Source organism: Oratosquilla oratoria, chromosome 5 (genome assembly GCF_046742065.1).
Source record: "Oratosquilla oratoria isolate Oo_2021 chromosome 5, ASM4674206v1, whole genome shotgun sequence".
NCBI lineage: Eukaryota > Metazoa > Arthropoda > Malacostraca > Stomatopoda > Squillidae > Oratosquilla > Oratosquilla oratoria.
Genome location: NC_134781.1, coordinates 37,823,653 through 37,967,831, shown reverse-complemented (window position 1 = coordinate 37,967,831; position 144,179 = coordinate 37,823,653). Strand labels below are relative to the sequence as shown.

The 144,179-nt window shown below is 37.6% G+C and overlaps 1 protein-coding gene across 3 annotated transcripts; it reads left to right on the top strand.

Moving 5' to 3' along the window:
* Positions 1–28,081: 28,081 nt before the first annotated feature.
* Positions 28,082–106,622, top strand: LOC143025470 (uncharacterized). Of its 3 annotated transcripts, none has more exons than XM_076185186.1 (10): positions 28,082–28,227; positions 51,078–51,323; positions 60,773–61,030; positions 61,301–61,591; positions 61,722–61,865; positions 80,301–80,450; positions 80,536–80,683; positions 97,046–97,395; positions 106,142–106,261; positions 106,391–106,622. In XM_076185186.1, the coding sequence occupies exons 1-10, from the start codon at positions 28,165–28,167 to the stop codon at positions 106,535–106,537; spliced, it is 1,917 nt and encodes a 638-aa protein (XP_076041301.1). In that variant the 5' UTR covers positions 28,082–28,164; the 3' UTR covers positions 106,538–106,622. The 3 variants fall into 3 exon arrangements, with proteins under 3 accessions (XP_076041301.1, XP_076041300.1, XP_076041302.1); XM_076185185.1 differs by having other exon boundaries at positions 61,701–61,865; XM_076185187.1 differs by lacking the exon at positions 28,082–28,227 and adding an exon at positions 28,354–28,712 and having other exon boundaries at positions 61,701–61,865.
* The last annotated feature ends 37,557 nt before the right edge of the window (positions 106,623–144,179 follow it).

The window sequence follows — 144,179 nt, the reverse complement described above, 5'->3', positions numbered from 1 at the left end:
AAGCGCACGGGCGGGTTGTTTCGAATAGCAGACGACGCAATGAGATGAAGACAAACAACTGTTTTTGCCAAATTTGATAAGATGTAGATGGTGGAATTATATAGAATACTATCAGTATGCTTTTTTATGTACATTAAACTGTAAATACAAAAAGTTACGGAAGTCTTGATATCTGACCTTTAATAGACATTGACAGACTGGAAAAAGTACAACGGCGAGCCACAAAACTGATTCCAAATATAAAAAATAAATCATACGAAAATCGACTAAAACATATGAATATGTTTTCCCTAAAAAAGCGTAGACTCAGAGGTGACTTGATACAGGCATTTAAAACTCTAAAGGGAATTGACAACATCAAAAGTGACAAAATTTTCACATTGAATGAGAATCAGACAAGAAACAATGGTCTCAAGCTGTCCGGAAATAGATTTAATTTGGAACCGTGTAGTTAATGAATGGAATAAACTTTCTGCAGAGGCAGTACAATGTAGTTCAGTTCGAAGGTTTAAGAATCATTTATATAAACACCTAAGCAAGATGCTGTAATGATTATTATTCATTTTATATTATTTGTTTTTTGTTTTATCATTTGTTTGATTCTCATTTATTATTGGTTATATGTCAATTTATCATTATTTACTATTTACCTGTTTGTTTATTATTTAACTATACCTATGCATTTATTTATGTATTTTTATTCATTATTTACATTATTATAGTTTTTATTCATTCATTTATTATTACTATGATTTTTTCTCGCATCCTACTTAGATATGGACCAAAAGGTCTCCTGTCGGCATGGTCCGTCTTTGTAATCCTTTGTAATCCTTAGGTATTTAGAGTGAACTGCTTAAATGAGAAAGAAAATGAGAAGGAGTATAAGAAGAAGCTGAGAGAGGAGTGGGAGGTAGTGAAGGATAGAGTAGAGCTAGGAGTGGAGGAGGAATGGGGATGGTCCAAGGAGGGAGTCATAAGGTGTGCAAAGATGGTGTGTGGAACAAGGAGGGCAGGAGGAAATAGAAGAAAGGGTAGTGAGTGGTGGGATGAGGAAGTAAAGAAGGGTGTAGAAGAGAAGAAACAGGCTTTCATATATTGGTTACAAATTAGGATGAGGGAATCGTATGAGAGGTACATAGTAAAGAGAAGAGAAGTAAAGCATAATATAAAGGAGGCAATGAGGAGAGCAGATGTGAAAGGAGGTAAAACTATGACAGAATTTTTTTAAATTAATATTTTTTGAAAGAAATTAAAAGAGGAAGAGGAGGCGAATCAAGTAGAGAAGAAAAGGTAAAAGGTGCAGATGGAGAGATGATAATGGAAGAGAAGGCAGTGAGAGGAAGGTGGGCAGAATATTTTAGGGAGTTGCTAAATGTGAAGGAGGATAGGGAGGGAACGGTAGTTGCAGTGGGAAGCGCTAAGAAAATAACCGTGATGAATGAGGAAAATGGAAGAGAAATAAGGAAAGATAAAGTGAAAGCAGCTGTTAAGATGATGAGAGCAGGTAAGGCACCTGGTCTGGATGAATGCCATACAGAATTTTTGAAAAAGGAGGTATAGTTTTCGTGGACTGGCTGGTGAGGTTATTTCATGTTTGTTTAAGAGGAGTGCCTGTATAGTTCCACTTTACAAGGGAAAAGGGGACAAGTGTGAGTGTAGTAGTTTCAGAGGGATCAGGTTGTTAAATGTTGTTGGGAAGGCTGAGGAACAGTGTAGGTTTAGGACAGGTAGGGGTTTTGTAGATCAGATTTTTGTGGTAAGACGGATATGTGAGAAAGCTTTTGGAAAAGGTAAATATATTTTTTATGGATTTGGAAAAGGCTTATACCAGGGTAGACAGGAAGGCACTGTGGGAGGTTTTGTAGATATATGGGATAGGAGGAAAGCTGTTAAGAGCAGTCAAGAGTTTTTACGAGAGTAGTGGAGCTTGTGTTAGGATTAGAAATGGAGAGAGTGAGTGGTTTGAGGTAAAGGTGGGACGTCGTCAGAGAAGTGTTATGTCACCCTGGCTGTTCAATTTATACATGGATGGGGTGGTACGAGAGGTGAATGCAAGGGTGGTGGGTCGGAAGTTGAAAACGGTTAAAGAAAATGGAGAAAAGTGGGAGATAAGCCAGTTGTTGTTTGCTGACAACACTGCGCTTGTAGAAGGATCAGAGGAGGGATTGAGGAAGTTAGTGACAGAGTTTTGGAAGGTGTGTGAAAGAAGGAAGTTGAAGATAAATATGGGCAAATGTAAGGTGATGAGGTGTACATGGGGAGAACGTGGCAACAGGCTGGAAGTGAATATTAAGGGAGAGACTGGAGGAAGTGGATAGTTTTAGATGCTTGGGTGCCAATGTGGCAGGGAAGGGAGGAGTGGAGGTGGAGGTATAATGAAGATTGAGAGAAGTGAGTAAATGCCTTGGTGGATTAAAAAGTGTAATGATAAATAGACATTTGGGAATGAATGCTAAGAGGAGATTGTATGAAGGAGTGATTGTGTCGACAGCAATGTACAGGGCAGAAACATGAAACATAAGAGAGGAAGAGAGAAGGAGTTTAAATGTGTTTGAGATGAAATGCCTGAGAAGTATGGTAGGGGTTACTGGGTTAGATAGAGTGAGAAATGAGGAGGTGAGGAGAATAGGGGTGGAAAGGGATATGGGAGTTAGGGTTGATGAAAGAGTATTAGGATGGTTTTTTACACATGGAAAGAATGAGTGAAGAAATATTAGTAAAAGAAGTGTGGAAGGCAGAGGTGGAATGAGTGAACATGAGGGGGCGTCCTAGGATGAGATGGGTGGATGGGGTAAAAGTGGCATTGGGAAGAACGGGAGAGGACAGAAGTTAGGGGTGAATGGAGAAGGATTGTGTATGGATGATGCTATGATGCATGAGGGGGAGCGGTGGGGGATGGGGTGTGAGGGAGTAGGTATGAGAAATAAATTGACGCAGCCCGAAGATATTTCTCACCGTCTTATCCTTTTCTGCATGAGGGGACGGAGAGGGGGGTCGCCGAATTAATGAAGCGGCCTTGCTGTGGATATGCTGTGTCTTGCGACACTGCTTCTGACCGAAGGCAGTGGACAAGATGCAGGGATGACCCGTCATCCATGAGGTGCCAATATAAGAGAGGGAAAAGGTTAGAAGAGAGTGGAGTATAAAAAGGATGAAATGGGTGGGAGTAGATTCTATGCCTTTGTCTACCTCCCGTGTATATATATATATATACGTATACCAACGATTTTTTTCACTTACAAGGGAGGTAACCATAAACAAAGACATACAATCCATACACAACCATTCTCCACTTACCTCTACCCTTCCTTCCTCAATAGACATTCCCCTCTTTCCCAATGCCCCTTTTACCCCATCCATCCATCCATCCATCTCATCCTTGGTCGCCCCCTCATGTTCACTCCTTCCACCTCTGCCTTCCACACCTTTTTTTACTAATCTTTCTTCACTCACTCTTTCCATGTGTCCAAACCATCCCAATACTCTTTCATCAACCCTATCTCCCATCTCCCTTTCCAACCCCGCCCTCCTCTTCACCTCCTCGTTTCTCTCTCTCTCTCTCTCTCTCCCTCTATATATATATATATATATATATATATATATATATATATATATATATATATATATGTGTGTGTGTGTGTGTGTGTGTGTGTGTGTGTGTGTGTGTGTGTGTGTGTGTGTGTGTGTGTGTGTGTGTGTGTGTGTGTGTGTATTTACCTAATTGTATTTACCTAGTTGTATTTTACGGGAAGGGGAGCTATGCTCGTTGGGTCCCGTCTTCATTTCTCATTCTATCTAAACTATTTTTAAATTCATGTATTGTTTTTGCACACACCACTTTCTCATCTAACTTGTTCCAACTGTTTATTACTCTGTGAGGAAAGCTGTTCCTTTTCAGATCTCTTCTATAGCTGTCTTTCTTGATTTTCTTTCCGTGTCGTCTTGTATTTCTATCATCTCATTTTATCAGATTTTCTCTATCAATAATTTCTATGCCTTTCATGATTCTGTAAATAGCTATCAAATCTTCTCTCTCTCTTCTTTGCTCTAGTGTCTGTAGTTCAAGTTTTTCTAGTCTCTCTTCATATGATAGTTTTGAGAGTGTTGGTGCCAATTTAGTAATTGCTCTTTGTATTCTTTCAAGTTTTTTCATACATTTTTTTGTACTTGGTTACCATATCGTTGCTGCATATTCCAATCTTGGTCTTATCAGAGTGATTAGAATTTCCTTCACCATTTCTTCATCCAGGTATGTAAATGCCACTTTGATTGTTCTTATTAAATTATAAGTTTCTCCAAAAATCTTATTCATATGTTTCTCAGGTGACATATTATTCATAACAATGACTCCCAGGTCCTTCTCATTTTCTACTTTTTTTTATTCCTTCTCCCAATTTATATGATCCTGTTATTCTGTTTTTGCTTTTTCCAAATTCCATTATACTACACTTTTTAGTGTTGAACTCCATCTCCCACTTCCTACTCCATTCCTGTACTTTATTCAGATCACTCTGTAGTGACTCACAATCTTCTTCCGTGTTTACTTTTTTCATAGAGCGAATCACAAAAAGAACTTTAGACAAATGGTACTTGGACAAAAACCACCAGGACAAAATCCACCCAGACAAAATCCCACAGGACATTAACGCCAAAAACCTGATTAAAATATACTATAATTCCTTCTTCTCCACAGCCTACAAAGAAGATGAAAGGATTATGCAACAAATTATTAAAAGAAATATTAAACCTAAAGAAGAAAACTCTAAAGTACAACTGATTATATATTATCAAAATAAAAAGACATCCCAACTGCTACTAAAGAATAATATAAGACAAAGTAAAAGTGACCTTCAGAGAACTCACGTCATATATAGGTACACCTGTAAACTTGGGAACTGTGCATCCCAACCTTCAAACTATATTGGCATGACAACAATGAAGCTCTCACGCCGGTTATCATACCACCTCTCTTCAGGAGCTCCCAAAAACCACCATCATTCTGCTCACAAAAGAAATTAAAAAAAAGAAACTCTAGTAGAAAACACAGAAGTGCTGGCAACAAATCAAGACCATAGAAGACTACCTATCCTCGAGGCTCTCTTTATTAAAGAAACATCTCCCAATCTTAATATACAAACTAAGGATTTAGAGGCCCTCCCTAGCGTAAGGAGATCTAAGCTCCCTGAAAGAAGGTACGATACTGATGACGTCACACAACAGCCGACCAATGAGGAAGTAGAATAGTTCGAGAGTCCCAGTCCAGCCCACTAGCCAATCAGAAGCCTCAAAATGAAATATCAGACCACCATTAATAGTATATAAACACAAAAATTCAATCAGATATTCACACTCTAGCCACTGATGAAGCACTAAGTAGTGTGAAAACGCGTTCTGGCTAGTTATTCACTTTTGTAAAGCCATGCCCAAAGTAACATACAAAACAATGTCATATGGTGACATTATAAGACAACTTCCCGTGGAAGGGAAAAAGGTTCTCAGAGAAAGAGAAAAGGCAGATAAAAAAAATCTGCAATAATAATCTTGCCATTATATATATATATATATATTTATATTTACATATATATATATATATATATATATATATATATATATACATACATATATATATATACTTTCGTATATTACATCTTCAGACTATACAGAGTTCACATATACAGTATGGACCAGTCTATGGATAATAATGTGACCTTGCACACACACAAACTTGCTTGCCCAACAGAGTTGGAGTATCGACTCGTAGTGCAGCGACGATGATTGTTTTTTTCCATTCCTGAGCAGGACTCGAACTCGGGTCGCTGAATTAGTGGTCGAAAACGGTACTACTGCACCGTCGAGCAGGTGTGTGTGTTTTTTTGTATTTACCTAGTTGTATTTTACGGGAAGGGGAGCTATGCTCGTGAGGTCCCGTCTTCATATCTCATTCTATCTAAACTATTTTTAAATTCATGTATTGTTTTTGCACACACCACTTTCTCATCTAACTTGTTCCAACTGTCTATTACTCTGTGAGGAAAGCTGTTCTTTTTCAAATCTCTTCTATAGCTGTCTTTTTTTTTCCGTGTCCTCTTGTATTTCTATCATCCCATTTTATCAGATTTTCTCTATCAATAATTTCTATGCCTTTCATGATTCTGTAAATAGCTATCAAATCTCCTCTCTCTCTTCTTTGCTCTAGTGTCTGTAGTTCAAGTATTGCTAGTCTCTCTTCATATGATAGTTTTGAGAGTGTTGGTGCCAATTTTGTAATTGCTCTTTGTATTCTTTCAAGTTTTTTATACTTTTTTTTTTTTTTTTTTGTACTTGGTGACCACATCATTGCTGCATATTCCAATCTTGGTCTTATCAGAGTGATTATAATTTTCTTCACCATTTCTTCAACCAGTTATGTAAATGCCACTTTGATTGTTCTTATTAAATTATAAGTTTCTCCAAAAATCTTATTCATATGTTTCTCAGGTGACATATTATTCATAACAATGACTCCCAGGTCCTTCTCATTTTCAACTTTCTTTTATTCCTTCTTCTCCCAATTTATATGATCCTGTTATTCTGTTTTTGCTTTTTCCAAATTCCATTATACTACACTTTTTAGTGTTGAACTCCATCTCCCACTTCCTACTCCATTCCCATACTTTATTTAGATCACTCTGTAGTGACTAACAATCTTCTTCCGTGTTCACTTTTTTTAATAGTTTTGCATCATCTGCAAAGAAGCTCATATAGCTTTCAATTTCTTCATCCATATCATTGATATACATGTCAAACATTATTGGGGCCAGAACTGTTCCTTGTGGAACACCGCTTATTACGTCATCCAATTTTGAGTGTTTATCTCTTATCACTACTCTCATTTTTCTTCCTTGCAAAAAGTCTTCCATCCATTTAAGCAGTTTGCCCTGTATTCCTCCTTCAGTTTCTAATTTCTTAAGCAACTTCTTATGTGGTACTTTGCCAAAAGCTTTTTTTAGGTCTAGAAATGCACAATCAGCCCATCCATCTCTTTCTTGTATTATATCTATTAGCCTTGAATAGAAACATATTAAATTGCTGATGCATCGTCCTTGTCTGAATCCAAATTGCCTTGGATTTAGCACGTTGTTTTTTTTTCTACATATTTTACCCATCTACTTTTGATAATTCTTTCACAAATTTTTGCTATTGTACTTGTTAGAGAGACTGGCCTATAGTTGGTAGGGTCTTATTTATTTCCCCCTTTATATATAGATACTATATTTGCTTTTTTCCAATCTTCTGGAACTTTTCCTTCTTTCAAGGAACTGTTTATTATGTTGTGTATTTTGTCTGCCAGTTGATTCCTGCATTCTTTCAAAATCCAGTTTGCTATTTCATCTGGTCCATGCAATTTTCTGACATCAAGATTACTCAATTGTTTCAATATTTCATTCTTTGTTACTTCTATTTCTTTCATAGGGGGGACTTTCTCTTTCCATTCGATCTCTTCAAGTTGTATGTTCTCCCTTGTAAACACTGATTTAAAATGCTTGTTCATAATTACCACCATTTCTATTTCCTCTGTATATTCAACTCCTCCTTGTCTTAATTTCTCCAAATCTTGTTTGTTTTTCAGTTTGTTGTTTACAAATCTGTAGAATAGTTTTGGTTGATCTTTACATTTTTCTATGACATCTTTTTCATATTTTCTCTTTTCCTCTCTGCACGCTTGTACATATTCATTTCTATAACAAGTATATATTTTCCATTTTTCAGGTCCTTTGTTTTTCTTCCATTTGGTCCAAGCTTTGTCTCTTTTGTCTTTTAACTCCCTATAATTTTTGTTGTACCAGCACTTTACATATTCTTTTTTTTTGTTTTTGTCTTGGGACATACTTTTCCACTCCTTTTTTTTTTTTTTTTTTATAAATTTTTGTCAAAATATTCCATTTCTCTTCCACTGTTGTTTCTTCTTTGTATATTCCTTCCCAGTTTTCTTGTTGAAAGAATTCTCTTATTTGATCAAAGTTTGTTTTTTCATACATCATTCTTCCTTTTCTATATTGTTCATTTCTTTTCATGTATTTTTCCTCATTTAGTTCTAGTTCAATCAATATGTGGTCACTTTTACTTATTGGTGTTTTATATTCAATCTTTTCCACTATTCTAAGTTCAGATGTGATTATTAGGTCTAGTCTCGATGGTTCTCCTTCATTTCTATACCTAGTGTTCTCCTGTATCCACTGTGTCATTGTGTGGTCAATAATCATCTCGAGTAGAACATTTCCCCATGAGCCGTCTCCACCCTTTACTGTCATCTCTTCCCAGCAGACTTCTTTGCAATTAAAGTCGCCCATTATAACTATTCTTCCTCAATCTTCCATTATCTTATCTAATGATATCCTTTTGTCCTCTAACATACTTTTATGTTCACTCTCTTCCCACGAGGCTGTTTTTAGAGGCACATAATTTATCACAAACTTTCTGCTCTTCTTATCTCTGTCTTCCATTTCGATCATAATCATCTCTACTGTATTCTTTCCATATGTGACACACCTCACGTTTATATCCCTCTTAGTCAGGAACATAATTCCAGCCCCTTGTTTTGTCTCTCTGTTTCTAATCCAATGATTATATACATCACGTACTACACTGTTGGGTGGTAGTGGACCTTTTAATTTCGTTTCTACAATTCTTCCATCCATTTAAGCAGTTTGCCCTGTATTCCTCCTTCAGTTTCTAATTTCTTAAGCAACTTCTTATGTGGTACTTTGCCAAAAGCTTTTTTTAGGTCTAGAAATGCACAATCAGCCCATCCATCTCTTTCTTGTATTACATCTATTAGCCTTGAATAGAAACATATTAAATTGGTGACGCATGATCGTCCTTGTCTGAATCCAAATTGCCTTGGATTTAGCACGTTGTTTTTTTCTACATATTTTACCTATCTACTTTTGATAATTCTTTCACAAATTTTTGCTATTGTACTTGTTAGAGAGACTGGCTTATAGTTGGTAGGGTCTTCTTTATTTCCTCCTTTATATATAGGTACTATATTTGCTTTTTTCCAATCTTCTGGAACTTTACCTTCTTTCAAGGAACTGATTATTATGTTATGTATTATGCCTGCCAGTTCATTTCTGCATTCTTTCAGTATCCAGTTTGCTATTTCATCTGGTCCATGCGATTTTCTGACATCAAGATTACTCAAGTGTGTTAATATTTCATTCTTTGTTACTTCTATTTCTTTCATGGGGGGGACTTTCTCTTTCCATTCGATCTCTTCAAGTTGTATGTTCTCCCTTGTAAACACTGATTTAAAATGTTTGTTCATAATTTCCGCCATTTCAATTTCCTCTGTGTATTCAACTCCTCCTTGTCTTAATTTCTCCAAATCTTGTTTGTTTTTCAGTTTCTTGTTTACAAATCTGTAGAATAGTTTTGGTTGATCTTTACATTTTTCTATGACATCTTCTTCATATTTTCTCTTTTCCTCTATGCACGCTTGTACATATTCATTTCTATAACAAGTATATATTTTCCATTTTTCAGGTCTTTTGTTTTTCTTCCATTTGGTCCAAGCTTTGTCTCTTTTGTCTTTTATCTCCCTACAACTTTTATTGTACCAGCACTTACATATTCTTTTTCTTGTTTTTGTCTTGGGACATACTTTTCCACTCCTTTTTTTTTTTTATAGATTTATGTCAAAATATTCAATTTCTCTTCTACTGTTGTATCTTCTTTGTGTATTCTTTCCCAGTTTTCATTTTGGAAGAATTCTCTTATTTGATCAAAATTTGTTTTTTCGTACATCAATCTTCCTTTTCTATATTGTTCATTTCTTTTCATGTATTTTTTCTCATTTAGTTCTAGTTCTATCAGTATGTGGTCACTTTTGTTTATTGGTGCCTGGTATTCTATCTTTTCCACTATTTTAGGTTCTGATGTGATTATTAAGTCTAGTCTCGATGGTTCTTCTTCATTTCTATACCTAGTGTTCTCTTGGATCCATTGTGTCATTGTGTGGTCAATAATCATCTCAAGTAGAACACTTCCCCCATGAGTCTTCTCCACCCTTTACGGTCATCTCTTCCCAGCATATTTCTTTGCAATTATAGTCGCCCATCATAACTATTCTTCCTCCATCTTCCATTATCTCGTTTAGTATTATTCTTGTGTTTTCTAACATACTTTTATGTTCATTCTCTTCCCACGAGGCTGCTTTTGGGGGCACGTAGTTTATTACAAACTTTCTGCTCTTCTTATCTCTATCTTCTACTTCTATCATAATCATCTCTACTCTATTCTTCCCATATGTGACACTCTTCACGTTTATATCCTTCTTAGTCAGGAACATAACTCCACCCCCATGTTTTATCTCTCTGTTTCTAATCCAACAATTATACGCATTGTGTCCTATGCTGTTGGGTGGTAGTGAACCTTTTAATTTTGTCTCAACAATTCCCATTATGTCCGGATCTTTTTATTTCAGATATTTGTTCAGTTCATTCAGTCCTGTTATTAATCCATCTATATTTTTGTGTAGGATACTCTTAACTTTCTGTTATTTCCATCGTATTCTCTGTTTCTTTTGTGTTTCTCTCTGTTATGTTCCATTTCTTCAATTTCATATTCACTACTCTCCAGTAGAATTCTTGTTTTTCTGTCTCCATTCTGGTCTCGTTTTTTTTTTTTTTTTTTTTCTTAGCTTCATGTCTTTTCCTTATTTCCTCCTCTCTTTCCTCTTTATTCATTTCCCTTTTTATCCATACCTTTTTATATTGTTCACTTGTTGCTAGTTTCCCTGTTTTGGATAAGATATTCTCTGCCGTCGTTTGTGACCTGAATTTAATCTTAATTGGTCTGGTCTTGTCTGTACTATATTTCCTGAGCCTGAATTTCTCTTCGATTTGTTTAATTATTTCTGGCTCATCTTCCTGAACTAATTCTAGTAAATTTCTTACCTTTTCATTTTCCTCTTTGATTCTTGTGGTTCTATCTGGGTTATGCTTCTCTTCCATTCCTAATATAATTATACATTTCTTTCTATCTGCTAAGTCTCTTACTATATTCTCCTTCTGTCTCATCACTTTAATAACTGAGTCTTCAGTTTGTTCTTTCATTTGTTGTTTGATTATGTCAGTAAATGCAACTTTGCTGTTTTCTTTGATTTTTTTCCAACCCTCTTTGTTGTCCTTACTATTCTCCTTTAGACTTTATTCTCCTATTTTACTTCTTTTAACTGTTTTTTTAATTCTTCAATTTCCTTAGTTAAGTTTTTGTTCGTCTTCTCTAGTTCTTCCAATTTTTCAACCCTCTGCACATTGTTGTTAACGTGACCGAACCTAAGCTCCCAGTGCTCGATCATCTTATCGAGCTTCTCTTCTAGTCTTGTCAATCGGGGGGGGGGGGGTTGTGTCCCCCCCACCCTCTTTAAATCCCTGGAAAATATTCTCATCACCTTCTACTGTATTGTTCTTATCTATACTTCTAATCTTTACATTTTTGTTGATTCCGTCCTCTCCAAAGTCATCGTCTTCAGTTCGTCTCTTGTTTGCATTTCTCCTAGCTTCCTGGACCATATCATTCTCTTCCTCATTTCCTTCCATTTCCCTCAATATCCCTTCCCTTCTCCTTCCCTATCACTTCCCCACTATTCCACGAGCACTCCCCTTCCCTACAAATACAAAAAGGCACTTCCTGGATGTTGAGATCCACGTAGTTTTTCCTTTTTCTTTGGAACACCAATTCTCGCCGCCCATTCGGTGAAAGGGTGTATTTACCTAGTTGTATTTTACGGGAAGGGGAGCTATGCTCGTGGGGTCCCGTCTTCATATCTCATTTTATCTAAACTATTTTTAAATTCATGTATTGTTTTTGCACACACCACTTTCTCATCTAACTTGTTCCAACTGTCTATTACTCTGTGAGGAAAGCTGTTCTTTTTCAAATCTCTTCTATAGCTGTCTTTTTTTATTTTCTTTCCGTGTCCTCTAGTATTTCTGTCATCCCATTTTATCAGATTCTCTCTATCAGTAATTTCTATGCCTTTCATGATTCTGTAAATAGCTATCAAATCTCCTCTCTCTTCTTTGCTCTAGTGTCTGTAGTTCAAGTTTTTCTAGTCTCTCTTCATATGATAGTTTTGAGAGTGTTGGTGCCAGTTTTGTAATTGCTCTTTGTATTCTTTCAAGTTTTTTTTTATACATTTTTTTGCACTTGGTGACCATATCGTTGCTGCATATTCCAATCTTGGTCTTATCAGGGTGATTAGGATTTTCTTCACCATTTCTTCATCCAGGTATGTAAATGCAACTTTGATTGTTCTTATTAAATTATAAGTTTCTCCAAAAATCTTATTTATATGTTTCTCAGGTGACATATTATTCATAACAATGACTCCCAGGTCCTTCTCATTTTCTACTTTTTTTATTCCTTCTTCTCCCAATTTATATGCTCCTGTTATTCTGTTTTGGCTTTTTCCAAATTCCATTATACTACACGTTTTTGTATTGAACTCCATCTCCCACTTCCTACTCCATTCCTGTACTTTATTTAGATCTCTCTGTAGTGATTCACAATCTTCTTCAGTTTTCACTCTTTTCAGTAGTTTTGCATCATCTGCAAAGAAGCTCATATAGCTTTCAATTCCTTCATCCATATCATTAATATATATAGCAAACATTATTGGGGCCAGAACTGTTCCCTGCGGAACACCGCTTATTACTTCATCCCATTTTGAGTGCTGGTTTCTTATCACTACTCTCATTTTTCTTTCTTGCAAAAAGTCTTCCATCCAATTTAGTAGTTTGCCCTGTATTCCTCCTTCAGTTTCTAATTTCTTAAGCAACTTCTTATGTGGTACTTTGTCAAAAGCTTTCTTTAGGTCTAAAAATGCACAGTCCGCCCATCCATCTCTTTCTTGTATTATATCTATTAGCCTTGAATAGAAACATATTAAATTGGTGACGCATGATCGTCCTTGTCTGAATCCAAATTGCCTTGGATTTAACACTTTTTTTTTTTTCTAAATATTTTACCCATCTACTTTTGATAATTCTTTCACAAATTTTTGCTATTGTACTTGTTAGAGAGACTGGTTCTTCTTTATTTCCTCCTTTATATATAGGTACTATATTTGCTTTTTCCCAATCTTCTGGAAATTTTCCTTCTTTCACGGAACTATTTAGTATGCTATGTATTTTGTCTGCCAGTTCATTCCTGCATTCTTTCAGTATCCAGTTTGCTATTTCATCTGGTCCATGCGATTTTCTGACATCAAGATTACTCAAGTGTGTTAATATTTCATTCTTTGTTACTTCTATTTCTTCCATAGGGGGGACTTTCTCTTTCCATTCGTTCTCTTCAGGTTGTATGTTCTCCCTTGTAAACACTGATTTAAAATGTTTGTTCATAATTTCCGCCATTTCCATTTCCTCAGTGTATTCAACTCCCTCTTGTCTTAATTTCTCCAAGTCTTGTTTGTTTTTCAGTTTGTTGTTTACAAATCTGTAGAATAGTTTTGGTTGATCTTTACACTTTTCTATGATATCTTTTTCATATTTTCTCTTTTCCTCTCTGCACGTTTGTACATATTCATTTCTATAACAGGTATATATTTTCCATTTTTCAGGTCTTCTGTCTTTTTTCCATCTGGTCCAGGCTTTGTCTCTTTTGTCTTTTAACTCCCTACAACTTTTGTTGTACCAGCATTTTACATATTCTTTTTCTTGTTTTTGTCTTGGCTTGGGACATACTTTTCCACTCCTTTTTTGTAAATTTTTGTCAAAATATTCCATTTCTCTTCTACTGTTGTTTCTTCTTTGTATATTTCTTCCCAGTTTTCCTTTTGAAAGAATTCTCTTATTTGATCAAAGTTTGTTTTTTCATACATCATTCTTCCTTTTCTATATTGTTCATTTATTTTCATATATTTTTCTTCATTAAGTTCCAGTTCAATCAATATGTGGTCACTTTTACTTATTGGTGTTTTATATTCAATTTTGTCCACTATTCTAGGTTCAGATGTAACTATTAGGTCTAGTCTCGATGGCTCTTCTTCATTTCTATACCTAGTGTTCTCGTGTATCCATTGTGTCATTGTATGGTCAGTAACCATCTCAAGTAGAGCGTTTCCCCATGAGCCGTCTCCACCCTTTACTGTCATTTCTTCCCAGCAGATTTCTTTGCAATTAAAGTCGCCCATCATAACTATTTTTCCTCCCTCTTCCATTATCTTGTTTAATGTTATCTTTGTGTCCTCTAACATACTTTTATGTTCACTCTCTTCCCATGAGGCTGTTTTCGGGGGCACATAATTTATCACAAACTTTCTGCTCTTCTTATCTCTGTCTTCTACTTCCATCATTATCATCTCTACTGTATTCTTTCCATATGTGACACACTTCACGTTTATATACTTCTTAGTCAGGAACATAACTCCACCCCCTTCCTTTTTCACTCTGTTTCTAATCCAATAATTATATATGCATCATGTCCTACACTGTTGGGTGGTAGTGGGCCTTTTAATTTTGTTTCTACAATTCCCATTATGTCTGGTTCTTTTTCTTTCAAATAATCATTCAGCTCATTCAATCCTGTTATTAATCCATCTATATTTGTGTAAGACACTCTTAGTTTTCTGCCACTTCCATTGTGTTCTCTGTTTCCCTTTTGTTTTTCTCTTGTATGTCGACTTTCTTTAGTTTCATATTCACTACTCTCCAATAGAATCTCTCTTTTTCTGACTCCGTTCTTATCTCGTTTTTTTCCTTAGCTTCAAGTCTTTTCTGTTTTTCTTCCACTCTTTCCTCTTTATTTATTTCCCTTTTTATCCATACCTTTTTATATTGTTCACTTGTTGCTAGTTTCCCTGTTTTGGATAAGATATTCTCAGCCGTAGTTTGTGACCTGAATTTAATCTTAATTGGTCTGGTCTTGTCTGTACTATATTTCCCGAGCCTGAATTTCTCTTCGATTTGTTTCATTATTTCTGGTTCCTCTTCCTGAACTAATTCTAGTAAATTTCTTACATTTTCATTTTCCTCTTTGATTCTTGTGGTTCTATCTGGGTTATGTTTCTCTTCCATTCCTAATATAATTATACATTTCTTTCTATCTGCTAAGTCTCTTACTATATTCTCCTTCTGTCTCATCACTTTAATAACTGAGTTTTCAGTTTGTTCATTCATTTGCTGTCTGATTATGTCAGTGAATGCAACTTTGCTATTTTCTTAATTTTTTTTCCAACCCTCCTTGTTCTCCTTATTATTCTCCTTTAGACTTTATTCTCCTCTTTTACTTCTTTTAACTGTTTTTTTAATTCTTCAATTTCCTTAGTTAAGTTTTTGTTCGCCTTCTCTAGTTCTTCCAATTTTTCAACCCTCTGTACAATGTTGTTAACATGACCGAACCTACGCTCCAAGTCCTCGATCATCTTATCGACCTTCTCTTCTAGTCTTGTCAGTCGGGAGGGGGGGGGGGGTTGTGTCCCCCCCCACCCTCTTTAAATCCCTGGAAAATATTCTCATCACTTTCTACTGTATTGCTCTTATCTATACTTCTAATCTTTACATTTTTATTAGACATTTCATCGTCACTCAGCTGGTCGGGGGGCCGTTTGTTTACCTTTCGCCTGTCTGCCTGGGCCAAGTCCTCTCCTTCCTCATTCCCTTCCATTTCCCTCAGCAATCCCTCCCCTTCTCCTCTTTCCCTACTTTCCCACTACCCCACGAGCAATTTCCCCCCACCCTGTAAATACAATAGGCACTTCTCTTTGCGTTGGGATCCACGAAACTTCAATTTTCTTCAGAACGTCTTCTAAGCCGTCCGTTCGTTGAAGTGTGTGTGTGTGTGTGTGTGTGTGTGTGTGTGTGTGTGTGTGTGTGTGTGTGTGTGTGTGTGTGTGTGTGTGTGTGTGTGTGTGTGTTTATTTAATTGTAATGTACGGGAAAGGAAGTAGAGTCTTGATATTCTGTGTGAGTACATTTACATTATTAATTGTGATATACAGGGAGGGAGCCACGCTCGTGAGATCTTGCCTCATACTTTCCAATTATCATAATTTATTTCAAATTCAATCATGGTTCCAGGTCGTGTTATTCAATCTCCTTGACTATCCCAAGAGTTTTCGCATCCGCATAGAAAAAACAAAATCCTCACGGATTTCAGTCACTTATACTCAAATAATCAAACCTTATCTTAGTTCATTTATGAGATTCATTTGCGCTATATCAGTTCCTAGACTACTACAGTTTTCACGTCTGCGCAGAAAACTAAATTTGTTCACATCCTTCAGATACGTAGATTTCTTATTTAAACTTATGTTCGTGACCACACGGTGCCCTCCTATCCAAAAACAATATATCTTCTTCTTCAAATGTGCCTTTACTTTTTTAGGAATGTCACCTTTGGGACTACAGGTAGTAGAACTCCTAATCCCATCCCCCGTCCCGGTTTTTTTTTTTCACCTTTTACGACTCAAGTGGAAAGACTTGGTGGTAGCATTCTCTTCCCCCACCACAGGGTAGGCGAAAAAAGGAAATGAATATTCAGAGAAATGGTACAAGACAGTAACAAGGGGGTTGGAGGACAGCATAACGGAGGGACAGTCGTAGTATAAAAGTGTCATCTTTTCTCTATGAACAGAGATTTCCCCTATCACAGACAAAATTATGTGTATCAACTGCACGCTACTTTGCCACAATAACATGCAGCCAATACCCCAGACGGGGAATGTCTGTGGAGGAAGGACAGGAGAGGACAGAAGATAGGGGTGAAGGGAGAAAGGTTGTGTATGGATGATGCTGTGATGCATGAGGGGGAGTGGGTGGGAGATGGAGGGTGAGGAAGTATGTATGAGAAAAAAAATTGACACAGACCAAAGGGATTTCTCCCCGTCTTCTCCTTTTCTGCATGAGGGGACGGAGAGGGGTGGGGGTCGCCGGATTTATGAAGCGGCCTTGCTGTGGATGTGCTGTGCCTTGCGACACTGCTTCTGACCCAGGGCAGTGGACACGATGTAGGGATGACCCGTCATCCAGGAGGTGCCAAGATAAGAGGGAGGGAGGAGGGTGGAGGGGAGTGGAATATATAGGAAATGGAATGAGTGGGAGTGGTTTTTATGCTTTTTTCTTTTTGGCTACCCCCCGTCGTAGTATAAAAGTGTCATCTTTTCTCTATGAACAGAGATTTCCCCTATCACAGACAAAATTATGTGTATCAACTGCACGCTACTTTGCCACAATAACATGCAGCCAATACCCCAGACGGGGAATGTCTGTGGAGGAAGGACAGGAGAGGACAGAAGATAGGGGTGAAGGGAGAAAGGTTGTGTATGGATGATGCTGTGATGCATGAGGGGGAGTGGGTGGGAGATGGAGGGTGAGGAAGTATGTATGAGAAAAAAAAATTGACACAGACCAAAGGGATTTCTCCCCGTCTTCTCCTTTTCTGCATGAGGGGACGGAGAGGGGTGGGGGTCGCCGGATTTATGAAGCGGCCTTGCTGTGGATGTGCTGTGCCTTGCGACACTGCTTCTGACCCAGGGCAGTGGACACGATGTAGGGATGACCCGTCATCCAGGAGGTGCCAAGATAAGAGGGAGGGAGGAGGGTGGAGGGGAGTGGAATATATAGGAAATGGAATGAGTGGGAGTGGTTTTTATGCTTTTTTCTTTTTGGCTACCCCCCGTGTAAGGGGGAAAAAGCCTTTGGTATATGTATGTCAAATGTGCACACCTTTAGTGACCTGAAACAATATAGATTTAATATATCTAGATTTTGCAAAAGCTTTTGATACCGTCCCACACGAAAGACTACTTACTAAATTAGCTTTGCATGGAATAAGTGGTAGCCTATTAGGTTGGACTAGTAATTGGTTGAATGGTCGAAAACAGAGAGTTGTTTTAAATGGAAAAACTTCTGGATGGAAAAGTGTTGTAAGTGGAGTTCCTCAGGGTTCCGTTCTTGGGCCACTTCTATTCATAGTATATATAAGTGATATAGACCATGGACTAAAATCTACTGTTTCCAAATTTGCTGATGATACAAAACTGTGCGGAGTGGCAAATGATCACTCAAACCAATTAGATATTCAAGAAGATTTAGATCAATTACAGCAATGGTCTGAAAAGTGGCTAATGAAATTTAACACAAGTAAATGCAAGGTAATGCACATAGATAAAAATAACAGTAAGTACGATTACAAGTTATTTGGAAATTCGTTAACAAAAGTGGATAGTGAAAAAGATCTCGGCGTAATTATCAGTAACGACCTCAAATCATCCAAGCAGTGTATTTCAGCCTCTGAGAAAGCAAATAAGATTCTAGAACTGATTGCGCGATCTTTTGATTTCAAAAGTCCATCACTCATTAACAAGCTATATAAATCGTTAGTTCGTCCACATTTGGAATATGCTGTTTCCGTATGGTCACCGAATCTCATTAAAGACATTGACAGACTGGAAAAAGTACAGCGGCGAGCCACAAAACTGATTCCAAATATCAAAAATAAATCATACGAAAATCGACTAAAACACATGAATCTGTTTTCCCTAAAAAAGCGCAGACTCAGAGGTGACTTGATACAGGTCTTTAATTAAGATTTTAAAGGGAATTGACAACATCAAAAGTGACAAAAATTTCACATTGAATGAGAATCAGACAAGAAACAATGGTCTCAAACTGTCCGGAAATAGATTCAATTTGGAAGTAGGTAGAAACAACTTTGCCAACCGTGTAGTTAATGAATGGAATAAACTTCCTGCACAGGTAGTGCAATGTAGTTCAGTTCGAAGCTTTAAGAATCATTTAGATAAATACCTAAGATGCTGTAATGATTATAATTTATCTTATATTATTTGTTTTTGTTTTGTTATCATTTGTCTGTCTGATTTTCATTTATCATTAGTTATGTCAATTTATTATTATTTACTATTTACCTGTTGTTTATTATTTAACTATACCTATGCATTTATTTATGTATTTTATTTGTTATTTACATTATTATAGTTTTTATTTATTGTTTTATCATTAATATGATTTTTTTTTCGCATCCGACCTAGATATGGATCAAAAGGTCTCCTGTCGGCATGCTCCGCCTTTGTAATCCTTTGAACATTCTCTTCCCCATCCTTCAACGATGGTAGGCCCAATGTGTTTCCAGATTCTTCTTTACTTATTTGCAAGGCTGGGAAGGATTTTGGCTGCTGGTAATTGTAATTTTTCGATATTATATATTTTACTTGGTGTGGGGATCAATTTCCAATGGACTTGGGTCACTATGATGTTTTCATTATCTCATCTATGTAGCAAAAGTCCACCTTTAAGTTCTTTAGCAATCTGTACAGTCCTACACAATCTTTACTTATATGTTTAAGTGACAAAGTGTTCCTTATCAGCACTCCTAATTTTTCTCTTCTTACATCTGTAATTGACTAACTTCCCACGGAATAAGTTAACGGTCTTTTTGAGCTAATATCCATTTCTAACATTTAAAAAATTCTAGCGTTAGAATTAATTTTCCACTTTTGGACCCAAGCATATAAGGTATGTAAATCTTTCTACAACAACCTAACGTCCTCTTCATCTCTTACTCCTATCACGATGCTTGCATAATCTGCAAACATGTTTGTCTAATTTTTACATCATATCATTAGCATGGATAAGGAACATTATAGGAGCTAGCACGGACCCTTGTGGAATTTTGCTTGTTGTCCTCCATCCTGGGATTAAATCTTTTATTATTGTCCTCATATACCTGCCCTTTAGGAAACCTCTCCTTTATTCAATATTTTTATCTATCAGACTTCTAATAGAAGGCGATTACGAAGGTCTTTGTCGAAAACCTTCTCTAGATCTAGGTACATGTACCTAACTCTCCCTCTTGCAGCACATCTATCATTCTCGACACATTTTTAAACACAATTTCACTATCGTGCTGATCACGGACATAACCTATAATTCAATGGTAAACTTTTGCTTTTTACTTATTGGATTGGTAACATGTTTAACCTCTTCCAATTCTGCGGCACAGCTCCCCTTAGTGAACACACAAATTAGACCGTAAATCGTATCTGCCCATTGAACCCTGCATCCAGTTTGCGATCCCATCGTGCCATGATATTTTTCTCACATCTAGCAATTGCAGAATTGGTTCCTTTACTTCCGCGTTTAAATCCTCTATTTCGCTATTCCTACACACATTTTCATCCTCGACCAAACCAGTCTCATTAGAGAAAACAGACTGGAAACTTGCATTATTTCTTTTTATTGCTAGAGAATTTAGTAATAGTCTGACCTTTCATAATTGTAATTTACAGGAAAGGAGCAACGCTCGCTGGGTCCTGTTTCCTATTCTCTAATTTTCTAACATACCTAGACTCAAAGTCATGTACGGATCCAACTTAATCTATATCTTTGATTTTCAATTATTTTCAATTAGATTTGAAGTCAGATATTGTTTGACTTGGGCTATATCACCTTCTAACCTATTCCACATACTTATACATCTATATGGAAAACTGTATTTCTTCACACCCTTTCAACATGTGGTCTTTCTTGATTTATTTCCTTGGCCTCTTAAAACCCTCCCATCTTTAACCAGATCTCTTCTATCAACGCAATCTATCCCCTTTAGTGACCTGAACATTGCAATCATGTCACCTCTTTCTCTTCGATCTTTCAAAGTTGGCAGACCTAGTACCTTTATTTATATTTTTTTCCTCACGTGGTTTATCTGCCAGTCTGGTGACAGATTCGGTCGCTGACCTTTGTATTCTCTCAATCTCGCTTATATCCTTCATTCTGTGTGGGGACCATACTACTGACACATATTCCAATATCATATTCCAATATCAGGGTTTCGATGAGGTTTTTTTCATCATTTCCTCATCCATATAATGGAACTCCACTTTCATATTCTGCAGTAGTCCATATGGCTCTCCCACAGTCGTGCTGATATGTCTGTCAGGTGACAGGTTGTCTTTGATCAAGACTCCCAAGTCTTTCTCCTCTTTTGCTTTTGTAATGTGTTCGCTTTCCAATGAATAGTTCAAGGATGGCCTTTTGCAGCTAGTGCCCATTGCCAGTACTTTGCATTCTTTGTATTGAGCTTCATTTCCCATTCTTGGTTCCATGCAAAAATAGCATGTAGATCTTTTTTGCAATATTTTACCGTCCTCATTTTTCATTCTTCCCGTGATTTCTGCATCATCTGCAAACATGTTGGCATAGCTTATTGTTCCTTCCATCATGCCATCAACATAGACAGAAAACATTATTGGTGCAAACAATGAACCTTGTGGTACTCCCCTCGTTACTGCTCTCCAGTCTTTATTCTAATAGTTTGCCTCTCAGTCCTCCAACATGCTCTAATTACCACATTAGTTGAGTGTGACGTGTGTGTATTTACCTAGTTGTATTCTACGGGAAGGGGAGCAATGCTCGTGGGGTCCCGTCTTCATATCTCATTTTATCTAAACTATTTTTAAATTCATGTATTGTTTTTGCACACACCACTTTCTCATCTAACTTGTTCCAACTGTCTATTACTCTGTGAGGAAAGCTGTTCTTTTTCAAATCTCTTCTATAGCTGTCTTTTTTTTATTTTATTTCCGTGTCCTCTTGTATTTCTGTCATCCCATTTTATCAGATTCTCTCTATCAGTAATTTCTATGCCTTTCATGATTCTGTAAATAGCTATCAAATCTCCTCTCTCTCTTCTTTGCTCTAGTGTCTGTAGTTCAAGTTTTTCTAGTCTCTCTTCATATGATAGTTTTGAGAGTGTTGGTGCCAGTTTTGTAATTGCTCTTTGTATTCTTTCAAGTTTTTTTATACATTTTTTTGTACTTGGTGACCATATCGTTGCTGCATATTCCAATCTTGGTCTTATCAGGGTGATTAGGATTTTCCTCACCATTTCTTCATCCAGGTATGTAAATGCCACTTTGATTGTTCTTATTAAATTATAAGTTTCTCCAAAAATCTTATTTATATGTTTCTCAGGTGACATATTATTCATAACAATGACTCCCAGGTCCTTCTCATTTTCTACTTTTTTTATTCCTTCTTCTCCCAAATTATATGATCCTGTTATTCTGTTTTTGCTTTTTCCAAATTCCATTATACTACACGTTTTTGTATTGAACTCCATCTCCCACTTCCTACTCCATTCCTGTACTTTATTTAGATCTCTCTGTAGTGATTCACAATCTTCTTCAGTTTTCACTCTTTTCAGTAGTTTTGCATCGTCTGCAAAGAAGCTCATATAGCTTTCAATTCCTTCATCCATATCATTAATATATATAGCAAACATTATTGGGGCCAGAACTGTTCCCTGCGGGACACCGCTTATTACTTCATTCCATTTTGAGTGCTGGTTTCTTATCACTACTCTCATTTTTCTTTCTTGCTTCTTGCAAAAAGTCTTCCATCCAATTTAGTAATTTACCTTGTATTCCTCCTTCAGATTCTAGTTTCTTAAGCAACTTCTTATGTGGTACTTTGTCAAAAGTTTTTTTTAGGTCTAGAAATGCACAATCTGCCCATCCATCTCTTTCTTGTATTATATCTATTAGCCTTGAATAGAAACATATTAAATTGGTGACGCATGATCGTCCTTGTCTGAATCCAAATTGCCTTGGATTTAGTACATTGTTTTTTTCCAAGTATTTTACCCATCTATTTTTGATAATTCTTTCACAAATTTTTGCTATTGTACTTGTTAGAGAGACTGGTCTATAGATGGTAGGTTCTTCTTTATTTCCTCCTTTATATATAGGTACTATATTTGCTTTTTTCCAATCTTCTGGAACTTTTCCTTCCTTCAAGGAACTGTTTATTGTGCTATGTATTTTGTCTGCCAGTTCATTCCTGCATTCTTTCAGAATCCAGTTTGCTATTTCATCTGGTCCATGCGATTTTCTGACATCAAGATTACTCAAGTGTATCAATATTTCATTCTTTGATACTTCTATTTCTTCTATAGGGGGGACCTTCTCTTTCCATTCAATCTCCTCAGGTTGTATGTTCTCCCTTGTAAACACTGATTTAAAATGTTTGTTCATAATTTCCGCCATTTCCATTTCCTCAGTGTATTCAACTCCCCCTTGTCTTAATTTCTCCAAGTCCTGTTTGTTTCTCAGTTTATTTTCTACAAATCTGTAGAATAGTTTTGGTTGATCTTTACATTTTTCTATGACGTCTTTTTCATATTTTCTCTTTTCCTCTCTGCACGCTTGTACATATTCATTTCTATAACAGGTATATATTTTCCATTTTTCAGGTCTTCTGTCTTTTTTCCATCTGGTCCAGGCTTTGTCTCTTTTGTCTTTTAACTCCCTACAACTTTTGTTGTACCAGCATTTTACATATTCTTTTTCTTGTTTTTGTCTTGGGACATACTTTTCCACTCCTTTTTTGTAAATTTTTGTCAAAATATTCCATTTCTTTTCCACTGATGTTTCTTCTTTGTATATTTCTTCCCAGTTTTCTTGTTGAAAGAATTCTCTTATTTTATCAAAGTTTGTTTTTTCATACATCATTCTTCCTTTTCTATATTGTTCATTTCTTTTCATATATTTTTCTTCATTAAGTTCCAGTTCAATCAATATGTGGTCACTTTTACCTATTGGTGTTTTATATTCAATCTTGTCCACTATTCTAGGTTCAGATGTAATTAATAAGTCTAGTCTCGATGGCTCTTCTTCATTTCTATACCTAGTGTTCTCCTGTATCCATTGTGTCATTGTGTGGTCAATAATCATCTCAAGTAGAGCGTTTCCCCATGAGTCGTCTCCACCCTTTACTGTCATTTCTTCCCAGCAGATTTCTTTGCAATTAAAGTCGCCCATCATAACTATTCTTCCTCCATCTTCCATTATTTTATTTATTGTTATCTTTGTGTCCTCTAACATACTTTTATGTTCACTCTCCTCCCATGAGGCTGTTTTTGGAGGCACATAATTTATCACAAAATTTCTGCTCTTCTTATCTCTGTCTTCCACTTCTATCATAATCATCTCTACTGTATTCTTTCCATATATGACACCTTTCACGTTTATATCCTTCTTAGTCAGGAACATAACTCCACCCCCTTGCTTTTTCTCTCTGTTTCTAATCCAATAATTGTATGCATCATGTCCTACACTGTTGGGTGGTAGTGGGCCTTTTAATTTTGTTTCTACAATTCCCATTATGTCCGGTTCTTTTTCCTTCAAATAATCATTCAGCTCATTCAATCCTGTTATTAATCCATCTATATTTGTGTAAGACACTCTTAGTTTTCTGCCACTTCCATTGTGTTCTCTGTTTCCCTTATGTTTTTCTTTTGTATGTCGAACTTCCTTAGTTTCATGTTCACTACTCTCCAATAGAATCTCTCTTTCTCTGACTCCGTTCTGTTCTCGTTTTTTGCCTTAACTTCCAGTCTTTTCTGCTTTTCTTCCTCTCTTTCCTCTTTATTCATTTCCCTTTTTATCCATATATTTTTATATTGTTCACTTGTTGCTAGTTTCCCTGTTTTGGATAAGATATTCTCTGCCGTTGTTTGTGACTTGAATTTAATCTTAATTGGTCTGGTCTTGTCTGTGCTATACTTTCCGAGTCTAAATTTCTCTTCGATTTGTTTCATAATTTCTGGTTCATCTTCCTGAACTGATTCTAGTAATTGGCTTACTTTTTCATTTTCCTCTTTGATTCTTGTGGTTCTATCTGTGTTGTGTTTCTCTTCCATTCCTAATATAATTATACATTTCTTCTTGTCTGCTAAATCTCTTACTATATTCTCCTTTTGTCTCATCACTTTAATAACTGAGTCTTCAGTATGTTCTTTCAATTGCTGTTTGACTATGTCAGTGAATGAAACCTTATTTCCTTCTTGGGTTGTTTTCCAATTCTTAGTTTCTTTAGCTATTGTCTCTCTATTTTCTTTACTATTCTTCTTCAATTCCTCATTCTCCACCTTTACTTCTCTTAACTGTCTTTTTAGGTCTTCTATTTCATCAGTTAAGTTTTTATTCGCCTTCTCTAGTTCTTCCAATCTTTCAACCCTTTGTAAAATGGTGTTCATATGACCTAACCTACTCTCCAAGTCCTCGATCACCTTATCAACCTTCTCCTCTAGTCTTGTCAGTCGGGGGGGGGGGGGGTTTGTGTCCCCCCCACCCTCTTTAAATCCCTTGAAAATATTCTCATCACTTTCTACTGTATTGCTCTTATCTATACTTCTAATCTTTACATTTTTATTAGACATTTCGTCGTCGTCGGGAGGCCTTTTGTTTACCTTTCGCCTGTCTGCCTGGGCCAAGTCTACTCCTTCCTCATTTCCTTCCATTTCCCTCAGTAATCCCTCCCCCTTTCCTCTTTCCCTACTTTCCTACTACTCCACGAGCAATTTCCCCCCCACCCTGTAAAAACAATAGGCACTTCTCTTTGCGTTGGGATCCACAAACTTCAATTTTCTTCAGAACGTCTTCTAAGCCGTCCATTCGATGAAGTGTGTGTGTGTGTGTGTGCGTGCGTATTGTTTGTTTGCGTGTGTGGGATTCGCCATGGTTTTGGACTCGTGTTCGACAGCTATTTCCCTCCCGGAAGAGATATCAAAGCTCATATATATATATATATATATACATACATATATATATATATATATATATATATATATATATATATATATATATATATATATATATATGTGTGTGTGTGTGTGTGTGTGTGTGTGTGTGTGTGTGTGTGTGTGTGTGTGTATTTACCTAGTTGTATTTTGCGGGAAGGGTAGCTATGCTCGTGTTGTCCCGCCTTTGTATCTTGCAGTGTCTAGTTTGTTTTTAAACTCATGAATGGTTTTTGCGCATACTATTTCATTGTCCAGTTTGTTCCAAGTGTCCAAAACTCTATGAGGAAAACTGTGTGTGTGTGTGTGTGTGTGTGTGTGTGTGTGTGTATTCACTTGGTCTTTGGATCACGTGTTGGACTCGTGATCGACAGCTATTTCCCTCCTGGAAGAGAGCTCAGAGCTCGTAGGTCCGATCTATGGGTAATGCTATGACCTTGCACACACACACACACCCAACTCCCCGCCCACGAGAGTGAGTAACGACCCGAAGCGCAGCGGTACCGAAATAATTTCGGCCCTGGGCAGGATTCGAACCAAGAACTGCGGGCCACCATGGTGGCAGTTCAGAGCTCTACCAACTACGCCACCGCGCACTGTGTGTGTGTGTGTGTGTGTGTGTGTGTGTGTGTGTGTGTGTGTGTGTGTGTGTGTGTGTGTGTGTGTGTGTGTGTGTGTGTGTGTGTGTGTGTGTGTGTGTGTGTGTGTGTGTGTGTGTGTGTGTGTGTGTGTGTGTGTGTGTGTGAATTTGGGTGTTACTGAATCGAGTCATATGCTGAACCTAGCACTATTTGTCATTTCTTTGTTGAAATTCATTAGTTGGCACTTTCTTTAATTCTGGGTGAATCCCTCCTAACAACTACCCCGGCGTATACTAAAGTGAGCTTAGAGGATATATCTAATGTTGCAGATGCATTACTCAATTTCTAAACGGTTGTGTTCCCAGTTACCGCACCTGTCTACGCACTGAAGACATTTTCAATGTTTCCTATGCCAGGTGCATAGAAATTGGATATCGCTTAATGTGTACCTATTACCATCAGTTTCCTGCAAACCAAAATTCTAACACACAGGTTCTTGTTAATTAATGTTTACTTAGTGTTCGGGATGCAGACAGGCCGAAAACGTTTTCTACTATATTTCTGTAACGTTTCTATGGGATACTTATCACAGGGGATAGCGTCAAGATGTGGGAAGTTACACAGCACGTGGCATGGGTCCCCATGTATTGGATGGGTGTGGCATAAGCAAGTCCTTAACACTATACCACAAGCCAATATTTACCTTAAAAATAAACTGATTTCACTATGGTGTCTCTTGATTACAGTATTAGTTTTGTATAAACATATATACATTTCACAAGATCTTGAAATACAGTTTTTTGTGTCATTGACAATTACAACATTAAATTATATTTGAGATTTAGAAAATGAATTGAAGCAACTCACACTCTCGGCAATGGTCCACGAACTCGGCCCACTGAGCCTTGGGCGACACCCATTGTTCATACCGCTTAATCGCATAGAGTGGTATTCGTTTATTGAATAATTTGTAATTTCCAGTACTTCTCATGTCAAATTGATGCAAAATGTATATATCTAAAAGAATCCCATATAAGTGAAGTCCGGTTTAATAATTTCTTATGTAGATATTTTTAAGGAGGTTAAACGATATCGATGTTTATAGGCGCGCCGTGCCTTTAGAGAAAGTAGGCTGGCACCCATTCCCCCGTTAGCTTTACTGGTATAAAAACTTGTTAGGGTATGAAATAGATTACGATGAATTTCTTTTCACTCTAATCTCAAGTGCAACTTGAACAAATGTGAGGCTGAAAACAACAACCTTTAAGACCGAATATCACAGCAAGGACATAATGAAGCCTTCAGGGCTGTCTAAGGGAAGTGGGAGGGCCTGTAGGGGAGGGTAAGGGCGGAGGAGTCGAAAGGACTTGCAAAAAGTTCCGAGGTATCTAAACTGAAGGTGCAAGTTCACAATGGACTACAAAGCTTCATTCAGTTATAAAACTAAGTGTTATATTATTTGTTTTATAAAAACTATCTTTAATAGAAGATTTGTCTTTATTAGATGAGTATTGCACGCCCTATTAACTTCTGGCACATAAGTAGAATGTAATCGCGAATCATGAATTTGGACGAACCAATTTAAAAACTTAACTTATTATAACAAAATAACAAAAAACTCTGGCTAGTGCTGGGGTTGGGGACTCGGACTTCCGCAGCCAATGAGAAACCGTCCTTTGCACCCAAACCGCCCCTCGCAGAACCATTGTCAAACATATCACTACGCGCAGGAATATAGATAATTTGAATATACTAAAACTCTACTCAAGAAATCACATATAACCGCAATTATACATATAAAACTTATTATTGAAAATATCTAAATTAGGAGAGATTATGAACGCTGTTTCTAAACAAGAAAAAATAAAATATACATATGTAAACCCAATGCGTAGGAATACTCGATGAAACTCTCGTCCGCCTCAGAGGTGTAGCTTCGTGAGAGCTATGCTTGAGGAGCATTGAGCTCCGCTAATCATTTTCATAGTCCAACTGTAAAATGTCGAACCCTAGTACTCATAGTCTGAAGGTTGAACCATCTGTGCAACAGCCCTCGTCCCAGGTAGGTTTCGTGTTATTGTGGATGAGTAGGGAAGCATGGTATGGATGGAAAGTATGATTGTCGGAGAGTGGTTGTGGGAGTAACGAGGCTCCGCCTTGCAGGAGGTGTCTCAGTCTCCGCTCGCCCTCTTGGCAGCCACGTGCAGTAGGATAACAACAGCTGCCCCCACCACCCACGCCCGCGGCACCAGGCCCAGCCTGCCTGGCACCGCCCACCATCATAGGGCTCTCCAAGTGGTGCCCGCCCATCAGGTGGAAGAGGCAGCTGTATTTCTGAGACAGCCCTCATATGGCCACCATGGGATAGCTGATTCTGTTGCTTAGCCACAGGCTGGATTTATAAACGGCCCCGTTATTGTTGCATACAATTCTTGTCTGTCACAGCAGCAACAGACACAACAGGATGTGATTGCCCCTGATCTTTGTGGCATCCGGGGTGGAAAAAGGGGCGGTGAAGTAGCGATGATGTCCTAGGCAATGCAGCAGGTACGCGCCTGAGTATATCCTGGCATAATCAACCCGCCACCAAACTCCACGATCCAGGCACATGTTGCGGGGGTCGAGGTTATTCTTGGTTGTCATGCCCCAGTATTCCAGTGAACGACCGTAGGTTTACATTTCTGTAGAGTGTAGTGTTGGATCTATCTATGGATACTGCAGCTCCAGATGTCATCTCATGTGACCTATACCTAGTTTGGGTCGGGTTCTCCTATTTCCACAATCCTGGGAGACTGTCAGCATTCCAGGCATGATTGCATGCACATGCACTGACCGCATTCTGGAGTGAGGACATGTAAGGAGTTGATTTGTTGGGCCCTGTTGTTTAGGAATAGCATGATATACTTCCAAGACATTAGGATTAGGCACAGAGATAGGCAATTCCCACTCAGTTGTTCCTCTTCAGTCTTGTGTTTATTTTCTCCTTCCTACATTCTACAAGGAAATAGGATCCTCTGTAGGGCCATGTTAATTGTTTATTTTCTTGCTGCATTTTTTTTTTCAATGACGTCGTAGTCATAATTTGACCTTTACATAGAGTTGCCAACTCTGTCAAGCTACAATGAAGGACATAAATTTTTTATTGATATTTAAGTGCACAAATTTTGATTCATTTCCTTTTTTTTCTACCCTAAACTTCATATGCTTCAGCTCCTATAGATCATAATAGATGCCAATATAATAATGCAGTTCAGAATTACACTTCTCTTACCTAAATGAAAATACAAAAACAAGAATGAGAAGGCATTTATTTTACCTTAATCAAAGGATTCTAATCTTGAAAATTATATTTGCCCTGGCTTTTTGCTGCCCTCAGGAAATTTGTATTATCTTTGTGATGTTTTTAGTGAATCCCAAGCAACTATCTTTTATGATAAAATATATGAGAAGTTCATTCTTAATTCAACAGAGCATCGGTTCGTTTTATCTCGCCATTTAGATGTCATTAAACTAAAAACTCACAATAATATAATGTTCCAAGAATTGATAGTACATAAACTATTTTGAAAATGTTGATACATTTGAAGCCCATAGATTTCAAAATAAAATACCACTTTCTGCTTGTTGTTTTTGAGCTTATGAAGAGTTCAGAGCTTTTGAGTGTCAAAGTTTCTTTCAATTAATACTATTTCACCAAAAAAGGTCGTTTATTTTTTATTTAAACTTTCCTTGTAGCTTCAAATGTTCTACTACATATACAAAATTCTGAAACTTTGGGAATGAATGCCCTAAGAAACTTAGATTTGATCATTTGCCTGATATTGAATTGTCATCGATGGTGGCAGTAGTAAGAAAAGATTTAGTCTTCAACTATCTTTCGAGCCTCATCAGTACCTAAATTTTTCAATTGTTGTCAAACTTGATAGCTGAAAAATTCTTCTGCATATCAAGATCTTAACTTGTTTCTTAAATCTGCCATGATATTGAAAATAGCTATTGCTGTAGTTTCAGTCTTTTGAAGCTCTTTAATTGATAATTTGAATACCTCCATTACATGTTGCGAGAACATCAGGTAGATTTAAATAATTTGGGGTATTTCTGTGGAATCGTCAATGGAAAGAAATTTATATAATTGTTTAGAGCAATCAGTTGGCCTTCTTAAGAAATAGGAACTCGAGGCTTTCCAAGAAAGCAAAATTCTTTCAGTACAAAACAGAAGTGATAACCATCTGGTAGGTACATGCCGAAGAATCTGACTCTACAAATAAATTAAAGTCTTAAGAGTTTCAGTTCTTTTTGCTGTTAGTGAAAAATGCCCATATATCTTTAGGATAATATTTTCTACATTGACATTCAAGTTTTGCAAAGCCCTTTTTACTGATTTATGTAAAATGTGTGCATTGCAATTAGCTTTAATAACTGTCATTTAGTATGAGAATGTAAGTATATAAAGAATGCTTTATTCCATAATTGCAATTTGCATTATGTGCACTAAAACATGAAACTTTCCCAGTCAAATTGCAAATTGTCCATAGTATTTTTCAAACATCTAAACATTCCATCTGCACTTTCATCAGCATTCTCAAAAAAGTACATACATACATATACCAAGGCTTTTTCCCCCTTCCAAGGGAGGTAGCCACAAAGGGAAAGGCATAAAAACACTCCCACCCATTTCATCCCTAAATACACTCCACACCCCTCCCACCCTTCCTCTCATCTGAGCACCTCCTGGATGACGGGTCATCCCTGAACCCTGCCCACCGCCCTGGGTCAGAAGCAGTGTCGCAAGACACAGTACATCCACAGCAAGGCCGCTTCATTTAATCGGCGACCCCCCCTCTCCGTCCCCCTTTGCATATAAGGAGAGGACGGGGAGAAATCCCTTCGGGCTGCGTCAAAATTTACTCACACATACTACCCCACCCCCCACTCCTCATGCAGTCACAACATCATCCATATACAACCATTCTCCACTCACCTCTGTCTTCCGTCCTCTCCCTTCCTTCCTCAACAGACATTCCCCTCTTCCCCAAAGCCCCCTTTACCCCATCCATCCACCTCATCCTAGGACGTCCCCTCATGTTCACTCCCTCCACATCTGCCTTCCATACCTCTTTTACTAGTCTTTCTTCACTCATTCTTTCCATGTGTCCAAACCATCCTAATATTCTTTCATCAACCCTCTCTCAAATCCTTTTCCCCTGTTCTCCTCCTCAATTTCTCACTCTATCTAGCCTAGTAACCCCCACCATACTTCTCAGACACCTCATCTCAAACACATTCAAACTCCTTCTCTCTTCTTCTCTTATGTTCCACGTTTCTGCCCCATACAGTGCTGTTGGCACAATCACTCCTTCATACAGTCTCCTCTTCGCATCCATTCCCAAATGTCTATTTCTCATTACACTCTTTAAACCACCAAGGCATTTACTCGCTTCTCTCAATCTACATTCCACCTCCACCCTCACTCCACCCCCTCCTGCCACACTTGCACCCAAGTATCCAAAACTATCCACTTCCTCCAGTCGCTCTCCCTTAATGTTCACTTCCAGTCTACTGCCACTTTCACCCCTTGTACATCTCATCACCTTACTTTTATCCACATTTATCTTTAGCTTTCTTCTATCACACACTCTCCCAAACCCTACCACCAGCCTCCCCAATCCCCCCTCCGACCTTGCCACAAGCGCAGCGTCGTCCGCAAACAGCAGCTGGCTCACCTCCTACCCTTCTCCTCTCTCAAAAAAGTAAATAATGTAATTCACTGCACCATATTCCATATTTAAATATTGAACACATGGGAAACATTTTCCTGTTTTTGTGGTCAGGAGCATCAGTTTGAAGGCAAAAATATAGAGGAGGATTGTTTTTTTCAAAATTTTCAATGCTACTTCTAATGCTTTTTTACTTAACACATTTGTAACTGGCCTCCAATTTGGTCCAACCACAAGATATCTTTCCAGCTACCTTGGAATCCTGGTAAAGTTTTGAATTCAGTTTCAAGCTACAATCAGGGGAATTGTAGGAATGATTGTGTTTAACTGCATGATATATTTGAGCTTCTTCTGAAGCAATTACATTATCTTCTTTGTATTGGCTTTTACGAAAAAATTATCAATTAGAGATTTGGAAGCTAAAACATTGTAGTTACTTTTATGACTATCAGAAGTTTTATGTTTTTTTATAGCTACAACACCCAAATAGCCAATTTTAAAGGTACTATTACAAATAATGCACTTTGCCTCTTATAGATTATTAGTTGCTGCCAACCATTCATACTCCTTTACCCAGTCTTTGTTATATGAGCACAATTTCTTTTTCTTTTTTATTTAGGGTTTCATCTCTACAAAATATTAAGCAGTCCCACCTTACTATTGTATTAAAACCCTCTGAAAGAAAATAATTGACTTATCATTGAAATGAAATATATGTTGCAAAACAAGGTCTAGAGTTGATGCATGCAGTTCAAGCAGATCAAGAAAAGGTCAATGATCAGTCATATCCGCACACTTGCACAGACATTGTTAGAAGATATTTCAAGTGATGTGTGAATATAGCTTAGGCTATGGTAGTTCTATTCAGTTTCTGAAAAAGCAAATTATGCTAGTGCATAAAGCCCAGAATTTCTTATAACTTCAAATGCCTGAAATTAATATACTTAAAGAAATATTCTCTAGCATACTTCTTGGCCAATTAATGGGGTGTGCTGTGATGCAAGAGAACTAGCATCCAACTGAATGAGCAACAAGCACTGGGCCTTACAGGCTCATGGTGTCACTAGCTGTATTGAATTTGAAAATAATAGCAAAAAGATACTTTATGGCCCAACAAATATGTATCTAAAAGGCGCATAACTTGAAATGTAAACTGAAATTAAAATGAAGAGTTGGGCTTAATCAGTACAATCTTGTAACAAAGTAAAAACTATCATGTTTCAAAAACACACTTCCAATTAATATTTCTATCTCATAATAACATGAAATATTGGCACTACTATTACAAGTTTTCTCACATAGATTTCACTGTTCTTCTGGTATTTATAAAAAATTATGGCTCAGTTTTGTGAAGGGCCTTATCACTACCTTGTTGTATAATACGCCATATTTGTTTTGGATCTTTTTGAGTTTCAGTTGATAGGCAGAGGTATTGCCTTTGCAAATGTCCAATGGCACCTTTCTTTCTCTATTGTTTTTTCTTTTCTCTTTTCATGGTGGTGATTCTCAATTTTAGTAACATAGATTACAATTTTCTGGTTTACCCTTTTTTTTTTTTTTATGGAGAATTAGCATTTCCTCGATGATGGGTCATCCTTGCATCTCGCCCACTGCCCTGGGTCAGAAGCAGTGTCACAAGACACAGCACATCCACAGCAAGGCCACTTCATGAAATCGGTGATCCCATTCGCTATCCCCTCATGCAGAAAAGGAGAAGCCGGGGAGAAATCCCTTCAGGCTGCGTCAAATTATTTTTCACACATACTACCTCAACCACCAATCCCCCACCCACTTCCCCTCATGCATCATAGCATCATCCAAACACAATCATTCTCCATTCACCCCTATCTTCTGTCTTCTTCCGTACTTTCTCAACAGATGTTCCCCTCTTTCCCAATGCCCCTTTTACCCCATCCATCCATCTCATTCTTGGTTGCCCACTCATGTTCACTCCTTCCACCTCTGCTTTCCACACTTCTTTTACTAATCTTTCCTCACTTATTCTTTCAGTTTGTCCAAACCATCCTAATACTCTTTCATCAACCCTATCTTCCAACCCCATTTCCACCCCCATTCTCCTCATCTCAGTCCTTCCTCTATCCAGCCCTCATTCCTTCCTCTATCCAGCCCTATCATACTTCTCAGACACCTCATCTCAAACTCATTCAAACTCCTCTCTTCCACTCTTTATGCTCCATGTTTCTGCCCCATACAGTGCTGTCAGCACAATCACTCCTTCATACAATCTCCTCTTAGCATCCATTCCCAAATGTCTCTCTTTACACTTTTTAATCCCCCAAGGCATTTACTTGCTTCTCTCAATCTGCATTCTACCTCCACCTGCATTCCCGCCACAATTACACCTAAGTATCTAAAACTATCCATTTCCTCCAGTCTCTTTCCCTTAATAGTTACCACCAGTCTGCTCTCACTTCCCCTTTTCCATCTGATCGCCTTACTTTTATCCATATTTATCTTCCCAAACTCTGTCACTAACTTCCTCAGTCCCTCCTCTGATCCTGCTACAAGTGCAATGTCCTCAGCAAACAACTGGTGTATCTCCCACTTTTGTCCCATTTTCTTTAACTATCTCCAAACCCCGACCCACTATCCTTGCATTTACCTCTCACCACCCAACCATCCATGTATAAATTGAACAGCCAAGGTGGCATAACACATTCCTGACGAAGTCCCACCTTTACCTCAAACCACTCGCACTCTCCATTTCTGATTCTAACACAAGCTCTACTACTCTTGTAAAAACTCTTGACTGACCTTAAAAGCTTTCCTCTTATCCCATATATATGCAGTACCTCCCACAGTACCTTCCTATCTACCCTGTCACAAGCCTTTTCCAAATCCATAAAAGCCCAAAAAAGCATTCCTACCCTTTCCAAACACTTTCTCACATATGTCTTACCACAAAAATCTGATCAATACAACCCCTACCTGTCCTAAACCCACACTGTTCCTCACCAATTACTCCCTCTGTTCCTCTCCTAATCCTCTCAATCAAGACCCTCCCATAAGGGTTCCCAACTACACTTAACAAGCTGATCCCTCTGAAACTACTACACTCACACTTGTCCCCTTTTCTCTTGTAAAGTGGAACTATACAGGCACTCCTCTAGTCCTCTGGCACTCTAACCTCTCTTAAACAAACATTAAAAAACCACACCAGCCAGTCCACCATCACTGTACCTCCTTTTTTTTTTTTTTTTATCTAACATTCTGCATGACATCCATCCAACCCAGGTGCCTTACCTGCTCTCATCATCTTAACAACTGCCTTCACCTCGTCTTTCCTTATTTCCTCTCCATTTTCATCACCCATCACTCATTTTTTTTAGCACTTCCCACTGCAACTACCCTTTCTTCCCTACCCTCCTTCACATTTAGCAACTAAAATACTCTGTCCATCTTCCTCTTACTGCCTTCTTTTACATTATCACCTCTCCATCTGCACCTTTTACCCTTTCTTCTTTACTTGATTCACCTCTTCCTCTCTTAATTTCTTTCCAAAACATCTTTTTATTACTTTTAAAATTTTGTCATACTCTTACCCCCACTTCACATCTGCTCTCCTCTTTGCCTCCTTTATCATATATTTTACTGTTCTCTTTTCTTTGTACCTCTCATGTGACACTCTTGTCCTATTTTGTAACCAATCTGTGAAAGCTCGCTTCTTCTCTTCTACGACCTTTGCTTCCTCATTCCACCATTCCTCTTCCTTCTATTTCCTCCCGTCATTCTTGTTCCACACATCATCTTTGGACACCTTATGACTCGCTCCTTGAACCATCCCCATTCCTTCTCCACTCCTAGTTGTTCTCCTTCACTCCGTTCCACTCCTTGCTCAGCGTCTTCTTGTTCTCCTTTCCTTTTTCATTTAATCATTTCACTTTAAGCACCTCCCTACCTTCTGTCCTTTTCTTTTTTCTCCAGTTATCCCCCACTCTCAACTCACCTTCCACAAAAAATGATCTGATATTCCCCCATTCTCTCCACTTAGAACATGTACATTTTTAACTCTTCCTACTATACTCCTGGTTACCACTGTATAGTCCCTTAACACTCTATATACTACCCTTCCATCCACCATGCTCTCCCATGTGTACTTATGCTTGACTTTCTTCCTAAACACTGTATTCCATCAACTTTCCACTATGATTTTTTCCTGGAACTTCATACTTCCCAATCACTCCATCTATTGGTATGCATTAATAATTCAAAAAATTATTTTAGATATAAAATTATTTTTGGGTATTTTTTTTCTTAAGCTTGGGAGGCATTATTTTATTTTACATTGAATCCTATGGGAAAAATTGTTCGCTTAACTAGTGTTTCACATTATGAGTAAGATTCAGGAATGAATTATACTCGTTAAGCAAGGTTCTATTGTAAAGCAATATTAAAAGTCACACCAGAAACTAGTTAATTAGTACACTTGTTCTCATGTGGCAATTATTATTATAATTATTTTTTGACAAAATTAAGAGCCCTGCAGCAATAGTTACAGCTTAGATAACACGCTTTTAGAGAAAACTGAGTGCAAGATAGACTTGGTAGTTCTAGTGAGTCCGAACTTTAAAATCAGGAAACGGTGCATTAGCATAAGGAATAAAGCTAACAGAGCATTAGGTTTCATTGCTAGGGCAGTAACAGATAGAAGTGCAGAGGTAATTATCAAACACTAGTGATAGACCCATCCTTGTCTATGCAGTACAGTTTTGGTCTCCATCTTATAGAATGGACAAATTCACTAGAATCAGTACAGAGGAGAATGACTAAGATTATACATGGACTCAGAAATTTGCCTTACAAAGATAGGCTTAGGCACCTTAACTTATACGCTCTGGAAAGACACAGTGTGGGGTGATCTAATAGAGGTGTTCAAGTGGATCAAAGGCTTTAACAGTGGTAATGTAAACAAGGTCATCATATTAAAACAACAGGGCAGGACTTGCAGTAATGGATTTACACTGGACAAATTTAGATTTAAGAAGGAAATAGGCAAGAATTGGTTATCTAATATGGTGGTCAACAAATGGAATAGACTTAGTAACCATGTAGTGAATGCTGAAACTATGGGTTGTTTTAAGAAACGGTTAGACAACTTTATGGATGGGGATGACAGGTGGTGATGGATATGGAGCTGCCTAGTGTAGGCCTTATGGTCTCTTACAGTCTCCTTCATTCTTATGTTCTTATAAGAATGGTGTGAGAAGAGGTGAAGGTTGAAGAAATTAAAGAATGATAAATTTGTCTATTTTAACCTAACCTAACCTTCCTAACTTAACATACATTTAATAAATTCTAGAATTCATCAGGTGGTTGTCGTCTCCGACCTCCAAATCTATCAAAACAAAGATGGCACCTAAAGGAGTCTACAGCTTTATTCGTTCCTGCATGGCTTTTATCAATGTTTTCAGATATTGATTTCCACCGAGAAAAATATTTATTACATTGATGTATTTTAATTTACAAAATTAACAATTAAATTTCTAATTATATACCATATAGGCATGCACTTCTAAAAAAATATCAACAGAACTCTAGAATCCATATAACTTAAGTCTTAAAGACTTTTCTGTTGGATATATGCCATTATTACACTTATACTGTAGAGCATTGTAAAGGTAGGGTTGCCAATCGTCCTTTATTCAGCTCTATTTGTCTTTGTCCTTTATTAATATTTGAAATAACACTATTTGTCTTTTATTTTGAAATTGTTTTGTTTTGAATGGTAGCCCAATTTCCTGCTCTCAAGATGATTGCAAAAGCATTTACTTCCTGTAAGAGTGCAGACTGTCAACTCTGCAGTCTTTACCTATTTGTATTGTACGGGAAGGGAGCTATGCTCGTGGTGACCCATCTTTTTATCTTTCAGCATAAAGTTTTTTCTTGAAATCTTGAATAGTGTTTGCTGACACTGTTTCTTTGTCTAATTTGTTCCAGGTATCTATTACTCTGTGTGGGAAGCAATTTTATTTTATTTATTATTATTTTTTTTTCTCCATGCCCTCTTAATTTTCTATTGTCCCATTTCAATAAATCATTCTTATTTAAGATTTCCGTTCCTTTCATAATTCTATAGATAGTAGGTCTCCTCTTTCCCTTCTTTGTTCCAGAGTTGGTAATTCTAATTTGGACAGTCTTTGTTCATATGTCATTTTGGAAAGAGTTGGTGCCAGTTTTGTTGTTGCTCTTTGTATTCTTTCTATTTTTTATATATTCTTTTTGGTACTGGGTGTCCATAGTGTTGCCGCATACTCGAGTTTTGGTCTTATTAGTTTTTTTTTTTTTAATCATCCAAATAGACAAATGCCACTTTCATCGACCTCAATAAATTGTAGGTTTCTCTGACTATTTTATTAATATGTTTGTCTGGTGTCATCTCTTTGCTGATCATCACTCCAAGGTCTTTTTTCGAGTTTACTTTTTTGACCTCTTCTTCACCAATTTTATAATCATCTCAAAATATTCCATTTCTCTTCTACTGTTGTTTTCTCCTTGTGTATTCTTTCCCAGTCTGGTTTTTGAAAGAATTCTCTTAATTTATCAAAATTTGTTTTTTCATACATCAATCTTCCCTTTCTATATTGTTAAAAAAATTTCGTGTATTTTTCCTCATTTAGTTCCAGTTCAACCAATATGTGGTCACTTTTACTTACTGGTGTCTTATATTCAATCTTTTCCACTATTTCAGGTTCTGATGTGATTATTAGGTCCAGTCTTGATGGTTCTTCCTCATTTCTATATCTAGTATTCTCTTGAATCCATTATGTCATTGTATGTTCTATAATCATATCTAGTACATTTCCTCATAGGTCATCTCCACCCTTTACTGTCATCTCTTCCCAGCAGATTTCTTTACAATTAAAGTCACCCATTATAACTATTCTTCCTCCATCTTCCATTATCTTATTTAATGTTATCCTTGTGTCTTCTAACATACTTTTGTGTTCTTTCTCTTCCCACGAAGCCATTTTAGGAGGCACATAATTTACTACAAACTTCCTGCTCTTCCCATCCTTGTCCTCCACTTCCATCATAATCATCTCTACTCTATTCTTTCCATATGTGACATTCCTCACATTTATATCTTTCTTAGTCAGGAACATAACTCCACCCCCTTGTTTTACCTCTCTGTTTCTAATCCAATAATTATATGCACCATGCCATACACAGGTGGTAGTGAACCTTTCAATTTTGTCTCTACAATTCCCATTATGTCCAGGTCCTTTTTTCAGTTCGTTCAAGCCTGTTATTAAACCATCTATATTTGTATAAGACACTTTTAATTTTCTGTAACTTCCATTGTGTTTTCTGTTTCCCTTCTGTTTTTCTCTGCTATGAACCATTTCTTCACTTTCATATTCACTATCCAATAGAATTTCTCTTTTTCTGACTCTGTTCTTTTCTCGTTTATTTTTTTCTTAGCTTCTAGTCTTTTTGTTTTCTCCTCTCTTTCCTCTTTATTCATTTCTCTTTTTATCCATACCTGTTTATATTGTTCACTGTCTGCTAGTTTCCCTGTTTTTGCTAAGATATTCTCTGCTGTCGTTTGTGACCTGAATTTGATCTTAATTGGTCTGGCCTTATCTGTATTATATTTCCCTAGTCTATATATTTCTTCATTTTCTTTCCCTTTTTTTTTTTTTTTTTTTTTTTTTTTTTTTTTCCATCCTTTTGAACTACTTCTAATATATTGTTTACCTTTTCCTTTTCCTCTTTTACTCTTGTGGTCCTATTTAGATTATACTTCTCTTCCACCCCTAATGTAATTATCTATTTCTTTTTGTCCAATAAGTCTCTTACTATATTCTCCTCTTCTCTCATCACTTTAATAATTGTGTCCTTAGTTTGTTCTTTTTCTGTTGTTTCACTATATCTGTAGATACAACTTTGTTATTCTCTTGGACTTTTCTCCAACCCTGTGCTTCATTTGCTATGGACTCTTTGTTCTCTTTATTATTATTCTTTAATTCCTCATTCTTATCTTTTTCTTCTTTTAACTGTCTTTTTAATTCTTCTCTTTAGTTAGGTTTTGGTTCTCCTTTATTTCTTCCAATTTATCAACTCTGTGTGTAATATGTGTAAGTTGGCTGAACCTAGCCTCCCAATGTTTGGTAATTTTCTCTAGTTTTTCCTCTAGACTTGCTAATTGGGGGGGGGGTTGGCATCCCCCCACTCATTAAATCCATGGAAATTATTATCTCCACTTTCTATTGTGCTGCTCTTATCTATATTTCTAAACTTAATGCTTTTACTGATATTTTCAATTTTTCCTGCGTCGTCTGCAGCCTTCTTGTTGACACTTCTCCTGACGTCCGGGGGAACCCATTAGTCACCTTCCTCATTTCCTTCCATTTCCCTCAGTAATCCCTCCCTTTCTCCTTATTCTTCACCTCCCCACTACACCACGAACTTTCCTCTTCCCTATTAATACAACAAAGGTACTCCCTCATTGATGAGATCGATGAAACTTGAAGTTTTCTTGGCATTCCAAACTTCTTTGTCACTTCGACCAATGTGTGTGTGTGCATATATATATATATATATATATATATATATATATCATATACAAAAGGCTTTTTTCCCCCTTATAAGGCAGGTAGCCAAAAACAAAGGCATAAAAACCACTCCCACCCATTCCATCCTTATCATACTCCACTCTCCTCCACCCTCTTTCCTCCCTCTTCCCTCCCTCTTATCTTGGCTCCTCCTGGATGATGGGTCATCCCTGCATCTTGCCCACTGCCCTGGGTCAGAAGCAGTGTCACAAGACTGAGCACATCCACAGCAAGGCCACTTCATTAAATCGGAGACTCCCTCTCTGTCCCCTCATGCAGAAAAAGAGAAGACAGGGAAATATCCCTTTGGGCTGCATCAAGTTATTTCTCACACTCCCTCACCCCCTATCCACCACCCATTTCACCTCATGCATCAGAGTATCATCCATATACAACCATTCTTCATTCACCTGTCCTTCCTCAACCAACATTCTCCTCTTTCCAAAAGCCCCTTTTATCCCATCCATCCATCTCATCCTAGGTCGACCCCTCATGTTCACTCCTCCCACCTCTGCTTTCCACACCTCTTTTACTAATCTTTCTTAACTCGTTCTTTCCATGTCTCCAAACCATCCCAATAATCTTTCATCAACCCTATCTCCTAACTCCCTTTCCACCCCTGTTCTCCTCCTCACCTCCTCATTTCTCACTCTATCCAGCCTAGTAACCCCTATCATACTTCTCAGGCACCTCATCTCAAATACATTCAAACTTCTCTCTTCCTCTCTCATGTTCCATGTTTCTGCTCCATACATTGCTGTTGGCACAATCACTCCTTCATACAATCTCCTCTTAGCATCCATTCCCAAATGTCTATTTCTCATTTTATATATACTGTATATATATATATATATATATATATATATATATATATATATATACATATATATACAGTCACTATCTGAATTACAATGTATGCGAGTTACGACCACCTGTACTTACGACCACATCTAGCAGATGCCTATTATGAGTTTACTGTACATGTCTGGCAGCACAGCGCGTAAGATAGTTGTGGCAACCGGCATCGCGTACGGCAGTTGTGGCAGAGATGGAAAAGTTGCTATACACGTGGCTGGAAGATAATAGGCAAAGAAATGTGAGTGATGTTGCAAGCAGTGCAAAGTAAGGCTACAAGTTAATTTCACATGTTGAAACAACGTGCAGGTGAAGAATACGCTTCACATGAGTTCATAGTGAGTGCTGGGTGGTTTCGTTGCTTTCAAGAGCATTACCAGGTTCACCATGTGTTGTCGAAAGGTGAGGCTGCTAGCAGTGATGCGCCTGCAGCTAAGGCATTTGTGGAAGAGTTTGATAGATTATGGATAAAGGATATTTACGTACTTATGACCACGTCTAGCTGATGCCTATTATGAGTTTACTAATACGAATACACTATAATAAGTATTTTATTTCTTTAATTTATCATATTAACAACTAAGCAACTGAAAACAATACTGTATACAACTGTAGGAGAGAATCCAAACGCAGAGAATGGGATCCAATGTATTTAACGTTTCGCCCACCAGGGCTTCTTCAGAAATAACATAGTGGACAAACATCTGACTCCTTATATAACCCGAGCTTGCGGGGAGAAATGAACATGAAACTGGTGTTAAAAAAAAAAAAAAAATACAGACTGAACAACTTCACACCAGGCTTAATGACCCACTTATGGGTCGATAGTCCACTATGTTATTTTGGGAGAAGCCCTGCTGGGCGCAACGTTAAATACATTGGATCCCATACTCTGCGTTTGGCTTCTCTCCTACAGTGCTGTTGCAGTCGTTGCTGCTTTTACTCAATGCTGTATACAAAGATAAATGTACTGTACCTATATCTCACACTTAGAATGGATTGAAATGGATGAGAAAAATAGATCTTAAAATTCACATATATTTAGAGTACAGTACATACAACAATTGAAGAATTAAGAAAAAATTATTAAAAGGAAACTACAATTTAAAAAACTTAGAAATGGTAAGCAAGGTTATATTTAATATGTGTGTATGTATATACAGGTATAGTATATACATACAGTACCTGCATACGTATATATACTGAAATACAGTACAGGAGCCCCTCAAATAATGCGGGGGTTAGGTTCCTGAAATTACCGCGTATGCTGACTTTCCATATTAAATACCGAGAACCGTATGTATGTGTGTGTGCGCGCATGTATGTGGTGTATGTATGTGGCGTATGTATGTGTTTGTGTGTATATACATGTGCATGTGGCGTATATGCATATGTGTATGTGGCGTATATACATGTGTGTGTATGTGGCATATACACATTGTGTGTGTGTGTGTGGCGTATGTATATGTGTGTGTATGTGGTGTATGTATGTGTGTGTGGCATGTGTATTTACCTAGTTGTATTTTACGGGAAGGGGAGCTATGCTCGTGGGGTCCTGTCTTCATATCTCATTTTATCTAAACTATTTTTAAATTCATGTATTGTTTTTGCACACACCACTTTCTCATCTAACTTGTTCCAACTGTTTATTACTCTGTGAGGAAAGCTGTTCTTTTTCAAGTCTCTTCTATAGCTGTCTTTTTTTTATTTTCTTTCCGTGTCCTCTTGTATTTCTGTCATCCCATTTTATCAGATTCTCTCTATCAGTAATTTCTATGCCTTCCATGATTCTGTAAATAGCTATCAAATCTCCTCTCTCTCTTCTTTGCTCTAGTGTCTGTAGTTCAAGTTTTTCTAGTCTCTCTTCATATGATAGTTTTGAGAGTGTTGGTGCCAATTTTGTAATTGCTCTTTGTATTCTTTCAAGTTTTTTTTATACATTTTTTTGTACTTGGTGACCATATCGTTGCTGCATATTCCAATCTTGGTCTTATCAGGGTGATTAGGATTTTCTTCACCATTTCTTCATCCAGGTATATAAATGCAACTTTGATTGTTCTTATTAAATTATAAGTTTCTCCAAAAATCTTATTTATATGTTTCTCAGGTGACATATTATTCATAACAATGACTCCCAGGTCCTCATTTTCTACTTTTTTTTATTCCTTCTTCTCCCAATTTATATGCTCCTGTTATTCTGTTTTTGCTTTTTCCAAATTCCATTATACTACACTTTTTTGTATTGAACTCCATCTCCCACTTCCTACTCCATTCCTGTACTGTATTTAGGTCTCTCTGTAGTGATTCACAATCTTCTTCAGTTTTCACTCTTTTCAGTAGTTTTGCATCATCTGCAAAGAAGCTCATATAGCTTTCAATTCCTTCATCCATATCATTAATATATATAGCAAACATTATTGGGGCCAGAAATGTTCCCAGCGGAACACCGCTTATTACTTCATCCCATTTTGAGTGCTGGTTTCTTATCACTACTCTCATTTTTCTTTCTTGCAAAAAGTCTTCCATCCAATTTAGCAGTTTGCCCTGTATTCCTCCTTCAGTTTCTAATTTCTTAAGCAACTTCTTATGTGGAACTTTGTCAAAAGCTTTCTTTAGGTCTAGAAATGCACAGTCCGCCCATCCATCTCTTTTTTGTATTGTATCTATTAGCCTTGAATAGAAACATATTAAATTGGTGACACATGATCGTCCTTGTCTGAATCCAAATTGCCTTGGATTTAACACTGTTTTTTTTCTATGTATTTTACCCATCTACTTTTGATAATTCTTTCACAAATTTTTGCTATTGTACTTGTTAGAGAGACTGGTCTATAGTTGGTAGGGTCTTCTTTATTTCCTCCTTTATATATAGGTACTATATTTGCTTTTTTCCAATCTTCTGGAACTTTTCCTTCTTTCAGGGAACTGTTTAGTATGCTATGTATTTTGTCTGCCAGTTCATTCCTGCATTCTTTCAGAATCCAGTTTGCTATATCATCTGGTCCATGCGATTTTCTGACATCAAGATTACTCAAGTGTGTCAATATTTCATTCTTTGTTACTTCTATTTCTTCCATAGGGGGGACTTTCTCTTTCCATTCAATCTCTTCAGGTTGTATGTTCTCCCTTGTAAACACTGATTTAAAATGTTTGTTCATAATTTCTGCCATTTCCATTTCCTCAGTGTATTCAACTCCCTCTTGTCTTAATTTCTCCAAGTCTTGTTTGTTTTTCAGTTTATTGTTTACAAATCTGTAGAATAGTTTTGGTTGATCTTTACACTTTTCTATGACATCTTTTTCATATTTTCTCTTTTCCTCTCTGCACATTTGTACATATTCATTTCTATAACCGGTATATATTTTCCATTTTTCAGGTCTTCTGTCTTTTTTCCATCTGGTCCAGGCTTTGTCTCTTTTGTCTTTTAACTCCTTACAACTTTTGTTGTACCAGCATTTTACATATTCTTTTTCTTGTTTTTGTCTCGGTACATACTTTTCCACTCCTTTTTTGTAAATTTTTGTCAAAATATTCCATTTCTCTTCCACTGTTGTTTCTTCTTTGTATATTTCTTCCCAGTTTTCTTGTTGAAAGAATTCTCTTATTTTATCAAAGTTTGTTTTTTCATACATCATTCTTCCTTTTCTATATTGCTCATTTCTTTTCATATATTTTTCTTCATTAAGTTCCAGTTCAATCAATATGTGGTCACTTTTACTTATTGGTGTTTTATATTCAATCTTGTCCACTATTCTAGGTTCAGATGTAATTATTAAGTCTAGTCTCGATGGTTCTTCATTTCTATACCTAGTGTTCTCCTGTATCCATTGTGTCATTGTATGGTCAGTAATCATCTCAAGTAGAGCGTTTCCCCATGAGCCGTCTCCACCCTTTACTGTCATTTCTTCCCAGCAGATTTCTTTGCAAATAAAGTCGCCCATTATAACTATTCTTCCTCCATCTTCCATTATTTTATTTAATGTTATCTTTGTGTCCTCTAACATACTTTTATGTTCACTCTCCTCCCATGAGGCTGTTTTCGGAGGCACATAATTTATCACAAACTTTCTGCTCTTTTTATCTCTGTCTTCCACTTCTATCATAATCATCTCTACTGTATTCTTTCCATATATGACACCCTTCACGTTTATATCCTTCTTAGTCAGGAACATAACTCCACCCCCTTGCTTTTTCTCTCTGTTTTTAATCCAATAATTATATGCATCATGTCCTACACTGTTGGGTGGTAGTGGGCCTTTTAATTTTGTTTCTACAATTCCCATTATGTCCGGTTCTTTTTCTTTCAAATAATCATTCAGCTCATTCAATCCTGTTATTAATCCATCTATATTTGTATTTACCTAGTTGTATTTACCTAGTTGTATTTTGCGGGAAGGGGAGCTATGCTCGTGATATCCCGCCTTTGTATCTTGCAGTGTCTAGTTTGTTTTTAAACTCATGAATGGTTTTTGCGCATACTATTCCATTGTCCAGTTTGTTCCAAGTGTCCAAAACTCTATGAGGAAAACTGTTTTTCTTCAGTTCTCTTCTATAGCTATGTTTTTTTATTTTCTTTCCATGTCCTCTTGTGTTTCTTTTGTCCCAGTTAAGTAAGCTCCCACTATCGAGTACCTCTGTGCCTTTCATGATTCTGTAGATGGTCAATAGGTCACCTCTCTCTCTTCTTTGCTCCAGTGTCGGTAACTCCAGTTTAGCCAATCTCTCTTCGTATGATAGGTTTGCAAGTGCAGGTGCCATTTTTGTAGCTGCTCTTTGGATTCTTTCTATTTTCTTTATATTCTTTTTGGTACTGGGGGACCACAATGTCGCTGCATACTCTAATCTAGGCCTTATCTTAGTTTTCTGTCACTTCCATTGTGTTCACTGTTTCCCTTTTGTTTTTCTCTTGTATGTCGAACTGCCTTAGTTTCATATTCACTACTCTCCAATAGAATCTTTCTCTGACTCCGTTCTTATCTCGTTTTTTTTCTTAGCTTCAAGTCTTTTCTGCTTTTCTTCCTCTCTTTCCTCTTTATTCATTTCCCTTTTTATCCATACCTTTTTATATTGTTCACTTGTTGCTAGTTTCCCTGTTTTGGATAAGATATTCTCTGCCGTCATTTGTGACCTGAATTTAATCTTAATTGGTCTGGTCTTATCTGTACTATACTTTCCGAGCCTGAATTTTTCCTCAATTTCCTTCATAATTTCTGGTTCATCTTCCTGAACTAATTTTAGTAAACTGCTTACTTTTTCATTTTCCTCATTGGTTCTTGAGGTTCTATCTGGGTTATGTTTCTCTTCCATTCCTAATATAATTATACATTTCTTTTTGTCAGCTAAGTCTCTTACTATATTCTCCTTCTGTCTCATCACTTTAATAACTGAGTCTTCAGTTTGTTCTCTCATTTGCTGTTTAATTATATCAGTAAATGCAACTTTACTGTTTTCTTTTATCGACTTCCATCCCTCTCTGTTTTCTTTACTATTCCTCTTCAATTCCTCATTCTCCACCTTTACTTCTTTTAACTGTCTTTTCAGGTTTTCTATTTCATCAGTTAAGTTTTTGTTCGCCTTCTCTAGTTCTTCCAATTTTTCAACCCTCCGTATAATATTGTTAACATGACCGAACCTACGCTCCAAGTCCTCGATCATCTTATCGACCTTCTCTTCTAGTCTTGTCAGTCGGGGGGGGTTTGTGTCCCCCCCACCCTCTTTAAATCCCTGGAATATATTCTCATCACTTTCTACTGTATTGCTCTTATCTATACTTCTAATCTTTACATTTTTATTAGACATTTCATCGTCGTCGGGGGGCCGTTTGTTTACCTTTCGCCTGTCTGCCTGGGCCAAGTCTACTCCTTCCTCATTTCATTCCATTTCCCTCAGTAATCCCTCCCCTTCTCCTCTTTCCCTACTTTCCTACTACCCCACAAGCAATTTCCCCCCACCCTGTAAATACAATAGGCACTCCTCTTTGCGTTGGGATCCACAATACTTCAATTTTCTTCAGAACGTCTTCTAAGCCGTCCGTTCGTTGAAGTTGTGTGTGTGCGTGCGTGTGTGTATGCGTCTGTGTTAACATGTACAAGTAAGCATGTACGTGCGTGTGTCTGTGTTCGTATTTGTGTGTACACGCATTCACAACATACACTATACATTGGATCCCATACTCTGCGTTTGGCTTATCTCCTACAGTGCTGTTGCAGTCGTTGCTGCTTTTACTCAATGCTGTATACAAAGATAAATGTACTGTACCTATATCTTACACTTAGAATGGATTGAAATGGATGAGAAAAATAGATCTTAAAATTCACATATATTTAGAGTACAGTACATACAACAATTGAAGAATTAAGAAAAAATTATTAAAAGGAAACTACAATTTAAAAAACTTAAAAATGGTAAGCAAGGTTATATTTAATATGTGTGTATGTATATACAGGTATAGTATATACATATAGTACCTGCATACATATATATACTGAAATACAGTACAGGAGTCCCTCAAATAATGCGGGGGTTAGGTTCCTGAAATTACCGCGTATGCTGACTTTCCATATTAAATACCGAGAACCGTATGTATGTGTGTGTATGTGTGCGCACATGTATGTGGCGTATGTATGTGTTTGTGCATATATACATGTGCATGTGGCGTATATGCATATGTGTATGTGGCGTATATACATGTGTGTATGTGGCGTATACACATTGTGTGTGTGTGTGGTGTATGTATATGTGTGTGTATGTGGCATATGTATGTGTGTGTGTGCGTGCGTGCGTGTATGCGTCTGTGTTAACATGTACAAGTAAGCATGTGCGTGCGTGTGTCTGTGTTCGTATTTGTGTGTACATGCATTCACAACATACACTGGTTGTCTAACACGTGTCTACGTGTGCGTGTCTACACGTGTGTAAGTGTGTATATGTCTGTTTTTTATCTCCCAAACCACCACTGCCAGTAACAAAGACCTCATAAGAGAAATTAAGATACGACAAGTGCAGTCATTATCAGACTTATTAGTTGTGTTCCAAACGAAAGAAACATTACACTTCAACAGGTTAGGGCGGTAAAATTGTTTGCGATATTGCCGCGTGTGTGCGTATGCGTGCCCGACTCGGCGCGAATTTTAAGACGGTTCTCTACATTTGAGATGGTTTTGAAATAAAATCCGCGTATGATTGAATCCGTGTTATTCGAATCCGCGTTATTTGAGGGACCCCTGTACAGTATTAAAACATTAAAAAAAAATAGAAAAAATTATAAAAATGAAACTAAAAAGCATTGATAAATAAACAGTAAACAGCTTGTATTTAATAGTATTCAATAGAAAAAGTTAATTAAAAATAGTATTCAATAGAAAAAGTTACTTAAAAATTCCATTCAATAATACCATCAGTTCTTCTACTAAATTGTTTCCTCGTGAACGTCTCACTATTGCCTATCACTATCCTAACACCGTGCGTAAGCAAATTGTGAACGTTCAACAAAAACCGAAGGAAGTTGAGTCACCTGGTGTTTATTGTTTGCCCTGCAAAGATTGTGATTTGGTTTACTTGGGTCAAACCGGGAGAGACTTGAACACTATATTGGCAGAACATAAAAGGTCAATTAGGTATTGGCAAGAAAATTCGGCTGTATTTCTTCATGTCAAAAATAAGAATCATTCTTTCGACTGGGGTAAGGCCAGATTAGTGTTCAAGTCCCACTGTGGTTTCAGGAGGAAAATAGTCGAATCAGCATTAATTGAGGAATGCCCTAATATTAATATTTCTAAAGGGCAGTGGACACCTGACATAATCTCATGCGCAGCAGTAAATAAGCTGGTGCGGACGTTACATCCTCCCCTCTCCTCACCCCCTCCCTCCTCCGCCACCCCAGTTTGCCCCGCGCCTGAGTGAGGTCAACTGTCCACATCTCTTCTTACTGTAGTTTATAAGTCCCCTCTGTTCTCTATCTTATGTACTTTCCTGAAGAGGGCTACAGTTGATAGCCGAAATATAGGATTATTCTTTATTCGAAGTTTATTCTTTCTCCGACTGTGGGTTCCTGTGTGTTATTTACAAATGTGCTACTACATTTCTATTTAGAAATATATATATATATATATATATATATATATATATATATATATCAGCTATTTGTAGATTTCAAACAAGTATATGATAGTATGCACAGACAATCAATGTGGCGCATAATGGCAGAACTGAATATTCCAGTTAAATTAATGTCCCTCATTAAAACGTGCTACATAGGAAGCAGATGTACAGTAAGAGTTTGAAGGAAAGATACAGAAAGTTTCAATATACACAGTGGCCTTAGGCAGGGATGTATGCTGTCTCCTTTACTGTTTAATCTTGCACTGGGGAAAGCAGTCGGGCAGATTACCAACCATCCAGGTGGAGCTAAGTTATCCAGTGGTCAGATAACCCACCTCGCTTATGCCGATGATGTGGATGTGGTTTGCCGAGACTGTGGAGGAAATTAACGAGATCTTTACAGTATTCCAGAGAACAGCAGAACAGATAGGCCTAAAATGTAATGAGCAGAGACAGAAATTATGAAACTTAAGTAGAAATGGGTATTATACACAAGGAGAAAAGCAAGTTGGATCACTAAGGGTGAAGAAAGTGGATAAGTTCAAGTACCTGGGATCCATTGTCAGTGAGAGAAATGAATTGGACACAGAAATAAATGAACAAATAGCTGTAGGAAACAGATGTTACCATGCCCTGGCATCTGTAATGTAGGGTCGGACCATCAGCAGAACTAAGATAAGAACATAACATTGTAATAAAACCAACAGTCCTGTACGGATGTGAGACATGGACACTGACAAAAGAAAGGGAGAAGAGACTGGAATTTTTTTAAAACAATATCCTGAGAAGAATCCTTGGCCCAGTATATGATGAAGAAGAAGGGAAATGGAGACGAAGACATAACAGGAAAATTAGAGATCAGACTCGGCAACCGTGCATTCAGTATGAAATACGGGGAAGAAGAGCAAGGTTGGCTGGACACTGCATACAAATGGAGGCAGACAGACTACCAAAGAAGGTGATGGAAGGAGTAGAGGTCAGACGACCAGTAGGGAGACCCAGGTACAGATGGATGGAGTAAAGAAGGATGTAGAGAGGGTGGCACCAAGAGAGGACTGGAAAGAATTGGCAGAATATAGAACCATCTAGAGAGGCATAGTGAAAGCAAAGGGCTGTCCTCCCTGACAGCCAACAGAGTCGTCGAGTCATATATATATACATCGCACACAAAATTTGGAACTGTACGTGAATCTTAGGCCAGGTATGATAAATAGGAGAGTAGGAGAAAGGATCTCACAAGCATTGCTCATTTCCTGTATAGTATACTACAATTGATGATGTCCAGGGCTTTCATGTCACTGAGAACTGGGAAGAGGTAGCAGCCGACCGCAGCAAATGGCGCAGTGTTCCTCACAAGCAGCTGAAGTCTGGAGAGGAAAAAATTCTGACCACAGCCAGTGAAAAGAGAGCCAAGCGGAAGGCACACACCCCAGCAGCCACTCCAACAAGCCACACATGCAGCAAATGCGGCAGAGACTGCCACTCCCGCATCGGACTCACCAGCCACAGCCGTCACTGTCGCTAGCAAAATCATGACTTTCTCCGGCGCAATATCCATAGTCGATATCGACTGACGGAGGCCTACTACATACTACAATTAGGTAAATACACAAAGATCACTTTCTTGTTCAAAAATGATAATAATAGTTTCTTTCTTTGGCCAGACGGGGGAAGGAGCACAGATTGTGACAGCTGGAGGGACTTACACTGTCATGCCCCAGATGGCGCAGATGCAAACAGTGATGATTGATGGACAAGAAGCCATATATATTCCAGCATCTAGTCAGCATCCAACATCACAGCATGCTATACAGCTAGGTGGAAATCAAGCTATTCTCACACCATCTGGTCAGCTGTTGCGAGCACAGAATGTTATTCAAAATGTGCAGAGTGTAGCTGCTCCTGGACAGGTAAGCTTCATGTTCTTGTATAATTGTAGGAATTTATCTTTTAGTTCTTGAGTAAATAGGGTGGTATTTTGTTGTGCATAAATATTCTAGTATGTCACAAGGTGAAGTCATACTTGATATCTCCCTCTCTCACTCACCTCTTTATGGGTGAATATTTACCTAGTTGTATCTTACAGGAAGGGGAGCTATGCTTGTGGTGTCCCATCTCTATCTCGCAGTGTCTAAATTGCTCTTAAATTCATGTATGGCTTTTGCACACACTATTGTTTTGTCTAGTTTGTTCCATTTATCTATCACTGTGGGGAAAACCATTCTTTTTCAGGTCTCTTTTATTACACTTTTTTGAGTTTCCTTCCATGTACCCTTGTATTTCTCTTATCCTAATTTAGTAAGTGTTCTCTATCAAGTACTTTCATACCTCTCATGATTCTGTAGATAGTCAACAAGTTACCTCTTTCTCTTCTTTGTTCCAGAGTCAGTAATTCTAGTTTTGACAATCTTTCTTCAAATGACAGTTTTGAAAGTGTTGGGGCCATCTTTGTAGTTGCTCTCTGGATTCTCTCAATTTTTCTCTATTTTCTCTATTTCTTGCTCTTCATCTTGTACTACTTTTAGAACTTTTCTAACCAATTCTTTCTCTTCTTTATCTCTGTGGGACCTAATTAGGTTTTTTTCTTTAGACCATATACTACTATATAATTCTTTTAATGCACTGTATCTCTTACCAAATTTTCTTTTTTCTTAATTACCTGAATGAATATCTTTAGTATTCTTTTGCATTTGTTGAACAATTTCCTTAAAAGCTATCTTATCATTTTCTTGATCTTTCTTCCATTCTTTCCTAAGCTGTTGTAAATCTTCCTCATCTATATTTCTTCCAGTTTTCTTGGTCATTGCCTTTATTTGTTCATTTACCTGAGAGCAAGAAGGGCCAATGTAAAAAAAAAATGGCCCTTTTGAGATAAGCCTACCAGGGAACAGGAATTTCAAGTCTATCAGTGCTATAATGGTCAAAGTCAGTGGCACGATAGGGAAGCCACACCAGCCCTGTTCTGAGCCAAAGTCAATGATCAGTCAGAAATCTTTGTGCTAGAACAGCCAGTGTTTTGATATCTCAAAAGGGCCATTTTTTGACATTGGCCTTTCTTGTTCTCGGGCCTAGAATTATTTTTGAAACCTCTTCATTTTCACATTTTATTTCAGCAAGTTCTCTTTTTAATGTGCTTACCTCCTTATTTATTTCAGCATTTGCTTTCTTTAAGTCAGTTCTGTCATACCCAGTAAATCCAGAAAAAGGCCCTTCACCACTGAAAACCTTTTTGAACCTAAAGGAGATTTAAAGTTCATATTTATGTTTTGTTACACTTCTGCACTGGTAGAGGACTCTGAAATCATGTTTACTTTTTGTTTCACTGCTTTACCATGAGGGGTCTTCTCTGGCCTATTTTCATTTTCTTCCATTTTTCTTCAATACTCAATATTTCCACTGTAATTAAACCATTTCGGGCATCCACAAGTATTCCCCTTCCCATTCAACACTACATATCTTGCTATTGTAGCACTGTTGAGAAGGTCCATTTTTAATGTATTTCTCAGGAGCTCCAATTTTTATGTGTTGTTAGTCTGACGATTCATGTGTGTATTTACCTACAGTGCTCAACAAGGATGTATGAACGGTTAGCGAGAATGAGTGATGAGGAGTGTTGAGGACTGTTTTTGCTGAAATGCACAATTTTATATAAAAAATTAGCATAAGGTTGCATTATTTGACCTATTTTCTTTAAAATGTGTGATTTCCATATAATTTGATCAAAGAGAAGTTGCGTTTTTATCTTCTACAAAATTACCAACCACATCCTGTCCAACTCACTAATTGCTGACCTCAACCAAAGGTTCAGACAGGGAAGGTCATGTACCATAGATTTCATCTGTTTTTACTCAAGCCAAATAGATATGATACAAGAAAGGGATGGATGGGCTGTTTGTGCTTTCTTGGACTTAGAAAAAGCTTTTGATAAGGTACCACCCAAAAATTATTAAAATATATATATATATATATATATATATATATATATATATATATATATATATATATATATATATATATATATATATATATGAGGGATACATGAGAGCCTGCTAAACTGGATGGAGGACTTCCTGAATGGGAGAAAGATGAGAGAATAGTACTCAGAGATAAATATTCTGGATGGAAGGAGGTGTTTAGTAGAGTTCTGCAAGGATTTGTATTGGCTCCAATAATGTTTGCTATTTATGTGAATGACATGGATGATGATGTGGAATGTTACATGAGCTTCTTTGCAGACTATGGTAAATTGTTGAGGAAAGTAAAAACCGAAATGGATTGTGAATCACTACAGAAAGACCTGAATAAGGTATGGAAGCGGAGTCAGAAATGGCAAGTGGAGTTTGGAAAAAGTAAAAATAGAATATCAGGACAATATAGATTTGGAACTAAGGAGGTAAAGAAAATGGGATCTGAAAAAGATCTGGGAGTAATTATCTCAAACAACTTGTCCTCTGATAAACAAATAAACAAAATTGTCAGACAATCCTATAACTTGCTAAGATCAATGGAAGTGGTACCTATTTGGACGAAGAAATTAGTATAAAAAAAAAAAAAAAAATTAGTCACACTGATATGCGGCAACATTGTGGTCACCCAGTACCAAAAAGTGAAGCATGCTTTCATAGATTTGTTACAAATTAGGACAAGGGAATCATATGAGACATACAAAGTAAAGAGAAGTAAAGTATAAGATAAAGGAGGCAAAGAGGAGAGCAGATGTGAAATGGGGTAAGAATATGACAGAATTTTGAAAGTAATAAAAAAAATGTTTTGGAAAGAAATTAAGAGAGGAAGAGGAGGTGAATCAAGTAGAGAAGAAAAGGTAAAAGGTGCAGATGGAGAGATGATAATGGAAGAGAAGGCAATAAGAGGAAGATGGGCAGATTATTTTAGGGAGTTGTTAAATGTGGAGGAGGATAGGGAGGGAAAGGTAGTTGCAGTGGGAAGCACTAAGAAAATGAGTGATGAGTGATGAAAATGGAGGGGAAATAAGGAAAGATGAGGTGAAGGGAGTTGTTAAGGTGATGAGAGCAGGTAAGGCACCTGGGTTGGATGGATGACATGCAGAATGTCAAAAAAAAAGGAGGTTAGTGATGGTGGACTTGCTGGTAAGGTTATTTAATGTTTGTTTAAGAGAGGGTAAAATGTCGGAGGACTGGAGGAGTGCCTGTGTAGTTCCACTTTATAAGGGAAAAGGGGACAAATGTGAGTGTAGTAGGACAGGTAGGGGTTGTGTAGATCAGATTTTTGTGGTAAGAGAGGTATGTGAGAAAGCTATAGGTAAGGATATTTTTTGGGCTTTTATGGATATGGAAAAGGCTAATGACGGTAGACAGGAAGGCACTGTGGGAGGTATTGCAGTAGTACATAAACCTAATCACACTAGTAAACTCACCATCCCATATACATAACATATACCAAGAGCTTTTCCCCCCATACAAGGGAGGTAGCTAAAGTCATAAATCCACTCTCTCCTATTTCAGCCCCACATACTCCACTCCCATTCACCACCCCTCTGTCCCTCTTTTCTTGGTTTCTCATGGATGATGGGTCATCTCTGCATCTTGCCCACTGCCCTGAGTCAGAAGCAGTGCAGCAAGACACAGCACATCCACAGCAAAGCCACTTCATTTAATTGGTGACCCCCCTCCCTGGCCCCTCGTACCGAAAAAGAGAAGACTGGGAGAAATCCCTTTGGGCTGCATCAAAATATCATTCACACATACCTCACACACCTCTCACACACACACACACACTTTTGTCGAATGGATGGCGAGGATTAGTGTTCTGAAGAGAAAGTGAAATTTTCGTGGACCTCGACGCAAAGGAAGTACCTATTGTATTTACAGGGAAGGGGATAACTCGTGGTGTTGTGGGAAAGTGAGGAAAAAGGAGAAGGGGAGGGATTACCGAGGGAAATGGAAGGAAATGAGGAAGGGGAGGACTTGGTCCAAGAGGCCAGACGTCTTGTAAACAAACGAAGGACCGATGATTCTGGTGATGGGATTAACAAAATTGTAAAGATTAAATATATAGATAAGAGCAGCACAATGGAAGGTGAGGATAATAATTTCCAGGGATTTAATGAGGGTGGGGGGGATACCAACCTCCCCCGATTGACAAGACTAGAGGAGATACTTGATAAGATGATCGAACATTGGGAAGACAGGTTTGGTAACGTAACCAACATTGCGCAGATAGTTGAAAAGTTGGAAGAACTAGAGAAGGCGAACAAAAATTTAACTAATGAAATAGAAGAATTAAAAAGACAGTTAAAAGAAGTAAAAGAGGAGAATTAAGAATTAAAGAGGAATAATAAAGAGGCCATAGGAAAAGAAGTGCAGGGTTGGAAAAAAATCAAAGAAAACAGTAAAGTTGCATTTACTGACATAATTAAACAGCAAATGAAAGAACAGACTGAAGACTCGGTTATCAAAGTGATGAGACAGAAGGAGAATATAGTAAGAGACTTAGCAGATAAAAAGAAATGTATAATTATATTAGGAATGGAAGAGAAACCACCTAGATAGAACTTCAAGAATCAATGAGGAAAAAGAAAAAGTAAGCAGTTTACTAGAATTAGTTCAGGAAGATGAACCTGAAATAATGAAACAAATCGAAGAGATGTTTGGGCTCGGAAAATATAGTACAGATAAGACCAGACCAATTAAGATTAAATTTAGGTCACAAACAACAGCAGAGAATATCTTAGCAAAAACAGGGAAGCTAGCAGCAAGTGAACAATATAAAAAGGTATGGATAAAAAGAGAAGTGAATAAAGAGGAAAGAGAGGAAGAAAAAATGAAAAGGAAAGAAGCTAAAGAAAAAAACGAGACCAGAAAGGAGTTAGAAAAAGAAGAATTCTACTGGAGAGTAGTGAATATGAAATTGAGGAAATGGACCATAACAGAGAGAAACAAAAAAGAAACAGAGAATACAATGGAAATAACAGAAAGTTAAGAGTGTCCTATACAAATATAGATGGATTAATAACAGGACTGAATTAACTGAATGAGTATCTGAAGGAAAAAGAACCAGACATAATGGGAATTGTAGAGACAAAATTCAAAGGTCCACTACCACCCAACATCATAGGACACAATGCATATAATTATTGGATTAGAAACAGAGAGATAAAACAAGGGGCTGGAGTTATGTTCCTGACTAAGAAGGATATAAACGTGAAGAGTGTCACATATGGAAAGAATAGAGTAGAGATGATTATGATAGAAGTAGAAGACAGAGATAAGTAGAGCAGAAAGTTTGTAATAAACTACGTGCCCCCAAAAACAGCCTCGTGGGAAGAGAGTGAACATAAAAGTATGTTAGAAGACACAAGAAAAACATTAAACAAGATAATGGAAGATGGAGAAAGAATAGTTATGATGGGGGACTTTAATTGCAAAGAAATCTGCTGGGAAGAGATGACCGTAAAGGGTGGAGAAGACTCGTGGGGAAATGTTCTACTTGAGATGATTATTGACCACACAATAACACAATGGATTCAGGAGAACACTAGGTATAGAAATGAAGAAGAACCATCGAGACTAGACCTAATAATCACATCAGAACCTAAAATAGTGGAAAAGATAGAATACCAGGCACCATTAAGTAAAAGTGACCACATATTGATAGAACTAGAACTAAATGAGAAAAAATACATGAAAAGAAATGAACAATATAGAAAAGGAAGATTGATGTATGAATTTTTTTTTTTTTTTTTTTTTTATAAAATAAGAGAATTCTTTCAAAATGAAAACTGGGAAAGAATACACAAAGATACAACAGTAGAAGAGAAATTAATATTTTGACAAAAATTTATAAAAAGGAGTGGAAAAGTATGTCCCAAGACAAAAACAAGAAAAAGAATATGTAAAGTGCTGGTACAACAAAAATTGTAGGGAGTTAAAAGACAAAAGAGACAAAGCTTGGACCAAATGATAGAAAAACAAATGACCTGAAAAATGGAAAATATATACTTGTTATAGAAATGAATATGTACAAACGTGCAGAGAGGAAAAGAGAAAATATGAAAAAGATGTCATAGAAAAATGTAAAGATCAACCAAAACTATTCTACAGATTTGTAAATAACAAACTGAAAAACAAACAAGATTTGGAGAAATTAAGACAAGGAGGAGTTGAATACACAGAGGAAATAGAAATGGCAGAAATTATGAACAGGCATTTAAATCAGTGTTTACAAGGGAGAATATACAACCGGAAGAGATCGAATGGAAGGAGAAAGTCCCCCCTATGAAAGAAATAGAAGTAACAAAGAATGAAATAATGAAACACTAGAGTAATCTTGATGTTAGAAAATCGCATGGACCAGATGAAATAGCAAACTGGATTTTGAAAGAATGCAGAAATGAACTGGCAGACAAAATACATAGCATAATAAATAGTTCCTTGAAAGAAGGAAAAGTTCCAGAAGATTGGAAAAAAGCAAATATAGTACCTATATATAAAGGAGGAAATAAGGAAGACCTTACCAACTATAGACCAGTCTCTCTATTAAGTACAATAGCAAAAATTTGTGAAAGAATTATCAAAAGTAAATGGGTAAAATATTTAGAAAAAAAACAGCATGCTAAATCCAAGGCAATTTGGATTCAGACAAGGACGATCATGCGTCACTAATTTAATATGTTTCTATTCAAGGCTAATAGATATAATACAAGAAAGAGATGGATGGGCTGATTGTGCATTTCTAGACCTAAAAAAAGCTTTTGACAGTACTACATAAGAAGTTGCTTAAGAAATTAGAAACTGAAGGAGGAATACAGGGCAAACTGCTTAAATGGATGGAAGACTTTTTGCAAGAAAGAAAAATGAGAGTAGTGATAAGAGACAAACACTCAAAATGGGATGATGTAATAAGTGGTGTTCCACAAGGAACAGTTCTGGCCCCAATAATGTTTGTTATATATATTAATGATATGGATGAAGAAATTGAAAGTTATATTAGCTTCTTTGCAGATGATGCAAAACTATTAAAAAAAGTGAACACGGAAGAAGATTGTGAGTCACTACAGAGTGATCTAAATAAAGTATGGGAATGGAGTAGGAAGTGGGAGATGGAGTTCAACACTAAAAAGTGTAGTATAATGGAATTTGGAAAAAGCAAAAACAGAATAACAGGATCATATAAATTGGGAGAAGGAATAAAAAAAGTAGAAAATGAGAAGGACCTGGGAGTCATTGTTATGAATAATATGTCACCTGAGAAACATATAAATAAGATTTTTGGAGAAACTTATAATTTAATAAGAATCAAAGTGGCATTTACATACCTGGATGAAGAAATGGTGAAGAAAATTCTAATCACTCTGATAAGACCAAGATTGGAATATGCAGCAATGATGTGGTCACCAAGTACAAAAAAATGTATATAAAAACTTGAAAGAATACAAAGAGCAATTACAAAATTGGCACCAACACTCTCAAAACTATCATATGAAGAGAGACTAGCAAAACTTGAACTACAGACACTAGAGCAAAGAAGAGAGAGAGGAGATTTGATAGTTATTTACAGAATCATGAAAGGCATAGAAATTACTGATAGAGAGAATCTGATAAAATGGGATGATAGAAATACAAGAGGGCATGGAAAGAAAATCAAGAAAGACAGCTATAGAAGAGATCTGAAAAAGAACAGCTTTCCTCACAGAACAAGTTAGATGAGAAAGTGGTGTGTGCAAAAGCAATACATGAATTTAAAAATAGTTTAGATAAAATGAGATATGAAGACAGGACACCACGAGCATAGCCCCCCTTCCCGTAAAATACAACTAGGTAAATACACACATCCATCCCCCACCCATCCCCTTCCATGCATCTATCCCAAACATGTGAATAAATCTTTCCCCCTACAAATAACCAAAATAAATTGATCATATACAATATCCTCCACAGCCTCAAAATAAAAAATAAAAGCCAAAAATCATCCTGTCCCAGTTCTAAGTGCACACACTACCTAACCCTATGCAAGCCTTCTAGATCTCCCACTGGCCCCACCAGATCCAGCTGGAATCAGTGAAACATATCAATTTCTAACTCAATCAATAATCAAATCTTCGCTCTTCAAGAAACAATATCCAAGGACATGGAAAAACTTGCAGCAACCACAACCAACAAATCATGAACTGGCTTCCAAGGACACACAATCCAAAACCATCACCACACTAAACAATAATTAATTTCATCATACACTTGAACTGGTGAAGACTCATTCCAAATTGTGAAAACATACATACCCTTCTCCATCAATATAAACATGACTGTATCTGCTTACAAGAAACACAGGCACATGTTCACACCCCTAATTAAAAAGTCATAATACATACCTATCCCCTTTCTTCTTACCCAAGCCAAATAAGGAGGTACAGTAATCGGATATCTCGTCACCACCATTTACACTCCAAATTCCTTTGAGAGTCACTGCAGCCAAAATTTTCCTACATTGTCCAATAACCATCTTTTCTTTATGCCTACTTCCTTCAGAAAACAATATGTTAGAGACATTAGAGACTCTTAGCCAGCTATACCCCTATGTCTTCTACTGGGGGACTTAAAGACACCACCACAAATCAAACTAATATCAACCCTTGTAACAAATCACTCACTGTCACTATACAATACAAACCAACCTTAAGTCTTTCACATACAAACAATAAACTACATATTCATCAATCTGTCTTTGTGTGCAGGTTGATGAATGGGCACCAGACCTACACAATAGTGACCATTTCCCTCATCGTACACCCAATATAGGCTCCCTTCTACCTCCACAACCTTGATGGTTCCTTCCTTGAACAAACAGGATTAATCTTTCAAACCACTAAATATTCAACAATGAACAACAAAATCCACACAGAGCATATTTACACCCAGATGACTAGACAAGGCCAACCACACCTGAAAAGAACCACACTAGCATGAAAAGAACCACACTAGCATGCCTGTACTAAAGGCACCATCATGAAGAGAGTACCAACACAGAGTAGGTCTGGCCACATATTTAAATTGCCCCAGATGCAACCACCACAAAGAAAACACAGAATACCTCATACTACTATGCCTCACACTAACAATCCCAAGTAGTTTCCAGGAGGTGATGGGTCTTCAACAAGAGAGATCAAGAGGAACAGATTGATCAGATTCACAAAACCAACTCTTGAGTTTACTGGTGTGGGATAATTGACTCGCTCTCTTTACTCCATCCCACCCTCACCTGTATAGGGTTAGAAGGCAATACTTTTATGGCAACAAATGGTAGACATAGGGAAAGTGGTTAACAAGAATATTTGTGAATATGTACATCTGTTGCTACTCATACATACATTATCCCATTACAGCAAAGTGTTGCAGTTGGAGGGGTGCGCCAAGCAGCTGGTGCAGCAGCAACTGGTGCAGCTAGTCAGGTGGGGCAAGTTGCAGCCCAGGTTGTACAGCTTGGAGTTGCAGGAATGCCCCAGGCAACTATTCCAGTGCAAATTCCAATTTCTTCAGCCAGTGGTCAGACTATTTTCCAAACCATTCCTTTTCCAGTGCAGATTATGCAAAATGTTGTTTCAAATGGACAAACCTTGCAAGTAATCCCCCAGATTGCCCAGGTAGGTATCTGTTGTGCTTGCTAATTATAAAGAATTACTCTGTATCTTGGAAAAATTGCTTAAGCTTCAGTGCTTGCAATCAAATTAGTGCATTTTTCACACAGCAATTACAATTTTGTTTTATATTTTGAGAATAGGGGCACCATTACAGGCCATATCGAGGTCACAGATTTCATGTAAGAGAAATGTAAGGCAGTAGGAAAGGTAAGATATTTCTGTTAAGGATTTTAATTTGTTCATAATTGGTATATATGTTTTTTTTTTCGTCAGGTGCCTTCTCAGCCACAAATAGGTCACATAATATTACCAAATGGCCAGCCACAGCAAGTACAAGTTTTACATGCAGGAGGTACAGGTATGGTTTCCCTGGGTCACATGGTTCAAGGTTCAGCTGGAACTATGACACAGTTGCCAACTACTCAGGCTGTAACTACAGCCACATGGACAACATCAACAGTAACAACACCCACTGTGACAATTCCTACTGTGCAAACTGTATCTTCTGCAGCATCAACCACTAGTGATGACAAAGGTAGTCAACAGAGTCAAGCTGGGAGCCAGGTAAATATTGATCAATGGAAAATTTGAAAGATAAGCATGAGATATGATTTTCCTACAGTGTAATGTAAAGTCCAGTTTTCCATAATATTTATGATTGGTTTCTTACCAGCTACTACTGAAATGTCAACAGGGTGGTAGCTCAGGTTCTGGACCTATCACAGTGTCATCCCAGTCTCAAATGGTGGCTGCAGCAGCAGCAGCAGCTGCAGGAGGGAGTTTAACAGTTTCAAATGCCTCTCAGATATTGCCCCAAGGTATCACAGTAACTCCACAGGTAGGGCAGAAATTCATATTGATAAATTCCCTGTTCATAAATGTAAATAAAAATAATTTGTTACACAAGAATATTTGCAGGAATTAATCATTTACATAGAGGCAGCTGTCAATATTCATGGTTTTACAGTATAGTTTTGACTACTCACTGTAGATGCCAGGAATAAGTGGTTCTGTTATTTGTGGCCCTGGGTTGACCCTCATTTACATAATTATGTTTCATCAGTTTTGGCAAAGTTGTTTACACTTGATGGGAGGACATACATATACCAAAGGCTTTTTCCCCCTTACACGGTGGGTAGCCAAAAAGAAAAAGACATAGAAACCACTCCCACCCATTCCATTCCCTACATATCCCACTCCCCTCCACCCTCCTCTCTCCCTCTTAACTTGGCACCTCCTGGATGACAGGTCATCCCTGCATCCTGTCCACTGCCCTGGGTCAGAAGCAGTGTTGCAAGACACAGCACATCCACAGCAAGGCCACTTTCTAAAATTCAGCGACTCCCCTTCTGTCCCCTTATGCAGAAAAGGAGAAGACAGGGAGAAATCCCTTTGGGCTGCGTCAAATTTTTTCTCGTACATACTTCCTCACCCCCCATCCCCACCCACTCCCCCTCACACATCACAGCATCATTCATACACAACCCTTCTCCATTCACCCCTATCTTCTGTCCTCTCCCATCCTTCCTCCACGGACATTCCTCTCGTTTGTAATGCCCCTTTCACCCCATCCATCCATCTTATCCTAGGATGCCCCCTCATATTTGCTTCTTCCACCTCTGTCATCCCCACCTTTTTTACTTATCTTTTTCACTCATTCTTTCCATGTATCCAAACCATCCCAATACTCTTTCATCAACCCTATCTCCCAACTCCCTTTCCACCCCTGTTCTCCACGTCACCTCATTTCTCACTCTATCTAACCCAGTAACCCCTATCATACTTCTCAGACATTGCATCTCAAACACATTCAAACTCCTTCTCTCTTCCTCTCTTATGTTCCATGTTTCTTCCTCATATTCGCTTCTTCCACCTCTGCCTTCCCCACCTTTTTTACTTATATTTTTCACTCATTCTTTCCATGTATCCAAACCATCCCAATACTCTTTCATCAACCCTATCTCCCAACTCCCTTTCCACCCCTGTTCTCCTCGTCACCTCATTTCTCACTCTATCTAACCCAGTAACCCCTATCATACTTCTCAGACATTGCATCTCAAATACATTCAAACTCCTTCTCTCTTCCTCTCTTATGTTCCATGTTTCTGCCCTGTACAATGCTGTTGACACAATCACTCCTTCATATAACCTCCTCTTAGCATCCATTCCCAGATGTCTATTTCTCATTACACTTTAATCCATCAAGGCATTTTAGTGTAGGCTGATTTGTCACAAAAACCACGTTTCGCTTTTTCTGCTTGTTAAAATTGATTTAGCAACGGATTCTGGTCCAGAATATGATAGAGATGAGAAAAAAATAGGGTTCCATTTTTTCTTACATGTTTAATAGGTAGTATTTTGAAGAAATCCAAGATGGCCACCGTAATACTCATAAAATAGACTCTTTCGCATATCTCTGCATGTAGACATGATACAAACATGATTAATGTGTCTTTTTGTATGTTTTCATACCCGAGGAAGTCATTTATAGCATTAATTTTACAAAAAAATGCAAGGAAGATGAAATATTGAATCAGTACAGTCCAAATTGATTTCTTTGCAGCCAATATATCCAAAATGGGTTCTGCTATCATGAAATCCGATCTTCAGTGAGGCATCTTTATATAATCGTATCTCGATTAAACGAACGAGCTTCAATTAGAACATATATTTTGAACACCCACCTACATACACACTTATACACGCATATATTTAAGCGATCACAATGAACAAGCCAGAGTAAACGATTACAATCAAAATCATTTTTTTACAGTTCACATAAAATGTTTCTGTCATCTCATTCATCCTCGCCGATATTTATAACACTGAGTTCACTGATGTTCACTTTGTTGTTACAAGTGTAACCGATGCACCCACACACTTCAGTACAAGGAATGGGATCTTGTATTCTTGTGTATGTCGAGAGCTAAGCCAACAGTGAATGGAGTTTCAGATCGTTGTTTGAATGTTCCATCCCTGCTTTTTGATTCATACGATAGCTGTCGATTAGATTAATAAGAACTGACAAAGTGTTGTGCAAGCAACGATGCACCCACATCAATGGATTCCTCCCTGCTGCTATCTCCAACGTCCCTTGTTCCCCCAACTGCGTGCTTACAGAAGATGCTGAGCATGGGGGGGCGGCTTGTAATCAGCAAAGGTTCCATAAAACTTCCATGTTGGAGAAGATGCGATGTCCTTCCTCAGTATTTTTGCCGCTTGCAAAAGTACCTTTAAGTCGTTTTTGAGGTTGTCTGCTGTAATTGTGCTTGATATTGCTTCATCTTTAAGCTTTGTAGAAAGAACCTGCTCTGGCTTGGTTCTGTTTTGGGGCTGGCTGAATTGAACATCAGCAATGTTCTGTAGAATCAGTTGCTTCAGGTAAGGCTTATAATTGTGGTTCTCCAAGAGGGGTAAGTCATGCTCCTTAAGTAGGTTGACATAGGTTTCCTGAATTTCATTCATATTGAGCACAACATTTTTTGTAGTGTCATTGAAGGCAGTCTCTACAATATCAAGAATTTCAAGATCTGATAGCACCTGACGAAATTTGACTTTGGTTGATTCTTCTCGTTTTTCTGTCTTAGCGATATCACGTTTTGCCTTAACTAAGCATGGAAGGTGATATTTCATGTCTTCAGCTATTGCTTGTAATAAGTCTGGTGATATTGTGCTTGATATTGCTTCATCTTTAAGCTTTGTAGAAAGAACCTGCTCTGACTTGGTTCTGTTTTTGGGCTGGCTGAATTGAACATCAGCAATGCTCTGTAGAATCAGTTGCTTCAGGTAAGACTTATAATTGTGGTTCTCCAAGAGGGGTAAGTCATGCTCCTTAAGTAGGTTGACATAGGTTTCCTGAATTTCATTCATATTGAGCACAACATTTTTTGTAGTGTCATTGAAGGCAGTCTACAATATCAAGAATTTCAAGATCTGATAGCACCTGACGAAATTTGACTTTGGTTGATTCTCCTCGTTTTTCTGTCTTAGCGATATCACGTTTTGCCTTAACTAAGCATGGAAGGTGATATTTCATGTCTTCAGCTATTGCTTGTAATAAGTCTGGTGAACTAATTACACTGTTCAGTCTCACTTTGAGATTCTCATTGTTTGTATTTTGGCCAATATTTTTGAGTTGGAGTCCCATGTTTTTGGTAGAGATTTTGTGCAATTCACTGATTGTGTCTTCCTGACATATGATACACCTCTGTTTGTCAAAAGATTCTTCTCGGGCACACCTTCTGGGTATTGACACTCCTTCCCCCAGATCAGTAGATGTCTGACGCTATTCCTTTCTCAAACCTTGCTTTTGCTTGGTCAATGTGCATCTTATTAGTAACATCTTTGTAGCAAACTTTATGGTATCGAAGACCTTTCGCAAGCAATTCTTCAGCAGAAGAGTCTTGCAGACGTCTATTCAGCGACGCAAACTTTGTTTCCCCGTATTTATATTGTTGCTCAGCACAAGTAGCAAGTTTCTCAACAGAGGAAAGTTTAGGCTTCAACACAAAATTGGTATAATCAGTTGGTCCGATGGTAGTTTGGCAAATAAAGCAAAGTCCAAAATCAACAGACTTTTCAATCTTCCTTGGTGGAGAATCACTCATCTTGGAGGTAGGCTAGGTGTTCTTTTCTAGACGCTCATGAACTGCCTCTAACCTGAAAACATAAGAAAAATCAAATTAGCCATGGTTATATCATGTTCACTTGCAAAGAAAAAATCTATATTATGAGTACTACAGCGGGAAATAAACATAGCATTAACTAGACTACGTAAGATTAACTATGAGATTTCGTGCGGAACAAATTTTTTTTATTTTCCTTTCATTTTTTTGTCAAATCAATCACAGAAATGGCTTCCTTGCGTGTGAAAACATATAAAAAGACATATTATTTATGTTTATATCATGTCTACATGCAGAGATATACGAAAAAGTCTATTTTATGAGTATTATGGCGGCCATCTTGGATTTCTTCAAAATACTACCTATTAAACATGTAAGAAAAAATGGAACCCTATTTTTTTCTCATCTCTATCATATTCTGGACCAGAATCCGTTGCTAAATCAATTTTAACAAACAAAAAAAGCGAAATTACAAATGGACCTCCACTATTTACTCGCTTCTCTCAATCTACATTCTACCTCCACCACCACTCCTCCTCCCTTTCTTGCCACATTTAAACCCAAGTATCTAAAACTATCCACTTCCTCCAGTCTCTCACCCTTAATGCTCACTTCCAGCCTGCTGTCACTCTTTCCCCTTATACATCTCATCACCTTACTTTTACCCACATTTATCTTCAGCTTCCTTCTTTCACACACCTTCTCAAACTCTGTCTCTAACTTCCTCAATCCCTCCTCTGATCATGCTACAAGTGCAGTGCCATCAGCAAACAACAACTGGCTTATTTCCCATTTTCTCCATTTTCTTTAACCATCTCCAACCCCTGACCCACTACCCCTTCACCTCTGGGACCACCCCATCCATGTATAGATTGAATAGCCAGGGCGACATAACACACCCCTGACGAAGTCCCACCTTTACCTAAAACCACTCACTCTCTCCATTTCTAATCCTAACACAAGCTCTACTACTCTCGTAAAAACTCTTGACTGCTCTTAACCCCTTCCATACGGTGCCGCATACGTAGGCGTCATGAGGAGCAATTGGATACGTGATGCTGCCATATCGGCGTCTTGATTATATTTATTGTAGTTGCCCCTCCATAATGACATTCTCCCTAAACTGTCTGTAATCACATTTTCTATGGTTATCAAAATTCACGGGTGAAAGAGAGAACGATCGATATGAGTGGTGACTATAATTTATGATGCGAGTATTATTACGACACGTCGTACGGCTGGCATCGGCTGCTGCCCGCGAGATTTAAGGCCCATACTGAAGAGGTTAACAGCTTTCCTCGTATCCCATATATCTACAGTACCTCCCACAGTGCCTTCCTTTCTACCCTGTCATAAGCCTTTTCCAAATCCATAAAAGCCCAAAAAACATCCTTACCTTTTCCTATAGCTTTCTCACATATTTGTCTTACCATAAAAATCTGATCTACACAACCCCTACCTGTCCTAAAACCACACTGTTCCTCTCAATCAAGACCCTCCCATAAGCCTTCCCAAGTACACTCAACAAGGTGATCCCTCTGAAACTACTACACTCACACTTGTCCCCCTTTCCCTTGTAAAGCAGAACTATACAGGCACTCCTCCAGTCCTCTGGCACTCTACCCTCTCTTAAACAAACATTGAATAACCTCACCAGCCAGTTCACCATAACTGTACCTCCTTTCTTCAGACATTCTGCATCGCATCCATCCAACCCAGGTGCCTTACCTACTCTCATCATCTTAACCACTTCACTACGGGACTTAAATCTCGCGGGCAGCAGCCAATGCCAGCCGTACGACGTGTCGTAATAATACTCGCATCATAAAATATAGTCACCGCTTATATCGATCGTTCTCTCTTTCACCCGCGAATTTTGAAAACCACAGAGAATGGGATTCAGGGCACATTTGGGAGAATGTAAAAACATGACGCCTACGTGTGCGGCACCGTATGGAAGGGGTTAACAGCTGCTTTCACTTCATCTTTCCCTATTTCTCCTCCATTTTCCTCACTCATCACTCTCATTTTCTTAGCGCTTCCCACTGCAACTACCTTTCCCTCCCTATCCTCATTCACATTTAGCAACTCCCTAAAATACTCTCCCCACCTTCCTCTCACTGCCTTCTCTTCCATTATCATCTCTCCATCTGCACCTTTTACCTTTTCTTCTCTACTTGATTCACCTCTTCTTCCTCTTTTAATGTCTTTCCAAAACATCTTTTTATTACTTAAAATTTTCTGTCATATTCTTACCCCATTTCACATCTCTCCTCTTTGCTTCCTTTATCTTATGCTTAACTTCCCTTCTCTTTACTTTATATCTCTCATATGAGTCCCTCTTCCTAATTTGTAACCAATCTGTGAATGCCTGCTTCTTCTCTTCCACACCCTTCTTTGCTTCCTCATCCCACTACTCACTACCCTTCCTTCTATTTCCTCCTGCCCTCCTTGTTCCACACACCATCTTTGCACACCTTATGACTCCCTCCTTGAATCATCCCCATTCCTCCTCCACTCCTAGTTCTACTCCTCTCTCTTCTTTGCTCTAATGTCTGTAGTTCAAGTTTTGCCAGCCTCTCCTCATATGATAGATCTGAGAGCGTTGGTGCCAATTTCGTAATTGTTCTTTGTATTCTTTCAAGATTTGTTATACATTTTTTTGTACTTGGTGACCACGTTGTCGCTGCATACTCCAATTTTGGTCTTATCAAAGTGACTAGTATTTTCTTCACCACTTCTTCATCCAGGTATGTAAATACCACTTTGATTGATCTTATTATATTATAAGTTTCTCCAAAAATATTTTTTATATGTTTCTCGGAGGACATATTCATAATAATGATTTCTAGGTCCTTCTCTTTTTCCACTTTTCTAATTTCTTCCTCTCCCAATGTATGTGATCCCACTATTCTTTTTTTGCTTCTTCCAAATTCCATAATACTACACTTCTTAACCCCTTCCATACGGTGCCGCACACGTAGGCGTCATGGGGAGCGAGTGTATTCGCGAGGCTGCCATATCGGCGTCTTGATTATATTTATTGTAGTCGCCCCTCCATAATGACATTCTTTCTAATTCTTTTGTAATCGCATTTTCTATGGTTATCAAAATTCACGGGTGAAGAGAGAACGATCGATATAAGCGGTGACTATATTTTATGATGCGAGTATTATTACGACACGTCGTACGGCTGGCATTGGCTGCTGCCACCGAGATCTAAGTCCATGACGCCTACGTGTGCGGCACCGTATGGAAGGGGTTAATGTTGAATTCCATCTCCCACTTCCTACTCCATTCCCATACTTTATTGAGATCACTCTGCAGCGACTCACAATCTTCTTTGGTGTTCACTTTTTTATAAATTTTTGCATTGTCTGTGAAGGTCATATAACTTTCAATTCCTTCATCCATATCATTAATATATATAGCATTTGTATTTCCTGTGTATTCAACTCCTGGTCGTAGTTTTACTAATTCTTGTTTCTTTTTCAGTTTGTTGTTTACAAATCTATAAAATAGTTTTGGTTGATCTTTACATTTTTCTATGACATCTTTTTTGTATTTTCTCTTTTCTTCTCTGCACATTTGTACATATTGATTTCTATAACTAGTATATATTTTCCATTTTTCAGGTCTTTTGTCTTTCTTCCATTTTATCCAAGCTTTATCCCTTTTGTATTTTAACTCCCTACATATTTTGTTGTACCAACACTTTAAATATCCTTTTCCTTGTTTTTGTCTTGGAACATACTTTTCCACTCCTTTATATATATATATATATATATATATATATATATATACATATATATATATATATATTTTTTTTTTTTCAAAATATTCCATTTCTCTTCTACTGTTGTTTCCTCCTTGTGTATCCTTTCCTAGTCTGCTTTTTGAAAGAATTCTCATATTTTATAAAAATTTGTTTTTCCATGCATCAATCTTCCCTTTCTATATTGTTCGTTTTTTCCCATGTATTTTTCCTCATTTAGTTCCAGTTCAACTAATATGTGGTCACTTTTACTTATTGGTGTCTTGTATTCAATCTTGTCCACTATTTCGAGTTCTGATGTGATTATTAGGTCCAGTCTCGATGGTTCTTCCTCATTTCTATATCTAGTATTCTCTTGTTTCCATTGCTTCATTGTATGTTCTATAATCATATCAAGTAGTACATTTCCCCATAGGTCGTCTCCACCCTTCACTGTCATCTTTTCCCAGCAGATTTCTTTACAATTAAAGTCACCCATTATAACTCTTCTTTCTCCATCTTCCATTATCTTATTTAGTGTTATCCTTGTGTCTTCTAACATATTTTTATGTTCTTTCTCTTCCCATGAAGCCATTTTAGGAGGCACATAATTTACCAAAAACTTCCTGCTCTTCCCATCCTTGACCTCCACTTCCATCATAATCATCTCTACTCTATTCTTTCCATATGTGACATTCCTCACATTTATATCCTTCTTAGGCAGGAACATAACTCCACCCCCTTGTTTTACCTCTCTGTTTCTAATCCAATAATTATATGCACCATGTCCTACACTGTTGGGTGGTAGTGGACCTTTCAATTTTGTCTCTACAATTCCCCTTATGTCCAGGTCTTTTTCCTTCAGGTAATCATTTAGTTCATTCACGCCTGTTATTAAGCCATCTGTATTTGTGTAAGACACTTTTAATTTTCTGCTACCTCCATCCTGTTTTCTGTTTCCCCTCCGTTTTTCTTTGCTATGAACCATTTCCTCACATATCCACTACTCTCCAATAGAATTTCTCTTTGTCAGACTCTGTTCTGTTCTCATTTTTTTCGTTAGCTTCTATTCTTTTTGTTTTCTCTTCCTCTCTTTCCTCTCTTTTTATCCATACCTGTTTATATAGATCACTTTTTGCTAGTTTCCCTGTTTTTGCTAAGATATTCTCTGCTGTCATTTGTGACTTGAATTTAACCTTAACCCCTTCCATACGGTGCCGCACACGTAGGCGTCATGGACTTAGATCTCAGTGGCAGCAGCCAATGCCAGCCGTACGACGTGTCGTAATAATACTCGCATCATAAAATATAGTCACCGCTTATATTGACCGTTCTCTCTTCACCCGTGAATTTTGATAACCATAGAAAATGCGATTACAAAAGAATTAGAAAGAATGTCATTATGGAGGGGCGACTTCAATAAATATAATCAAGACGCCGATATGGCAGCCTCGCGAATACACTCGCTCCCCATGACGCCTACGTGTGCGGCACCGTATGGAAGGGGTTAATTGGTCTGGTCTTATCTATATTGTATTTCCCTATTCTATATATTTCTTGAATTTCTTTCCCTGTTTCTTGTTCATCTTGAATTACTTCTAATATATTGTTTACCTTTTCCTTCTCTTTTGTTCTTGTAGTCCTATTTTGGATTATGCTTCTCTTCCATCCCCAATATAATTATACATTTCTTTTTTTCCACTAAGTCTCTAACTATATTCTCCTTCTCTCTCATCACTTTAACAATGGTGTCCTTAGTTTGTTCTTTCATCTGTTGTTTTACTATATCTCTAAATTCAATTTTGTTGTTCTCTTGGGCTTGTCTCTAACCCTGTACCTCTTTTGCTATGGACTCTCTATTGTCTTTATTATTCTTCCTTAATTCCTCATTCTCATCCTTTAACTTTTAACTTTATCCTTTTAACTGTCTTTTTAATCTTCTATTTCTTTGTTTAGGTTTTGGTTCTCCTTTAGTTCTTCCAATTAATCAACTCTTTGTGTTATCCGTGTAAGTTGACTGAACCTAACCTCTCACTGTTCATTCATTTTTGCTAGTTTTTCCCTCTAGACTTGATAATCGGGGGAGGTTGTCATCTTGTCCCTCATTAAATCCATGGAAATAATTATCTTCACCTTCCATTGTGCTGCTCTTATCTATATTTCTAATTTTTATATTTTTACTAATCTTTTCGACTTCACCTCTGTCTGCACATCTCTTGTTGACATTCCTTCCGACTTCCGGAGCCCGTTTGTCACCTTCCTCATTTCCTTCCATTTTCCTAAGTATTCCCTCCCCTTCTCCTTTTTCTTCACCTTCCCACTACACGAGCTTTCCCATTCCCTACTAATACAACTCAGGTACTCCCTCGTCATTGAGATCCAAGAAAATTGTAGTTTTTTTCTGGAGTCCAATCTTTGCTGTCACTTCAATTGTCATATGTATTTACCTAGTTGTATTTTACGGGAAGGGGAGCTATGCTCATGATGTCCCGTCTTTATATCTCATCTTATCTAGACTGTTTTTAAATTCATGTATTGTTTTTGCACACACCACTTTCTCATCTAACTTGTTCCAAATGTCTATTACTCTGTGGGGAAAGCTGTTCTTTTTCAGGTCTCTTCTATAACTGTCTGTCTTGATTTTCTTTCCATGTCCTCTTGTATTTCTATTATCCCATTTTATTAGATCCTCTCTATCAATAGTTTCTATGCCTTTCATGATTCTATAGATAGTTATCAAGTCTCCTCTCTCTCTACTTTGCTCTAATGTCTGTAGCTCAAGTTTTGCTAGTCTCTCTTCATATGATAGTTTTGAGAGTGTTGGTGCCAATTTTGTAATTGCTCTTTGTATTCTTTCAAGTTTTGTTATACATTTTTTTTGTACTTGGTGACCACGTCGTCGCTGCATATTCCAATCTTGGTCTTATCAATGTGACTAGTATTTCCTTCACCATTTCTTCATCCAGGTATGTTAATGGCACTTTGATTGTTCTTATTGAATTATAAGTTTCTCCATAAATTTTGTTTACATGTTTCTCAGGGGACATATTTTTCATAATAATGACTCCCAGGTCCTCCTCATTTTCTACTTTTTTATTTCTTCTCCCAATTTATATGATACCACTTTTTTTTTTTTGCTTCTTCCAAATTCCATTATACTACACTTCATAATATTGAATTCCATCTCCCATTGCCTTGGATTTGATACATTGTTTTTTTCTAAATGCCTTACCCATCTAATTTTGATCATTCTTTCACAATTTTTTTTCACTATCGTACTTGTAAGAGAGACCGGTCAATAGTTAGTAGGGTCTTCCTTGTTTCACCCCTTTATATATTGGTACTATATTTGCTTTTTTCCAATCATCTGGAACTTTTCCTTCTTTCAATGAACTGTTTATTAAACTATGTATTTTGTCTGTTACTTCATTCCTACATTCTCTCAAAATCCAGTTTGTCATTTCATCTGGACCATGCGATTTTCTGACATCGAGATTACTCAAGTGTTTCATTATTTCATTCCTTGATACTTCTATCTCTTTCATAGGGGGAACTTTCTCCTCCCATTCGATATCTCTAGGTTGTGTGTTCTCCCTTGTAAACACAGATTTAAAATGCTTGTTCACAATTTCTGCCATTTCTATTTCCTCTGTGTATTCAACTCCTCCTTGTTGTAACTTCTCTAATTCTTGTTTGTTTTTCAGTTTGTTGTTTACAAATTTGTAAAATAGTTTTGGTTGATCTTTACATTTTTCTATGACATCTCTTTCGTATCTTCTCTTTTCTTCTCTGCACACTTGTACATATTCATTTCTACAACTAGTATATTTCCATTTTTCAGGTCTTTTGTCTTTTTTTCATTTTATCCAAGCTTTATCCCTTTTGTCTTTTAATTCCCTACACCTTTTATTGTACCAGCACTTTACATACTCTTTTTCTTGTTTTTGTCTTGGAACATACTTTTCCACTCCTTTATAAATTTTTTTCAAAATATTCCATTTCTCTTCTACTGTTGTTTCCTCTTTGTGTATTTTTTCCCTTTCTATATTGTTCGTTTTTTTCCATGTATTTTTCCTCATTTAGTTCCAGTTCAACTAATATGTGGTCACTTTTACTTATTGGTGTCTTATATTCAACCTTGTCCATTATTATTAGGTCCAATCTCAATGGTTTTTCCTCATTTCTATACCTCTTGTATCCATTGCATATATATATATATATATATATATATATATATATATATATATATATATATATATATATATATATATTGTGAGCCAGACCCACATTCTCTCCTGGAGGAGTGGTTGGTCTCAGTACAATAAATAAATCAGCATCAATATAATATATATAAATTAAGAATAGAATACAAGATACAAGATTTTTGGGATTACATATGAAAGATTTTATATGGGGCACTGTTGTAAGAGGTGTTCTGTATTCTTCATATGATGGTTGCATCTGGGGCATTTTGAGTCTGTGGCCTGGCCTATTCTGTGTTGAAACTTTTAATGCTTAATGTTGTCAGTGTGGCTTTTATCAAGTGTGGGTTATTATTATTATTTATTTATTATTATTATTATTTTATTTTATTTATTTTTTCTGTGGGACCTATGTCTATGAGTTGTTGTATTAATGAGTTGGGTTGTATGTGTTTTTGTGTGGTATAGGTGGTAGGTTGTTATAAATGCTTAGTATGGTACTGGTGTCTTTTGTTATATTTTGTTGGAGGTGCTTGTGAAGTGCGTGTGGTATTTAGGGTTCTGTCATAGAATTGTGTACCTGTTATTTTCACGTGGTGATCTGTGGGGATGAATTTTGTTTCTGTATGCAGATGTTCAATAGGGTGGTTTTGGTGTATCCTGTTGTTACTCAGTACTCCACTCTGTAATGTATGAAAGTTGTGTTTGTCTTGCTGATTGTAAAGAACCATGCTGTGGAGGTTAGTCAAGGCTGGTTCTTGTAGATTACTTGGAGATGGCTATTAGAGTTTCTGTTGTTCAAGGTCAGTTGGTTTAAGTGGATTTGTTTTTGGGTTGATTTTTGCTGTTAGGTCTTTGATATGTGAGCTGAAATTGATATGAGTTTCAAATGTGAGACCTAGAATTTTAGTGTTCTTTTCCAATAGAATGATTTGGCCATTCAGTTTTATCATATATATTATATACAGTAAACCCTCAATGTAACAGATCGCGATATACTGGATATCTGATATAACGGGCAAAAAATCTGACTGGACAGACCCTTGCTATAACAGATTTTCATCTGTTATAGCAATTGATCCTCAGTTATAACTGATCTTCAGGTTTTACTGTAATTTCTAATCCTACTAATTTCTAATACTAGACAAACTTTGGGATATAACAGATCTGCCTGGTATTTCCATTGGATGTAACAGATCCTCAGTTATAACGGATCTTCAGCAATAACGACTGACCTGTCCCCATGTCATCCATTATATCGAGGGTTTACTGTGTGTGTAAATATATATATATTGCAAAGAAATCACAAAACACACATGATTAACTATTTTTGCAGAAACCACCGGGAAATTGAAAAAACAGATACCGAACGTTTTCGTCTATTTAGACATTTTCAAAGGTACAAAAAAGCAATACAGAAAGAAACAATAAATACATAAGAAGACAAGATACTCGGAGAGGTCCCATGTTACATTTTATCACACACAATTTTGTCAATAATAAAATTGTCCAATTTAAATAAACCCAAACTCAAGTTCATGTTATTTCCAAATTTTCTTTTTATAAAACAAGATTCAATAATATTTCTATAATATTATTACAAGAAGAAATTATTTTAGAATTTCCCCAGTCAATATTATGACCATAATCCCTTTGGTGGACAAATAATCCACTGGACACTATATTTATGTTGGCCTATTCTTTTTTCTAAGCCTTTGCCTGTTTGGCCTATATAAATAAAGTCACAGTTTTTACATGGTATGTTATAAATACATCCTTCTTTACTTCGTGGAGAATTTTTAATTAACAGACTCTTAATGGTATTATTATTTTTGAATACTATCTGGATACCAAATTTTTCAAAAATGCTAGGAAGATGGATTAAATTTTTGTGGTACGGAATTGTTAACATATTTTTATAATAAAATGGTTTGACCTGCAAAGTATTAAGAAAACATTTCCTAGCTTTGATTTTTGTTTTATCAATAAGATGTTTTGGATATTTTAAATTTTCTCCAATGTCATAGATGAATTGTATTTCTTGATCCAAGAACTCAGGGGAACAAATTCTATAAGCTCTCAGGAACATTGAAGAAAAAACTGACAACTTGGATTTTTGACTGTGATACGAGTAAAAATGAATGTACGAAAGGACATTGGTCGGCTTCCTGTAAACGTCGAATTTAAAATATCTTCCACATCGGTAAATATTTACATCTAAAAATGGTAACATATTATTTTCTTCGACCTCTACTGTGAATTTAATGGAATGCACCTAATTATTTAAATCTGACAAAAAAGTATCCAAATGTCATTAGGCCAAATGCATTATATGTCGTCAACATACCTGTACCAAACTGCATTAATTGGAAGAATGTTTGGTAATAACTCTTTCAAAAAACTTCATATACAAATTGCTAAGAATTGGAGACAGTTCCCCATGGCCATGGGGAACTGTCTGGCTCCAATTCTTAGCAATTTGTATATGGAGATTATGAAAGAGAGTTATTACCAAACATTCTTCCAATTAATGCAGTTTGGTACAGGTATGTTGTTCCCCTGAGTTCTTGGATCAAGAAATACAATTCATCTATAACATTGGAGAAATTTTAAAATATCCAAAACATTTAAAATATCCAAAAATTCTCCACGAAGTAAAGAAGGATGTATTTATAACATACCATGTAAAAACTGTGACTTTATTTATATAGGCCAAACAGGCAAAGGCTTAGAAAAAAGAATAGGCCAACATAGATATAGTATTAGAACGGGGCAAGTGTCCCGTGGATTATTTGTCCACCAAAGGGATTATGGTCATAATATTGACTGGGGAAATTCTAAAATAATTTCTTCTTGTAATAATATTATAGAAAGAAATATTATTGAATCTTGTTTTATAAAAAGAAATTTTGGAAATAACATGAACTTGAGTTTGGGTTTATTTAAATTGGACAATTTTATTATTGACAAAATTGTGTGTGATAAAATGTAACATGGGACCTCTCCGAGTATCCTTGTCTTCTTATGTATTTATTGTTTCTTTCTGTATTGCTTTTTTGTACCTTTGAAAATGTCTAAATAGACGAAAACGTTCGGTATCTGTTTTTTCAATTTCCCGGTGGTTTCTGCAAATATATATATATATATACACACACACACGTCAGTCGGGGGCAGCGAAGTCTGGACTCCGGTGATATCTTCAAATTTTAAGGATCACAACGACAAGTACCTGTGTTGTATTTATAGGGAAGGGAAAAACTCGTGGTGTAGTGGGAAGGTGAAGAAAAAGGAGAAGGGGAGGGATTACTGAGGAAAATGGAAGGAAATGAGGAAGGGGAAGATAGGGCCCAGGAAGTCAGAGGGCATGTCAGCAAAAGATGGCCTGACGATAGTGGTGAAGTTGATGTGATTAGTAAAAATGTAAAAACTTGAAATATAGATAAGAGCAGTACAGTGGAAGGTGAAGATAACTATTTCCATGGATTTAATGAGGGAGGAAATGACAACCTACCCCAACTAGTAAATCTAGAGGAGAAACTAAAATGAATGAATATTGGGAAGCTAAGTTTAACCAAGTAATGTTGATTACTCAAAGAGTTGATAAACTGGAAGAACTAAAGAAGGAGAATCAAAACCTAACTAAAGAAATACCAGAATTAAAAAGATAGGTAAGAGAAGTAAAGGATGAGAATGAGGAATTGAAGAGGAGTAATAAAGAGAATAAAGAGTCCATAGCAAAAGAGGTAAGTGGTTGGAAAAAAGTACAAGAGAACAATAAAATGGAATTTAGAGGTATAATGGAACAGCAGATGAAAGAACTAAGGACACAGTTATTAAAGTGATGAGGGAGAAGGAGAATATAGAAAGAGACTTAGTGGATAAAAAGAAATGTATAATTATATTAGGGATGGAAGAGAAGTATATTCTAAATAGGACAACAAGAATAAAGGAAGAAAAGGAAAAAGTACATACATACATATACCAAGGCTTTTTCCCCCTTCCAAGGGAGGTAGCCAAAAAGGGAAAGGCATAAAAACACTCCCACCCATTTCATCCCCAAATACACTCCACACCCCTCCCACCCTTCCTCTCATCTGAGCACCTCCTGGATGACGGGTCATCCCAGCACCCCCCCCACCCCCCAGGGTCAGAAGCACTGTCGCAAGACACAGTACATCCACAGCAAGGCCGCTTCATTTAATCGGCGACCCCCCCTCTCCGTCCCCCTTTGCATATAAGGAGAGGACGGGGAGAAATCCCTTCGGGCTGCGTCAAAATTTACTCACACATACTACCCCACCCCCACCCCCCCGCCCATTCCTCCTCATGCAGTCACAACATCATCCATATACAACCATTCTCCACTCACCTCTGTCTTCCGTCCTCTCCCTTCCTTCCTCAACAGACATTCCCCTCTTCCCCAAAGCCCCCTTCACCCCATCCATCCACCTCATCCTAGGACGTCCCCTCATCTTCACTCCCTCCACATCTGCCTTCCATACCTCTTTTACTAGTCTTTCTTCACTCATTCTTTCCATGTGTCCAAACCATCCTAATATTCTTTCATCAACCCTCTCTCCCAAATCCTTTTTCACCCCTGTTCTCCTCCTCACCTCCTCATTTCTCACTCTATCTAGCCTAGTAACCCCCGCCATACTTCTCAGACACCTCATCTCAAACACATTCAAACTCCTTCTCTCTTCTTCTCTTATGTTCCACGTTTCTGCCCCATACAGTGCTGTTGGCACAATCACTCCTTCATACAGTATCCTCTTCGCATCCATTCCCAAATGTCTATTTCTCATTACACTCTTTAAACCACCAAGGCATTTACTCGATTCTCTCAATCTACATTCTACCTCCACCTTCACTCCACCTTTTCCTGCTACACTTGCACCCAAGTATCTAAAACTATCCACTTCCTCCAGTCGCTCTCCCTTAATGTTCACTTCCAGTCTACTGCCACCAGAAACAGGGAAAGAAATAGAAAAATTTATAGACTAGGGAAATACAATACAGATAAGACCAGACCAATTAAGGTTAAATTCAGGTCACAAACAACAGCAGAGAATATCTTGGCAAAAACAGGGAAACTAGTAGACAGTGATTGATACAAACAGGTATGGATAAATAGAGAAATGAATAAAGAAGAAAGAGAAGAGGAAAAAACAAAAAGACTAGAAGCTAAGGAAAAAAACAAGAAAAGAACAGAGTCAGAAAAAGAGAAATTCTATTGGAGAGTAGTGAATATGTGAGGAAATGGTTCATAGTGGAGAAAAACAGAAGGGAAACAGAAAACACAATGGAAGTAGCAGAAAATTAAAAATGTCTTACACAAATATAGGCTTGATAACAGGCTTGAACGAACTGAATGATTACCTGAAGGAAAAAGAACCGCACATAATGGAAATTGTAAAGACAAAACTGAAAGGTCCACTACCACCCAACAGTGTAGGACATGGTGTATATAATTATTGGATTAGAAACAGAGAGGTAAAACAAGGGGGTGGAGTTATGTTCCTAAGATTATGATGGAAGTGGAGGACAAGGAAGGAAAGTTTTTTACCAAAAACTCCTTCTCTCTTCATCTCATATGTTTCATGTTTCTGCCCCATACAGTGCTGTTGGCACAATCACTCCTTCATACAATCTCCTTTTAGCATCCATTCCCAACTGTCTATTTCTCATTACACTTTTTAATCCACCAAGGCATTTACTTGCTTCTCACAATCGACATTCTACCTCCACTTCCACTCCTCCCTTTCCTGCCACATTCGCACCCATGTATCTAAAACTATCCACTTCCTCCAGTTGCTCGCCCTTAATGCTCACTTCCAGTCTGCTGCCACTTTCACCCCTTGTACATCTCATCACCTTATTTTTACCCACATTTATCTTCAACTTTCTTCTTTCACACACTCTCCCAAACTCTGCCACTAACTTCCTTAATCCCTCCTCTGATCCTGCTACAAGCACAGTGTCGTCCGCAAACAACAGCTGGCTCACCTCCCACTTTTCTCCATTTTCTTTAACCATCTCCAATCCTTGACCCACCACCCTTGCATTTACCTCACACCACCGCATCCATGTATAATTTGAACACCCAGGGCGACATAACACATCCCTGACGAAGTCCCACCTTTACCTTAAACCACTCACTCTCTCCATTTCTAATCCTGACACATGCTCTACTATTCTTGTGATGTTAAAAATTGGGCAACATTTTCATGATTTTTCATTTTCCTGACCTTGAACAAATGCCTACCATGCTGATAATGCTATTACCTGTACTGACTCACCATTCATGATAGAATTGCCAGTATATGTGGTTTGCACTGAAAAAGGCATATTGGCACTGATATTGCATGCCAGTTTTGTAAAGTTTTACATAATGTGCAGTACTTCACATTCATTTTGCTAAATGGTGTTTCATTGTATTTCTTAATGTCATTATAGCACATCACTAGATCACTTCACTGTATCATCTATTGAAACACACTTTGAAGAAGTGTGCATGAATTTTTCTTTGTTGCATTATGTGATGTCACCTACAGTTGTGCCACTTGTACGTTCTGGCATCATATGATGTCACCTGTAATTTAGGGATTGGTGTTTTAATTCTTTGTAGCAGTATTCCACATTGAAATCTTTTGATATTTGGAAGCTGCAAAAATTACTATTTTCATCTACAGCTGAACAGTACAACTGGGAATGGAGTCACAGTAGTGCCTGTTAGCCAGGTGGCTCAGGTTAGAGCAGCTGGAACACAATCAAATGTTATCCAGATTCCTTCCATCCAAGGTGTTCAGCCCATTTTCCAGCATATTCCAGGAATTGGGCAGGTGAGGCTGTTGCTACAGTTTTATGATATTTGTGGTTCAGTGCAGTATTTAAAGCCTCAGAACATAAATTTATTTTATATTCCAGGTTCATGTATTCTCACCAAATAGCTTGCAATCTATTGGAAATAGTGCACAACCAATTACAGTGTCTACCCTTGGATCGACTGGTCAAAGCTCACAGCCTGCTGGTGCTATACCAACACAGATTTTACCTGGGGGTGCTCAGATTATCAGTAAGTTTAGATATCTTTTCATATGTCCAAACCATCCCAGTGTTCTTTCATCGGTCATATTTGTCAGCTCCCCTTCCATCCCCACAATCCTCCTCATCTCACTCTATCCATCCTCATAATCCCACCATACTTCTTAAACATTTCATTTTAAAAACATTTGAATTTCTCAGTATTCTAGTAAATATTCAAATTTGTATAGACTAGTTTAGAAAGATATATTTATGATCAGGGTGGTTAGTTATCAGCAATATTAGCCCCCTGCTCCACTCCTGCTAAGGTCATGCCTTTAACAATAAGTATGTATATTATTATTATTACTATTATTATTGCTATATATATATATATATGTATGTATGTATTTACCTAGTTGTATTATATGGGAAGAGAGCTTTGTATCTTTCAGCATCTAGTTTGTTCTTAAATTCTTGTATAGTTTTTGCACACATTGTTGCCTCATCTAATTTGTTCCAGATATCTACTACACTGTGTGGGAAACTATTCTTTTTCAGATCTCTTCTATAACTATCCTTATTGAGTTTCTTTTCGTGTCCTCTTGTTTTTCTTTTATCCCACTTTAATAAATCTTCTCTGTCAAGGACTTACATCCCTTTCATAATTCTGTAAATGGCCAGTAGATCTCCTCTTTCTCTTTGTTTCAGAGTTGGTAGTTCCAGTTTGGACAATCTTTGTTCATATGTTAATTTAGAGAGTGTTTGTGCCATCATTCTCATTGCTATTTGGATTCTTTCTAATTTCTTTATATCTTTTTAGTACTGGGTGGCCATAGTGTTGCAGCATACACCAATCTTGGTCTTATCAGTGTGACTAATGTTTTCTTTACCATTTCCTCATCCAAGTAATCAAAGGCCACTTTCATTGATCTTAGTAAATTGAAGGTTTCTCCGACAGTTTTATTGATATCCCAGTCTGGTGACATGTCTTTGCTGATAATTATTCATAGGTCCCTTTCTGAGCTAACTTTTTTTTACCTTCTTTGTACCAAATTTATATTGCCCTGATATTCTATTTTTCCTTTTTCCAAATTCCATTATACAATATTTCTTGATGTTGAAGTTCATTTCCCACTGACTCCATTTCCAGACTTTATCCAGGTCTGTCTGTAATGATTCACAGTCTTCCTCTGTACTTACCTTCTTTAGTAGTTTTGCATCATTTACAAAGAAGTTCATATAACATTCCAAACCTTCATCCATGTCATTTATATATATGGCAAACATTATCACAGCCAATACAGCACCTTATGGGACTCCACTTATCATTTCTTCCCAGGTTGAGTATTCGTCTCTAAATACCACCCTCCTTTTTCTCCCATTCAAGAAATCTTCTATCCATTTCAATAACTTTCCTTGTACACCACTTATTATTTAAATTTTTCTCAATAGCTTTTTGTGTGGTACTTTATCAGATGCTTTTTGTAAATCTAGGAAAGCAAAATCAGCCCATCCTTCCCTTTTTCGCATTATTTCTATTAGCCATGAGTAAAAACAAATCAAGTTTGTGGCTCATGATCTTCTGTGTCTAAAGCCAAATTGTTTTGGATTCAGTATATTATTTTAATCCATCTACTTTTGATGACTTTTTCACATATTTTTGCTATTGTGCTTATAAGGGTGGTCTATAGTTAGTTGGATTTTCCTTGTCCCCTTGTTATATATTAGTGCAATATTTCATTATTCCAATCTTATGGTACCTTTCCTTCTTTGAGTTAGTAATCAATTATCTTATATATTTTGTCCGTTAGTTCATCTATACATTCTCCTAATATCCAATTTGCAATTCCATCCAGACTGATTTTCTGACATCAAGGTTTTTTATTTGGTCCCTTATTTCCTTGTCACAGTTATTTTTTTCGTTTTGTGGGATCTTTCTCTTGAACTTTCATCCCAATTTTGTGTATTTTCAATTGTGAATACAGATTTAAAATGTTTATAATTTCAGCCATTTCTACATTATATATTCATCATTCCCTCAGTGTAGTTTCACTATTTCTTGTTTATCTTTTAATTTACCATTCACATACAGGAGTCCCTCAAATAATGCGGGGATTAGGTTCCTTAAATTACAGTGTATGACCAAATCCACGTATGCTGACATTCCATATTAAATACCGAGAACCGTATGTATACGTGTATTTACCTAGTTGTATTTTACGGGAAGGGGAGCTATGCTCGTGGTGTCCCGTTTTCGTATCTCATTTTATCTAAACTATTTTTAAATTCATGTATTGTTTTTGCACACACCACTTTCTCATCTAACTTGTTCCAACTGTCTATTACTCTGTGAGGAAAGCTGTTCTTTTTCACATCTCTTCTATAGCTGTCTTTTTTGATTTTCTTTCCATGTCCTCTTGTATTTCTGTCATCCCATTTTATCAGATTCTCTCTATCAGTAATTTCTATGCCTTTCATGATTCTGTAAATAGCTATCAAATCTCCTCTCTTCTTTGCTCTAGTGTCTGTAGTTCAAGTTTTGCTAGTCTCTCTTCATATGATAGTTTTGAGAGTGTTGGTGCCAATTTTGTAATTGCTCTTTGTATTCTTTCAAGTTTTTTTATGCATTTTTTTGCACTTGGTGACCATATCGTTGTTGTATATTCCAATCTTGGTCTTATCAGGGTGATTAGAATTTTCTTCACCATTTCTTCATCCAGGTATGTAAATGCCACTTTGATTGTTCTTATTAAATTATAGGTTTCTCCAAAAATCTTATTTATATGTTTTTCAGGTGACATATTATTCATAACAATGACTCCCAGGTCCTTTTCATTTTCTACTTTTTTTATTCCTTCTTCTCCCAATTTATATGATCCTGTTATTCTGTTTTTACTTTTTCCAAATTCCATTATACTACACTTTTTTGTATTGAACTCCATCTCCCACTTCCTACTCCATTCCTGTACTATATTTAGATCTCTTTGTAGTGATTCACAATCTTCTTCCGTGTTTTTTTTTTTCAATAGTTTTGCATCATCTGCAAAAAAGCTCATATAGCTTTCAATTCCTTCATCCATATCATTAATATATATAGCAAACATTATTGGGGCCAGAACTGTTCCTTGTGGAACACTGCTTATTACTTCATCCCATTTTGAGTGTTGATCTCTTATCACTACTCTCATTTTTCTTTCTTGCAAAAAGTCTTCCATCCAATTTAGCAGTTTGCCCTGTATTCCTCCTTCAGTTTCTAATTTCTTAAGCAACTTCTTATGTGGTACTTTGTCAAAAGCTTTTTTTAGGTCTAGAAATGCACAATCAGCCCATCCATCTCTTTCTTGTATTATATCTATTAGTTGACTAGATAAACACCATATGAGGACGGAGCCTCATATGGTGTTTATCTAGTCAATCTTGTCGGCAGACTGCCACTTTTAAGCATATCTATTAGTCTTGAATAGAAACATATTAAATTGGTGACGCATGATCGTCCTTGTCTGAATCCAAATTGCCTTGGATTGAGCACGTTTTTTTTTTTTCTAAATATTTTACCCATCTATTTTTGACAATTCTTTCACAAATTTTTGCTATTGTACTTGTTAGAGAGACTGGCCTATAGTTGTTAGGGTCTTCTTTATTTCCTCCTTTATATATAGGTACTATATTTGCTTTTTTCCAATCTTCTGGAACTTTACCTTCTTTCAAGGAACTGTTTATTATGCTATGTATTATGTCTGCTAGTTCATTCCTGCATTCTTTCAAAATCCAGTTTGCTATTTCATCTGGTCCATGTGATTTTCTGACATCAAGATTACTCAAGTGGTTCAATATTTTATTCTTTGTTACTTCTATTTCTTTCATAGGGGGGACTTTCTCTTTCCATTCGATCTCTTCAGGTTGTATGTTCTCCCTTGTAAACACTGATTTAAAATGTTTGTTCATAATTTCCGCCATTTCAATTTCCTCTGTGTATTCAACTCCTCCTTGTCTTAATTTCTCCAAATCTTGTTTGTTTTTCAGTTTGTTGTTTACAAATCTGTAGAATAGTTTTGGTTGATCTTTACATTTTTCTATGACATCTTTTTCATATTTTCTCTTTTCCTCTCTGCACGCTTGTACATATTCATTTCTATAGCAAGTATATATTTTCCATTTTTCTGGTCTTTTGTTTTTCTTCATTTGGTCCAAGCTTTGTCTCTTTTGTCTTTTATCTCCCTACAACTTTTGTTGTACCAGCACTTTACATATTCTTTTTCTTGTTTTTGTCTTGGGACATACTTTTCTACTCCTTTTTTATAGATTTTTGTCAAAATATTAATTTCTCTTCTACTGTTGTATCTTCTTTGTATTCTTTCCCAGTTTTCATTTTGGAAGAATTCTCTTATTTGATCAAAATTTGTTTTTTCATACATCAATCCTCCTTTTCTATATTGTTCATTTCTTTTCATGTATTTTTTCTCATTTCTAGTTCTATCAATATGTGGTCACTTTTGCTTATTGGTGCCTGGTATTCTATCTTTTCCACTATTTTAGGTTCTGATGTGATTATTAGGTCTAGTCTCGATGGTTCTTCTTCATTTCTATACCTAGTGTTCTCTTGGATCCATTGTGTCATTGTGTGGTCAATAATCATCTCAAGTAGAACATTTCCCCATGAGTCTCATCCACCCTTTATGGTCATCTCTTCCCAGCATATTTCTTTGCAATTATAGTCGCCCATCATAACTATTCTTCCTCCATCTTCCATTATCTCGTTTAGTGTTACTCTTGTCTCTTCTTACATGCTTTTATGTTCACTCTATTCCCATGAGGCTGTTTTTGGGGGCACGTAGTTTATTACAAACTTTCTGCTCTTCTTATCTCTATCTTCTACTTCTATCATAATCATCTCTACTCTATTCTTCCCATATGTGACTCTCTTCACGTTTATATCCTTCTTAGTCAGGAACATAACTCCACCCCCTTGTTTTATCTTTCTGTTTCTAATCCAATAATTATATGCATTGTGTCCTATGCTGTTGGGTGGTAGTGGGCCTTTTAATTTTGTCTCAACGATTCCCATTATGTCCGGATCTTTTTCTTTCAGATATTTGTTCAGTTCATTCAGTCCTGTTATTAATCCATCTATATTTGTGGAGGATACTCTTAACTTTCTGTTATTTCCATTGTATTCTCTGTTTCTTTTGTGTTTCTCTCTTTTATGTTCCATTTCTTCAATTTCATATTCACTACTCTCCAGTAGAATTCTTGTTTTTCTGTCTCCGTTCTGGCCTCATTTTTTTTCCTGTCTAAAACTTCCATTCCTTTCATTATTTTGTAGATAGTCAGCAAATCTCCTCTTTCTCTTCCTTGTTCCAAAGTTGGTAGATTCAATTTGGACAGTCTTTGCTCATATGTTAGTTTGGCAAGAGTCGGTGCTAGTTTGGTTGTTGCTCTTTTTATTCTTTCTAGTTTCTTAATATTCTTTTTGGTGCTGGGTGTCCAAAGTGATGCTGCGTACTCAAGTTTTGGTCTTATTAGTGTAGTTAGTATTTTCTTTATCATTTCTTCATCCAAATAAGTAAATGCCACTTTGATTGACCTCAATAAGTTGTAGGTTTCTCTGAATATTTTATTTATATGCTTATCTGGTTTCATATAATTTCCAATCATCACTCCAAGAACTTTTTCCGAGTTTGCTTTTTTTACTTTTTCTTCCCCAATTCTGTAATCTTTTGATATTCTGTTTTTACTCTTTCCAAATTCCATTATACTGCATTTCTTTATATTAAATTTTACTTCCCACTTTTGAGTCCAATTCCAGATCGTGTCCAGATCTTGTTGCAATGAGTTGCAGTCCTCTTCTGTTTTTACCTTCTTTGGTAATTTTGCATCATCTGCAAAGAAATTCATATAGCACTCCACACCTTCATTCATGTCATTAATGTATACAGCAAACATGATCAGGGCCAGTACTTATCCTTGCGGGATACCGCTTCTTACTTCTTCCCAGTTGGAAATTTTTTCTCTAATTACAACTCTCATTTTCCTCCCAATCAGAGTCTTTCATCCATTCCCATAATTTTCCTCTGATGCCACCTTTTGACTCTATCTTTTTTATTAGTTTCCTATGTGGTACCTTATTGAATGCCTTTTGCAGGTCCAGAAAAGCACAGTCCACCCACCCATCTCTTTCTTGTATTATGTCTATTAATCTTGAGTAAAAGCAGATCAAATTTGTTGTATATGATTGTGCCAACAGCACTGTATGGGGTAGAAACATGGAACATAAGAGAGGAAGAGAGAAGGAGTTTGAATGTGTTTGAGATGAGGTGTCTGAGAAGTATGATGGGGGTTACTAGGCTGGATAGAGTGAGAAATGAGGAGGTGAGGAGGAGAATAGGGGTGGAAAGGGAGTTGGGAGATAGGGTTGATGAAAGAGTTTTAGGATGGTTTGGACACATGAAAAGAATGAGTGAAGAAAGACTAGTAAAAGAGGTATGGAGGGCAGATGTGGAGGGAGTAAACATGAGGGGACATCCTAGGATGAGATGGATGGATGGGGTGAAGCGGGCTTTGGGGAAGAGGGGAATGTCTGTTGAGGAAGGACCGGAGAGGACAGAAGACGGGTGAATGGAGAATGGTTGTATATGGATGATGTTGTGATGCATGAAGTGGAATGGGCGGGGGGATGGGGGGTGAGGTAGTATGTGTAAGCAAAATTTGACGCAGCCTGAAGGGATTTCTCCCCGTCTTCTCCTTTTATGCATGGGGGGATAGAGAGGGGGGGGGTGTCGCCGATTTAATGAAGTGGCCTTGCTTTGGATGTGCTGTCCCTTGCGACACTGCCTCTAGCCCAGGGCAGTGGACAAGGTGCAGGGATGACCCGTCATCCAGGAGGTGCTAAGATTGGAGGGGAGTGGAGTGGAGTGTACAGTATTTAGGGATGGAATGGGTGGGAATGATTTTATGCCTTTTTCTTTTTGGCTCTCCCTTGTAAAGGGGAAAACGCCTTTGTATATGTATGTATGTAGTACAGAACCTTGTGGGACTCCCCTTATCATTTCTTCCCAGGTTGAATTCTTGTCTCTACCACCCTTATTTTTTTTTCCCCATTCAAGAAATCTTTCGTCAATTCCAGTAACTTTCCTTGTACTCCACCCATTGTTTCAATTTTTCTCAGTAGCTTTTTGTGTGGTACTTTATCAAATGCTTTTTGTAGATCTAAGAAGGCACAATCTGCCCATCCGTCCCTTTCTGGTATTATTTCTATAACCCTCGAGTAAAAGCAAATCAAGTTTGTTGCACATAATCTTCCACGTCTAAATCCAAATTGTTTTGGATTTAGTATATTCTCTTTCAAATGTTTAATCAATTTACTTTTGATAACTTTTTTGCATATTTTTGCCATTGTGCTTGTAAGGGAGACCAGTCTATAGTTGGTTGGATTTTCTTTGTCCCTTCCTTTGTATATTGGTACAATATTTGAATTTTTCCAATCTTGTGGTACTTTCCTTTCTTTGAGTGAGAAGTCAATTACCTTGTGTGTTTTGTCCATTAGTTCATCTATACATTCTTTTAATATCCAATTTGCAATTGATTTTCTGGTGTCATGGTTTTTTAATTGGTCCCTTATTTCTTTCTGTGTCACTGTTATTTCTTTCATTGGGGGGATCTTTTTCTCTCTCCTTCCTCCTAAATTTGTGAACTTTCACTTGTGAATACAGATTTAAAATGTTCATAATTTCAGCCATTTCTTCATCATCTATATACAGACGCTCCTCTACTTACGTTCATTCGTTTTACATTTTTTCGATTTTACGTTTGAACTCATTGTAAAAAAAAAAAAAGAAATTTGCATATATATTTTTTGTGAATTTTTAAGTTTAGCGCACTCTCCGTAGTACGAGATGCTCAAACAATACTTATGCATGACACTGCGTCCATTGTTTACATGGCACAAACGACAGACTGAATGTGCCTTGCCTCCTTCTCCTCCACCATCTCACTTTATGTTGCTTGAATTTCATTTATTTGAAATTAATGTTATTATTTTACAATGTTATGTTTATAATTAATAATTTAGGGGCATTTTATAAGATACGGTAATAGAATTTATGGATGTATAGTACAGTATGAACGGTCATACATTACTGGAACGTAGAGTAACAACTTACGTTCATTTTCACGTTACGTTCGGAACGTAACTAAAACGTAAGTTGAGGAGCATCTGTATTCATTATTTCCTTCACGTACATACATATACCAAGGCTTTTTCCCCCTTACAAGGGAGGTAGCCAAAAAGAAAAAGGCATAAAACCATTCCCACCCATTCCATCCATAAATACACTCCGCCCCCCTCCACCCTCCACCTTCCCTCTTATCTTAGCACCTCCTGGATGATGGGTCATCCCTGCACCTTGTCACTATTTCATGTTTATCTTTTAGTTTGTCATTTACATACCTGTAGAATAGTTTAGGCTGGTCCATGCATTTTTCTATTATATACTTTTTGTAGTTTCTTTTTTCTTACCTGCGTAATTTTACATATTTGTTTCTTAGTTTGATATATATTTTCCATTTGGTAATTTTCCATCTTTTACAAGCTTTCTCTCTTCAATTTTTAGCCTCGCTACACTTTTTGTTATACATACATATACCAAGGCTTTTTCCAAGGGAGGTAGCCAAAAAGGAAAAGGCATAAAATCATTTCCACCCATTCCATCCCTGAATACACTCCACACTCCTCCACCCTCCCTCTTATCTTAGCACCTCCTGGATGATGGGTCATCCCTGCACCTTGTCCACTGCCCTGGGTCAGAAGCAGTGTCGCAAGACACAGCACATCCACAGCAAGGCCGCTTCATTAAATCGGTGACCCCCCCCTCTCCATCTCCCCATTGCAAAAAAGGAGATGGGGAGAAATCCCTTCGGGCTGCATCAACTTTTGCTCACACATACTACCTCACCCCCCATCCCCCCACCCATTCCACCTCATGCAATCACAACATCATCCATATACAACCATTCTCCATTCACCCCTGTCATCTGTCCTCTCCCGTCCTTCCTCAACAGATATTCCCCTCTTCCCCAAAGCCCCCTTCACCCCATCCATCCACCTCATCCTAGGACCTCCCTTCATGTTCACTCCCTCCACATCTGCCCTCCATACCTCTTTTACTAGTCTTCACTCATTCTTTCCTTGTGTCCAAACCATTCTAATATTCTTTCATCAACCCTATCTCCTAGCTTCCTTTCCACCCCTGTTCTCCTCCTCACCTCCTCATTGCTCACTCTATCTAGCCTAGTAACCCCCATCATACTTCTCAGACACCTCATCTCAAACACATTCAAACTCCTTCTCTCTTCTTCTCTTATGTTCCATGTTTCTGCCCCATACAGTGCTGTTGGCACAATCACTCCTTCATACAGTCTTTTCTTAGCATCCATTCCCAAAAGTCTATTCCTCATTACACTTTTCAATCCACCAAGGCATTTACTTGGTTCTCTCAATCTACATTCTACCTCCACCTTCACTCCACCTTTTCCTGCCATATTTGCACCCAAGTATCTAAAACTATCCACTTCCTCCAGTCGCTCTCCCTTAATGCTCACTTCCAGTCTACTGCCACTTTCACCCCTTGTACATCTCACCACCTTACTTTTACCCACATGTATCTTTAGCTTTCTTCTATCACATACTCTCCCAAACTCTGTCACCAACTTCCTCAATCCCTCCTCCGATCCTGCCACAAGCGCAGTGTCGTCCGCAAAACAACAGCTGGCTCACCTCCCACTTTTCTCCATTTTCTTTAACCATCTCCAATCCCTGACCCACTATCCTTGCATTTACCTCTCACACTACCCCATCCATGTATAAGTTGAACAGCTAGGGCGACATAACGCATCCTTGACGAAGTCCCACCTTTACATCTAACCACTCACTCTCTCCATTACTAATCCTGACACAAGCTTTACTACTCTCATAAAAACTCTTGACAGCTCCTAGAAGCTTTCCTCCTATCCCATATATCTGCAGTACCTCCCACAGTGCCTTTCTGTCTACCCTATCGTAAGCCTTTTCCAGATCCATAAAAGCCCAAAAAACATCCTTCCCCTTTCCTGTAGCTTTCTCACATATTTGTCTTACCACAAAGATCTTATCTACACAACCTCTACCCGTCCTAAATCCACACTGTTCCTCACCAATTCCCTCTGTTCCTCTCCTAATCCTCTCAATCAAGATCCTCCCATAAGCCTTCCCAACTACACTTAACAAGCTAATCCCTCTGAAACTACTACATTCACACTTGTCCCCTTTTCCCTTGTAAAGTGGAACTATACAGGCAGTCCTCCGGCACTCTACCCTCTCTCCAGCAAACATTAATTAATCTCACCAGCCAGTCCACCATCACTGTACCTCCTTTTTTTAGACATTATGCATGGGATCCATCCAGACCAGGTATCTTACCCCGTCTGGGGTATTGGCTGCTTGTTATTGTGGCAAAGTAGCATGCAGTTGATACTTTAGGGTCTATATGGGGCGCCCTTACGGACCAGAGCCACACATAATTTTGTCTATGACAGAGGAAAACTCTTCATAGAGAAATGATGACACTTTTATACTACGACTGTCCCTCCGTTATGCTGTCCCCCAACCCCTTGCTGCTGTCCTGTACCATTTCTCTTGAATATTCATTTTCTGCTGTGGGGGAATTCCCTGTGGTGGGGGAAAAGAATACTGCCACCAAGTATTTCCACTTGGATTGTAAGAGGCGAGAAGAAAGGGACGGGGAGTGGGACTAGGCATCCTTCTCCTTGTAGCCCCACAGGGGACATTCCTAAACGAAAAAGTAAAGGCATAAGAGGGTCTGGGAGTTTTTGGAACAGCACCCTAAGGTTTGGGTCTTTTAATGTGCGTGGATGTGGTACAGATGAGAGTAAAAGGGAAGAGATAGGTAGTATGTTTGTGAAAAGAAAGATGGATGTGTTGGCTTTGAGTGAAACTAAGTTGAAAGGGAAGGGTTAGTGTAAGTTTGGGAGTGTAAGTGGGAGGTTATCAGGAGTGAAGAGAGGGCGAGGGAGGGAAGGGGTGGCTATTCTAGTAAGTGAAGAGATAGGTAAACGTGTAGTGGAGTGGAAGGTTTCCTCAAGGATAATGTGGATGAAGGTGAAACTGGGAAAGGAGATGTGGGTCTTTGTAAGTGCATATGGGCCTGGTAGTGAGAAGAGTGTAGAAGAAAGGGAGGCTTTTTGGATAGATTTAAACGAGTGCATAGAGGATTTAGGGAGAAATGTCAATGTATTAGTACTGGGAGACCTTAATGCTAGGGTAGGATATGGTCCAATTGATGGAGTGGTTGGGATATACATATATATATATATATATATATCAAGGACTACTATTACACAGGACGTGCGCACCCAGATTCTTGGCTCTGCTAGCGGAGGCCATTACTTTCTTTGTAACCTAACGTTTTATACCGGACAAATATATCAAAACTAGAAACCTAACATTGTATATAGGACAAATATATCAACTATTGACTTATTCAATGCAGTATAAGTTAATGTAAACTTTTATAGTGAAATGAGAAACTATTTTTAAGGCACTGTTATGCTTTGAAATGCCAATTTTGGCCGAACTTAACATGTATTATTGTATAGTGGACAGTTATTTACATTAATCATTATTTACATTTGAGTTCATTGTCTTGAAAAGGAAGACCAGTTTGGCTGCCTTCTCATTACCGAGGCGGTTCCTTAATTTTGTGTGTACAAGTCCATAGGAGGAGAAAACTTTCAACTCCTGATGATGAGGCTACTGCAGTTAGGAGTTGACGCACTGATAGCAGATATCACTGTCTAACATGGCTGTATGTGAATTCCACCACTCAATAGCTGTCAGGGTCTTGGTCACAGATTCAGTAAACTTGAACGCCTGGAAAGGGTGATTTTGCCTGAAACTTCATAATGACAGGAACAAGTGTTGTATATTTCTCATTGGCATACTCCATAGTAATATTCACCTCATCTGCACTGAGCATTTTTCCTTGAAGTGCTGGATAAAGTGTGTTGGCAAGTATGTGAGCTTTGGTGATAAACTGTTCATACCTTTTTTTCACCAGTTTTTCAGCTTGTTTATTGTTTGTGAAATGGCCAAGTAATTTCTTCCAAACATCTACCGCTTGAGCAATAGTGCACTTGTCACTCTGTACCTCATCTAGAGCCTTTGCTATTGGCTGCAATCGATCCAGTAATTCCTCAGCCGAACATTTTAGGCCTAAATTTGATACTTTGTTTCTTACTTCAGTATCAATAGCTTCCATGTTGACTTCACAGATCTTCATTAGAATTGGCCAGTTATTTATATAGGCCTTGAGACAGTCTGACATTGTGTTCCACCTTGTGTCCTGGGGCATGACTAGACACTGACCACCTTCCTGCCGATACTTTGAAGCAGCATAATGATTATTTCTAAAATATTTAACTACATGGACCACATGTTGTTTTACATTATCAATCTCAAGGTTATGAGCTAGTTGATTTAGTAGGTGTGCTGCACATCCGTATGTGAGGACAGTATGCTCAGGTTCACTCGATTCCTCCAAGTCCTGTCCTGTTGCTTTATTATGATGACCTTGTTTGCATCTCCCTTGTTATAGCCATTGATCCACTTGAACATTTCTATTAGATCACCCCGCACTCTGCATTTTTCCAGAGAGTGTAAGTTTAGGTGCCTAAGCCTCTCTTCGTAAGGCAAATTTCTGAGTCCATGTATCATTTTGGTCATTCTTCTCTGTACTGATTCTAGTGAATTGATGTCTATTCTGTAGGACAGAGACCAAAACTGTACCGCATAGTCAAGGATGGGTCTAACTATCGCTAGATAGAGTTTGATAATTACCTCTGCACTTCTATTCGTTACCGTCCTAGCAATGAAACCTAATGCTCTGTTAGCTTTATTTCTGGCGTTCATGCACTGCTTCCTGATTTTAAGGTCCGGACTCACCAGAACTCCTAAGTCCCTCTTGCACTCAGATTTTTCTAAAAAAGTGTTATCTAAAATGTATCTATTTTTGGGGTTGTGTAGCCCTACGCTTAACATGCTACACTTAGAGATATTGAAATTCATTTGCCATTTCTCCGACCATGTTAACAATTTATTAAGATCATCCTGCAGAACCACCTTAGAATGCTCTTTCAGAGCATGGTTTCCAACAATTAGCAAAAAAACCCCACTTACAAACACTGCAGTTAGGAGCTCTAATAGTAATAACAAGATGCACCATAAAATCACCCCTATAGGATACCTACATACAGAACCCAAAATCCTAATAGAACATCACATGAAAATGAGAGGAACACAATTCAATGCCAGAACCCATAATAACACATGCACCTCATATTACAGCTCACAAACACCACCAACAGAATGTAATAAAGAAACTACACCAGCAGCTTACTACTCAAACATCTATCACAACCTGCCACCCAAACCACACAAAAATCCATATAGAAACACATTCACATCCAGATAACTAAATAAACCCCTCAAGGAAGACTATGTAAGTGAATACTCCAACACTAACCCCCAGATATATGTCCCACAAAGAAAACCCTCGCACACCAAACAAGAACCACACTAGCATGCTCGCCCTCAGGTCTCACCATCTGTCACTGAGAGAGTGCCAACACAGAATTGGTCTAGCCACAGATTCAAACTGCTCACTGGCTGAGCAGGCTAGAGCATCTCTACTTACAACATAGGTCAAGGTGTTGATGATCAGAACTTTGCCTCAAGAGAAGTGGACCAAGGGCATGGTTCATTACATTCTATGTTACAAAGTCCTCCATAAGGTGCACCATTCTTGATTTCTGGTACGGGGAGTTCATGATGTTAAACTGAGTCATGAATCAAGAACAAGAATGGGAACTATGAGAATCAAAAAAGAAAGTAGTGACCAAACAACAAAAATAGATGATTTAAAAAATAAATAGAGATGAACCTGAGAAGGGTCAATATAAATACATACATATACCAATGGGTTTTTCCCCCTTACAAGAGAGCTAGTCAAAGTTAAAGGCATAAAACCACTCCCATCCATTTCATCCCCACATATTCCACTCCCATTCACCACCCCTCCCTCCCTCTTTTCTTGGCTCCTGGATGACAGGTCATCCGTGCATCTCACCCACTGCCCTGGGTCAGAAGCAGTGTAGTAAGACACAGCACATCCACAGCAACGCCGCTTCATTTAATTGGCGACCCCCCCCTCTATCCCCTCATGCAGAAAAAGAGAAAATGGGGAGAAATCCCTTCCAGGCTGTATCAAAATATTCACACATACTCCCTCACCCCCCATCCCCCACCCACTCCCTTCCATGCATCACAGCATCATCCATACACAACCATTCTCCACTTACCTCCATCTTCTGCCTTCTCCCTTCTTTCCTCAACAGACATTCCCCTCTTTCCCAATACTCCTTCTACCTTATCCATCCATCCATCTAATCCTTGATCTAGCCCCTCATGTTCACTCCTTCCACCTTTACCTTCCACACCTTTTACTCTTTCTTCACTCACTCTTTCTATATGTCCAAACCATCCCAATACTCTTTTATCAACCCTGTCTCCCAACTCCCTTTCCACCCTAACCATACTTCACAGGCATTTCACCTCAAATACATTTAAACTCTTCTCTTATGTCCCATGTTTCTATCCCATATCATGCAGTTGGCACAATCACCCCTTCATACAATCTCCTCATAGCATCCATTCCCAAATGGTCAATATAACAATTTAAAAGAGAATTAAGTTAGATAACAATGTGAAGCAAAGCAATGAAAAGGCTGGAAAAAATATTAGAAAAATCAAAGAGAGAAAAGGTGGTTAAAATAGATAACAATGTGAAGCAAAGCAATGAAAAGGCTGGAAAAAATATTAGAAAAATCAAAGAGAGAAAAGGTGGTTAAAATTACAAGAAGAGGGTAATTAGAGTTAAAAAAAAGTTATGGAACAATAGAAAGAATTAAGGGAAGATGTGGAGAAGGTGATAAAGTATTTAAAAGTAGAGAAACTTTGATATGAAAAGTGGTAGGCAAATGGAAATGTCTAGTAGTAGGATGGCAAGAGGAGTATTTACTATTAAGAAAACAAGAAAAGTAAGACAGAAAAACAAGAGCATGAAACAATGGGCAATAAGGAAGACGTGTATGAATAATAAAAGAGCTGTAGCTAGAATGGAACCTCAGGATTCTATGCGGCCCTCCACCTCTCATACATTGAGGGGCTTAGCTAATCAGGGCACAAGAAAGCCCACAGCATATTTTGTTGTCATCATAGAACAACCAAAACATAACAGATAACATACACACAATTTGTATAGAACTGGTAGCACAGAGACATAAGCACAACATATCTTGAATGTATTGTAGTTTGTTGTTGACAACTAGTGCTTCCACCTGAAGAAACAATATTGCACCAAAGAAGTAGAGGTGGTAAAGGAGAGATTGAAGGAGGAATAGTTAAATGTGATCGGCTCTTTGAGTGGAGATTAGTTTTAAGAAATAATAATAATAAATAAATAATTGAAATAACTAATCCTTAGTGGTGTTACTGAAGTCTCTAAAATACTGACTGCATGAAATTGATGTATTCAGTACCCTTATAGGGCATATCTGGTGTGGAGTATATCTGGTAGCAGCTTGTGAGGGTGGTCAGTTTCATCTGTTGCCCTGGTGTTCAATGACACCATGGGCAGATTGACAATTGATCATTGAATGGTAGAATTTGTAAAATGAGAAGAAAATGGAATTGAGAGTGAATAGAATAGGCTAACTTGAGGTGGTTTGGCAGCCTATCATACTATTGCTGCAGGTCTCTCTTACAGGAGACTTATGACTCCCACATAACCAGCAGCAGCTACTGAATTGGCCCACAAGTCATTTATGGGAGAAAGGTTGTGTTGTCCAAGTAGGAGTAGGGTAGGGCAATGCAGGATGAGATGCTTTGGTCATGTGATAATGGATAAGAGTAGATCTTATCTAAGGATTCATGAATCTTGGGTGTTGTTAATGAGAACAAGGGGTATATTTAAAAAATAAAAAGTAGGTAGATAGAGTGAAGAAGGTCAGGATGCCAAACAAGTAAAAATGTGTATGGGTGATATCAGGGAACAGCAGTAGATATTAAAAGAGATGATCAGTTACATTAAAGGGTGCTCTGGGAATGGACTTGCACAGCAAGGGAAATAATGCAAGGCAGTTTTTCTCATGGTTTAATATTTTAAAGAAAAGGTCAAACAACAGTGTTCTTCCAGAATTGCATCATTGAAACTGCCATTTTTTCACTATTTACAAGTTGTTTTCTGAATTTGTTTTTACTAAAAAAATTTCAGGATTGAGAGCTCTTTCTTTATATTTGCAGGTGCAAGTGGTTTGCAGAATGAAAATGATGTCAGCGCAAAGTGGGTAGTGTCAGCAGGTGGGCAGGTTAGTCAAGGACAGGTTGTATCACAACCTGATGACTCACCAAGCACTGAACAAGGGAAGACGAGAATGAGGAGAGTAGCTTGTACTTGCCCAAATTGTAAAGATGGAGAACGAGGAGGTGAGAATAAGAGGAAAGTGCATATTTGCCATATACCAGGATGTAACAAAATGTATGGCAAGACATCTCACCTTCGTGCACATCTTCGATGGCATTCTGGAGAAAGACCTTTTGTATGTTCATGGCTCTTTTGTGGTAAAAGGTTCACCAGATCAGATGAACTGCAGGTATGTTATACTTCCAAAATATTTTTGTAATTATATTTACCTTTGACTTTGGCTAGCTCTCTTGTAAGGGAAAAAAAAAACCTTGGTATATGTATATATTTACATAATTTTAATATACAGGATAGGAGCTATCTTTGTCCCTGTCTGTCTCCAGTTGGCAAATTTGCTTTAAATTTATGTTGTCTGCATGGACTGTTTCCTCATTTAATTTGTTACAAAAATTAATACATATATACATATATATATATATATATATATATATATATATATATATATATATATACATATATATATATATATATATATATATATATATATATATATATTCAACAGCTTTTTCCCCCTAATAAGGGAGGTAGCCAAGAACAAAGGCATAAAATCCACTCCCACCCATTTCATCCCCACATACTCCACTCCTATTCACCCCTCTTATCTTGGCTCTTCCTGAATGATGGGTCATCCCTGCATCTCACCCATTGCCCTAGGTCAGCAGTAATATAGCAAGACAGCACATCCATAGCAAGGCTGCCTCATTTAATTGGTAACACCCCCTCTCCGTCCTCTCATGCAGAAAAGAGAAGACTGGGAGAAATCCCTTCAGGCTGCATCAAAATATCATTCACATGCTCCCTCACCCCTCATCCCCCAACCACTCCCATGCATCACAGCATCATCCATACACAACCATTCTTCACTTACCCCTGTCTTCTGTCATCTCCCTTCCTCAATAGACATTCCCCTCTTTCCCAATGCCACTTTTACCCTATCCATCCATCTCATCCTTGGTTGCCCCCTCATGTTCACTCCTTCCACCTCTGCCTTCCACACCTCTTTTACTAATCTTTCTTCACTCATTTTTGCCATGTGTCCAAACCATCCCAATACTCTTTCATCAACCCTATCTACCAACTCCCTTTCCACCCCTATTCTCCTTCTCACCTCCTCATTTCTCACTCTGTCCAGCCTAGTAACCCCTATCATACTTCTCAGGAATTTCATCTCAAACACATTCAAACTCCTCTCTGAGATTCCATGTTTCTGCCCAATACAATGGTGTCGACATAGTCACTCCTTCATACAATCTCCTCTTAGCATCCATTCCCAAATATCTATTTCTCATTACATTTTTAACCCTTCAAGGCATTTACTTGATTCTCTCAATCTACATTCTACCTCCCCCTCCACTCCCTCTCCCACCACATTTGCACCTAAGTATCTAAAGCTATCCATTTCCTCTAGTCTTGCTCCCTTAATACTCACTTCCAGTTCACTGCCACATTCTCCCCATGCACATCTCATCATCTTACTTTTACCCACATTTATCTTCAACTTCCTTCTTCCACACATCTTCCCAAACTCTGTCACTAACTTCCTTAATTCCTCCTCTGATCCTGCCACAAGCACAGTGCCATCAGCAAATGACAACTGGGTTATCTTCCACTTTTCTCCATTTTCTTTAACCATCTCCAATCCCCAGGCCATTGCCCTTGCATTTACCTCTCTCACCACCCCATCCATGTATAAATTGAACAGCCAAGGTGACATAACACATCCTGATGAAGTCCCACCTTTACCTCAAACCACTGACTCTCTCCATTTCTAATTCTAACACGGCTCTACTACTCTTGTAAAAATTTTAGACTGCTCTCAACAGCTTCCCTCCTATCCAATCTATCTGTAATACCTCCCACAGTGCCTTCCTCTGCTCAATCATAAGCCTTTTCCAAATCCACAAAGGCCCCAAAAAATCCTTAACTTTTCCTAAAGCTTTCTTACATGTCTGTCTTACTACAAAAAATGTGATCCACGCAACATCTACCTGTCCTAAATCCATACTGTTCCTCTCCTAATCCTCTCAATCAAAACCCTCCTGTAAGCCTTCCCATCTGCACTCAAACTGATCCCTCTGAAACTACTACACTCACATTTGTCCCCTTTTCCCTTGTAAAGTGGAACTGTACAGGCACTCCTCCAGTCCTTTGTTACTGTACCCTCTTTTAGGCACTGCATGACACCCATCCAACCCAGGTGCCTTACCTGCTCTCATCATTTTAATAATTACTTTCATCTAATCTTTCCTTATTTCTCCTCCATTATTCTTACTCATCACTGTCATTTGCTTAGTGCATCCCACTGCAGCTGCTTTTCCCTCTCTATCCTCCTTATGTAGTAGCTACCTAAAATACTCTATCCATCTTCTCTTACTGCCATCTCCTCCATTATCATCTCTCCATCTGCACCTTTTACCTTTTCTTCTCTACTTGATTTGCCTCCTTTTCCTCTCTGAATTTCTTTCCAAATCATCTTTTTATTACTTTCAATTTTTACTGTCATACTCTACCCCATTTTACATATCTTTGCCTCCTTTATCTTATGCTTTACTTCTCTTTTCTTTGTACCTCTCATATGATTCTTTCATCCTATTTTGGAGCCAATCTGTGAATGCTTGTTTCTTCTCTTCTACAACCTTCTTTGCTTCATCATTCCACCACTCACTACCCTTTCTCCTATTTCCTAATAAGACTTACAATTGATTTTTTGTTATGGCTTATTCATGTAATGAAATGCCACTCTTCTGTTCATCAGGAACTGTAAGTCCTCGTATTCTCTTTATTCTACTGGTAAGTGATGAGATAGTAAAGGGCATGGTGGAGAAGGAAGAATCTTAGGTTAATGTGATTCAAGATGAAACTGGGATGGGATATGTGGGTTTTTGTAATCACATATGAGCCTGGTAGTGAAAAGATGTAGAGGAAAGTGAGACTTTGGCTATATTTAAATGCAAGCTTAGAGATGAATGTGGTGGGAGCTCTCGGTGTTAGAGTAGGAGATGAACCAATAGATGGAGTGATGGGAAGTTTAGAGTGCCAGGTAAAATTATGATGGAGATGTGGTTAGAAAGTTGATGATAGCTAATACAGTGTTTAAGATAGTCTAGCATTAGTACACATGGGAAAGGGTGGTGGATGGAAAGGTGGTTCATAGGGCATTAATGGACTGTAGTGGTATCCAAAGGAAGAATAGGAAGCATTCTAGATGTCCATGGAAGAGAGCAGTTGGAATGTCATAATTTCTTGGTGGAAGGTAAGTTGACAGTGGAAGATAGGGGGAGAAAGGAAAGGGAGAGAAGGTAGAGAGATGCTTACAATAAATAATTTCAATGAGAACAAAAAAGGAGCAGGCATACCAGGAGAAGCTGGAAGAAGTGTAGGATAAGGTTAACCTCTTCACTCCGGGACACATCGCACGTATGGCAGCATTAGCTGCCCGACGTGCAATGTTGCATCATAATAATCGCATTATAAAAAATAAAGTCAGTGCTTAATCGTTTGTTCTCTTTCACCCGTGTATTTTGATAACCATAGAAAATTTATGAAGCCAGTTTAGAGAGAATGGAAATTACGTAGGTACGACTACAATAAATATAATCAAGATGCCGACGTTGGCATCATCGAGTACCCACTTGCTCCTCATGCCGCCTACGTAGGCATCACCGTATGGAAGTGGTTAAGGATATAGAGGTGGGAGTAGAAGAATAATAATTTTTTTCAAGGAGGAAATGAAAAGGTGTGCAAAGAATGCATGGGGAATGAAAAGGATGGGATGGAATAGAAGGATGATGGTGGGTGGGATGATGAAGTCAAGATGGTAGTAGAAGATGAGTGAGCATTTAGGGATTGGTTGCAAAATAGGACCCTGAGAAGTACAAAGAAAAGAGAGAAGCAAAATGTAAGATAAAGGAGGCAGAGAGGAGAGCAGATGTAGAATGGGAAAAATATGGAGATTTTTTAAAAGAATAAAGATGAATTGAAAGTGAGTTCAGAGAGGAAGGGGGAGTGAGTCAGTCAAGGAGGAAAAGGTAAAAGGTGCAGATGAGTAGATGTTAATGGAAGTGAAAGCAGTAAGGGGAAGATAGATTATTTTAGAAAGTTGTTGAATGTGGAGGAGGATAGGGAGTGAGAGACACTAAGAAAATTACTATGATGGGAGAGAAAAATGGAAAATGAGGTAAAATGAGCTTTAAAAATTATGAGAACTGGTAAGGCACCTGGGTTGGATGGGTGTCATGCCGAGTGTTTAAAAAAGGGAGGTACATTTATAGTGGACTAGCAAGTGAGGATGATGTGTATCTAAAGGAGTGAAGAGTGCCAGAGGACTAGAGGAGTGCCTGTATAGTTCTGGTTTACAAAGGAAAAGGGGACAAACGTGATTGTAGTATTTTTCAAGAAATCAGTTTCTTGAGTGTAGTTGGGAAGGCTATAGGAGAGTTTTATTTGAGATGAACAGAGGAAATAATTAGTGAGGAATAGTGTGGGTTTAGGAAAGGTAGAGGAGGGATGGATCAGAGTTTTGTGGTAGGGCAAACTTGTGCAAAGGCTTTGGCAGAATGTAAGGATGTTTTTTAGGTCTTTATGGATTTGGAGAAGGCTTGACAGGGTAGACAGGAAGGGGGGAAAGCTGTGAAGGGCAGTCAAGATTTTTTATGAGAGTAGTAGAGCTTGTATTAGGATTGGAAATGGAGAGAGTAAGTGGTAGGTATAGGTGGGGCTGCATCAGATATGCACCATTTCTCAATGGCTGTTCAATGTGTATATGTATGGAGTGGTGCAGGAGGAAAATGTGAGGGCAGCGGGCAGGAGATGAGATTTAGTAGTGAAGTGGGTTATTTGCTGATTACACTGCACATATAGTGGTGATTACACTGCACATATAGTGGTGACCAGGAGTATGGTAGGAAGAGTTAAGGATGTACATGTTCTAAGGGGAGATAGTGGGGAAATATCAGATCATTTTCTGGTGGAAGGTAAATTGAGAGTGGAGAATAGGTTGAAAAAGAGGAAAAGGGCAAAAGGTAGGGAGGTACTAAAAAGTGAACTGCTTATATGAGGAAAAAAAGGAGAATGAGTATAAGAAGCTGAAAGAGGAGTGGGAGGGAGTAAAGGATAGAGTAGAACTAGGAGTGGAGGAGGAATGGGGATGGTTCAAGGAGGGAGTCATAAGGTGTGCAAAGATGGTGTGTGGAACAAGGAGGGTGGGAGGAAATAGAAGGAAGGGTAGTGAGTGGTGGGATGAGGAAGCAAAGAAAGGTGTAGAAGAGAAGAAGCAGGCATTCATAGATTGGTTACAAATTAGGAAGAGGGAATTGTATGAGAGATATAAAGTAAAGAGAAGGGAAGTTGAGCTTAATATAAAGGAAGCAAAGAGGAGAGCAGATGTGAAATGGGGTAAGAGTATGACAGAAAATTTTGAAAGCAATAAAAAGATGTTTTGGAAGGAAATTAAGAGAAAGAAGAGGCAAATCAAGTAGAGAAGAAAAGGTAAAAGGTGCAGATGGAGCGATGATAATGGAAGAGAAGGCAGTGAGAGGAAGGTGGGCAGATTATTTTAGGGAGTTGCTAAATGTGAAGGAGGATAGAGAAGAAAAGGTAGTTGCAGTGGGAAGCGCTAAGAAAATGAGAGTAATGAGTGAGGAAAATGGAGGAGAAATAGGGAAGGATGAAGTGAAAGCAGCTGTTAAGATGATGAGAGCAGGTAAGGCACCTGGGTTGGATTGTTGCCATGCAGAATATCTGAAGAAAGGAGGCACAGTTATGGTGGACTGGTTGGTGAGGTTATTTAATGTGTGTTTAAGAGAGGGTAGAGTGCCGTAGGACTGGAGGAGTGTCCTTATAGTTCCGCTTTACAAGGGAAAGGGGGACAAGTGTAAGTGTAGTAGTTTGAGAGGAATCAGCTTGTTGAGTGTAGTTGGGAAGGCTTATGGGAGGATCTTGATTGAGAGGATTAGGAGAGGAACAGAGGGAGTAATTGATGGAGAACAGTGTGGGTTTAGGACAGGTAGGGGTTGTGTAGATCAGATTTTTGTGGTAAGACAGATATGCAAGAAAGCTATAGGAAAAGGTAAGGATATTCTTTGGGCTTTTATGGATTTGGAAAAGGCTTATGACAGGGTAGACAGGAAGGCACTGTGGGAGGTACTGCAGATATATGGGATAGGAGGAAAGCTGTTAAGAGCAGTCAAGAGTTTTTACTAGAGTAGTAGAGCTTGTGTTAGGATTAGAAATGGAGAGAGTGAATGGTTTGACATAAAGATGGGACTTGTTCAGGGATGTGTTATGTCGCCCTGGCTGTTCAGTCTTTTCATGGATGGGGTGGTGCGAGAGGGGAATCCAAGGGTAGTGGGTCAGGGGTTGGAGATGATTAAAGAAAATGGAGAAAAGTGGGAGATCAGCCAGTTGTTGTTTGCTGACAACACTGCGCTTGTAGCAGGATCAGAGGAGGGATTGAGGAAGTTAGTGACAGAGTTTGAGAAGGTGTGTGAAAGAAGGAAGCTGAAGATCAATGTGGGCAAAAGTAAGGTGATGAGATGTATAAGGGGAGAGAGTGACAGCACGCTGGAAGTGAGCACTAAGGGTGAAAGACTGGAGGAAGTGGATAGTTTTAGATACTTGGGTGCAAATGTGGCAGGAAAGGGAGGAGTGGGGGTGGAGGTAAAATGTAGATTGAGAGAAGTGAGTAAATGCCTTGGTGGATTGAAAAGTATAATGAGAAATAGACATCCCTCGTTATTCGCGGTTTTGACTATTCGTGGATTTCAATTGAAAAAAAAATTACTGTCGACTGCGCGCGCATATGATACGTTAGAATAGAAATATTAAATTCACCAGAGGTTTTAGTACACGTATATTGAGTCCGTTTCATTGCCTGCATATTTTAGTGGTTGGCATTTATTCCCAGTTTCATATTTCTCATAACAACGACGCTTGGGTAGTACAGTATGTATTCTTATTTCATCAAATCTTTTTACTTGCGATCCTTCCGATAATTTGAGTCTTTATGACAAAAGGGAATACGCTCCACCATTGACCGTTGGGGAATGACCCGGTTGTGCTACAGATTGTTTCTGTTAATGGTCACTGGATTAGTGCAATGGTATAATCTGTGGCCATATTGTATTATTCTTAGTTTATTAAGTGTTATTAGATTATACTTGTTAACTGCTGATATATGAGAAGTGAATTTATTATAAGTGGAAGACATTTAAAGCATGTTTCAACTGTTAGTAGAGAAGTGTGGCTAGAATGAAGCACGAGAGTGCGAGTTTTGGCTGTGACATTCTATAGATTTTCAATTGTTTTCTCAAAAAGAGTATTCATGGTTTTAGCCATTCGCGGGGGTTTTGAGAACATATCCCCCACAAATAACGAGGGATGACTGTACTACATTTCTTGATGTTAAAATTCACTTCCCACTTTTGACTCCATTTCCAGGTTTTATCTAGGTCTTTCTGTAGTGATTCACAATCTTCCTCTATACTTACTTTATTTAGTATTTTTGCATCATCTGCAAAGAAGTTCATATAACATTCCACACCTTCATCCATGTCATAAATATAGCATAAATGATCGGAGCCAATACCGAACCTTGTAGGACACCACTTTTTTGTTCCAGGTCGAGTATTTGTCTCTAAGTAGTACCCTCATTATTCTTCCAGTCAAAAAGTTCTCCATCATTCCAATAATTTTCCTTTAATGGCACCTATTGATTCCATTTTTCTTATTAGTTTTTTGTGTGGTACTATATCAAATGCTTTTTGTAGACCTAGAAAAGCACAATCCACCCATCCATTCCTTTCTTGTATTATTTCTATTAATCTTGAGTAGAAGCAAATCAAGTTTGTGGTACATGATCTTCCTTGTATAAATCCAAATTGTGTTGGATTGCGTATATATTTTTTTTCTTCCAGATGTTTGACCCATCTACTTTTGATAACTTTTTCACATATTTTTGCTATTGTTCTGCAGTCCATATGTCTCTTCCATAATCTGACATCTCTGTCAGGTGACAGATTGTCTTTATCAAGACTCCCAAATCTTTCTCCTCTTTTGCTTTTGCAATGGATTCACTTCCCAAGGAATGATTCAAATATGGTCTAAAGCTATTGTTCATTTCTATTACTCAGCATTTGTTGGTATTAAATTAATTTCCTATTCTTGGCTCCATGTGAATATAGTGTCTAAATCTTTATGTAGCACCCTGCAGTCCTCATTTTTCACTATCATGATTTTCACATTATCTTAAGCATGTTGGCATATCATGAACCTTCCATGTCATGAACATAAATAGGGTTAAGCACTGACTCAAATCACTCGCCTAGCTCATTCACAAATAAAACATGTTCATTCATCCCTGCCATCTCAACACTTGTGAAATGAAGGGCTGCCCTAACCCCAGTCATAATGTTTGGGTCAAAGGCAATGTAATGAGGCTTACCATATCAGGACTTGACAAAGAAAAACAATATTGACAGTTTGACTAAAAAAAATTTACTGTTGTAAAGAAACATGAAGGTACCAATGTCAGTTGTCCTATAAAATGGACAGCTCATGAAACTTGGTCTTTGAATTAGTCCCAAAATCTTAAATTTCAACAGTATTTCTTACATTTTTTCACACATCGAGAGCCAACATCTGGTTATTGTTTCCTTCAGCCTACCACTTTCAATCACTAACATAGAAACAGTCCTGCAGTAATACAACAGACAACAATCCAAAGTTTGTTCCAAGAGATTTATGGGTTTTCCATGGACTGTGGGGCTGTAGGATTTACACTTCAATTAATTACAGTAATTAGAAACATCAATATGTTTATATTTTTGAGCTCATCTAGTCATGGATTAGGTAGTCTTCTGCCTGACCTCCTTTGTGACATGTTGACTAAATTTTATATTTCCTTCCATTATCAATAGAGACACAAAAGAACTCACACTGGAGAGAAAAGGTTCCATTGTCCAGAGTGTGGCAAGAAATTTATGCGATCAGACCATTTATCGAAGCATACAAAAACACACACTAAGCATAAAGGAATGGTGAGTTTTGTATTACAGAATTATTGCTTCCTTGTGTATAAAATACCTCTAATTTTATGAGAGCTAAGATTATTGAAAAAGTATGGAAACATTATAAATAATGCTTTCTTTCCCCCTCTCCCCTGACAGGGCCTTGCAACTTCTACTCAATCTTCAGACAGTAGTAATTCATCAGATGCTGGGGGTAAAATGTTGATAACAATGCCTGATCAGTCTGGAGATCCTCTAACTATAGCTACTGAAGGATCAGAAGTACAGCCCAGTATACAACAATAACCTGCAGTTGATTTGGCAACATGATTTCCATATTTATGCATATCATAATGTTTTAGTTATAGACTATATATATATATATAAATAAATATATATATATATATAAATAAATATATATATATATATATAAATATATATATATATATATATATATATATATATATATAACATTTATATATATATATATATAAATATATATATATATATATATACAGGAGTCCCTCAAATAACGCGGATTCGAATAACACGGATTCAATCATACGCGGATTTTATTTCAAAACCATCTCAAATGTAGAGAACCATTTTAAAATTCGCGCCGAGTCGGGCATGCATACGCACACACGAGGCAACATCGCAAACATTTGTGGTGACTGCTTTCTATTTTCCCATATACAGTCGATCCTCATATAACACGGTCATTATGTACACTGGGAACTGCTCAAACAAGGGTGTGGGGTGAGGGGATGGCCATGGATGGCTGCCTGCGGTTACGTGTCAACCTCCGGGTACTAGTGTAGGAGGGAGGCAGGGGAGTAGGGGGCGGTAGGGGGGTAGCCAACAAGCTTTAGCTTGTCGCTTCCACCACCTGCGCCGTGCTGTCGTGAAATTTTACCACCCAAACCTGTTGAAGTGTAATGTTTCTTTCATTTGGAACACAACTAATAAGTCTGATAATGACTGTGCTTGTCGTGTCTTAATTTCTCTTATGAGGTTCTTGTTGTTACTGGCAGTGGTGGTTTGGGAGATCAAAAACAGACATATACACGCTTACACACGTGTAGACACGTGTTAGACAACCAGTGTATGTTGTGAATGCGCATGCGTGTACACACAAATACGAACACAGACACATGCACGTACATGCTTACTTGTACATGTGAACACATACACATACACGCATGCACACACACACACACACAGGCCACACACACATACATACGCCACATACACATATACATACGCCACATACACACACACACGTGTATACGCCACATACACACATGTATATACACCACATGCACATGCATATACGCCACATACACACACATGTATATACACACAAACACATACGCCACATACATACACCACATACACGCGCACACACGCACGCACACTTTTGTCAGATGGACGGCGAGGATTAGAGTTCTGAAGAAAAAGTGAAATTTTCGTGGACCTCACGCAAAGGAAGTACCTATTGTATTTACAGGGAAGGGGATAACTCGTGGTGTCGTGGGAAAGTGAGGAAAAAGGAGAAGGGGAGGGATTACTGAGGGAAATGGAAGGAAATGAGGAAGGGGAAGACTTGGTCCAAGAGGCCAGACGTCTTGTAAACAAACGGAGGACCGATGATTCTGGTGATGGGATTAACAAAAATGTAAAGATTAGAAATATAGATAAGAGCAGCACAATGGAAGGTGAGGATAATAATTTCCAGGGCTTTAATGAGGGTGGGGGGATACCAGCCTCCCCCGATTGACAAGACTAGAGGAGAAACTTGATAAGATGATCGAACATTGGGAAGACAGGTTCGGTAATGTAACCAACATTGCGCAGATAGTTGAAAAGTTGGAAGAACTAGAGAAGGCAAACAAAAATTTAACTAATGAAATAGAAGAATTAAAAATACAGTTAAAAGAAGTAAAAGAGGAGAATGAAGAATTAAAGAGGAATAATAAAGACAATAAAGAGGCCATAGCAAAAGAAGCACAGGGTTGGAAAAAAATCCAGGAAAACAGTAGTTGCATTTACTGAAATAATTAAACAGCAAATGAAAGAACAAACTGAAGACTCAGTTATCAAAGTGATGAGATAGAAGGAGAATATAGTAAGAGACTTAGCAGATAAAAAGAAATGTATAATTATATTGGGAATGGAAGAGAAACATAACCTAGATAGAACTTCAAGAATCAGTGAGGAAAAAGAAAAAGTAAGCAGTTTACTAGAATTAGTTCAGGAAGAACCTGAAATAATGAAACAAATTGAAGAGATGTTTAGGCTCGGAAAATGTAGTACAGATAAGACCAGACCAATTAAGATTCCATTCAGGTCACAAACAACAGCAGAGAATATCTTAGCAAAAACAGGGAAGCTAGGAGCAAGTGAACAATATAAAAAGGTATGGATAAAAAGAGAAATAAATAAAGAGGAAAGAGAGGAAGAAAAAATGAAAAGGAAAGAAGCTAAAGAAAAAAACGAGACCAGAACGGAGTCAGAAAAAGAAGAATTCTACTGGAGAGTAGTGAATATGAAATTGAGGAAATGGACCATAACAGAGAGAAACAAAAAAGAAACAGAGAATACGATGGAAATAACAGAAAGTTAAGAGTGTCCTACACAAATATAGATGGATTAATAACAGGACTGAATGAACTGAACGAGTATCTGAAGGTAAAAGAACCAGACATAATGGGAATTGTAGAGACAAAATTAAAAGGTCCACTACCACCCAACAGCATAGGACACAATGCATATAATTATTGGATTAGAAACAGAGAGATGAAACAAGGGGGTGGAGTTATGTTCCTGACTAAGAAGGATATAAACGTGAAGAGTGTCACATATGGAAAGAATAAAGTAGAGATGATTATGATAGAAGTAGAAGACAGAGATAAGAAGAGCAGAAAGTTTGTAATAAACTACGTGCCCCCAAAAAAGCCTCATGGAAAGAGAGTGAACATAAAAGTATGTTAGAAGTCACAAGAATAACATTAAACAAGATAATGGAAGATGGAGGAAGAATAGTTATGATGGGGGACTTTAATTGCAAAGAAATCTGCTGGGAAGAGATGACAGTAAAGGGTGGAGAAGACTCATGGGGAAATGTTTTACTTGAGATGATTATTGACCACACAATGACACAATGGATTCAGGAGAACACTAGGTATAGAAATGAAGAAGAACCATCGAGACTAGACCTAATCACATCAGAACCTGAAATAGTGGAAAAGATAGAATACCAGGCACCAATGAGTAAAAGTGACCACATATTGATAGAACTAGAACTAAATGAGAAAAAATACATGACAAGAAATGAACAATATAAAAAAGGAAGATTGATGGATGAAAAAACAAATTTTGATAAAATAAGAGAATTCTTTCAAAATGAAAACTGGGAAAGAATACACAAAGAAGATACAACAGTAGAAGAGAAATGGAATATTTTGACCAAAATTTATAAAGAAAAGAAAAAAAAAAAAAAAAAAGGAGTGGAAAAGTATGTCCCAAGACAAAAACAAGAAAAAGAATATGGAAAGTGCTTGTACAACAAAAGTTGCAGGGAGCTAAAAGACAAAGACAAAGCTTGGACCAAATGGAAGAAAAACAAAAGACCTGAAAAATGGAAAATATATACTTGTTATAGAAATGAATATGTACAAGCGTGCAGAGAGGAAAAGAGAAAATATGAAAAAGATGTCATAGAAAAATGTAAAGATCAACCAAAACTATTCTACAGATTTGTAAATAACAAACTGAAAAACAAACAAGATTTGGAGAAATTAAGACAAGGAGTTGAATACACAGAGGAAATAGAAATGGCGGAAATTATGAACAGGCATTTTAAATCAGTGTTTACAAGGGAGAATATACAACCGGAAGAGATCGAATGGAAGGAGAAAATCCCCCCTATGAAAGAAATAGAAGTAACAAAGAATGAAATATTGAAACACTTGAGTAATCTTGATGTAAGAAAATCGCATGGACCAGATGAAATAGCAAACTGGATTTTGAAAGAATGCAGGAATGAACTGGCAGACAAAATACATAGCATAATTAATAGTTCCTTGAAAGAAGGAAAAGTTCCAGAAGATTGGAAAAAAGCAAATATAGTACCTATATATAAAGGAGGAAATAAAGAAGAACCTACCAACTGTAGACCAGTCTCTCTAACAAGTACAATAACAAAAATTTGTGAAAGAATTATCAAAAGTAGATGGGTAAAGTATTTAGAAAAAAACAGTATGCTAAATCCAAGGCAATTTGGATACAGACAAGGATGATCATGCGTCACTAATTTAATATGTTTCTATTCAAGGCTAATAGATATAATACAAGAAAGAGATGGATGGGCTGATTGTGCATTTCTAGACATAAAAAAAGCTTTTGACAAAGTACCACATAAGAAGTTGCTTAAGAAATTAGAAACTGAAGGAGGAATACAGGGCAAACTACTTAAATGGATGGAAGACTTTTTGCAAGGAAGAAAAATAAGAGTAGTGATAAGAGACAAATACTCAAAATGGGATGACATAATAAGCAGTGTTCCACAAGGAACAGTTCTGGCCCCAATAATGTTTGCTATATACAGTAGCCGCGAATAGTTTGGGCGCAAAATTATAGGCTCCCCAACTTTCCCCTAAACTCAAAACATGCGAAAAATACAACTTTCCACCCAAACTTTTCGCTATTTTTCAATGCTAGCGTTTGTACCCGTATTTAGCCGAGACAATACACACTATTTGGCAACTCTGTTTAGGCGCACTCGATGTCACATGGAGTCACTTTCTAAACATCTCTCACGGAGAGTAGTCTTTTTTTTGCAGTGGTCTCTGTTTTTGTGCCTTGTTATCAACGTAATGGGAAGTGGTAAAGAGCTGGAAAGAGACACAGTTATTACAATCATAACCCTCTATAAGGAGGGTTATAAGTGTAAAGATATTGCTACTCGTGTGGGAATTGGAGTGCGTCAAGTGCAAAAGTGGACCAAGAAATTTCGAGACGAAGGAAGTGACATCATTCCTACTCAAAAGCATCGCTCTGGTCGGCCAAGGAAGATATCAAATCGTACTTCTACGGTTCTAACTGCCTCCTAATAACCGTAGGAGGCAGTTAGAACCGTAGAAGTACGATTTGATATCTTCCTTGGCCGACCAGAGCGATGCTTTTGAGTAGGAATGATGTCACTTCCTTCGTCTCGAAATTTCTTGGTCCACTTTTGCACTTGACGCACTCCAATTCCCACACGAGTAGCAATATCTTTACACTTATAACCCTCCTTATAGAGGGTTATGATTGTAAGAACTGTGTCTCTTTCCAGCTCTTTACCACTTCCCATTACGGAGATATCAAAGCACAAAAACAGAGACCACTGCAAAAAAAAGACTACTCTCCGTGAGAGATGTTTAGAAAGTGACTCCTTGTGACATCGAGTGCGCCTAAACAGAGTTACCAAATAGTGTGTATTGTCTCAGCTAAATACGGGTACAAACGCTAGCATTGAAAAATAGCGAAAAGTTTGGGTGGAAAGTTGTATTTTTCGCATGTTTTGAGTTTAGGGGAAAGTTGGGGCGCCTATAATTTTGCGCCCAAACTTTTCACGGCCACTGTATATTAATGATATGGATGAAGAAATTGAAAGTTATATGAGCTTCTTTGCAGATGATGCAAAACTACATATTAAAAAAAAGTGAACACGGAAGAAGATTGTGAGTCACTACAGAGGGATCTAAATAAAGTATGGGAATGGAGTAGAAGTGGGAGATGGAGTTCAACACTAAGAAGTGTAGTATAATGGAATTTGGAAAAAGCAAAAACAGAATAACAGGATCATATAAATTGGGAGAAGAAGGAATAAAAAAAAGTAGAAAATGAGAAGGACCTGGGAGTCATTGTTATGAAGAACAATCAAAGTGGCATTTACATACCTGGATGAAGAAATGGTGAAGAAAATTCTAATCACTCTGATAAGACCAAGATTGGAATATGCAGCAACGATGTGGTCACCAAATACAAAAAAAAATGTATAAAAAAACTTAAAAGAATACAAAGAGCAATTACAAAATTGGCACCAACACTCAAAACTATCATATAAAGAGAGACTAGCAAAACTTGAACTACAGACATTAGAGCAAAGAAGAGAGAGAGGAGATTTGATAGCTGTTTACAGAATCATGAAAGGCATAGAAATTATTGATAGAGAGAACCTGATAAAATGGGATGATAGAAATAAAAGAGGGCATGGAAAGAAAATCAAGAAAGACAGCTATAGAAGAGATCTGAAAAAGAACAGCTTTCCTCACAGAGTAATAGACAGTTGGAACAAGTCAGATGAGGAAGTGGTGTGTGCAAAAACAATACATGAATTTAATAATAGTTTAGATAAAATGAGATATGAAGACGGGACACCACGAGCATAGCTCCCCTTCCCGTAAAATACAACTAGGTAAATACACACGTACACATACAACTAGGTAAATACATACATATGGTTCTCGGTATTTAATATGGAAAGTCAGCATATGCGGATTTGGTCATACGCGGTAATTTCAGGAACCTAACCCCCGCGTTATTTGAGGGACTCCTGTATATATATATATATATATATATATTTATATCACTAGTAGGTATGTGCACAAACTATCATTTGCTACCTACCATATGAAGAAGAGTTGCCAAGTTAGTGGTCACATCATAATTTCATATAAAACTGTAGTGAGCCGTATATCACTATCATACCCTGAAGGACAATGGTTATAAACATGCTCATTTTTTCCCAGTACCTGATGCTTCTATTTTCTGTGTAAAGGAATTTTACTCTATTTTTATGTGTACATAACCACTGCTTACTATGTAAGCATTACAAATTTTGAATATGAGCTTGTGTGTGTGCTTGGCTCCAACTTAATTTGCCCAACATAGCACTGCCATCTTGTCCAGTTGCTGGGCATTTGAAGTCGGAGAGTGTATCCTCAAGCAGCTTTTATCACAAATGCTGGGGTTCATTTTGTAGCTGGTTATGCCCATGCTGGGGGTTTAGAATATTGGATGGTCATAGCACATATCTATTTTATATGATATTGTTTCAACCAGGAGACAATAATTGAATTTAAAAAAATTATAGTAATTCCAAAATTATTGAGAAAGAGCTCCATGGTGCATTTAATATATTGCATTTTGTAATGTTGTTTAAAAATGCATGAAGATAATTGCCAGTTGTCTGGTTCAAGTTTAGAAATGAATATTTAATGATATTGCAGGTATTTTATACCATTTACTTTCAGTTGTACAGGATGTCCTGTTGAGCATAGTAGATAATGTAATGCAGTAGCATTGATACAAAAGTAAGCCAAAGACATGAAATAAGGCATATGGTACTGCATTGCTTTACAGTATTTAATATTCATTTCATAAGTTTAACTTCTGAAGTATGTTGAACGAACAGTTAATGTGAAACCCCAGTATAAGGCTTGATGCTCAGCCCAGGTTGTGGCATGGGTGTCTTAAAGGGCAACAGGTTTCAAACTTAAGATGCCTTTTAATGTGTACCAGTGTAGAAAGTAGCTGATATTGAGGATGTTGAAGTACAAAATAGAATTCCAAATGTAAGCCTTGCAAAGGAGAAGACTGATAGCTTGGGATATAAGTTTTCCATTAAATACATGCTGTTTTCACAGTACAGTATATTTCATTAAAATCATTCACTAACTTCTATATATTTCTTAGTAGAAAAAATCCACCTGAAGACAGGCTAAATAGTAGTGAATTATAAAACATTGTGTGATAAGACCAGTATTGGTAAAAATTAGATTCATTTGCATAATTATTTATATTTAGTATTTTGCTTAGTACGATTAGTTCATTTTTCATTAGTTTTGAAAAAGTTATTTGCTAAGATTTTCTTACTAGCTGCTGTATTGCAAAAGCATGCAAAGTCAGTGCAGGTTTTTACAAATTTGAATATTAGCTGTTTTCCAGGTGAAGGTTTGAGAAGCTTTAGCCTCCCCATTCTCCCAGAGTTTATATCATGGATTTATATATGTATGTATATATACATATATATATATGCAGGAACCTCACTTCACTGGAGAAAATAAACAGTAGACAAGATCTGTCTATTACATCATCAGACAAAGAATACAGAAACTAGAAAACAGAATAGCTTTTTGTATACACTACAACAAGAAAAAAGAAGGGACATGGGGAGCTGTGACCCAAACAGTCAATGACTTAACCCTCTCCTAGTTTCCCACTTCCTTGGACAATCAATCAGGTGGGAATTATCTCATGACTAAACCTGTTAACAGTTTGTCAAATTTAAAATGACCATACCTCAACTTCATATTTTTGTCATGTACTGTATTTTTTATATAAGAGGCACAGCTTTTTATATATATATATATACCTGGAAATGGCCTGAAAGGAAGGGGTGTCTCATACATGTATTTTGACTATCGTCAACCCCCTTCTTTTGTCTTTCCTCTCTCTAATAGAATGATTTAATTAACAAGGAAATGAAATAATATAGCACTAAAAAAAATAAAACTCTAGAAAAGACACAGAAAACACAAGTTAAATATACAGAGTATTTACAGTTTCACAATTTTTTTTTTCTCCTCTCTCTCTCTCTTTCTCTCTCTCTCTCTCTCTCTCTCTCTCCTGGAAATGGCCTCAAAGTAAGGGGTGTGTCTCATACATTTTGACCATCGTCAACCCCCTTTTTTTTCTGTCCTTTCTCTAATATAATTATCTAATTATTAACAAGGACATAATATAGCACTAAAAAGAAAAAATAAATGAACAAAATAAAACACTAGTAAAGAAACACAAAATACACAAGTTAAATATGCAGAGTATTTACAGAGTTTCACAGTGAACAGTATATATTATCAAATCAAAATATTTCTTAGAGACAATATAAAGGACAGACTAGCAATATATTTACTGACAAGTACCACTAGCACAAGTCTTGAGATTCAAGCACTGGAACTAGTGGGTGAACTGAAGAGGTTATTCCTGTAGGGGAGTCATTAAGAGTAGTAAGCTACTCCACGATGAAGGCAGGAAGTACAGAAGATGGGATAGTGAGCCTAGATGCTGGCTGAATCAAGATTCATTAGGCATGGGATAGTGAGCCTTGATGTTGGGTGAATCAAGATTTGTTAGGCATGGACATTGAGAACAATTGTTTCCCGCCATCTCAGTGAGATTGAGTAGTTAGGTGGCAGATGTATGATAACTTTCCATTGGGGAAATTCTTGTAGACGTTAAGGAAATGGGCCAAAATCTGTGTGATCACTGAGAAATTCTGTTGCAACTTTCACAAGGCAACTTTAAATTCTTATGAGCACATCTTTGGACCATAGTGATGCTAAAATGTCAATATTCCTACGTTTTCACTTGCACATTAATTAGCTGTAGCTAATTAAATTTGAGTGGTGTTAGTACACACAGTAGCCATTAAATGGCAATGGCTTTCATATCTTCAGCTATTCTTCAATAATAAAACAGATCTGACCACTCTGGGTGTGTTTCATGCCTAGAAGATGAGGCAGTGTATCAATATCCTGGTTAAACTTGACAGTCCATCCTCATCTATTACCAAAATTTACAAGAATTCCCCCAACTCGAATACACTCATTAGTTTCAATCTCTGCCAGCAAAGGCTCAATTTTCCTATCTAGCCCAGTCAGGGAAAGCAAGGAAATTAGGAAATCTTATTTAAAGAATTAATTGAATTGTATAATTTTTTTAATTTTCTACTTAGTGCACAGGAATTCTGCCTACAAATCTTGTATGTATATTTTCTAATCTTCATGTGGTATTGGCTGCATGTTATTGTGGCAAAGTAGCATCCAGTTGATACTATAGGGTCTATATGGGGCACCCCTATAGACCAGAGCCACACATAATTTTGTCTGTGATAACTCTGTTCATAGAGAAATGATGACACTTTTATACTATGACTGTCCCTCCGTTATGCTGTCCCCCAACCCCTTGTTACTGTCCTGTACCATTTCTCTGAATATTCATTTCCTTTTTTCTCCTACCCTGTGGTGGGGGGAAAGAATGCTACCACCAAGTCTTTCCACTTGAGTCTTAAGAGGCAACAAAAAACGGGACAGGGGATAGGATTAGGAGTCCTGCTACCTGTAGCCTCAAAGGGGACATTCCTAAAAAGAGTAAAGGCATAAGAGGGTCTGGGAATTTTCCAACAAGTACCCTAAGGTTTGGGTATTTTAATGTGCGTGGATGTGGTACAGATGAGAGTAAAAGGGAAGAGATAGGCAGTATGTTTGTGAGAAGAAAGATGGATGTGCTGGCTTTGAGTAAAACTAAAATGAAAAGGAGGGGCGAGTGTGAGTTTGGAAGTGTAGTTGGGAGGTTCTCAGGAGTGAAGAGGGGACGAGGGAGAGAAGGGGTGGCTATACTAGTAAGTGAGGAGATAGGTAAGCATGTAGTGGAGGGGAAGGAGATTTCTTCAAGGTTGATGTGGATGAAGGTGAAGCTGGGAAGAGAGATGTGGGTTTTTGTAAGTGCGTATGGACCTGGTATTGAGAAGAGCATAGAGGAAAGGGAGGCTTTTTGGGTAGATATAAATGAGTGCATAGAGGGATTAGGGAGAAATGTCAATGTAGTTGTATTGGGAGACCTTAATGTTGATTGGGAAGTATGGAGTTCCAGGTAAAAATCTTGGTGGAGAATTGATGGTGGAGATTTGTCTTGAAAGAGAGTTTATGATAGCAAATACAGTGTTTAGGAAGAAAGTCAAGCCTAAGTTCACATGGGAGAGGGTGGTGGATGGAAGGGTGGCAGATAGAGCGTTAATGGACTATATAGTGGTGACCAGGAGTATGGTAGGAAGAGTTAGGATGTACATGTTCTAAGGGGAGAGTTCAGGAATATCATATAATTTTTTGGTAGAAGGTAAAGTGAGAGTGGAGAATAGGTGTGCAAAGATGGTGTGGGGAATAAGGAGGGCAGGAGGAAATAGAAGGAAGGGTAGTGAGTGGTGGGATGAGGAAGCAAAGAAGGGTGTAGAAGAGAGGAAGCAGGCATTCATAGATTGGCTACAAATTATGATGAGGGAATCGTATGAGAGGTACAAAGTAAAGAGAAGGGAAGTCAAGCTTAAGATAAAGGAAGCAAAGAGGAGAGCAGATGTGATATGGGGTAAGAGTATGACAGAAAATTTTGAAAGTAATAAAAAGATGTTTTGGAAAGAAATTAAAAGAGGAAGAGGAGGCAAATCAAGTAGAGAAGAAAAGGTAAAAGGTGCAGATGGAGAGATGATAATGGCAGAGAAGACAGTGAGAGGAAGATGGGCAGAGTATTTTAGGGAGTTGTTGAATGTGAAGGAGGATAGGAAGGGAAAGGTAGTTGCAGTGGGAAGCGCTAAGAAAATGAGAGTGATGAGTGAGGAAAATGGAGGAGAAATAGGGTAAGATGAAGTAAAAGCAGCTGTTAAGATGATGAGAGCAGGTAAGGCACCTGGGTTGGATGGATGCCATGCAGAATGTCTGAAGAAAGGGGGTACAGTGATGGTGGACTGGCTGGTGAGGTTATCTAATGTTTGTTTAAGAGAGGGTAGAGTGCTGGAGGACTGCCTGTATAGTTCCGCTTTACAAGGGAAAGGGGGACAAGGGTGAGTAGTAGTTTCAGAGGGATCAGTTTGTTGTGTGTAGTTGGGAAGGCTTATGGGTGGGTCTTGATTGAGAGGATTAGGAGTGTAACAGAGGGAATAATTGGTAAGGAACAGTGTGGTTTTAGGACAGGTAGGGGTTGTGTAGATCAGATTTTTATGGTAAGACAGATATGTGAGAAAGCTATAGGAAAAGGTAAGGATGTTTTTTGGGCTTTTATGGATTTGGAAAAGGTTTATGACAGGGGAGACAGTAAGGTACTGTGGGAGGTACTGCAGATATATGGGGTAGGAGGAAGGCAGTTGAGGGCAGTCAAGAGTTTTTACAAGAGTATTGGAGTTTGCATTAGGATTAGAAATGAAGAGAGTGAGTAGTTTGAGGTAAAGGTGGGACTTCATCACAGATGTGTTATGTTGCCCTGGCTGTTCAATCTGTACATGGGTGGGGTGGTGCGAGAGGTGAATGCAAGGGTAGTGGGTCAGGGGTTGGAGATGGTTAAAGAAAATGAAGAAAAGTGGGAGATCAGCCAGTTGTTGTTTGGTGACGACACTGTGCTTGTAGCAGGATCAGAGGAGGGATTGAGGAAGTTAGTGACAGAGTTTGAGAAGGTGTGTGAAAAAAGGAAACTGAAGATAAATGTGGGCAAAAGTAAGGTGATGAGATGTACAAGGGGAGAGAGTGACAGCAGGCTGGAAGTGAGCATTCAGGGTGAGAAACTGGAGGAAGTGGATAGTTTTAGATACTTGGATGCAAATGTGACAGGAAAGGGAGGAGTGGGGGTGGAGGTAGCATGTAGATTGAGAGAAGCGAGTAAATGCCTTGGTGGATTAAAAAGTGTAATGAGAAATAGACATCTTAGAATGGATAGGGTTGATGAAAGAGTATTAGGATGGTTTGGAGACATGGAAAGAATGAGTGAAGAAAGATTAGTAAAAGAGGTGTGGAAAGCAGAGGTGAAAGGAGTGAATATGAGGGGGCATCCTAGGATGAGATGTATGAATGGGGTAAAAGGGCCATTACATAAGAATGTCTTTTGAGGAAGGATGGAAGAGGACAGAAGATAGGGGTGAATGGAGAAGGGTTGTGTATGGATGATGCTGTGATGCATGAGGGGGAGTGGGTCGGGGATGGGGATGAGGAAGTATGTATGAGAAATAATTTGACGCTGACCGAAATGATTTCTCCCCCATCTTCTCCTTTTCTGCATGAGGGGGGGGGGGGTCGCTGAATTAATGAAGCGGCCTTGCTGTGGATGTGCTGGGTCTTGTGACACTGCTTCTGACCCAGGGCAGTGGACAGGATGGAAGGATGACCCGTCATCCAGGAGGTGCCTAGATGAGAGGGAGGGAGGAGGGTGGAGGGGATTGGAATATGTAGGGGATGTAATGGGAGGGAGTGGTTTCTATGCTTTTTTCTTTTTGGCTACCCCATGTGTAAGGGAGAAAAAAGCCTTTGGTGTATGTACAGTATGTATGTATGTGGTTTATATAAATTGGGTAATTTAATGTGTCAACAAGTATGTAAATTGTTAAGAATGTAATACCTGAATCTTAAGTGACCTCAGGTTACCTTGAGACACCCCCATCAGTCTCTATGGGGTCTAGCCTAATGTTTAGTTTGTCCCCTGTGTCACTCTAGGGTTCCCAAAGTGAGACCAGTGTCTCACCTAATTGCCTTCCTGCATCTATGGATGTATATATATATATATATATATTCCCTTGCTCAAAGTAATGGAAAATATCAGGAGAGACTATTTATTTTCATAAACTTACAAAACTTTGTCTCCTTCAAAATAATTGCCTCTCACATCTACACGCTTCTGCATGCATCTCTCCCAGTCCTGGAAGACCTCCTCTAAGTCCTTTTTCAGTAGTCCCTTCAGGTAACTTTCAGATGCCTCTTTCAGCTCTTCTGTTGACTGGAATGTGGTTCCCCTGAGGCTGTCTTTCATGCTTGGGAACAGGAAGAAGTCGCAAGGGGCTAGGTCCGGGCTGTAGGGTGGGTGTTGTACCACTTTCATTCCCTGTTGGCCATCCAGGTGGTCACCAGCATTGACTTGTGGTATGGGGCATTGTCCTGATGGAACCACCTCTGACCACTCCACTGCTGAGGCCTCTTCTTCCTCATCTTCTCCCTGAACCTTTTCAGAACAGTAAGGTAATGTTCCTTATTGACAGTTTGACCCTGAGGAACCCATTCAGTGTGAATGAGCCCCTGGGAATCAAAGAAAGGAATGACCATAGCCTTCTTTTGCGACCTGCTCATCTTTGCCTTTTTGGGTCTTGGGAGGTGTTCTCAGGGTCGTAAGTGAACACCTAACTCTCGTCGCAAGTCACTACCTTATTCAGGAAACCTGAATCAGCCTCTATCATTTCAAAAATGTCAATGCAACATTCCACACCAAACTTCCTCTAGTCGTTGGAGAGGATCTTTGGCATGAACTTGGCACAGACTTTGTGGAGCTTCAGATCTTTGGTCAAAACTGTCTCTACTGTGTCAATACTAATGCCAACAGCTTCAGATATCATCCTCACAGATATTTGACGGTCTTGCATCACTAACCTTTGCACTTCCTCAATGTTTTCCTCTTTGCATGCACTTTTCGGTGCTCCAGATCTGGGTTCATCTTCAACCTGTTCATTTCCTTCAGAAAATCTGTTAAACCACCAATAGAAACTTGCTTGGCTTATCCGTTCATCCCCATAGGCCTCCTTTAACATTCCATAAGCTTCTTGTTTGGTTTTCTTAATTTTAACACAAAATTTGATGGCGTAATGTTGCTCCATGTTTCCCTGCATCTTGACAAGTGTTCACAGATTGGCAAACTGAATCAGACTGGTTCCACCACATTCACCGCTGCACTCAGACCTACAAATATAGAAAGTTGCCAGTTAGTTATTTTATAGAATATATGTATGTGTACTATACCATGAAGTAATATTTTGATCAAATCATATTTAATGTCTTGCCTGACATTTTCTCATTACTTATTGAGCAAGGAGTATATATTCTTGTAATCCTTCCTTTCCAAGTACTTTGCACTGAAGATGTAATATATGAAAGTGCTCTGCTTCATTTAGTTATTTAGTTTCTCATTCCCAGTGGTCACTCTTGCATATATATATATATATATATATATATATATATATATATATATATATATGAATATCTGGGGAGCAGATTCTCTTGTATGCATGCATTGTTAAAATCGACAGCGTTAGTGAGGTTGTTGATCTTCTTGTGAGTATTCTCCAGTTTTCTAACCAATATTCTGCCATTTAGAGGGTGGGCATATACCAAGTTGCCAAAATGATTCATTTATTTCAACGTTTCGTCTAACAAAGAGACATCTTCAGGAAATTCTGTAACATAGATAATAATGACGTACAGAAATATAGAAAACAACATGTAAATCTAACCAATTATACAAATATAGAAGCAAATATCAATGAATGCGCAAATTTTGTGTGAATTTGCGTATTCATTGATATTTGCTTCTATATTTGTATAATTGGTTAGATTTACATGTTGTTTTCTATATTTCTGTACGTCATTATTATCTATGTTACAGAATTTCCTGAAGATGTCTCTTTGTTAGACGAAACGTTGAAATAAATGAATCATTTTGGCAACTTGGTATATGCCCACCCTCTAAATGGCAGAATATTGGTTAGAAAACTGGAGAATACTCACAAGAAGATCAACAACCTCACTAACGCTGTCGATTTTAACAATGCATGCATATATATATATATATATATATATATGTATTTACCTAGTTGTATTTTACAGGAAGGGGAGCTATGCTCGTGGTGTCCCGTCTTCATATCTCATTTTATCTAAACTATTTTTAAATTCATGTATTGTTTTTGCACACACTACTTTCTCATCTGACTTGTTCCAACTGTCTATTACTCTGTGAGGAAAGCTGTTCTTTTTCAGATCTCTTCTATAGCTGTCTTTCTTGATTTTCTTTCCGTGTCCTCTGGTATTTCTATCATCCCATTTTATTAGATCCTCTCTATCAATAATTTCTATGCCTTTCATGATTCTGTAAATAGCTATCAAATCTCCTCCCTCTCTTCTTTGCTCTAATGTCTGTAGTTCAAGTTTTGCTAGTCTCTCTTCATATGATAGTTTTGAGAGTGTTGGTGCCAATTTTGTAATTGCTCTTTGTATTCTTTCAAGTTTTTTTATACATTTTTTTTTTGTATTTGGTGACCACATCGTTGCTGCATATTCCAATCTTGGTGTTATCAAAGTGATTAGTATTTTCTTCACCATTTCTTCATCCAAGTATGTAAATGCCACTTTGATTGTTCTTATTAAATTATAACTTTCTCCAAAAATCTTATTTATTTGTTTCTCAGGTGACATATTATTCATAACAATGACTCTCAGGTCCTTCTCATTTTCAACTTTTTTATTCTTTCTTCTCCCAATTTATATGATCCTGTTATTCTGTTTTTGCTTTTTCTAAATTCCATTATACTACACTTTTTAGTGTTGAACTCCATCTCCCACTTCCTACTCCATTCCCATACTTTATTTAGATCACTCTGTAGTGACTCACAATCTTCTTCTGTGTTCACTTTTTTAATAGTTTTGCATCATCTGCAAAGAAGCTCATATAACTTTCAATTTCTTCATTCATATCATTAAAATATATAGCAAACATTATTGGCGCCAGAACTGTTCCTTGTGGAACACCACTTATTACTTCATCCCAATTTGAGTGTCTCTTATCACTACTCTCATTTTTCTTTCTTGCAAAAAGTCTTCCATCCATTTAAGCAGTTTGCCCTGTATTCCTCCTTCAGTTTCTAATTTCTTGAGCAACTTCTCATGTAGTATTTTGTCAAAAGCTTTTTTTAGGTCTAGAAATGCACAATCAGCCCATCCATCTCTTTCTTGTATTATATCTATTAGCCTTGAATAGAAACATATTAAATTGGTGACACATGATCGTCCTTGTCTGAATCCAAATTGCCTTGGATTTAGCACTTTTTTTTTTTTTTTTACCCATCTTTTTTTGACAGTTCTTTCACAAATGTTTGCTATTGTACTTGTTAGAGAGACTGGTCTATAGTTGGTAGGGTCTTCCTTATTTCCTCCTTTATATATAGGTACTATATTTGCTTTTTTCCAATCTCCTGGAACTTTTCCTTCTTTCAAGGAACTGTTTATTATGCTATGTATTTTGTCTGCCAGTTCATTTCTGCATTCTTTCAAAATCCAGTTTGCTATTTCATCTGGTCCATGCAATTTTCTGACATCAAGATTACTCAAGTGTTTCATTATTTCATTCTTTGTTACTTCTATTTCTTTCATAGGGGGGACTTTCTCTTTCTATTCGATCTCTTCAGGTTGTATGTTCTCCCTTGTAAACACTGATTTAAAATGCTTGTTCATAATTTCTGCCATTTCTATTTCCTCTGTGTATTCAACTCCTTGTCTTAATTTCTCTAAATCTTGTTTGTTTTTCAGTTTGTTGTTTACAAATCTGTAAAATAGTTTTGGTTGATCTTTACATTTTTCTATGACATCTTTTTCATATTTTCTCTTTTCCTCTCTGCACACTTGTACATATTCATTTCTATAACAAGTATATATTTTCCATTTTTCAGGTCTTTTGTATTTCTTCCCTTTGGTCCAAGCTTTATCTCTTTTGTCTTTTAACTTCCTACAACTTTTGTTGTACCAGTACTTTACATATTCTTTTTCTTGTTTTTGTCTTAAGACATACTTTTCCACTCCTTTTTTTTTATAAATTTTTGTCAAAATATTCCCTTTCTCTTCCACTGTTGTTTCTTCTTTGTATATTCTTTCACAGTTTTCTTTTTGAAAGAATTCTCTTATTTTATAAAAAATTGTTTTTTTCATACATCATTCTTCCTTTTCTATATTGTTCATTTCTTTTCATGTATTTTTCCTCATTTAGTTCCAGTTCAATCAATATGTTGTTACTTTTACTTATTGGTGTTTTATATTCAATCTTTTCCACTATTCTAGGTTCAGATGTGATTATTAGGTCTAGTCTCGATGGTTCTTCATTTCTATACCTAGTGTTCTCCTGTATCCACTGTGTCATTGTATGGTCAATAATCATCTCAAGTAGCACATTTCCCCATGAGCCATCTCCACCCTTTACTGTCATCTCTTCCCAGCAGACTTCTTTGCAATTAAAGTCGCCCATCATTACTATTCTTCCTCCATCTTCCATTATCTTATTTAATGTTATCCTTGTGTCTTCTAACATACTTTTATGTTCACTCTCTTCCCACGAGGCTGTTTTTAGAGGCACATAATTTATCACAAACTTTCTGCTCTTCTTATCTCTGTCTTCCACTTCGATCATAATCATCTCTACTGTATTCTTTCCATATGTGACTCACCTCACGTTTATATCCTTCTTAGTCAGGAACATAACTCCACCCCCTTGTTTTGTCTCTCTGTTTCTAATCCAATAATTATATGCATCATGTCCTACACTGTTGGGTGGTAGTGGACCTTTTAATTTCGTTTCTACAATTCCCATTATGTCCGGTTCTTTTTCCTTCAGATAATCATTCAGCTCATTCAATCCTGTTATTAATCCATCTATATTTGTGTAAGACACTTTTAGTTTTCTGCCACTTCCATAGTATTCTCTGTTTCCCTTTTGTTTTTCTCTAGTATGTCATATTTCCTTACTTTTATATTCACTACTCTCCAATAGAATTTCTCTTTTTCTGACTCTGTTCTGTTCTCGTTTTTCCTTAGCTTCTTGTCTTTTCATTTTTTCCTCCTCTCTTTCCTCTTTATTCATTTCTCTTTTTATCCATACCTTTTTATATTGTTCACTTGCTGCTAGTTTCCCTGTTTTTGCTAAGATATTCAAAGGATTACAAAGGCGGAACATGCCGACAGGAGACCTTTTGATCCATATCTAGGTCGGATGCAAAAAAAAATCATAATAATAATAAAATAATAAATAAAAACTATGATAATGTACATAACAATAAAATACATAAATAAATGCATAGGTATAGTTAAATAATAAACAGGTAAATAGTAAATAATAATAAATTGACATATAACTAATAATAAATGAAAATCAGACAGACAAATGATAACAAAACAAAAACAAATAATATAAGATAGATTATAATCATTACAGCATCTTACTTAGGTATTTATCTAAATGATTCTTAAAGCTTCGAACTGAACTACATTGCACTACCTGTGCAGGAAGTTTATTCCATTCATTAACTACACGTTTGGCAAAGTTGTTTCTACCTACTTCCAAATTGAATCTATTTCCGGACAGTTTGAGACCATTGTTTCTTGTCTTATTCTCATTCAATGTAAAAATTTGGTCACTTTTGATGTCAATTCCCTTTAGAATTTTAAAGACCTGTATCAAGTCACCTCTGAGTCTACGCTTTTTTAGGGAAAACAGATTCATATATTTTAGTCGATTTTTGTATGATTTATTTTTGATATTTGGAATCAGTTTTGTGGCTCGCCGTTGTACTTTTTCCAATCTGTCAATGTCTTTAATGAGATTCGGTGACCATACGGAAACAGCATATTCCAAATGTGGACGAACTAACGATTTATATAGCTTGTTAATGAGTGATGGACTGTCGTTTGTGACCTGAATTTGATCTTAATTGGTCTGGTCTTATCTGTACTATACTTTCCGAGTCTATACATCTCTTCAATTTGTTTCATGATTTCAGGTTCATCTTCCTGAACTAATTCTAGTAAACTGCTTACTTTTTCTTTTTCCTCTTTGATTCTTGTGGTTCTATTTAGGTTATATTTCTCTTCCATTCCTAATATAATTATACATTTCTTTTTATCTGCTAAGTCTCTTACTATATTCTCCTTCTGTCTCATCACTTTAATAACTGAGTCTTCAGTTTGTTCTTTCATTTGCTGTTTTATTATGTCAGTAAATGCAACTTTACTGTTTTCTTGGATTTTTTTCCAACCCTGTGCTTCTTTTGCTATGGCCTCTTTATTGTCTTTATTATTCCTCTTTAATTCCTCATTCTCCTCTTTTACTTCTTTTAACTGTCTTTTTAATTCTTCTATTTCTTTGGTTAAGTTTTTGTTCACCTTTTCTAGTTCTTCCAATTTTTCAACTCTCTGCGCAATCTTTGCTATGTTACCGAACTTACTCTCCCAATGTTTGGTCATTTTTTCAATTTTTTCCTCTTGTCTTGCTAATCGGGGGAGGTTGGTATCCCCCCCCCCCCTCAATGAATCCCTGGAAATTATTATCTTCACCTTCCATTGTGCTGCTCTTATCTATATTTCTAATCTTTACATTTTTGTTAATCCCTTCTCCAAAATCCTCAGTCCTTCATTTGTTTACAAGATGCCTAGCCTCCTGGACCAAGTCCTCCCCTTCCTCATTTCCTTCCATTTCCCTCAATAATCCCTCCCCTTCTTCTCACCTTCCCACTACACCACAAGCTTTCCCCTTCCCTGTAAATACAATAAGGTACTTCCTTGACGTTGAGATCCACGTAAAATTTGATTTTTCTTCGGAACTCCAATCTTCGCCGTCCATTCGACGAAAGTGTATGTGTATTTACCTAGTTGTATTTTATGGGAAGGGGAGATATGCTCGTGGTGTCCTGTCGTCATATCTCATTTTATCTAGACTGTTTTTAAATTCGTGTATCATTTTTGCACACACCACATTTTCATCTAACTTGTTCCAAACATCTATTGTCCTGTGGGGAAAGCTGTTCTTTTTCAGGTCTCTTTTATAATTGTCTTTCTTGATTCTCTTTCAGTGTCCTTTTGTATCTCTACCATCCCATTTTATTAGATCCCCTCTATCAATAATTTCCATGCCTTTCATGATTCTATGAATAGTTATCAAGTCTCCTCTCTTCTTTGCTCCAATGTCTGTAGTTCAAGTTTTGCCAGCCTCTCCTCATATGATAGTTCTGAGAGCGTTGGTGCCAATTTCGTAATTGCTCTTTGTATTCTTTCAAGTTTTGTTATACATTTTTTTGTACTTGGTGACCACATCATCACTGCATACTCCAATCTTGGTCTTATCAAAGTGACTAGTATTTTCTTCACCATTTCTTCGTCCAGGTATGTAAATGCCACTTTGATTGTTCTTATTAAATTATAAGTTTCTCAAAAAATTTTGTTTATATGTTTTTCAGGGGACATATTATTCATAATAATGACCCCTAGGTCCTTCTCTTTTTCCAATTTTTTTATTTCTTCATCTCCCAATTTATATGCTCCTACTATTCTTTTTTTGCTTCTTTCAAATTCCATTATACTACACTTCTTAATGTTCAATTCCATCTCCCACTTCCTAATTCATTCCCATACTTTATTAAGGTCACTCTGCAGTGACTCACAATCTTCTTTGGTGTTCACTTTTTTCAGTCTCATCTCAATTGGAATGTTTGTCTCATATCACCACTCTCATTTTCCTTTCATGCAAGAAGTCTTTCATCCACTTCAGTAGTTTACCCTGTTTTCCTTCTGTAGTTTCTAATTTCTTTAGCAATTTCTTATGTGGCATCTTATCAAAAGCTTTTTTCAGGTCCAGAAATGCATAATCAGCCCATTCATCTCTTTCTTGAATTATATCTATAAGTCTTGAATAACACATGATAAGTCTTGAATAACACATGATCTTCCTTGTCTGAATCCAAACTGCCTTGGATTTAGTACGTTGTTTTTTCCCAAATGCTTTACCCATCTAATTTTGATCATTCTTTCACAAATTTTAGCTACCGTACTTGTAAGAGAGACCAGTCTATAATTTGTAGGATCTTTGTTTTCCCACTTATATATTGGTACTATATTTGCTCTTTTCCAATCTTCTGGAACTTTTCCTTCCTTCAATGAACTGCTTATTAGACTATGTATTTTGCCTTGCTGTGGATGTGCTGTGTCTTGTGACACTGCTTCTGACCCAGGGCAGTGGACACGGTGCAGGGATGACCCGTCATCCGGGAGGTGCTAAGATAAGAGGGTGGGTGGAGGGGTGTGGAGTGTATTCAGGGATGGAATGGGTGGGAATAATTCTATGCCATTTTCTTTTTGGCTACCTCCCTTGTAAGGGGGAAAAAGCCTTGTTATATGTATGTGTTTTGTCTGTTAGTTCATTCCTGCATTCTCTGAAAATCCAGTTTGCCATTTTATCTGGACCATGGAATTTTCCGACATCCAGATTACCCAAGTGATTCATTATTACATTCTTTGTTACTTCTATCGCTTTCATAGGGGGGACTTTTCCCTCCCACTCAACATCTCCAAGTCGTATTTTTCCCTCGTAAACACTGATTTAAAATGCTTGTTCATAATTTCTGCCATTTCTATTTCCTCTGTGTATTCTATTCTTCCTTGTTGTAGTTTCACTAATTCTTGTTTGTTTTTCAGTTTGTTTACAGATCTATAGAATAGATTTGGTTGATATTTACATTTTTCTATGCAATTCTTTTCGTATTTTTTCTTCTGCGTGCACTTGTACTTAATTTCTATAACCAGTATATATTTTCTATTTTTTTTTTTTTTTTTTTGTCTTTCCTCCATTTTATTCAAGCTTTATCCCTTTTATCTTTTAACTCGCTACATCTTTTGTTGTAACATTCTACATATCCTTTTTCTTGTTTTTGTCTTGGAACATACTTTTCCACTCCTTATAATTTTTTGTAAAGATTTTCCATTTCTCTTTTACTGTTGTTTCTTCTTTGTATATCCTTTCGCAGTTTGCTTTATAAAGATTGTGATTTAGTGTATCTTGGTCAGACCGGAAGGTACCTTAACACCAGGTTAATGGAGCACAAAAGATCTATTAGGTATGTCCAGGAAAATTCCGCTGTGTTCCAGCACATCAGTACCAAAAATCACAGTCTTGACTGGGACAAGGCCAAAATTTTAAGTCCAACTGTAGCTTTAGAAGAAAATTTGTTGAATCAGCCTTAATCAAAGAATGTCCGAACCTGAACATCTCCAAAGGTCAATGGTCCCCAGACATAATCTCACGGCTAGCTGTGAGCTGCTTGGTTAAGAATTATCACCCTCCTGACCCTGCACCCAGCCCGCTTCCCTCCTGATCTCACACCACCCACACATCCCCTCACCTCTGACTCCGCCTTGCTTGACGGACTGTCCTGTTTTAGCTCTGCGTGTTCCCCTTCTACTCACATCTCAATTGTACTTATGTCTGCAAATTCTTATAATCTGTACTTTCCTGAAGAGGGCTATAGCTATTAGCCAAAATATAGAAGTTATACTTTCTTCTAAATTTTCTTTTATTCCGACTGTTGGTTCTTCGTGATTATAATTTACAAATGTGGTACAACATTTTGTCTAAGTGAAGTTATCAAAATTTGTTTTTCCATACCTCATTCTTCCCTTTCTATATTGTTCATTTTTCCCTTGTATTTTTCTTCATTTAGTTCCAGTTCAACTAACATATGGTCAGTTTTACCTAGTGGTGTCTTATATTCAATCTTGTCCACTATTTCAGGTTCAGATGTGAATATTAGGTCTAGTCTTGATGCCTCTTCCTCATTTCTATACCTAGTATTCTCTTGTATCCATTGTGTCATGGTATGTTCTGTAAACATATCAAGTAGTACATTTCCCCATAGGTCATCTCCACCCATCACTGTCATCTCTTCCCTGCATATTTCTTTACAAATAAAGTCACTTATTATAACAATTCTTCCTCCATCTTCCATTATCTTATTTAGTGTTATCCTTGTGTCTTCTAACATATTCTTGTGTTCTCTCTCTTTCCATGAAGCTGTTTTAGGAGGCACATAATTTACCACAAACTTCCTGCTCTTCTCATCCCTGTCCTCTATTTCCATCATAATCATTTCCACTCTATTCTTTCCATATGTAACATTCCTCACATTTATATCCTTCTTTGTCAGGAACATAACTCCACTACCTTGTTTTACTTCACTGTTTCTAATTCAATAATCATATACACCATGTCCTACACTGTTGGGTGGTAATGGACCTTTCAATTTTGTCTCTACAATTCCCATTATGTCCAGTTCTTTTTCCTTCAGATATTCAGTTCATTCAAGCCTGTTATTAATCCATCTATATTTGTGTAAGACACTTTTAATTTTCTGTTACTTCCATTGTGTTTTCTGTTTCCCTTCTGTTTTCCTCTGCTATGAACCATTTCCTCACTTTCATATTCACTACTCTCCAATAGAATTTCTCTTTTTCTGACTGTTGTTTTATTTATTTATTTTTTATTTTATTTTTTTATTTATTATCTATTTTTTTAATATATATTTTTTTCCATTTAAATCAGATTTGATTTAAATAGATTTTTTTTTTTCTTTATAGATTTTAAATATTGTGGGATTACTATCTGATATGCGATCTGATTGCTAAAGGACATTTTTAGCATATCAATATAAGGAGCAGAGTTATATACTTGCCATAAGTATACAAGGAACGGTATAAACCTACATGTAGTATATATCACTGTGCAGCCCACAAGTTTCAACAAGATTCTTGTTGAAACTTGTTCTAGGTAAGCAGCTTTTCACTGAGTTAGTTGCTGCTTTGGAATCAACCAGGAATGATGTCTTCTGGACCTGGCAGAGTGGTTCCTTCAGGCAGAAAAAATTATCCTGTCTGGAATTATTTTGAAAAACTACCAACAACTTCTGGCAAAGGGTACCGAGCTAAATGGAAAGACTGCACCCAGGAACTACAGGGCACTGTATGAAGATTAAAATCTCACAGAGATAAATGCCAAGGTCAGCCACAGCATACAGAAGAAGAAATTGATGACCCAGGTAAATAATTTTACTTAAATTGTGTGCATTTCTCCCTTTTCATACGCAACTACCGGGTATATAAATTTGGTGAACAATGAAGAGCATGTGCAATAAAATGTGAAGGCCTAAAGAGATGATACTTCAACATCATTACTTTTAACCCCTTCCATACGGTGCCGCACACGTAGGCGTCATGGGGAGCGAGTGTATTCGCGAGGCTGCCATATCGGCGTCTTGATTATATTTATTGTAGTCGCCCCTCCATAATGACATTCTTTCTAATTCTTTTGTAATCGCATTTTCTATGGTTATCAAAATTCACGGGTGAAGAGAGAACGATCGATATAAGCGGTGACTATATTTTATGATGCGAGTATTATTACGACACGTCGTACGGCTGGCATTGGCTGCTGCCACCGAGATCTAAGTCCATGACGCCTACGTGTGCGGCACCGTATGGAAGGGGTTAAATTTGGGTAATGACTATATCATTATAATATACTGTATCCACTCAACTTTGGGGCCTAGATGATTGTTATTCATTTCATTCAACATTGTGTAATATATTTCATAGGTTCCATTGGAATTCAGCCCAAAGGGATTTAGCCTAACCTAACCCAACTAACCCATTATTTTTAGTGAATTTAAAAGTGGACTGAATCCTGTGTGGGCTGAATTCCAAGCCCACCTATTTCATATCCTGTTAATTATTTCCAAATAATTCAGTGGTTTGTGTGAATATGATCATTATCTAAAAAATAACTACTGTACTCAAAAGTAGCCTAAATCACACTGTATTCATTCATTTATTCATTTATGAATTATGCAATATGCTAAAATTTTCTGTTTCCATTTCAGGATCTGTATCAACAGGTTCAATCCCTTCATCATCGGCTCCACTTGAATTATCTGCAAACCTGACTCCATTAAAAAGGTCACTATCAGACTCCTCCACAGGCGCCACTTCTGCTAAATCGTTTTCATCTAAAAGAAAGTCATCAACATCTCTGGACAGATTTTTCATAAAACCTTTAGCCTCTCAAAAGGAAAATCTCGACAAAGAAGTTGCAAGAATGATATTTGCTAAAATTCACTATTTTGTCTTGTTCAGCATCCTGAGTTTCTCAAAATGGTTCAGAACCTGAGGCCAGGTTATATTCCTCCATCCAGAAAAGATATTGCTGATAAGTACTTGGATATTGTGTATGAAAAGGAATATAAAAAGTCTGCAGATGACCTGAATAATGAAACTGTATGTCTTTCAATTGATGGGTGGTCTAACATCCATAATGAGCCCATAATTTGTGTCACTCTAACAACATCCACTGGTCAGATTTATTTAGTTGACACAATAGACACATCAGGGAAACCTCACACTGCTGAATATCTTCTACAACTTGTACAAAATTCAATCAAGTAGGCTGAACAAGATTTTGGTTGTCACATTGGAAGTGTTGTGACAGACAATGCAGCAAATGTCACCAAGATGAGAAAAGTCTTGGAGGAATTGAGTGAACCTGAGCATACCGTCTTCACATACGGCTTATACCGTTCCTTGTATACTTGTGGCAAGTCTATATGACACTGCTCCTTATATTGATATGCTAAAAATGTCCTTTAGCAATCAGATCACATATCAGATAGCAATCCCACAATATTTAAAATCTATAAAAAAAAAAAAATCTATTTAAATCAAATAAATCTGATTTAAATAAAAAAGAATATTTTTTTATGTTTTTTAAAAATATAAAAAAAAAAAAAAAATCGCCAACCCTGGTGTCCACTAACCTCATACAGTAATACCTGTTAAGTCCCGCTGGAATTGGCATTTCAAAACATAACAGTGCCTTAAAAATAGTTTCTTATTTCACTATAAAAGTTTATATTAATTTATACTGCATTGAATAAGTCAGTAGTTGATATATTTGTCCTATATACAATGTTAGGTTTCTAGTTCTGATATATTTGTCCAATATAAAATGTTAGGTTACAAAGAAAGCAATGGCCTCCGCTAGCGGACCCAGGGATCTGGGTGCGCACGTCCTGTGTAATAGTAGTCCTTGACATATATATATATATAATATATATACATATATATATATATATATACATATATATATATATATATATATATATATATATATATATATATATACATATATATATATATATGCTAATAAGAACACGGGTACGTGTGTTCACTTATGCAAAGTAGACCACTTGGAAAAAAGAAACTAGCGAAGCAGAGCGCTTTCATATATTACATCTTCAGTGCAACAAGTACATAGTAATAGAAATGCATAGATAATATATATATGAAAAAAGGAACAAGGACAGTTTGAATAAGGGTAGCGGACAATTACCCCCTGGAGGACGGAAGGTCACTGTCAATACACTAATGATGGAGGGGCGACATCAGGTCACAGTCACCAGGGTCAATGCTTCCACTAATGATTGACATTAGGTCATAGTCGCTGGGTTACATTTTACCTGATATTATCTTACTATTTTCTTGACAAATAAAATTATCAAGTTTATATAACCCCTTGTGTAGATTGGTATTTTGATCACTGGTGGTATGAATCAAACTACACTCTATTAAGTTTCTTGCTATTATGTTGTTGGTATAATAGATTGCCTGGGCATTACCCCAATCAACTGGATGATTATTTAATTTGATATGCATGAATATTCCACTAGAATTATTGCCATCCCTAACATTTTTCTTGTGTTGTTCAATTCTAATGTTTAAGGGTTTGGCAGTTTGACCTATGTTTATAAAATTGATTACACATTTTGAAAGGAATTTTATAAATGCATCCTTTTTTTTAATTCCTTGCAAAATGTGTAATCAATTTTACATAGGTCAAACTGCCAAACCCTTAAACATTAGAATTGAACAACACAAGAAAAATGTTAGGGATGGCAATAATTCTAGTGGAATATTCAAGCATATCGAATTAAATAATCATCCAGTTGATTGGGGTAATGCCCAGGCAATCTATTATACCAACAACATAATAGCAAGAAACTTAATAGAGTGTAGTTTGATTCATACCACCAGTGATCAAAATACCAACCTACACAAGGGGTTATATAAACTTGATAATTTTATTTGTCAAGAAATTAGTAAGATAATATCAGGTAAAATGTAACCCAGCGACTATGACCTAATGTCAATCATTAGTGGAAGCATTGACCCTGGTGACTGTGACCTGATGTCGCCCCTCCATCATTTGTGTATTGACAGTGACCTTCCGTCCTCCAGGGGGTAATTGTCCGCTACCCTTATTCAAACTGTCCTTGTTCCTTTTTTCATATATATATTATCTATGCATTTCTATTACTATGTACTTGTTGCACTGAAGATGTAATATACGAAAGCGCTCTGCTTCGCTAGTTTCTTTTTTCCAAGTGGTCTACTTTGCACATATATATATATATATATATATGTATATATATATATATATGTATATATATATATATATAGACATATATACACATACATATATATATATATAGACATATATATAGTGTATATATGTTTATATACACACAGACATATATATATATATATATATACATATATTCATATACACATATATATACAGTATGCGCCGAAAGTAATGACGCCGCCCTTAATGAAACCTGTAAACTTGAGGTGAAGGTTAGTTTGCATCTGAAAATATATGAAATAATGCAAATTATGGTACTTACATATAGAAATTGGTTAAAACGAATATCCCTTCCTCTGTATCACGTTCTGGAGACATCCTGGAACTGATAGTGCAAGGTTCTGGAAGGTTGTTTCAGGAATGGAGGCCCAGAGCTGGCGAATAGCGGATTCCAACTGTGGCACTGATGAGGTGTCCATGTCACGTAATTTTCTTTTCATTAAACCCCAAAGGTTTTCTATCGGGTTGATATTGGGACTGTTACCTGGCCAGTCTTTAATATAACTCACTTCACAGTCTCTTAGCCAGTCTGTCACAAGTTTGGCCGTGTGAGCAGGTGTTCCATCCTGCATAAAAACCTCGGCCTTGGTCTCCTCAAAACAGTCAGGAAGATAGTCAGCCAATAACTCCAGATAGTTATACTGATTTACTTTTTCATTAGCAGGGAGTACAACCATCTTGCCAACACCATAATACGTAAATCCTGCCCAAACCATAAGCGAGGCAGGGTGCTTGACAACCTTGTTCGTGAAGCAAGGTTTCAAGGGGTCATCACCAGGCGCACGGTAGACCTTGGCTGCTGGGGTGCCAGTCACTGTGAAAGACGATTCATCACTCCAGAAGACTGTTTTCCACTGTTCGTCTTTCCATGTTGAATATTTCTTGGCAAATTTTAGACGTTTAACAACTTGCCGACGAGTAACCCAAGGAGTAGTGGTGAATGGTGAATGTTTATGAAGCCAATGGAGTTGATGTCAGCACAGTTAGGAGATAGGTTTGTCGACTTCAGAGTGACGACAGAGATGTGTGACAAAGTGTGCTCCAGACTCCCATGCACAGCCACCTCCCCGGAAAACAAAGTGCGCCTCGATCAACTCATCTGCACTCATCGATGGATAATGGTGAATGAAATGCGTGTAGAGTTGGATGTGGGTGTCAGTGCACTGGAAATGATGTTGTCATCCGTAGGATACAGCAAAGTGTTTGCTAGGTGGGTTCCACGAATGCTCACGCAGGACCAAATGGACCACCGATGGGATATCTGTCAGGACTTGTTGGATTGGTATGAAGCCGAAGGTGACGGATTCTTGGGCCACATCATCACTGGTGACGAGATGTGGTGTCACCACTACGAGCCTGAGTCCAAATGGCAGTTGATGGAATGGTACCACTCACACTCCCTAGCAAAAAAGAAGTTCAAGACGCAGACATCTGCAGTCAAAATTATGTGCACCATCTTCTGGGACAGGAAGGGCATCATCCTCATGGATTTCTTGGAACCAGGGGCAAATGTTAACTCTGTTACATTGAAACGTTGACCAAGCTGAAGGCCCTGATTGCCCATGTAAGGCCAGAGAAAAGGGAAACATTCTGTTTGCAACATGACAATGCCAGGCCACACACAAGTTTGAAGACCACAGAATGTGTTACAAAGTTTGGCTGGACAGTGCTGTCTCACCCACCATATAGTCTCGACCTGGCACCATCAGACTTCCACTTGTTCAGACCTCTGAAGGACACATTATGTGGGCAGCGTTTCCCAACAACAACGCCATGATTGCATACATACATATACCAAGGCTTTTTCCCCCTTACAAGGGAGGTAGCCAAAAAGGAAAAGGCATAAAATCATTCCCACCCATTCCATCCCTGAATACACTCCACACCCCTCCACCCTCCCTCTCATCTTAGCACCTCCTGGATGACGGGTCATCCCTGCACCTTGTCCACTGCCCTGGGTCAGAAGCAGTGTCGCAAGACACAGCACATCCACAGCAAGGCCGCTTCATTAAACCGGCGACCCCCCCTCTCCGTCCCCCCATGCATAAAGGAGAAGACGGGGAGAAATCCCTTCGGGGTGCATCAAAATTTGCTCACACATACTACCTCATCCCCCATCCCCCCCCCCACCCATTCCACCTCATGCATCACAACATCATCCATATACAACCATTCTCCATTCACCCCTGTCTTCTGTCCTCTCCCGTCCTTCCTCAACAGACATTCCCCTCTTCCCCAAAGCCCCCTTCACCCCATCCATCCACCTCATCCTAGGACGTCCCTTCATGTTCACTCCCTCCACATCTGCCTTCCATACCTCTTTTACTAGTCTTTCTTCACTCATTCTTTCCATGTGTCCAAACCATCCTAATACTCTTTCATTAACCCTATCTCCCAACCCCCTTTCCACCCCTGTTCTCCTCCTCACCTCCTCATTTCTCACTCTATCCAGCCTAGTAACCCCTATCATACTTCTCAGACACCTCATCTCAAACACATTCAAACTCCTTCTCTCTTCCTCTCTTATGTTCCATGTTTCTGCCCCATACAGTGCTGTTGGCACAATCACTCCTTCATATAGTCTCCTCTTAGCATCCATTTCCAAATGTCTATTCCTCATTACACTTTTCAATCCACCAAGGCATTTACTCGCTTCTCTCAATCTACATTCTACCTCCACCTTCACTCCACCCTTTCCTGCCACATTTGCACCCAAGTATCTAAAACTATCCACTTCCTCCAGTCACTCTCCCTTAATGCTCACTTCCAGACTACTACCACTTTCACCCCTTGTACATCTCATCACCTTACTTTTACCCACATTTATGTTCATATTTCTTCTATCACACACTCTACCAAACTCTGTCACCAACTTCCTCAATCCCTCCTACGATCCTGCCACAAGCGCAGTGTCATCCGCAAACAACAGCTGGCTCACCTCCAACTTTTCTCCATTTTCTTTAACCATCTCCAATCCCTGACCCACTACCCTTGCATTTACCTCTCGCACTACTCCATCCATGTATAAGTTGAACAGCTAGGGCGACATAACGCATCCTTGACGAAGTCCCACCTTTACCTCGAACCACTCACTCTCTCCATTTCTAATCCTGACACAAGCTCTACTACTCTCATAAAAACTCTTGACAGCTGGAAGCTTTCCTCCTATCCCGTATATCTGCAAAACCTCCCACAGTGCCTTTCTATCTACCCTATCGTAAGCCTTTTCCAGGTCCATAAAGGTCCAAAAAACATCCTTCCCCTTTTCTATAACTTTCTCACATATCTGTTTTACCACAAAAATCTGATCTACACAACCTCTACCCGTCCTAAATCCACACTGTTCCTCACCAATTACTACTTCTGTTCCTCTCCTAATCCTCTCAATCAAGATCCTCCCATAAGCCTTCCCAACTACACTTAACAAGCTAATCCCTCTGAAACTACTACATTCACACTTGTCCCCTTTTCCCTTGTAAAGTGGAACTATACAGGCACTCCTCCAGTCCTCCAGCACTCTACCCTCTCTCCAGCAAACATTAAATAACCTCACCAGCCAGTCCACCATCACTGTACCTCCTTTTTTTAGACATTCTGCATGGCATCCATCCAGACCAGGTGCCTTACCTTCTTTCATCATCTTAACAACTGCCTTCACTTCATCCTTCCTTATTTCTTCTCCATTTTCCTCACTCATCACGGTCATTTTCTTAGCATTTCCCACTGCACCTATCTTTCCCTCCCTATCCTCCTTCACATTTAGCAACTCCCTAAAATATTCTGCCCATCTTCCCCTTACTACCTTCTCTTCCATTATCATCTCTCCATCTGCACCTTTTATCTTTTCTTCTCTACTTGATTCGCCTCCTCTTCCTCTCTTAATTTCTTTCCAAAACATCTTTTTATTACTTTCAAAATTTTCTGTCATACTCTTACCCCATTTCACATGTGCTCTCCTCTTTGCCTCCTTTACCTTTTGCTTTACTTCTCTTTTCTTTTCTTTGTACCTCTCATATGACTCCCTCGTCCTATTTTGTAACCAATCTGTGAAAGCTCGCTTCTTCTCTTCTACAACCTTCTTCATTTCCTCATCCCACCATTCACTACCCTTCCTTCTATTTCCTCCTGTCCTTCTTTTTTCCACACACCATCTTTGCACACCTTGTGACTCCCTCCTTGAACCATCCCCATTCCTCCACACCTAGCTCTACTCTATCCTTCACTCCCTCCCACTCCTCCCTCAGCTTCTTCTTGTACTCCTTCTCCTTTTCATTTAAAGAGTTCACTCTAAGCACCTCCCTGCCATAATTGCAGGGAGATGAGATAATTCCACGTAAAGGCCACCCATCAAAGTATTAGAGGAAAGAAGTGAGCTTTTGTTTATTGATTTATGACTCATTCATTCTCCTCATCACTCATTCTGGCTAACCATTTGTACTTCCTTGTCGAGCACTGTATATATATATATATATATATATATATATATATGTAAAAGTATATATAGATATATACACATGAAAAATCTACACGCAACATATGTGCACTGTACTTTTCACTTATATTTCTGGCAACTAAAAATAGGGTGGGCTCTGGGGCTCCTAGGAAGACTTCCCCTCAGGTTGACAAGATCCTACGGCGAGAAGTGATGATAGAACTGTCCATTTCAGCCATCGGCCATAAGGAGAAACACCTAGATCTATTGAAAAAGGTTGCTTTAAGAACAATATAACATCGGCTTCAGAAAGACCTCAAATTGCCAGCTCGACGCGCCGCCAAGAAGTCCCTGCTCACGGAGCCCATGAGGAAGAAAAGGCTGGAATTTGCAAGAATTACAAGGACTGGATATCACATCAGTGGCAGAAAGTTATGTTTAGTGACAAAACCATGTTCAGGGTGGTCAGGGGAGGATCCAAGAATGTCTTGTCACCCTAGTGGCGTGTCAAGGTATGACCTGTGCTACACAGTGAAGACGGTATGAAACACCCAGGCAGTGTGATGGTGTGAGATGCTTTCAGTTGGAAAAGGGGGAAGGGTGGACTGTACTTCCTCCCAAAGAGTGTGACTAAGAAAGCAAATAATGATATCGAGGTTATGAGGGAGCACATACTCACATTCTGAGATATCATGGCTTTAATTATTTTATGCAAGATGGTGCTCCCTCCCACAGGTCCAAGGCAATGAAAAAGCTCTTTCCGATCAGAACATTAGTGTTTTGGAGTGGCCAGGCAATTCTCCGGGCTTGAAGCCTATTGAAAATGCTTGGAATAAGATGAAGGATGACCTGGCAAAGACCCAGCCTACCAGTATCCCAGACATAAAGGAGGCACTCAAGCAGTGTGGGTGACAATGAACGCCACTTCACTGATCTCGCCAGTTAGATGTTGAGGAGGATTCAGTTTGTACTGAGGAAAAATGGGAACATGTCTAAATAGTAAGTATAGCATCAAAATGAAAATAAAGGCCAGAAAAATGTTCCTTTTGATTTTTATTGTCCAAAATCCTTGGTATGTAATTTTTTTTTTGTGGTAACTATATATATATATACTATAATAAGTAGTAGCTTCTGTCTGTTCACAAATTCCTAGGGTTTTGGAGATAGACCCCACGACCATATATATTCTGATACCCTATCACTCCAGGTACCTGGATAACTATATTTCATTTAAAAATATATATATATTTTGGTTAGGGTTAAGGGTTAAAGTTTGGTGGGGTATGGTTAGGTTAGGGATTATTCATGAACTCCTAGGTTTTTGCAGGTAGATTCCTATAACCATATATATTCTGAAACCTTATAACCCAAAGTACTTGGATATATATCTTTCATTTTTATCTACAATAATAAAGTAATAGCCTCTGTTCACAACCCCCCCCACACACACACACCAAAAAAAAAAAAAAAAAAAAAAAAAAAAACTATATATATTCACCATAACCCAGGCTACTTGGATAAGTATATTTTATTTCCAAAGGACATCTTCCTCAAATTGATTTTTTCTTACTTTCTTAATATTTTATTTTTGTTGCCTTTTCCATTGAGTTGTAATGATACATGTAACTTTTCTCCACACATTCTATCAAAATCAAAATGATCATCATTTGCCCACAGCAATGCATGGGTAATTTGGCTAGTATATATATATATATATTATGTATGTATGTATATGAATATATGTATGTGTACATATATATTGTATATATATATATATATATATATATATACATATGTATGTAGGTGCTTGTTTGATAAATTAAACTATTTCTCTTGGTGTCTATTCAATTCTGTTGTGTTGGTGTGTATATATATATATATAATATGTAATATGTATATGTATAGATATATAAGCACAAAACATCAGACAACGTAAGGACCCACTCAAACGTGACACACATTACTTAATTGTTCCTGGATCTAGTCTCACTCACTCACTGGGAGCTGCTTTATGACTGCTTGGGCTGAAAATTATCAATGACACAGGTAAGAAAATAGGACACTTGGTAACACCAACTACAAAAGTAACAACCTAAGTGTAGTCTACAAGATCCCTTGTAGCAAATGTATGAAGGTGTACTTTGGCGAAAGCCATAGAGGTCTTCGAAAGAGAATTAGGGAGCACAAGGTGGATTTAAGAAACCATTGACTCTCAAATGTGCTGGTGGGCCATGCAAAGAAAAACATCTACCCAACTGGCAAGAGGCAGAAGTATTGAGAAAAGGCCTAACAAGGAGACAGAGAAAGGTAATTGAGGGCTTATACATACCTACCGAAGACAACATGAACCAAAAGGTAGGGGATATAAAATGGTCAAAATACATAGCGAAATATGCAGCTATTAGGAATAACACAAAGACGTCGCCGACTTAGATCAGTGGATAAATGTCCGATGACCTTTTGTCCGGCAGGTTCCACAAATTCTACACTCGCATAAGTTTTCTCATTAATTTTACACTTTTACTCATCTTTAATACATGATTTGGGAAACTTGTTTTATTATTTTATTTTATTTTATTCATTTTCAATCAATTAGTTACAGGTCTCTGTCCACCCACCTGCATCCCTTGCCCAGTTGGTGGGATTGTGGTGTTGGGCTACTATGTATACCATCAGTGAAACTGGTCAGGAATAAACTCGGCCCTAGACCCGTGTCTTTCTCTTCCACCTTCCTCAAACCTTTTACAATATCTCAATGATCAATATATATATATACATATATGTGTATATATATATATATATACTAGCCAAATTACCCGCGCATTGATGCGGGCAATTTATGATAATTTTTATTTTTATAGAATTTGTGAAGAAAAGTTACATGTATCTATATAACTCAATGGAAAAGGTAACAAAAACAAAATGTTAAGAAATAAGAAAAAAATCAGTTTGAGGAAGTAGACACCCTTAAAGTGGAAATAAAATACACTTATCCAAGTAGCCTGGGTTATGGTGAATATATATGGCTTTGGGGGGAGTTCATGAACAGAGGCTACTACTTTATTGTAGTAGATACAAATAAATGATAGTTATACAAGTACCTTGGGTTATAAAGTTTCAGAATATATATGGTTATAGGGGTCTATCTGCAAAAACCTAGGAGTTCGTAAATAGTCCCTAATCTAACTATACCCCACCTAACTTTAACCCTAACCAGATTTTTTTCTTTCTTTAATGAAATATAGTTTTCCAGGTACCTGGAGTGATAGGGTATCAGAATATATATGGTTATGGGGGTCTATCTCCAAAACCCTAGGAGTTCATGAACAAATGAAAGATAGTTATCCACAAGTACCTTAGGTTTCAGAATATAGGGTTGTAGGGGTCTATCTGCAAAAACCTAGTTCATGAATAATCCCTAACCTAACCATACCCCCACCTAACTTTACTCCTTAACCCTAACAAAAATATTTTTTAAAATGAAATATGGTTTATCCAAATACCTGGAGTGATAGGGTATCAATATACAGTATATGGCTATGGGGGTCTATCTCCAAAACCCTAGGAGTTCATGAACAGAGTAACTTTAGTATATGTATATATACACACATATGGAAATAAACTCCTACTGGGATTCGAATCCTCGCCTGAGCGGCTTGCTTCTTATAAGACCAAGACCGTACCGTCACGCCATCCTGACCCTTCAAAACTAAACGATTTAGTTCACAGACTAGTCATTTCGCAAATATATATAATATATATGTATATATATTTATATATATGTGTGTATATATTTATATATATGTATATATAATATATATATATATATATAAGTGGCGACTCCGGCCGTCAGGCTACTTGGGCTTAGCCCGAGTATTAGATTTTCTAAAATGAACATGTAATTACAGCCAGTTAGCTCGGGTTCCATTTATTTCGCCTGGCCACAGTTCAAATATTTTCGTTCAGCGTCTGGGATTCGTCTACTCTAGGTGGGCTGTGTCAGAATATAAATATTGCTCCTATAATTGAGCAGACGTTATCTCGCCCTCGTTCAAACGCGCCTGACTCGTCACCCAATGATAGTCGAGCTACTTCTCGGCTCGGCCAATCAGAGCTTTTCCGGATCCTGCCGCAGTGTCTACGAATACCGGCTCCGCCGCTCGGGCTCAGAGCTTACAGCCTTGTTATCTATAATTGTAAGAATTTAAAAGTAATTCAAATTCAATGTTTCCTTGACACAATAGATTTCTACAGAGCTTAGGATTTAAATTCCAATGTATGAAAGATCTCAATTCTACAATATTCTTAAAGGAACGGAAAACTGTCCAGTAACTCGGGCTAATACAAATTAGCTTGGTAAGCTGGGTAAAAGACTAACTGGCATCTCCTGAGTTGATGATGCCGCTCGGGCTCAGAGCTTACCGGCCCAAGTTGTTATCTATAATTGTAAGAAAAGTAATTAAAATTCAATGTTTCCTTGAAACAATAGATTTCTACAGAGCTTAGGATTTAAATTCCAATGTATGAAAGATTTAAATTATACAATATTCTTAAAGGAACGGAAAACTGTCCAGTAACTCGGGCTAATACGTATTAGCTTGGTAGAGGTAAAAGACTAACTGGCATCTCTTGAGTTGATGATGCTTGGGTGGGGGAAACCCGGGAAAGAGTAGTGTCAGGTGCATGTAATCGGTCGTTCTTTGATTGCTATTCACATATGCGTCTTTATTTTCATTTTAACCCTTAACTTAAAAATGGAAAAAGACATAGTACTAGATATAAAGAATAGGCCGGTTGGAGCCAGGAATATTGCGGAAAAACGTGAAATAATACGAGCTGGCAGGCCAACTTCTTCTCTGAAAACTAAAGTTGGAACTCGAACATTCCAGATAAAATGGTATGAACAGATTGATTGGCTTTGTGCAAGTAGCATAACAGAAAAACTATTGTTGGCCATGTTTGTTGTTTCAACCAAAAGCTAATCAGTCGTGGACAGATGGAGGCTATAATAATTATAAAAACATCCTGAGTGACTAAGTATCACAGTAAATCGGTGAGTCATTTAAGTAGTTATAAAGGCTTGAAAACTTTCGGACAGTACGATATTGTGACAGTTATTAGTGAGTCTGCTAAACTGGAAAAACAATTGCATAACAAAGCAGTTGAAGAAAATAGACAATATTTAAAGCACTCAAACGCAGTGTTATACCTGTGTAAACAGGACTTGCCTCTACGTCAGTGGTTCCCAACCCCAGGGTCGCGAGGGTGTTTTTGAGGGTCGCCAAAGGGTCTTTTTTAACTTTTTTTTTTTTTTTTTCATTCAAGTTTCAAATGTATTTAAATTCATTGTGCTAGTAAATATAAACTGAACTATAAAAACGAAAGTTTACAAACATTATGCAAGTACGTAGAAATATAACATGAAATGGTTTAATTTATTATTACAATTAGGGTCGCGACTCCAGGCTAAGAGTGGATTTAGGGTCGCAGCCAAAAAAGGTTGGGAAACACTGCTCTACGTGGACATGATGAAGGAAGTGACAGCCTTAATAGAGGAAATTACCGTGAACTATTGCAGTGCTTTGCTGAAATCGACAGCGTGTTTGCTTCTAGACT

What these genes read in the sequence shown, in the direction of transcription:
- LOC143025470 (XM_076185185.1), top strand. Translation starts at nt 28,165, where the DNA reads ATGTCGAACCCTAGTACTCATAGTCTGAAGGTTGAACCATCTGTGCAA. An exon ending in TAATCCCCCAGATTGCCCAG is followed by an intron (nt 61,031 to 61,300) that starts GTAGGTATCTGT and finishes TTTTTTCGTCAG; the next exon opens with GTGCCTTCTCAGCCACAAAT. An exon ending in ACACTAAGCATAAAGGAATG is followed by an intron (nt 106,262 to 106,390) that starts GTGAGTTTTGTA and finishes CTCCCCTGACAG; the next exon opens with GGCCTTGCAACTTCTACTCA.